The sequence below is a fragment of the Juglans microcarpa x Juglans regia genome, chromosome 3D (genome assembly GCF_004785595.1).
Source record: "Juglans microcarpa x Juglans regia isolate MS1-56 chromosome 3D, Jm3101_v1.0, whole genome shotgun sequence".
NCBI classification, from domain to species: Eukaryota; Viridiplantae; Streptophyta; class Magnoliopsida; order Fagales; family Juglandaceae; genus Juglans; species Juglans microcarpa x Juglans regia.
Genome location: NC_054598.1, coordinates 21512598 through 21628422, shown reverse-complemented (window position 1 = coordinate 21628422; position 115825 = coordinate 21512598). Strand labels below are relative to the sequence as shown.

Here is a 115825-nt window from a genome sequence, read left to right as displayed (position 1 = left end):
ACACGTGAATCAAGAAAATTATACAAATGAAATAGTAACTATAAGACAAGATACCAACTAGAATAATGTATGCAGCCCTTTTGATGATAAGGCTCAAGAAAAAATTTTGGATTTTTTTTTGGACCATTTTTTTTTCTGGACGACTTTTTGTCTTTCTTTCTTTTTTCTTTTTTTGTCTCTTCACCAACTGATTTGATTACAATCAAGAATAAGCAATTGAGAAAACGCTAACAATAACTCAAAAACCTAGGATAAGTGGCCCTTAGAACAAGAGATTTCAGCTAACACAAACCCTAGAACAATGAAGCCCTAAAATTAAATTTAAAGATACAAGAATTAAAAGATAGAATCAGACCTGATTGAAAACCTTGCTTTGAATACCAAATGATATGAACCCGTAGGAATAAAATCCCTTGAACCCACAATCAATTTGAAAACTCCCAAAGAAAGCCAAAATCAAGTCAATGGATGGAGAATCTAGACCCGATGATAACTCGTTTTAAGAACCTAAATTATATTAAAATCTAGACCCATTGAAGAACTCGTCTCAAGATCTCATATTACAAGGAGGAACGCCACATAGGTTGTGATTTATCTTTGATAAGTTCAAAAGTTCAATCAAGAACAAGAGGAGTAAACTCAACTCACAAATAAAATTCAATATTGTCTAAAACTTCAAATGAGGCTACAAAGAGTATTTAAACCAAACATAATTAAAACCTTAACCAAAATAAAGCCCCTTTTACCCAAAATGCCCTTGGATGAACAATGTTGCGGCTACAGTAACGCTACAGTAAACCCTAGTTCCTAAAAAGTAACTTTCCAAATAAGCATTTGGCCAAAATACAAGGCATTCCCAAAAACCCTAGTTCATAAGAAATAAGACATGTGGGCTAACCATCTTCAAGCCCATTTATTCTAAACTAATAAAATAAATCATTTAACCAAATTGGAAGCCTCCAATAACAATAGGCCCTATCTATAAGTCATGTCTTCCATAGCTTGAATCAAGTAGATCAAAACTGGTTCTCCTTCTTTCAAGCTCATCTTGAGTGTTGGGCTCTTGGTAGGTTCATCTCAAGTGGATTACACCAATCCTTGGCCCATCTGGAACTTGCAAAGGATCTTTAAGACTAGGCCCACCTTAGTTCCCATCAGGTGGGGAAAAACATTTTAGGTTTGAGGCTATATGGGTGGGTGATAAGAATTGTTCTAATATTTTTGAAAGGGTGTGGAGTGTTGGAGAGGGATCTGCATCTATTAACCAAGTGATGGGATTTATTTCAAAGTGTGCAGTAGATTTGAGTCGATGGAATAGAAGTTCTTTTGGTTATGTTCAAAAAGAGCTTGCTAGACCAAATTGAGACTGGCAAATATTCAAGAAACTGATCCAACTTGTTAGTCTCGGCTACTGCATAAAAGTGCAAAAAGTGGCTGGAGAGGGATGAGGTAATGTGGAAACAAAGATCCTAAGTTCTTTGGCTAAAAGAAGGGGATAGTAATTCAAGATATTTTCATACAAAGGCTACTACTTGAAGGAGAAAGAACAAAATTTTACAATTGCAAGATGGTAGGGGTATTTGGAAGAGTGGGAAATAGATGGATGAGTTGATAGTGGGGTAATTTTAGAATCTATTTACAACTGAGGTCAGGTTATTGTAGAGGAAATTCTATCAAGGATGGAGTGTCAAGTGACTGAGTAGATGAATGAGGATTTAACAAGACTTTATGTGGCTAATGAAGTGGAAGCTGCTATTAAGCAAATGCATCCTTCCAAAGCTCTGGGTCCTGATGGAATGCCTCCTATCTTTTTCCAAAAATATTGGGGGGTGATAGGAAAATCAGTAATTGATTCTGTACTGAATGCCTTAAATTCTTGTGCCTTTCCAATGGAGTTAAATCACACTTTTATTATTTTAATCCCAAAAAAGGTCGAATCTGTTAAAGTAGCTGATTTTCGTCCTATTAGTCTTTGCAATGTACTTTATAAGATCATATCTAAAGTTATTGCAAATAGACTAAAACAAGTTCTACCTTTGGTCATATAGAATTCCCAATGAGCTTTTGTTCCAGGAAGGCAAATTACTGGTAATGTTTTAGTAGCCTATAAACTTTTACATTTTCTTATAAATAAGAGATATGGAAAAAGGGTTTTATGTCTCTAAAACTTGATATGAGTAAGGCGTATGATAGAGTGGAATTGAGTTTTTTTAGAAAGAATAATGGGGGCTCTTGGATTTGCACAAAAGCTGATAGATATCATTATGAAGTGTGTCTCTACAGTTACATTTTCAATACTTGTTAATGGAAGTCCAAAATGGCCTATTATTCCGAGTAGAGGCCTTCGACAGGGAGATCCACTGTCTCCCTATCTATTTCTTCTATGTACTGAAGGTTTGGTCAGTTTATTGAAGAGAAATGATGGTCTTAGCATGGTGGAGGGTGTTAGAATTTGTAGAGGTGCACCAAGAGTTAATCATTTGTTATTTGCGAACAATAGTGTGATTTTCTTTAAAGCAGATGTTATTACAAATGAAAAGATTCAATTTCTCTTTGATAAATATGAAAAGGCCTCAGGTCAATGTATCAACAAAGAGAAGACCTCAAGGGTCTTTAGTAAAAATGTTAATGAGGACTTGAAAGCATAAATTATGCAGCTTTGGGGTGGCAGTAATACACAGCAATATGAGAAATATTTGGGGTTGGGAGATCAAAACAACGGGCTTTTTCTGGTATTAAACATCGTTTGTGGCAAAAACTACAAGTTTGAAAAGGGAACATGATTTCACAAGGAGGTAGAGAAGTTTTATTAAAAGTTGTTGCTATGTCTATATCGACATACACTATGAGTTGCTTTTTATTTCCAAAAAGTTTGTGTCATGAGTTAGAGATGATGATAATGATGGCCCAATTTTGGTCGGGAAATCAAGCTCAGAGGAAGAAAATTCATTGAGTTAGTTGGATAAACTTTGTGAATCTAAGTTTCATGGAGGTTTGGGTTTCAAGAAACTTAATGAGTTTAACTTGGCACTTCTTGCAAAACAAGGTTGGAGGCTTCTAACAAAACAAGATTCTCTCCTCTCTCGGGTCTTTAAAGCAAGGTACTTTTCAAACTATAATTTTTTTTATGCCAAAATTGATAATAATGCTTCTTATGTTTGGAAAGGAATCTATGGTGCTCTTCCTTTATTAAAATCTGATTGTATGTGGAGAGTGGGGAATGGGAGGAGTGTAAGGGTTTTTCATAACTCTTGGATACCTGGTTGCTAGGTAGAAGACATTCAGTAAACAGGGGGACAAATAAGGGATGATAATCTGATGGTTCATGAATTAATTGATGAAAGTACAAGTTGGTGGAATATAAATGTTGTTAGAGCTCTCTTCAATCCAATGTTGGGAAATCATATTATGAAAATCAATATTTGTTTATCTCAATAAGGCTCATGGTATTGGACTAAAGAAAGATGTGGTAATTATTCTGTTAAGAGTGGTTATAAATTGTCACAGTTGGCTAATCTTCAGAATCTGGGTGAGGGTTCAAGAGGTGGACAGACTACAAGTATTTGGAAGTGTTTATGGCATTTGAAAACTCCAAAGAAAATGAAAATTTTTGCTTCGAGCGTTTGCCAAGAAAATTTGCCTACTTTTTAGAATTTAAGGAGAAGAATTATGGATGATGCTAATTGTTGTTTTTGTAATCTATTTTTTGAGGATGCGGCCCATGCTCTATTTTTTTGTCCTATCATTAATGCTATTTTCCTGTAGTATATGCCTTCAATGAGGAACGTTCAATCTGGATTATCCTTTTGGGACTTGGCTTTACATGTTAGAGATAAGGGTGATGATGAAGCTCTTGCAATGTTTATTGGTATTTGTTCGGCCCTGTGGTATCGTAGAAACCAGTTATTGTATGAGCATGTTGAACATCAATGTGATATTGTGATTAATAATGCACTCTTCATGCAATCTGCCTATAAACAGGTTCAAGTATTTGATGCATTTAGTAAGGAAGTTACAAAAGTGATTTGTTGGTTACCTCTCCCTTATGATTTTCTAAAATTAAATGTGGATGGTGCAATCTTCCATGATCAACATAAGGCAAGAATTGGGCTTATTCTTAGGGATTATCAAGGTAGTGTGGTTGTTGCTTGTAGTAAATTAGAAAGAGAAATTGCTTCTTCAAAGTTTATTGAGGCTAGTGCAATGTTGAGGATATTACAATTTTGTGCTCAATGGGGTGTTCAGAACTTGATGTTAGAAACAAATTGTTTAATTCTTGTAAATGCTTTGAACTTCCAAACTGAGTATTTAACAGATTTTGCTTTTCTTCTTCAAGACATTCGTCACATGCTAAGGGGCTTCCAACATGTTCAGATTTTACATGTCAATAGGCTTGGCAATGTGCCAGCGCATCAATTAGCAAGGAATGCATGGAATGTTGAGGATATTGAAATGTGGTAGGGATCTTGTCCTTCTTTTGTATCACAAGCTATATGGCTTGATAGAAACAATGTTTTGTAAGGACTTTATTATTGGAATGAATGATTCATTGGCTATCAAAAAATTAAAAAAAAATGGACAAAAACTATGTCTTCAAGTGTTCACTAATGTGGCTTGGGGTTTGAAACAAAGAAAAAAAACAATAAGCAAGTTGTAATGAATGAAACAGAGAAAAATAACAATAATTTGCAAAAAGAATGAAACTGAAAATGAGAAGAAAACAATAGTAGACATCCCAAATTCAAAGAACCAAAGACAGAACGAAGATTCCTTACAATTACAAAAGCAAAAAGAGACAAGTGTTTGATCTGCATGTTACTTAAATCACGATAAGCTTGCAAGACCTTAAAAATCTCGAAAGTCAACCCATTCTCAACTTCTTCGACTGAATAAACTGCACGGGCTTGCAAAAAAAGCTTCAAATTCTATGACATGCTTGGAAAAAAGCAAATGAATGATCAACAGAGGATTCAGTTGCTCGCCACTTATCAGAAAGGGCATCATGAAGAGAGCGGAATCGGAATCGGAATCGGAGAAGCAACCATAATTTCTACTACATCTTTACACGCAATCAGAATTGGTGATATATATGAAATTGGATGGTGGGAACTTCTGGATGGATTCGTTCATCTTAAGGTAGCAAATCATGAGTTAGCAGTTGAAGTCCACGTAACCGTGCCACATGCATGCAACACGATAATGATGTTAGTCATTTCATGGGATCCTCCTTACCACACTTTAACGAGGAAAGAATGATCCTATTTGAAGGTCTTTACACTATTACACATCATCCACCGTGATATAATTTGATCTAGAAGATAAATTTTAAAATTTGAATCTTACAAATCAAATTATATCATGTAGATGATGTGTGGTGTGAAGGCTTTCAAATAGTAGTGAGGAAATTGAAAAACTTAAGTGGATGGAAAAAGATTAATTATATTTATTTGAGAAGTGATACAAATACAAAGAGATTACATAAAAGTAAACTTACAAACTGACGTATCACATCAAGCCATGTCATTTATGAATTTACTTTTATGTAATTTCTTTGTGGCTAAAGTATTTCTTTATTTATAATATATCTTAACACTCTCCTCACGCGTGGGACATACTCCTCAGAAAAAGTGTGTCCACCATGTGGAATATTTGATTAAATGCATTAAGTGTAAAGTCAATGTTTAAATGTAAGATCTCTGCTTTGATGCTATATAAGATTACTACTTATTCCAAATGTGATACCCCATATGATAAGGATAAGTATGTGGCGTATGGGATCCCACATGCCTTAGAAGAGAGAAGTTCTTGTTGTTTATAAGGTTCCAATGGAGCTCCGATTGTATCATTGGAGTGTAGGTCATATAACTTGGGCCTTCAATTGGGGCGTTACATTTGTACATCCTTTGAAAATCACTATATAAATAGTCCTCCTTAACTCTCTTATCTCATTTTCATTTTCTCTACTACCTTCTTGGTTCAAATAGAGGATAAAGGAAGCGGGAGCTTAAGGACTAGACTCTGGAGAGACATCCAAAGCGTAGGTTCTCTAACACTCCCATTCTCTTGTCCCTCAAAACTCATTTACATATATTGTTTTTAGCACTTATTTTGTTGCTTCTTTGGTTGCATATGAGATTTGACACTGTTTTCTAGCTAGACAAGTTGTGGGTTCTTTCTTATGCTTACTCATCCTTCTTGATTCTCAATCTTTCTATTTAATGGTGGTAATTAAATTACTTTCTAAATTCTGGATATTAATTACTCCCATTAAAGGAAAAATTGGAAATTATAAATTTGTTCCTATTGAAGAAAAATAATTATTCATTTCAAAATTCCTTTGTATTTTCATGTTTTGTTATTGTTTTTTAATGTAAAATATGGATTTTACGTAGTAGAACCATGTCAAGTGGTCAAAAGTAACGATATACTCCAAACAGTTGAGTAGCATTTTACTCGCTCATTCCCAACTGCAAACCACATGCCTTCATGTGGACCCCTCAAGTGTCGTCAATGGCATGTGTGAGGGCCACACGTCATCAATGCGCCACCCATCTGCAGCCTTCTTCTGTGCCTATTTTTGTTACTTTTTATATTCCTGTTGGATCCCTTTTTTCTAAGCTAATTTACTTATTTTTTAATACATTTTCCCATTTCTTTTCCTTATATTTTTATCTTTTGCAGGAATGAAAAATCTTAGAGTTATTACTTTTTAACTATCTACTACTGCCATGCACCTCACTAAGGGTTGGAGGCCCGTTGAGCTACTTTCCTCTATACCATCGGTGGGCTTTATCGGTTGTCGTCGAGTCGGTCCTACATGCCATCTATGTGATAGTCAGGGAATGCACACACACCTATTTAGTATTCTCTGGATTTTCTATATGGGTTCGTATAAGTTTGTTTTTATTTTATCCTTGATGCATCTATTGTATCTGAAAAATTAACTAGGTGTATTAGGCAAAGTTTTGGATTAGGTTTCAGTTGCCGTTTCGATTGAAACCTTGGAACGGAGTATTTTGAAACCGGTACGTTTGGTGTAATGTTTTGGAATAGTTATTCATTTAAAGGAGAAATTTTAGGAAATAATTACTCCCTTTAAAGGAAAAGTTGCCAATCATAAATTTATTCATGTTGAAAAAAAATAATTAATCATTTTGTTCGTGGCATTTGTCTCTAGCCAATTTTTTTCCTTGCTTGCTTACCTGTGATAGATCTCACTTCTCAAAACTTCACAAGTAATATACTCTCTATATAAAGCATACAATGAGAGAGAGAGAGAGAGAGAGAGAGAGAGAGAGATCTATTTTGAGTTTAGGATATCGGGTCATCAGCTAGTCAGAAAGGGGAAAAGACTAAATGTTGAACAAAACAAAATTTTGAAATAACTAGTTTGTTCTCGCTTTTCAAAAAATTTGAAGTGCTAAGAAAAAAAAGATGTGTATATATATCGTTTGAAGAAGATCACAATATATATGGTCCTCCCCAGCTCTATCACTCATATTTTCATTTTTTCTATTGTCTTCTTTTTTTTTTTCTTTTTTCTTTTTTCCTATTGTCTTTTTGGTTCAGATAGACATGCAAAATGTAGGTACTCTAAGACTCCTATTCTCTTCTCCCTCAAAACTCTATTACATACATTGTCTTTACGGCCTATTTTGTAGCTTCTTTGGTTGCATTTGAGATTTGACACGTATGTTTATAGCTAGACAAGTGGGGTTCTCTGTTATGCTTACTCTTCCTTCTTGATTCTCAATCTTTCTATTTGATGATATTAATGAATTTACTTTCTAAATTCTAGGCATTTATTACTCCCATTAAAGGAAAAATTGCCAATCATAAATTTATTTCGATGAAGAAAAATAATTGATCATTTTGATTGTGGGGTTTGTCTTAAGCCAATACTTTTTCATTGATTTTCTTACGACAGAACTCATTTATTGAAACTTCATAAAAGTACTTTACTCTCCATATAAAACATAAAGGGAGAGAGAGAAAGAGAGAGATCATATTTGATTTTAGGCTATCAGATCATCAGCTTATCAAGAAGAGGGAAAATAATGCACACCAGACAAAATAAAATTTTAAGATTACCAGTGTGTCCTCACTTTTCAAAAAAGTTGAAGTACTAAGAAAACAAGGAAGATGTGTCTATACATCGTATGGAGAATATCACTATATATATAGTCCTCTCTAATTCCCTCACCTCATTTTCATTTTCTTTACTGCCTTTTGGGTTCATATAGACATCCAAAGCATATGTTCTCTAACACTTATATATTATGTTCTCCCTCAAAACTCATTTACATATATTGTCTTTAGCACCTGTTTTGTTGGTCTTTGTTTGTATATGAGATTTGACACCTACGTTTTCTAGCTAAAGAAGTTTTGGGTTCTTTCTAATGCATACTCTTCCTTCTTGACTCTCAATCCTTCTATTTGATGGTGGTAATGAAATTATATTCTAAATTCTGGGCATTAATTACTCCTATTAAAAGGAAAGATTGCCAATCATAAATTTACTCCTATTGAAAAATAATAATTAATCATTTTGTTTGTAGGGTTTCTCCGCAGCCAAATCTTTTTCGTATGCTTTTCTATGATAGTTCTCACTTCTCAAAACTTCACAAAAGCAATATATTCTCCATAAAAAGCATACAATGAGAGAGAGATCAAGATTGATTTTAGAGTATTGGGTCATTAACTCATCGAGAATAGGGGAAAATAATGCATGCTGAACAAAATAAAATGGGGAAATTACCAATTCTTCCTTACTTTTCAAAAAAATTGAAGTACCAAGTCATCAAGGAAGAGGTGTTTCTACATCATTTGAAGAAGATCACTATATATATAGTCCTCCCTAACTCTCACTCCCATTTTCATTTTTTCTACTGCATTCTTGAAGAAGATTAAAATTTCATGTTATAAAATTAATATAATATGAAATGTTAATCTTGTTATTGATGCTTCCTTGATATAAACCTACTCTCGAACATGAATATTAATATTAAGTTATTAACATATTATTACTTATCCTTACATATAGTATGATATAAGTATAACATATATATATTTTTTGGTGAGTACATTTTTACGAGTTTGCATTGTTTGTATATTTCGTTTTAGATTTAGCTTATGTTGACTAATTGTTTTTAGTCTTTATTTAGTTATAACTTATACCAATGTTTTAGGCTTTTAGCCTTGATGAATGTTGTAATGTGCATTTTTTAATGAGAAATGCTACTCGGCCCTGGAGTATACCACTGCTTTTAACCGCTTGACATCGTTCTGCCACGTGGTAGCCATGTTTTACATTTAAAGAAAAGACAACAACAAAACACAAAAATGTAGAGGAATTTAAAAAAATACTATGTATCTATAAATATGACACGTAGTGACACACTAATATATTTATAGAGTTTATATATGCATACATCAATGATTATACTTAAAATGATTCAAGTAACATTTCTGGTATTAGGAATATGATTTTCTCTAATCTTTTAAAATATTAGATATATTCTTATTATAAATATAGAGATAATATCATAAAAAGTAATAAATATGAAGTTATTTGAATTTATAAAAGTTTATGAGAATCGAGCCAAGTCTTTATACGAGTTGTATTGTTTAATAATAGATCATAATTTTGTATTTATGAAAAATTTATCGAATAAACAAATTGAGTTGAACTCGAGTTTAATTGAACCGACCTAGAGCAGCTTGTCGAGTAACCTTGTTTATTAACAGTCCTCTTTTGTGCTATACCACTTACTTATATATCATATAATTATAAATTGAAAATATATAACACGAACCATCTTTATGGGTGAAAGTATCGTGAGAAAAGAATCTCCTACCAAGGCATAGTTTTCTTAGCAAGTTCCACAAAGTCATTGCATGCATGCTTGATATTAACTCGGTTCAGTAGCATTCAATTTACAAGGAAAGCATTGAAGCTCATTGTAACACCCATTTCCCGTAGGTTGGAAGTGTCACGTGTTTTTCATAAAATAAACCCGGCAAGAGATATTATATTTAATAACATGAAATTAACATTTATTTCATAAAAGATTTGTCTAATAAAATGTCTTCCAAAAATTTAAATGAATAAACTGAATAAATTTATGTCATAAGCAACTTTATTCTAGAAAGTCTAAAACTAAATCAACTGCTCCTTCTAATCCTGGTTTGTATGCTTGTATTCATCATCCTCACTTGGGTGATTAAAAGACATGAAATAAATTAAAATGAGTCGAAAACTCAGCAAAAAATCTATTACAATATAAACATAATAAACATAAGGTTTTCATAAAAGTTTTCATGCTGAGAACTTAAATTTATGACTGTTCATACTGATACTTATGCTATGCATGACTGATTTATTTGAATTAACTGACTGATCTAACTTAATTGATTGATCTGACTGGCCAATACACTTAACTCTATGTGCGAGGTTGTGCACCGGCCACACGTTCTGCGGCTGCTAGGGGAGCTGCTGATAGTATTCTGGCATACTATAGTAGACCACGCTTGAGTCTGTAGCTTGCACATCCACCTTGATCTAAACTGCATTGGTATCATGCATCTAAATGACCATCTGATTAACTGATATGATCTTATCTTGCAATTGAACTTAAGATAGCTTGCGTGTCTTATGCACATGAGATGCATGATATAAAATATACATAATTATAATTTCTGAATCTGAACATAATGAGGAATGACATGATCGTATGCTATGTTGAATGACATGTTCGCATATGACATGAGTGGTACATAAAAATGGTTGTCAAAGAACTGGGGCTAATAATAATCTATATAAGTTGAATTGTGATGATCTTAAATTGTGATCAAATTACTTAACTTGTTGCGCTTCTTCTTGAATCTCATTTCGTAGCTCGTCACCTATACAAGGTATTAAATATCACTATATTTGTCTAGAAAGCCTGTCCTAATAACCCACTTAATTAAATTCATATCGTAGAAAATAATGAATAAATATTTTGTTTAACATAAAATCAATGAGTGCTTATATCTTAAATTATTTAAATACTGATAACATATTTTAATTTAGTAGGAAATTGTATTGTATTTAAATGTATTATATATTAATGAAAAATGGTTTCATAAGACTCATTATATAATTAAACCATTTAGTATTTACTATTGAAATCTAGTTAAAAAAATTTAATATTTAATAATACAAATAATTTCTAATATTTTTTGTAAAATATAGATTAATTGGTTAACATACTTATTTAATAAAACTAAACCTAACTTAAAATATGACGTCCATACCAATTTAAAAACAACTTGTTAGTCTTTGTAACAAATAAGACTTAAGCCCGTAGATAAGAGCCCACGTATAAATAGTTAATCCAAAAACAATTTAGCCATATCTTAACACCAAGGGGGTGTGTATGGAATAATCTCAAAATAAACATTCATTATATACTATAGGATATACTATAGGAGAGCTACAAGTCAAACGGTCAAGAATTTTAAAGACAATTTGGCAAGAACAACAAATATGAAAGTACTTTACGAAAAGTGAGAAAGCCTACTAGACATTACTAACTAGAAAGTAAAAAGTAAGGAAAAGTGATAGAACTGTGCGACATAGGGGAGTTTCAGAACTCACCGAAAGAGATGGAATAGCATGATGGTGGACCTGGGGTGGCGGAAGAAATCAACAGCAAATTTCTGTGTGAGGTGATGGGTCCTGGGAGATTTTTTGTTACTAGTAGTGGAGAGAGAGAGAGGAGATCAATCGAAGAGAGAGATTGGGCATGGCTTATGCACAGAAAAATGAAGTGCAGTGGCAATGGCTAGCGGGTGAAGAGCACTAAGGGAGGCCTCTATTTTTGGTGGAAAAAAAAATGAGAGAAGTAAAAATCAATTTCTGTAGTGCTCACCGAGAAACAAAGGAACATATAGAGAGGGATCTGAACGTCTTGTGGGAGTAGATGTCGAGGCTTTTCTATGATTGAAACTATAGACGGGGAGTAAATAGATGGAACTATCGTGTCCAGTTCAAAGTGCTTCAGAAAGTTGCAGGAGAAATACTCAGTGATTACACTAAAATTAAAGGGATAATGAGGGGTGATGTGAAGTGTAGAGTGGCCGTTTATTTGAATTGAAATTTGGTGTAGGTAGAATTGACCTAGGCATGTTTTGCACATGTAGAGAGAGTCTGGTAAATCACTAGAGACAGTCCAGTGTCTACATCCAATAAGATTAATACAGATTTTAGATTAAAAAATCAATTCTTCTATATGCAACCGCTGGCGCGAAACCGACTGCCACGTCAGTTGCTAATTTAATAATAATAATAAAAAACCAAGTGAGTGAAATATGCAAGAAAAATGGAGGGAAAGTAAAAAGAAGAAAACGTTTGATAGAGTTCGGCTGAACCTCCGATTCTTTTCATCTGAACCAAGAACCGTCTGTGGTCGCCACCGTGGACCAAACCAGTTGTTGCCGTCGCCATTCTTCACACATTCCAGATCTGAGCTGCCGTCAACGTGGGTTGGATTTTTCAGATCTGAGTAGTCGCAAACAGGTTCTTCTAGTATTCCTTGAACTTCTTTTGGACTTTATTTTTTGTTATTCTTTAAGTTGTTCTTAGCAAAACGAGTTGAAAAGGCAAAATGCGACTTCTTTTTGGCAAGCAAATTTCAGAGCTGGAAAGTACTATTTTGTCTACAAAAAGTCTACTTACAACCCATTTTTATCATATGCGAAGAAAAGTTAACCCATTTTCGGTCATCTAATTAATTTTATATATATAGTGTTGAATATAGGAGAACACAACAATAGTAGCAGCAGTCGGTGTTGCTGTTGCTGCTGATGTTATGGTTCTCAAAGATCTGGGAGGCAGTAGTAGCAGCAGCCATAAATGAACCCAAGATAGAACACATAAATTCATGTAAAACCAAAAGAAAACAATAACTATGATACAAAGTTCAGAACATATGAAACCCAAAATGAAGAAGAGAGGTTAACATCATGTGGGTATCCAACGATTGGATTGCACTTGCAGATAAGAAGATCATATCTAGTGTAGAATATAGGAGAACCAGAAAATTGGTTCTACATGAATGTTTATTTAATGTTACACTAAATATTTGTACAGATAGCAATAAATACTGCGTCTTTCTTTGTTCAACTTGAAAAATATTTTTGTAAGAGAGAGAAATTGTTAGGCAAACGAGTTTGAAATGAATAGCCAAATTGTTTTACAGAAGGTGGGGGTGAAATCGCTGCACAGATTCTATATTTAATGTAACAAGTAATTAACTAATATTCTATTTTGGAGCAAAGTATATAGAAAATGGACTCACATGTAGTTTATATCTGATGCTCACCCTTTGTTGTGTTTTCCTTGATGATATCATTAATCAGTTTCCGAGCAAAGTATATAGATAATGATCTTTGGTTCACCCATGAGTTTCAATCAAACTTGGTGTGGTTGATGCATGCTTGATCAAATAAATTGTGACCTTTTTGTAAAGCTAAAACAAGCAGACATTAGGCTCACTCCATCCGTCCATCTGTTCATATTACAAGAACTGTGACTTTACTGTGCTCAATACTTGAATTTGCTTTCAAGTAAACAAGTTTAGCTTTACTTTAAACAAGCCTTATGATTTTGCTTTTCGAAGCCTGCTTCTTTGTTTCTACCTTTTTGTTCATTATAATTTTTTTTATATCACTTCTCTTTACCAAACTCCCCAAGTCATCTTGGATTCCAATCAATTCTTTGGTTTTTTAACTAGTTTGATGGCAATCCTACCAGTCCTACAAGGAATTTAAGAAGTGCAAGGAGTAATCTTATTTGAAAGTTCTTATATTTTTTTTTTAAGTCGAACAGATTATTTGATTGTTTCTAGAGATGAGTGCATGGAATTTGAAAAGTTGATCCAAGAAGACTTGCAGGAGGTGGATGACCATTTGGAAGAAGAAGAGGTGAGGGTTATAAATTATAATTGCTAGCCTTCTAATCTGCAGGAGATCTCTTCACACTACAAAATTTAAATCATTGTCCTGGTTTTTACATTGTTACTGCAGACTGATGCTGCTGAAATGATAGAGGCTGAATCTGTTGAGCAGAAGTAAGTTTGGCTGTGTAAATACTCGGTTAGATTTTCACATGCTGTTGGTCCAAGCCTTTTTATGCTTAATGATCTCATTCCATTTTCTGCAAGGCCTATCGAGAGAAAGTTGAAATGCTGAGGAAGAAGAAATTGGAAATGCAGGTTGCTAGGTTTTTTTATAGTGATGATGACAGTGATGAGAATTTTGCAGTTGGTTGGAGAGCTCAACATTTGTGAAAAACATTTTTTGCGTGTGGCCGAATATAAAACTATAAATTATTGTAAATATTTTAGCGCCTGTCATAGAGGAGTCAAACTATAAATTATTGTAAATATTTATTTGTAAAGGTGTAATTTCATGTTTGAATTTAGCTGGATGACTCATGCATAGCAGGAGGTGTTTTTTGTTTTAGCCAATACTCGAATTTTTATTTTTTATTTTTTATTTTTAAGTGGGTGGCTCCTTTAGGTTTTAGCTAAAAAGCAGAGTGTTCAATAGCCTTTGGCAGCTGCGTTAATGTTACCAAGAGAGAGACAGACAGCGTCCCTAGCAAATGAAATTAGTTTTGGGTTCAAGTGCTTGAGTTGCTTAATTTGCAAGAGAGTTTACACAATAATATTGTGCTGCTGTGTATGAAAGCTACTGGATGTTTTTTGTTTTCTTGAGCACATGAAGCTATATACAGGTGGTCTTATTGGAGGAGGATTGAATTATGGCTATGTATATGTATATGACCGGCTATTCAGTTTTACTTTAGACTTATGGCAGTCTTGGAATTTTGGGCATAATCATTCACTTCACAACACCTTTCACTAAATGCTTGCACATGATACAATTATAACTTCAGGGAAAAAATAATATTGGGGGAAAAATTAGAAAAAGTGCAAGCTAGATTTTACTTTCAAGAAAATTGAATCAATTCCAAGCATTTGAGTACCAGTGCCAGTACCAGTACCAGTACCAACACGGTTACTAGTTTGTGTTCAACCTTTGGAAGAAAATAGAATCAATTCCAACACCTAGTAGTTACAGTTCACATTTACACCACATAAACGCAGTACAACACATTTCTGAATTTCAGCAACTCAGAATCCAATGCTCATCAAATGGAAATTCATTCCACTACTTTTAATTTTCATATAATTCTCCACAGGGTTCAAAACAAAATTTCTTAACAGAGCCCAAAATAGAAAAATAAAATATACACAAATATTGTATGCACAAACCACCTTATAAGGTAGATGGTTACTTAAACCAGCCAAAATGAACCTAATGACTTTTTACATGGAATTTATCCAAACCAAGCAAACAAAATAACAAAGGTGATAACCCAATACAAATACAATAACTTTCGCTTTTCCTTTTTTAGATTCTTCGCCATCTCTCTCACTTTATCTTCCATTTTCCGAACGGCATACTCACTCTATAATACATCATCCCACGTCTTCCTAACCTTAATCTCTCTTAATAAAATGTTCTCCTCTAGCAACTGTAGTATATCCGCCTATACAAAGAATTCACACATTGCATCTCCCTGCACACAGTATAAATTCCCAATTAACATGATAAAGTATATCCTATGATGTCAATCTCACGAATTAAAGGAAGCAACATAATTTGGGGAAAAAGAAAAAAAGAAAACCTCAAAGTTTACTTCTCTTCCTTTTACCCATGGTTTCCTCAGCAATAAGTTTGAGGTCAAAAAAGCATTTTGTGTGCCCCACCTCCCAACTTCTTTTATCATTATATCAAACTCACAGTAAGCTTGATATCCTATGATCTCAACCTCATTTAATATTGATCTAGTTTGGAATATGTTTCAGTTTCAAAAATCTCAAATTATTGTATGAAACTGTAATTAAAATAAAAATTCTTTGTCAAAGAATGAGTAACATTTGATGAAACGAGACTAATAAGAAAACATAACTAAACGAGAGTCCGAAAGCTAGTTAAGACTGAGATTGCATCAAATTTTACTCTTAATGGTCTAGATTATTTCATTCAGTAAGAGGTGGATTCTTTATCACTTTCATAAAACTAAAGTCATTCTACATGACCCATCATTGCATAACTAGGTAAGAATCAAATCAAAACTCTGGAAACCACCATTAGCAATGGAAACTAAAGCCTTTCGTAGTCTTAGAAGAAAAACCCATTTTGCTTCCCCCATATCACATGCATGGGCATCTATATATGCAATGATCTAGGCGAATCATAATAATTAACCAGCAGGTTACAATATGAGAGGGTGATCGATCTTATAAAATATTGATGATTTTCTAATATTATATTCAAGTAGAAAAGAACAATGGTTTCTTAAACAAGACTAAAGTGATCAATATATGCTTATAATTAGTATGCAATACAGCCACTAGCAGCTTTTCCAATACAACAAACTCATCCAAATAAGTAAGAAGTTATATACATGATCAAGCATGTGCGCGCTTACCCCATTGTAAGGACTCTTTTCCGGTGTTCACCACCTGAAGATCAACATTAATGTAACAAATCAATTAAAATCAAAGCATTGATACAAGGACAATAAATCCTAGGGTGGGCAATAAATTTCCATTCAATCAATTGCACAAGATCAGCAATATTTGGGCTAGTTCCTCTATGGGTAGAGGATGCAAATTTTTTGAGGTTAGGGTTAGGGTTAGGGTTAGGGTTAGGGTTAGGATTAGGGTTTCAGGTTAGGGTTAGAGTTAGGGTTTCGATGCTCTGTGGGCTTCACATTTCAGATCTAGTGTTTGAAGACGACAGGGCTTCGTGGGTTCAAACAACTGTGCAAAATAGGGCTTCGGAGAAGAGGATTCGAAGAGAAGAGGAGTAGAAGTGCCTACCTGCTCTGTAGGCTTCTGATTTCCGATATGGTGGAGAAGACGAACTGGCATCGTGGCTCTGGTGGAGAAGACCAAGACGATGTGAATGGGGAGAAGAGGGCAAGGTCTGGATCGAGCGGGAGAAAGTGAAATCCGGAACCGGCTTACTCGTTTCGAAGCTGACCGAAGCAGAGCGGAGGAAGACGATGGGAATGGGGAGAAGGGTCTGGATCGAGTGGGAGAAAGTGACGGAGGTAAATGTGAAAAGGCGAAATATGCAGGAAAACAAGTTATCTAATTCAAAATGCAAATGACGTCGTTTTGTGCCACGCAGGACACAGTTACGCGCCAGTTCCCCAAACCGGTTGTAAGTAGCTTTTTTCTTAAAAATATATATATATATATAATAATCAATAAATAAAACCTTAATAATAATAATAATAATAATAAGAGGATTCTATAATAATATGAGAAATCAAAATATTAAAATAATCGCATTTAATCTCTAAAAAAAATTCTGGGTCGGGTTGTTACACTCATCAACCGGCCAAATAAAAATCAAAGTTTACCGACACTCACTGCAACAACTCCCATCCATGCCTTTGAATTTCAGTGTTCCCAAAACTTACCTTTGGCTCTCACAAAAGCCATCTGTCCTCAAACACGGTTTTCCAATTCACAAAACCAAACCGTTACTGATTGGCCAAAGTTACTTGTTCTCACTACACGCTAACTGCTCTATACATAACTAACATAGAAAAGGAAAGGGCTATTAAACTCTCAACATGAAGAGGTTACCAACTTACCTTAAAGATCACGATAGTATAAGTTCCATCTTCGTACCTCTCAATATTCATACGCAAATTACAGTTTGCTTAATCTATTCTTGCTGAGAAATACAATTATGGAAGTAGAATTAAGGCCTCGTATTCAGTTTGTGCTCCCGGTCGACTCAGAACACAAGGCCACCGAGTTCAGATTATTCTCAGTTTTAGCACCTCACATGCTAGCATTTCATCTGTCTTGGATCTCCTTCTTTGCTCATTTTGTGTCTTCTTTTGTCACTCCACCGCTACTCCCAATCATTTGAGATAACCTCAACCTCACATCTACTGATATTGGCAATGCAGGAATTGCATCTGTCTCTGGTGCAGTCTTTGCTAGGATTGCCATGCAGGGGACTGCCTGCAACTTGTTTGGACCCCGCCTCACCTTTGCATCACTTATGCTCCTCACCGCACTAGCAGTTTACTTCACTTCCCTTGCCTCCTCTCCTACATCGTTCCTCCTCGTACGCTTCTTGACAGGCTTCTCCCTTGCCACTTTTGTCTCAACTCAATTCTGGATGAGTTCTATGTTCTCTGCTCCAGTAGTTGGAACCGCCAATGGCGTTGCAGCCGGATGGAGCAACCTGGGTGGTGGGGCAACACAGCTCATCATGCCCCCTGTGTTTGGCATCATTCGTGACATTAGTGCTGTCAAATTTACGGCTTGGCGAATTGCCTTCTTCATTCCTGCTATGTTTCAAACATTAGAGGCTTCTCTATTTTGATCTTTGGGCAGGACATGCCTGATGAGAACTTCTATGGCCTGCAGAAATCTGGAGAGAAGCCAAAGGATAAATTTTCATGGGTTTTCTATTACGGAGTAACAAATTATAGAGGGTGGATTTTGGCCTTGACTTATGGCTACTGCTTTGGGGTAGAACTGACTGTGGACAACATTATAGCGGAGTACTTTTTTTACAGATTAAATCTAAAACTCCTAACTGCAGGAATGATAGCAGCGAGTTTCGGGCCAGCAAACCTGTTCTCTAGACCTGCAGGAGGGTTTCTCTCGGATTTAATGGCAAAGAGGTTTGTAATGAAAGGAAGGATCTGGGCCTTGTGGGTGGAGCAGACCTTAGGAGGTATGTTCTATGTAATTCTTGGACAGGTGGGTTCTTTAAGTGCATCCATCATTGTGATGATTGCATTCTGTGTGTTTGTCCAAGCTGCATGAGGACTGACATTTGGGGTGTGGTGCCTTTTGTTTCTCGCAAGTACTTTTTTTTTTCTTAGTACTTTTAGTATCTAAATCTTTCGCATCCCATCTTTTAGTTCTTTACCACAAAAAAAATTGACCTAGTCTTCACTCTTGTCTATGAAAATATAGGTGAATCTATAGAATCCCCCCCCCCCCCCCCCCCCCAATCTTTCCCATTCTGATTTTCCAGTATGAAATTCGATAATATCAGCTATTATAACTCAAAGAAAAACCACCAACCCTCAAAAGGGAAGCTAAACCGTCAAGAAAGCATCAAAATTAACATGAGGGGTCCCAAAAAAAAAAAAAACCTTTCAGAGAGTAAAATAAATGATGTTTAGAACCAAATTGTTGGATTCCGAAAGGCTAAACTGTCAACCTTTTTTCTTTGTGGAACATAAACAAGTAGTTGCTACTCATTAACATGTCACATTGTTCAGGTCACTTGGGGTCGTATCTGATATGACAGGGGATGGTGGCAATGTAGGGGTAGTTCTAACACAACTAATTTTCTTCAGAGGATCCAGATATTCAAAAGAAATAGGAATAACTCTAATGGGTGTCATGATTAGGGCTGTGCAAAAAACCCGTTAAACCGAGCAACCCATCTGACCCGATCAAATCCATCCGACAATATATGGTTTTGCTTCGGTGTCGGGTTGAACCCGATAAATGACGTGGCAGACCGACTCTTACCTTTCTTCAAGTGTTCAAAGTAAAAACCCTAGCGCAGCTGACTTCTCTATTTGCTCTAAAGACAATTGTGCAGAAATGAAAGTGTAGCCACGACCCACGCCAAGAATCTCGAGAAGCTCAGCCTCTCTCTCTTCCGCCGAGGCTTCAACTCCTCCAAATGGTGCTTCTGTCTTTCCCTTTTCCCTTATGCTTTTCTTTTTTGGCTTTCCTTCCCTATTGATCGCACACTCTTTTGGTTTGGCTATTATAGATAGATGACAAAAAAAAGTGAAAAGACTGGGAAGAACATAGATCCATTTCTGAAAATGAAAGAAGCTTTTATGATGGGAAGTTAGAAATCGCGAAAAGAAAATGCCAAAAATGGAAGATTCAAAAAGATCATGTGAGGACTTTGCGTGACTAAAGTAACTGAAACAACCAACCCAAATCTGCTAAGTGACTCAACTGCTTTCTCTGCACTAAACCTCTCTTTTTCTTAATAAATAAATGAGTTTGAGCTTTTCTGATCTTGCGTGTCCTTCTTGATTTCTCTCATCTTCTCACACTTTTTGGCCATGGTTTTGCAGTACTTTTCTTAATAAATAAATGGTTTTGCAATACTGGCCTCAGATTTCTCAGCAAGCAAGAAAGAATGACAACAATCACTGGACCACAAAAGTTAATGGCTTGAAAGCAAGACAACCCAGAATTGCGAAAAGGGGATTTTGGGAGCTTACAAAGAAGAGCAACAGAGTGAATGAAGAAATTTAGGAGCTTTGACTTGTAAAATAAGACATTCAGCAACAGAGTTCTTCACCACCTCCCTCCTCTGCCATTTCCCACGTTCCAAATCTCCTCTCTTCCCCCAAAAACTCAAAAGTGACTAGCAACAGAGTGATTTAGATATATTTGTAGAGCTTTTCTTTTTCGTTTGTCTGAGCTCTAAGTAGTTAAAGTGCAGTGATGTTGTGTGAATACTGGGTGGATTCTTTTTCGACCCCACCCGACTATTACGAGTCGGGTTGTTGTGGACATGGTATGCGGATGGGTCGGGTCGGGGCCAAAATAAGTACGGGTTGGGCGGTGTGCAGGCCTAGTCATGATCATATGCTGCACCCTTCCATACACTTCCCACAATGGGGTGTCATGTTTTGTGGCCCATCAACTAAAACGCATGCCACGAAGGAAGAGTATTACCTGTCTGAATGGAACTCAAATGAGAAGGAGAGAGGTTTTCACAAAGCAAGCTTGAAATTTGCAGAGAATAGCGTAAGCGAAAGAGGTAGAAAAGAAGACTGTAACCCAGCCCTCTGATGAGACCTTACAGGCACATGTTTAGTGCCTCAACCCCTCTAAAACGAATCAAGCAAGTTACATTTTTAGCTATTTCTCTTTTTTTTTTCTCAATTTTTTATGTAAGAAAGTCAATGAGCACTAGTATTGGCTTAGCTAAATGCTAGTGTTATCTAAAATTTAGCCAATTAAAATTCAAATCTTCTGCATTGGATTAAGCATGGTCATTTAAGTTTGACTATGAACTATTAACATAGAAAATATTGACACCTCATCAAAGGTCACTGCAGAAGAAACCTTAGGGAAACTGTAGGCTTTTCTGTTAGTCTTTCTCTCAAGTTGTATAACTGTTTTATTCTTCCAGATTCTTGTACAAATTATGTATAACTATCCCTTGAAATGAAATACAAAGCAGCTTTGATTTTTGTAGTAAAATGTGACTCTGATATGGTATCAAAGCTAATGACTCATAGTCTCTGATCCATGGCGTTAGTCTCCAACCCTTCCACTATGTCTTCATTTTCTCATATTGTTACCACAAAATTAAACAAAAAAAGTTATCTTCTGTGGAAAGTGTAGATTACTGCATACTTGAAAGGTCAGGATCTCTACCAATATGTCGATGGTAGCTTGGTCTGTCCTCTAGAAACTATACTTGAAGCATCCTCCTCTACGCCACAACCCAATCCAAAATTTTCTGCCTGGAAACGCACTGACCAACAAGTGCTAAGTATTCTCTTCACCTCTCTCTCAGATTCTGTTATTGGCCATGTGCTTTCATCAAACACTTCTCGTGCATTATGGCTCTCCCTTGCTTCCATGTTTGCATCACACTCTCAGGCAAAACAATTTCAGGCACGTTTTCAACTAGCCAACCTCACTCGGGGTGACCAAACTATTACAGATTTTTTCGATAAGGTGCGTTCCCTTGCTGACATTCTTGCCTCCACGAGAACCCCACTAACAGATCAAGAGTTTGTCACTTATCTCCTCATGGGGAAGTCCCTCCTTATAGGTCCAATCTGTGATTGCCTTTATGTGTTTCCCTCTCCTTCCACGACTCCATCATCCTCTACTCCCTCTCCGTTAGCTCAAATCGGCGAACGTACTACTACGGCTCAGTGGCATTTTTGGCTGGGTCACCCTCATCACTCTGTCATCTCCACCATCGTGCGCACCAACCGTTTGAAGATTTCTTCCAACACCTCTAAATACAACTATCTCGACTGCCCACTTGCTAAAAGCCATAAACTACCGTTTGTGTCTCACTGGGCCTCTTCTACTAGGCCCTTAGAGCTTGTTTGCACAGATGTTTAGGGCCCGGCCCCGTTTGTTTCTAGATTAGGCTACAAGTACTAAGTATCGTTTGTTGATCAATTGACCAGGCTCACCTGGTTTTATCCATTAAAACTTAAGTCTGATGTTCTTCATGTTTTATCTATTTTTTTTACCTTATGTCGAACATCTTTTCAATACCAAACTTATTACACTTCAAACTAATGGGGTGGGGAATTTAAATCTCTCACACCTGAATGTCAAAACTTGGGTATTCATCATCAATTTTCATACCCACACACCCATCAACAAAATGGACTTGTGGAAAGGAAACATCAGCACATTGTAGAAACTAGGCTTGCTCTTATGGCCCATGCTTCTCTTCCTCCTCCTTTTTGGGCTGAAGCTTTTGAGACTGCTGCATATCTCATTAATCTCCTACCACCTCCTACTCTTCAAAATAAATCTCCATTTTTTCAAGTTTATCATCGTCACCCTGATTATCATTTTTTAAAAGTGTTTGGTTGCAAATGTTTTCCCAATTTACGCCCTTATAACAAGCATAAAATTAAAATTAACTTTCGTTCTGCTCCATGTCTTTTTATTGGTTACAGTTCTATACATAAAGGCTATCACTGTTTGGACCTCACTACTCAATGTCTATATATATATATATATATATATATATATATATATATATCTCGAGATGTTTTATTCCATGATGATGATTTTCCCTACTCTAACTCACAGTCCATCACAACTCCTTCTGCTTCTATTCCTTCAAACCCGTCCACTAGCAACTCCACAGAGGCCTTTTTACCTCTTTTCTCCCCATCGATTCTCAGCCCAAGCCCATGCTCCGTCCCAAATCCACACCCAGGCCCATAACATCCATTTCCTTCAACATCATCGCCTATCCTCTCCACTCGTTCTCTCCCTGAAATCCCTAATTCCACTGCCCACTTCTCTCCTTCTCGAACTACGATCTCCAACAACAATCCATCAACTTCTTTGCATCAAAATCCTAATTCTCAATCTCATCCCACTCTCATTCCACCACGTTCCCCTATTATCACTCGATCTCATACTCAATCCACTCATCCCCGTGTTTGTTTGGACGGCACCATCCCATACCCTTCCCGGACTTGTCTTACTACCACTGTACACACTCCCGAAAATCCAACAAGTTATGCAACAACTTCCAAACACTCTGAATGGCAAGATGCCATGCAACAGGAGTTCCGTGCCCTTCTTCAAAACCATACCTGGAGTTTGGTTTTGCCTAGTCCCTCTGCTAATATACTTGGTTGCAGGTGAGTGTATCGCACAAAATTACGCGCTGATGGTTCCATTGAGAGGAGAAAGGCGAGACTTGTAGCCAAAGGCTACCACCAACAGCCTAGTATTGACTTCCAGGAGACTTTCAGTCCTGTGGTCAAGGCCCCTACAATTCGACTTCTTTTATCTATTGCGGTTGTCCGTGGATGGCCTCTCAAACAGATTGACATTCAAAACGCCTTCCTTCATGGAACACTCCATAATCAGATATTCATGCAACAACCCCAAGGTTTTATAGATCCTTTGCACCCCAACTATGTTTGGAAATTGCACAAGGCAATTTACGGCCTCAAGCAGGCCCCTAGGGCATGGTTTGCCCAATTGAGCACTTGGTTGTTGTCCTACAGTTTTACGACTTCTCAAGCAAATGCCTCATTATTGATTCTTAGTCATGGTAATCTGCACATGTATCTCCTAGTTTATGTTGATGATTTTATAATTACTGCTTCTCGTGCCTCTGCCATTGATAAATTCATTCATGACCTAAGTGAAGCATTCCTTGTTAAAGATTTGGGTAATCTGTCCTACTTTCTAGGTCTTGAAATTATTAAGTTGAGTGATGATTTATTGCTCTCTCAACGAAAATATATTAAAGATCTTTTATCCCGAGCTAACATGCTGCAAGACAAGCCTATCACGTCTCCAATGGCAGCATTTTTGAAACTATCTAAATTTGATTCACCTGGTTTTGATGATTCTACACTGTTTCGAAGTTTGGTTGGAGGATTGCATTATCTATCACTTACTAGGCCTGACATCTCCTTTGCGGTAAACAAGGTGTGTCAATTTATGCATGCACCCAAATTACCCCATTGGACTGCAGTAAAGAGAATATTGCATTACTTGAAAGGCATTATAAATCATGGTCTATTTTTGTCCTCACAATCCTCATTCAAACTTCAAGCATATTCGGATGCGGACTGGGCTAGCTGCCCAGATGAAAGAAGATCAACTGGTGGCCTTTGTGTCTATTTGGGTAAGCATCTAATTTCTTGGAGTTCCAAGAAATAGCATATTGTTGCAAGATCGAGCACGGAAGTAGAATACAAGGTTGTAGCTTCCTCAGTAGCAGAGTTAATCTGGCTTCAGACACTCATTTCAGAACTTGGACTCCCTTGGAATTAAGCTCCCACAATCTGGTGTGACAATATTGGAGCCACTTACTTGATTGCCAATCCAGTCTATCACTCTAGGACAAAGCATATGGATATTGACTTCCATTTTGTTAGAGATAGAGTTACAGCTAAGACATTAAATATTTCTTTCATCAGTTCAAATGATCAGATTGCAGACATCTTTACAAAGCCACTTGTAGCAGACAGATTTTTTCAACTAAGAACGAGTCTCAATGTTATTGACACTCCCTTGGACTCGAGGGGGCGTATTAACATAGAAAATATTGACACCTCATCAAAGGTCACTGCAGAAGAAATGTTAGGGAAACTGTAGGCTTTTCTGTTAGTCTTTCTCTCAAGTTGTATAACTGTTTTATTCTTCCAGATTCTTGTACAAACTATGTATAAATATCCCTTGAAATGCAATACAAAGCAGCTTTGATTTCTGTAGTAAAATGTGACTCTGATATGAACTACATTGCCTCAACAAACATAGCTATCTACAGTAACTTAGCCATACCTTATCTTATCTTATTTTCTCTCTCCAGAAAACTGCAACTCGCGCGAATCACCCCTCTTTCTCCATTCATGCGTCCATCACAACACATTCCTGTTCTCATTCATTACAATCCTAGAAATCAATATGGATAACAGAAAAAAATAAAATGCACACAAAACATCCATTTCACGAAATGGGTATTGAAGAAACCTCCCGAAAAGTACTTCCAGGTATTAATTTGGACTACAAAAACTGAGAAATCCAAGAACCTGAGTGACAGTTTTTCCATGGGCATCATGAAGGATACTGGAGGGGTGGGTCTTCTAGTAGGGGTGCTCCGCTTTTGGATTGCTCCCTTTTTTTCTTGCACATTCCCTTTCTGGGTCCTTCAAAGGCTTCCGGATTAGATGACAGGTCCTGCGAATTAGGCGAACGTTGGAGAAGGGGAGGTAATGGGTAGAAGATAGGTCCTTCAATAGAAAAAATATATGCATCATCTCAACTCCCATCATCCTCTCATCATCCTATGATATGGCATTAAATGATAAGTTGACAAGTGAAATTTAATAAATAATTTTCAATCACCTAATATCACATTATAAGATGAATGAAAGGATGATAAAAGTTAGAATGATGAGCAACATTAACTCATTTTTTTCTTGCACTTCCCCCTAAGTTCCCTTTCTACTGTACATCGCTGTCACAATGAGGGAGGAGACTAGAGAGAGAGAGAGAGAGAAAAAAAAAAAAAGCAAAGTTGAGATATTTTGATTCAATCGGCAAATAAATGAAGGTTTCTGTGACGCTCGATAATATGCTCAAGCTGGCCTATACTAATTACTCGATATATAATTGGAGCTAGTTGAAATCTTATAAATGGCAAAATATTTTCATTATTATGGGATCTCAATAAAATCCGGATATAAGTGCCACCATTGAGCCATATCTTCAATCCACTTTGCATATTAAGCTAATCAATGTGCTACATCATTACCTTGTCTTCCCACGTAAATAATTTGATAACTCTGAAAACATTGAAGAAGACGTTTAATCTTCGTTATCATAGGCCCCTGAGCAGTAAAATTGGGTTCTTGGGACTTTATGGCTTCAATAAATTTAAAAAAATCCCCTTTTAATTGTAGACCACTATATTCCAAATGTAAAATCATATGTAAACCTCTCAAGGCAGCTAAAACTTCAATATCATCCAGTGAGAAATCCCCTAATTCCTTCCTCGACATAAAGGTCTCTTTGGACTCTATATATATATAACTCTAATACCGCTTCTGACGCATTGGAGGCATCCTACTGACTTTAGATCCAGTCGCCAACCCACAAGAGAATGAATGGGCAGGTCAAGGCAATAAACAAGACTATATTTCTCATGATTGAATGATCACAAAGGATCCTGGACAAGGAGCTTCTCAGAGTATTTTGGCCATATAGGATGACCATTCAAACCCCAACTTGGCATGTGCGAGACTTTACACCTTAATCTCGACTTAAGAGATCAATCCATCTTAACACTTGCCCTTCCACAACCCTAAATGAAAACTGTTGACCCCAAGGTTTTAAGTATCATATAATTTCATAGTTATTTATGGATTTGGATGGCAACAACAAAGTTCAAGCATAAATGAGCTCCAAATTGATCACATCTAGAAGTGTTTAAGATAAAAAGCATCAATGAATCAAGCATGACCAAGAAATGGACAATGTCTACTAATGAAGCTTTAAAAATATCTCTTACTAATTTGAAAAAGTTTTAAGTCTCAAAAATATTTAAGAACTCATGAAAAATCAATTTCCATTCTCTTTCACATATGTATGATATATTTGAAAATTTAAAAAATGATTGATTATCCTTTTCAAATGTATTTGAAATTGGGAAATGATTAATTGTCTTTTTCAAATCAGCATGATATGTTTGAAATTTTTTTAAAATGAATGATGCACCTTTTGATATTTGCTAAAAATAAAGAAACATTTTAGATTTGAAAAGGAATTCTCATGTATATATAAATAGCTCATTTATGATCTAAAAAATACATATAATTACAAATTTTTCAACACTCATTTATCAAAAACTCTCATTCTCTCTTTTCTAGTAATTAGCCTTATCATTTTATTCATTTTTCGGAGATTTAGTTTGTGCTATATTGTTTCATTTCTCTCATTAATGATTTGAGGAGTATACTTTGACAACCTTCCCACTATTAGATTTTGTATAACATTAAAGAGGATTGCTATACAGTAACCTTTATACTGTATTCTATCAGTTTTTTCCCTGTCATTTCCTCATTTCCCCGTAATCCTATTTTCCCATAATCCCATTTCCCCATCACGTCTCTCTCTCTCTCCACAACCTCTCTCTCACCAAACCCCCCCTCTCTCTCTCTCTCTCTCTCTCTCTCCTTGAGCTTTCTCTCTCTCTGATAAGGCCCCCTCTCTCTCTCCTCGAGCTCTCTCTCTCTGATAAGGCCCTCTCTCTCTCCTTGATCTCTCTCTCTCTCACCAAGCCTCGATCTCTCTCTCATTGAACTCTCTCTCTCACTCATTGAGCCCTTTCTCTCTCCTAGAGATTCAGATCGGACGAGGGGTTGATTTTTCATAGAGAGAGGAGCATGAACAAAGGAAGGCTCAGACTGCGAACAGTGATGTGGTGTGGTGTGCAGTGTAGAAAAATTGGCCCAATTGTTGAATATAATTTCTCACTGAGTTTTGTTACTCATCATCCCCACACACCACATTTTTTTTAAGTTTTTAAATTTGTTTTTCGATTTTATTCTTCTTAAACTTATTGAATTTTTTAACTCATCATCTATATACCACACATTTAGTAAGAGATAAAAATAAAAAATAAAAAAAAATGTGGTGTGTGGAAATAATGAATAGAATTTTTCTTTCTCAATATTAAAAGGATTAGTAAACAACTGAATCAATACTATAAATACATTTGGGTATATGAATCTTTATTTAATATTACATTAAAAAATAAAATAAATAAACAATTCTTCTATATACAACTGCTGGTGCGGAATTGTCTGACGTGCCACTGCCATGTCAGCTAATATTATATTAAAAAAAAAGGAAACGAATAAAATATGCAGAAGGGAGGGAAATTGAAACAAAAAGAAGCCCGTTGCTCAAGCTGAACCCAGAGACCCCATCCTCGGAACGATTTTGTTTGTGGTCACCGTTCGTCACACATTTCGGATCTGAGCCGCCCAAGACATGGGTTGGACTTGATTTCCAGATCTGAGTAGTCGTTGCTCTATTTCTTCCACTGCCACGTTGAGTATTTCTTTCTCTTCTTTCTCTTCTTTTGGATTTGATTTTCTGTTGTTCTTCACACATTCTCATGTATATGTCTTTTACTGGTGAGTATGCTCCTTTTGTATTCATGTACCTGCTCTTTTGTTTGAGTTTCTCCCCAAACCGGTTGTAAGTAGATTTTTTGGCTAATATATCCCACCCCACACTTCATCCTTCCCTCCACTTCCTTTTTGTTTGGCGGGAAAGCCAGAAGCTTCGTAGACAGAGACATGGCAGAGGAACAGCAACAAGAGACGAGTCTCGATCAGGTGGAGGAGGACTACGCCGTATGGAAGAAGAACACTCTGTTCCTTTACGATCTGGTCATCACCCACCCTCTCGAATGGCCATCTCTCACCGTCCACTGGGTTCCACTTCCGGTCCCTTTGCCTTACCCCTCCGACCCATCTCTCGTCGTCCATAGACTCGTTATCGGGACCCATACATCTGAAGGTTTCCCCAATTTCCTCATGGTCACCGACACTCTCCTTGTAACAACCCGACCCAAAAACTTGGATATAAGATAAATTTTATGTAGTTTTTTTTCTTATAGTTATAAATATTATTATTATTATTATTATTATTTTATAATATTTTAGAGTTTTGTTTGAATTTTAAATATCATTTCTTCATATCCCAACCCGTTAGCAACAACCTCACACTTATCCTTATCCCTTAAATTGATAAATTCGAATCCTATTAGGAGACGAACTCGTATGAGAAAACCCTACCATAGTTTTTCCTCTATAAAAGCTCACGAAGCCTCTTATTAAATACACCACAAATCAGATCCACGCACCCAGCCACTACACAGCACCCTCACCGACAGTTCCTCCACGTCGAGACCCCACAGAAAACTGCCATGCATCACGCTGCCATGCACATGCCCCTCATGCACGAAAGCAGCCCTGTTTTGCACCCATCGAACAGAGCATCGTCAGCAACAACCATGAAAGGCCACGACTCGACGACGGAGCCACCGCAGCGACTCCACTACGCAGACCATGCATGACCGCGAGAACCACCAGGGTACGCCGCCAGCCACCACAGAAGACATCGGCAGTGGCTCTTTGGCCGTATACTTCTACTGCCGTCACCAACCACTTCAAGGGACATCGGAGCACCACCCACGGAGACAGAAACTGCCGGCCGTCCTAGTCCCGTCGCACCCACTCCCTTCCGGGTAGCCTACCGCCGTCCGCCACCCTCGCCTCACTCTTTTCCTCTCGGTAAACATCACTCTCTCTCTCTCTCTCTCTCTCTCTCTCTCGGTTGCACTGCCGCATGGTTCACTTCCTTTGGCGTCGCACCACCTCAGACGAGCCCCCAGTCGCGCCGCCGTGACCCCCGCCAGCAATCCAGAACCGCCGCACGTCAGCCTCTCTCTCGGTGAGTCCTCTGCTTCGCACGTCTCTCCCGTGCCTCTGTTTTCTCTTCTAACGATACATGTTTTGTTTTAAGTATTCAGGTGTTAATTGAGAATATTATATATATGCCCTTTTATTTCTATTTTATCTAGTATCTTGGAGGATTGTTTTAAATTACATTTATAGACTTACAATTAAGTATATGTTAAGTACGGAGACTATTACGTCATTTTTATTTGAAGTTGAGTTTAATATTTCAAATTGAGTCTAATTTTATTAAATAAAGATATTAGTCATAAGCTCTTTGTGTATAAGAAAGTGTTTAAAGAATTTAAAATGTGTTTTAAAGTATGTTATGGAGCCTATTATATGTTATACTTTAAAAAGAAATTAAGGAATTTTAAACTATATTAGTTATTATTAATTTTACAATTAAATTTCAGTAGTAAATAGTAAGTGTTTAAATCTTTTATTTTAAATACTTTAAATCTATGGTGTGAAATGAATCTTTAATGTTATTATAATAGATTTTGATATTTTTATGCTATTAGAGTTGTAAATTTAAGAATAAAGAAATATGTTAAGAATATTTAAATGATATTATTATTTATTCGATTTCTTGTTTAATTATGTTAATTATAAGAAAGGAAACCTATTTTAAGAATTTAAGTTTTTATGACTTATCTTTAATAGAATTGATTATATCTCAAGTATTATACTAAGTTATATTTTGAAAGTAAGAATATGCTATTAGTATTGTAAATAATTTAAGATATCAGTATTCATTGTTTTAGTGATAAACAGAATATTTATTTGATTATGTTCTACGATGTGAATTTTTAATTAAATAAAACTTAGTTTAAGAATTTAAGTTTTATGAATTATTTTAAAATAGCTCAAGTATTCCACTATATTATAGATTAGTATTTTAGTATTTTAAATATTATGATTTATTTGATTAAAGGGTTAAATAAAAGATTTGTTTGACTACCTATTAGATTGTGAATTTGATTTAGTAGGATATTAGTACATATTGTTTCCAAACAGATTTAGTGATAGTTATTATTGCGTATAGGTGTCGAGTTACGAAGTGATATTCAGGAAGAAGCACAGCGAGGTAAGTAAATTTGATCATAAATCAGGATCATCACAGTTAGCTTATATGTATGTATTATTCAAGCCAGTTCTTTGATAGCCATTATTTATGAACCGTTCATGTCATATGCAAGCATGTCATCCAGCATAGCATACAATCATGTCATTCTGCATCACGTTTAAATTCAGAAATTATGATTTATGTATGTAATATGTCATGCATCTCATGTGTATAAGATACGTAAGCCATCTTAATTTCAAGTGTAAGATAAGTTCAGATCAGTTAATAAGATGGCCATTCAGATGCATGGTACCAATGCAGTTCAGTTCAGTTCAGGGTGGTGTGCAAGCCATGAACTTAGTCGTGGTCCACCATAGTATGCTAGAATACTATCAGCGGTTCCCCTTGCTGCAGCGGGATGTGGGGCCGGTGCACAACCTTGCACACAGGGTTAAGTGTGTTGGCCAATCAGATAAATCAGTTAAATCAGTCAGATCAGTCAGTTAATTCAGTTAAAACAGTCATACATAGCATAAGCATCAGTATGAACAGTCATGAATTTTTAAGCTCAGCATGAAAGTTGTTATGAAAATCTTATGTTTATTACGTTTACGTTGTGATAGATTTCTTACTGAGTCATCGACTCATTTTAGTTTGTTTTCATGTTTTTAACCACCCAGGTGAAGATGATGATTACGAGCAGGCAGGCCAGGAGTAGAAGGAACATTTATTTTTTAGTTCAGACTTTCTAAAATAAACATGTTTTTATGACATGAATTTATTTCAATTTATTTTATTTAGTGTTTTTGGAAGACAGTTTTATTAGACATTTTTCCGCATAATAAAAGTTCAGTTTTTTTTTTTTTAAATTATGAAATTATGGGATCTATTGCCGGGTTTTATTTTATGAAAAACACGTGACACACCTAGCCTACGGGAAGGGGGTGTTACACTCCTCCCCAGTAACGAGTCTGAAACCAACACAAATTGCAATGCCAAGAACCCCATTATCCCTAAGGTCAATGTTCTAGTACTTCCAAAAATACATCTCGCGTGTTATTTTCTGGGTATTCAATATTTTTTACGTATTATGCCTTGGGTATGTGGTATTTGATGAGTTTTGTTGTGGGTACCAAGTGTTTGTGAAAATCGTTAGGTAAACGTGTTTAATATATATAATTAGTGCTCACATAGTAGAAAAAGCTACTCACTTTGTCATTATGAAGAATTATCCTTTGGGTACCGAATATTTTGATAAAAACTTATAGTGGAATGTTTTGGTGTGTATCTTTGGTACTTCCATAGGCAAAAAAACACGCAAGAGATGTCTATGCCCTTATTTAAGGATTATTTTATACTGGCCAGTATTGAAATTGTTAGCTGAACCTATGTTTTAATTGTTTTGTTTGGGATGTTTGTACGTGGAGATAACACAGAAGATACATGTTCAAGGAGAGGTTCTTTGGTACTTCCATAGGCAAAAAAACACGCAGGAGATGTCTACGCCCTTATTTAAGGATTATTTTATACTGGCCAGTATTGAAATTGTTAGCTGAACCTATGTTTTAATTGTTTTGTTTGGGATGTTTGTAGGTGGAGATAACACAGAAGATACGTGTTGATGGAGAGGTGAATAGGACGCGGGTATGCCACAAAACCCGGCAATTGTGGGAGCTAAGACAAGTGGGTCTGAGGTTTATGTTTTTTATTGTACGAAACAATTGGCAAAGGAACAAAAGGATGATTGTGATCCTGATTTGAGGTTAAGGGGTCATGATATGGAAGGGTATGGGTTGTCTTGGAGTCCCCTCAAGGAGGGATTCCTTTTAAGTGGCTCTCATGACCATAAGATATGTTTGTGGGATGTGTCTGCCATGGCTCAAGATAAGGTGCTTGATGCATTGCATGTTTATGAGGTAATTTTATGAATCAGTGTATCATTTTTTTTCTAAAATGCTGGTGTCTTGGGCATGGCACATTTTGTATGTTGTCTTATGTGATTTGTGAATATAATTCACAGGCTCATGAAAGTGTTGTTGAAGATGTATCCTAGCATTCAAAGAATGAAAATTTATTTGGGTCTGTAGGGGAGGATTGTTGATTGGTCATTTGAGACCTACGCACAAACCAACCCAAACATTTTCAAATATTCTGAAATATTCAATTTGTCAAAATATTTACAAAAAATCTACTTACAATCGGTTGTATATAGAAGAATTGAAATATTTATATCACTTGGAACGACAGTCTAATTTGGCTTTGGCTTGACAGGAATTATGAAAACTGATGTTATCATTCTGGGAGTTACAAGCAGTTTTGAGTACTTGTATTTCCAAAGTCTCATACATTTGGGAGTTACAAGCAGTTTTGAGGATCAAAATATGTATCAAAACTTTCAAGAATTATGGCTATGTATATAACTTGTATTCTGATGTATATAGAATTATGGCAGCCTTAGAATTGAGGTCTGTAGGTTCATATGGTGTGAAGAAACAGCTCCAGGACGTGTGTGCATGATTACATGTGCATTTTACTTTCGGCTTGTGTTTTACGTGGGAAATTACATTGAAAATTACTCCAGGACATTTTAGATATGATTACATGTGCATTTTACTTTTGGCTTCGATTTTACATGTGCATTTTTCAAGGAATTCTGTGGCCATTAGGATCATAACGTTAGTGAACATCTGGAAGTAAAATAAACCAAATGAATAGTCACAATGAAAAATAAAAGCAGTACAACACCTTTCACACGTAAAATAAATTTCATGACAGCTTGCCCATCTGATAATCTTTGAATTCAAACACCTAGCAGTATGTGTTCCAACATTTCTAGTTCATAAAAACCAATACAACACCTTTCAGTACAGAACATATAAGCAAGGTCTCATTTTTACACAAGCAAGTTTCACAAATAATTTACAAAACAAGTTCACAAGCAAATTCCCATTTTTTCACAATAGCATATAAGCAAAACAGAAACAAACTCAAATAGATGGTTACTTAAACCAGCCAAAATGAACCTTTACAATTAATGATCTAATCCAACAAACTGACTTTTTACATGAAATTTATCCGAACCAAGCAAACATTATTATAAAGGTGACATCCCAATAAAAACACAATAACTTTCACTTTTCCTTTTTTAGATTCTTCCCTATCTCTCTCATTTTATCTTCCCTTTTGTGAACGGCATACTCGCGCTTTAATACATCTTGGATTGTAAACAAGCTAAGCTCGAGCGAGCATGGGATCTGCGAGCTCGGCTCATTCACAAGATAAGCGAGCTTAGGCTCGGCTCGTTTATTAGCCGGGCCTAAGTTTTAGATAGAGCTCAGCTTGTTTACAGGTAGAGCAAGCTCGAGCTCAGCTCGAAGCTTGGTTTGTTAATGAGGCTCGAGATTCATCATATGGACTTTGTCTTAGCAAAATAAAAAATAAAAAATTTAAATAATAGAAAAGGTCAACTAACAAATCAAATATAAATTTACATCATGAAGCCTTCAAGACTCTACAGAATGGCTAAGGTACATTAAATGACATTGACATTCTAATGGAACAAAGGAATCAAAAAATACTTTACAACAAAAATTTTTGGAACTAAGTACATTAAACTGAAAAACAAAAACAAAAAATGTGGAGTAAACTCAATAATGTTCTCTGTCTTCATGAATGGAGCCAAAAAAATTGACACCAACTTGTTGTCCTACGGCTGCATACACGAATACACTAGAGAAAGTTAATCTTATTTTTAATCCCTTACATGATTACTCAAGTAATTTTAACTTAGTAATACTATCAAGGGATGTTTGACAAGAATGTAAAACTTAATTTGCCTAAACCATCAATGTCATATCTCTAACACAGAACACTAGCAATCTAAGAAATAAAATAAACCATCATGGAATCAGTATAGTTGTAGGCAAGCCGCAAGTTACAAACCAGATTCCCACCCTAAAAATTACCAAACCAAGCCAGATTCTCTTACATTGGCAAGTTACCAAATCAGATAAGATAAACATAACATAAAACAAGTTACCAATTTTGGGCAAAATCAGCAAGTTACCAAACCAGATAAGATAAACATAGCAACCTAGCATGACACAAGAAGATAAACCAGCAGGCAGTAGTATGCATACACAGACTTAGAGTACACTAATACACAAAAAAAAAATTAAGCTTATTTTTAATCTCTTGCATGATTACTCAAGTACTTTTAACTTAGTAAAATAAAATAAACCATCAGGTATAGCAGATAGCAGTAGGCAAGTTACAAACCAAATAAGATAAAATAGCAACTTAGCATACATATAAGATAATAAACATAGATAAGTTACCAAACTAGATTCTTTTACAGTAATTAACATCACACAGTCACACAAGTTATCAATTTGCCAAAAACAAAACAAAATCAACAAAGTTACCAAACCAAAACAGAATCAATATGACACAAGAAGTTATAAACTCAGCAAGTTATCAAACCAAAACAAAATCAAACAAGTTCACAACAAGTCAACAAGTTACCAAACTTCAACAAAATCAGCCAGACAACTGCAGTTACCAAATTTCAACAAAATCACAATGACAGGAAGTTACGAAACTTCTACAAAATCTGAAATCACCATGACAGAAGTCAACGAGTTCCCAAACTTGAACAAAAACACCATGACAACAACCCGCATACACTGATACACTAAAAAAATGTTAATCTCATTTATAATCCCTTGCCTCTTTATTCAAGTATTTTTAACTTAGTAATATTGTCAATGAATGTTCGGTAGCAATGCAAAATTTAATTTGCCCTTTACAAAATTTAGGAAATCAAATTGGTGATGAGTTAGAACTTAAAAATTACCTGAACTGTCATGACTCATATCATCTCAAACGAAATCAAATAGAACAACCAAATTGTCCAAATATAAGTTAGCAAGTGGAAATAATACAAACTGTGGAAATAATACAAACTGAGTCTCTATGGTTACGACAAGAGAATCTGAGTTTCTGATGGAACATCCTTCTATTGACAAGAAAAAATCTTAGTTAGTATTTCAGTAAATAATTGATGTATAAAATAGTAAAATAGCAACTTAAAATTTAAATAAATGTAACACTAACAGAATTAGTAGATGATCTTTTAAGCCCATATAATGCTCTAACCTAGTCAGACCCACATAACAACATCTGAACAGTTTCAGTTGACAATGAAACTTGATGAGGATCAATGACTACCTCCTGCACTGAATGTTGATTCTAAGATAACTGTGGTAATTGGTGTAGCCAATATATCTCGGGTCAATTTGGACAAAATTTGAAACTTAAGACTATTTGCTTTCCACCATTCCAAGGCATCGAAAATTGCATCTGAACCTCTTCACAGATATATATACTCTCTTCTAAATAATTATCTAATTTTGACTTACTAGGTTGCACTGTATCAACACTTCTAACAAAATATTTAAACAATGATTGGTCACTATACATGCTTCTCCCAGCACTTGAGGAACAACTGGATACATTTATTCTATCATTTTCCTGCTCTCTTTGTGCCTCAAGAGTCGAATTGTATTCATGAACATACTCATCATATAACTCATGCAACACTTTAGAGACGTAATCAATATTATTATAAGTGTCCGGCTCTTGATAAATTAAAGGAAAACAAAACTGGATCAGGACCATTTTGAATCTAAGGTCTAACACAGCAGCAATTGCCATCAATAAATTACACTCCCTCCAAATATTTCTCAAACTTAGCACTCATTTTCCTTACCATTGATTTTATGTATTCATTCTCATCTCTACTCTTCTTACCAAGATGTCCTTCATTCTCCATACTTCAGAAAGAAATAAGTTTGATGTTGGGTATTCACTTCCAAATACAATATTGGTTATTTCATTGAAAATAGCTAGTAGTTGACAAATATGTTCAACTTACCCAACTCTTCAACAGTTGAAACACATTCAAAACTGCTATCTCTATCACTATATCTAAGAAAAACTTCTTTGAACTGAACTGCATCATCCAACATTAAATATGTGTTGTTCCATCTTGTAGACACATCTAAAATCAATTTCTTTAAGGGCAATTGCAACTGTTTTGCAATTTTACTAAACTGTTTTAGTCTACTTTCTAATGCTACCAAATATTTTATATCATCTCTCACACAATCAACAATTTGCCTAATCTCCCCAAGTCTATAATGCACAAGTAAATTAGTTATATACGCACAACAGCGTACATGAAACAATTTGCCTCTGATAGATAATGTTTTTTTCAATCTAAAATCATCTTTCAAGATCCTAATGGCAACATCATTAGAACTTGTATTGTCAACAATAATTGAACTAATTTTATTCTCAATTCTTCAATTTTGGAAACACTTGTCTAAATCATCAGCAATAAGAAGGCCAGTATGTAGAAGTAACACGTTACAAAAGTTCAACACACACCCCTGAAGATGCCAATCAGTATATATAAAATGACATGTCACTACCATATATGAAAGTTTTTGACAAGAAGTCCAAATATCAGTTGTGATATGAACTTTGTTAACAGGTTTAAGTAAATTCTTGAACTTTGTTTTTTCAATCTCATAAGTTCTCATGCATTCCTTCTTTGCAGCAGCCCGAGACATTTTTTTCCCAATATAAAGTGTTTGCACTCATGAACTTATTAAATACCATATGCTCCATTAAAGAAAATGGATATTCATAGTAAAGTATCATATAAGAGGCAAGCTCTCAGACTCTACTACAATCATAGGTAAAGTTTGAGATAGTGAAGCCACCATCTGCCTTCTTAGGCTCAATTGCTAAGACTTTCTGTTTTTTCTTGGAACCCATGTATGGCAAACAAGTTAGCAAGTGCCTATGTAGTGTAGTTGTAGAACTTGATCGCGATGCTTTCAAAAAAGTTTTACACCACTTACATTGAGGTTGTTTAGCCTCATCTCATTCAATTTTGACAAAATCATTCCATACAACAGAAGTCCTCTTTCTTTTCTTTCTATCATGTGCTACTGTTTGAACTACTGTTGGGCCCTCAGTAGAGATAGTATAAGGCCCTCGGTATTTGCAATGTCTCCATCATCATCAACTATGGGCTCTACTAAGCTAATCTCAATAGAGTTTTCATTTTCATACTCCTCCACAGGATCAAATTCATTCATAGGATCATCCATTTGCTAGGGTCTAAGATTTTTTAAACACAAAATTAGAAACAAAAAATAAGCATATAAACATTGACCATACATGTTATATTAATCAACTAAAATAAATACAACCTTATCTTGATGGCTCAAGATGCCTCCAAAAACAAGGATACTAAAAGATGTCAAAGTCAAAAAAATTTGACTCTAACAGTTTTGTTATACAGCCTTGCTTTGATGGCTTAATATGCCTCCAGAAGGCAAGGCTGATACAGTTGATACTAATCAACTAGAAGATGTTAAACTCAAACAATTTTGACTCCAACAGTTTCAATATACAGTCTTGCCTTGGTGGCTCGATGTGCCTCTAGAAGCAAGGCACTTCAACAACATAAAATAAACATAGAACATATTGGATAAAATTTATAAACCAAAGCATGTTAAACACACCACCATTGCATACTTGAAGCACGAACATAAACATAAAACAGATTGGATAAGTTTATGAACCAAAACATATTAAACACAACATCATTTCATACTTGAAGCAAGAACATAAATATAGAACAGATTGGATAAGAGTTATCAACCAAAACAGGTTCAAGAACTAGATAGGATAATTTATCACCAATATCACATGCACCAATTTTTCTCATATTTGAAGAGAGAACATAAACACAAGACATATTGGATAAACAGAGAACAAAACATAAGCACATCAACACATAACATAACAATTTATAAACACATAAACACATAACAGAACATAAATACTTCAACATAGAACACCATTTCATAAACACACAAACACATAACTTAAAATTTTATAAACACACAAACAAAGAACAAAAAAATTTATAAATAGATAAACATGTTAAAGAAAGCATGTTTACAAATTGTTTCAACAGACATAAAGGATTATGAACAAATCAAAGAAGAATAAGTAAAACTCACTGCATTGTGGACTGCAAGTTTTGCTTCAACTTTCAAGCACAAATCTGTAACTTGTAACTTTTTTCTTCAGAAGGTTTTTCCCTTAAAATTTTCAGTATGACAGATATAAAACTCAAAACAAATAGTATAGTGCAAGTGCAATGTGCAAACATCAGCAAGATCAAGATAGATTGGAGTGATAGACAGAAATCTGAGTTAATCATAGTCCCAGAATCTCACATGATTAGATCTACAATACTATAATTTAGAAATAGTTAGGAGAGAACCAGAGGTTAAAAAATACTCTAATAAAAATATATGTGCTTCCAAACTTCCAAACTTCTAAAGGAGATCAGGAGTTTCAGGACCAAATCTCCCAACTTCCCAACGAAATGGTTAGAAACTTAGAAACAGGAAAATAAACCCAATGAATCGACTGATGGACGAACCAAACATAGAACCAGAGAAACATGAACTGCGAAATCAGGGATTCACTTGGTTGGGAGTCATAAATGCTAGCATTTAATGACCCATTTGTCGAGACCTGACTACCATCTTTGAGATTGAGATTGCAGTCACAACTCCCCTCAAATATGACAGACGCCTCCATCTGTGAGGGTTTCGAGCAATCACAGACAACTGCAAGCCTGCAAGGCTTCAAGAATCAAGATTCAAGCCTTTATTCAAGGCTTCATTCCTTGGAAATCACAAAGAAAGCGACGAACGTAGGAGTAAGAAGGCTAGGGTTTCATAAATCGTGAATCGCGATGAGTCTAAGAGGAAGTGAAACTTGTGTGTGAAACAGAAAAAGTGAAACGGGCCAAACGGTAGATGCGTGAAAGGTGAAAGGTGAAAGGAGTGAGGGGTGGCTATGGTTACTTTTTTAATCAATGACTTATATTTAAAGATACAGATCCAACGGCTACAAATTAAGGATGTAAATTTATGATTGAACGGCTCAGCTTTACTTGTAGAGATCCAACGACTAAGAATTAAGACTATAAACTATGTCATATACTATAAAAGTTATAAAACTATATATTTAATATTTATACTTTATACAATAATACATATATAAGTTTATAAAATTTTCTAACATTATATAGATATATTATTATAAGTTCATATTTTATTAAAAATAGATAAATAATAATAATAATAATAATAATACTCCTCATAACGATAACATTGTCTAACTTTATATATTTTGTCAATAATTTATTACTCATAATATAATATTATAGTTATATTAATTAGTATAATATAATAACGCTATTATTCTAATTCCATATATTAACTACAAAATGAGTATATTGATACTTAAATATTGATACCCTATGGTCTTATATCTGCATAAAATAAAAATATTATTTATGCTAAAAATATTATTTATGCTTGTAGTTATAACTTATAATACATATTTATTATGTAACAATTAATACTAAACTACTAGTCTACTACTACTAGTCACTAGAGTCACTACACAACAATAGACACTAGTATTCTAGTAGTATGAGCTTATTAATTAATAATAATAGATTAATACTAGACACTAGTCTAGTAGTCACACGGGCAGGCTCCCTAACACACATTATATGTAACACATTACACATGTTATATCCTATAAAACTAGATTAATATGTTAAGTTGTAACACATATTATATACTATAAAATTATAGAATAATATGATATTAATTGAGAAATATAATATTAAAATAACAGGCAGTAAGACCGGCCATATGCTTGATAGCAAAGAAGGCAGGCGGTATAACCGACCATATGCATGAAGGAATAAAAATTGAAGAAAATAGATATGAAATAAACTTCTTCATTAAGAATATAATACTTACAAAGAGATTAATTCTCAAAAGATTTGGAAGCTGAAGACATGAGGGAATGACAATTGAAATATTTACAAAAAGAGAAGGACAGGACTAGACTGGAGAGGTTTGGGCGAGAAAGGAAGGGATTTCAGATTAGGAATTCTGAATACCCTTCTTGCCTCGTGAACCCCTTTATATAGATACTAAAACAGTAACTCTAATAATACATGAACAGTACCGGCCATTATAAGAACAGTATCGGCCGACATTAAAGACAAGAAAAGTGTCAGCCGACGCTAAAAACAAACATAGTACAGAACACGTAATCTTGTACAGAATTATTTGTCACTTTGCTAGGCAATAATTTGAGTCACATATTCTGAAGATCTTAGTCACATATTCTGAGGATCATAATTTGCTAATTCCAGTTCAAACGGATCTTGAGAATCCATCAGTTGTACCGGATGATAAGATGAATAATCTTGAGAAGGAGATGCAGCTTGGCTGCCCTGAAATTGAGAGGCCTGCTGAGAAGGAGAGGCATGATGGGCTGGTGATAATGCAAGTTGCTGTAGTGGAGATAATCTGGGTTGTGCTTCTTCTTCATCGTCACTGTCTGATATTTGTGACATTACTTCAGCTAATTTTTTCAAATCCTTCTTGTTTGTAATGGATGCTAATTGTGCTTGAAATCTGCTTCGTTGGACTAGGACTTCCGGAGTTCTGGTAACTTTTGAAAACATCTTCAATACATGATCATAATTGTATTTTTCTCACCATTTGATGGAAACTTGACGGGCTAGGAACATAATGATTTTGAGAGAGGGATGAGGTTTGATAACGTATTCCTATTTCATAATCCAATTTAATTTTGTTTTGAGAAAGAAAAGCAAGAGGGGTGAGCACTGGTTTAATGCTGGTGGGCTGTCATTTTGTGAAATAAAATTTTGGAGACTTTCCTAAAGGAGAAGAGGAAGGAGAAGAGGGTCGGGTCCATAATATTTCCACCATAGTGAGAACCATTTCGGGAGTGTTTTAATTTCCTGTAGTTTATTAAAATGAAGGAACCATGAATGAAGCAAATTTTTGTTTTGTTTTAGAAACATTTTTGTCCATGCTTACTGATAATCGTAATAATCATAATAAGGAGGATCATAGGGATGGGAGAATTTTCTTGTTAAATGAGGATTTTTTTTCCCATTGTTCCAGAGTGAGAACTTATTTGATAGTGACTTTATGAAAAACGATAATTGGAGACGCAGGTGGAGAATGTTGAGTTTGAAGAGAACAATGAATTTCTAAGAGAATAATTGAGTCAGTATCTACTAATATAAATTCATAAAAATGCTGGGTTTTCTTAATGTTTTGAGGAACATAATGCCAGTCTGGTAGGAGAAAGGCATCAAGTAATTTCTGAGGGTAAGACAGATGTTGGATTTCGGATTCAATAGGAAAGACTAGATGCCAATGAGATTTGATAATAACAGGAGATGAAGAAGGTTGAGATAATAATGAGGGATTAATAATTTGGGAAGGAGAAGGGGAAGAAGGAGAAACAGCTTTGGAGTAGGTTGGTAATTTTGGAGAGGCTAATGGTGAAAATAGATTGTAAGAGGGTTTAAGATTTTGTGGTAATGATCCAAATACCGTATAAGGTCTTGGAGTTGCAGAAGGACAACGTGAAGGATAAGGAGGAGATGGCGGCCTTGCGTATGAGGATTTAGACTTTATTTTGGACTTTGAAGATGACATGATTTTCCCTGTAAGAATTCTCAGGATAGAAAATCTGGAAGAGAATTAGATTCTCCTTTAATATGCTCAATATCAAAATAAAAAATACTTAATATAGCTTGCCATCTGGCAAATATTTGCTTGGCAGCCAGGTTTTTCACACCTTTAATTAAAACTTCCTTGGCTGATTTACAATCTATTCTAAGTAAAAACTTTTGATTCAACAAATCATCTTAAAATTTGGAAATACATAATACAATAGCTAAAATTTCTTTTTTAATAGTACTATAATTCTTTTGAGTAGGATTCCAACATCCTGAATGGAATCGAACTATCTGTTCTGAGTTAGATGATAATTTGTGTTTCATAATTCCTCTGTATTCAATATCAGAGGTATCTGTTTCAACAATTTTAAAAGTATGAGGAGATGGAAACCCTAAGCATGGTAATTTCTTAATATGGGCTTTAATTTGTTTTATGATATTAGTATGTTTTTCTGTCCAATGAGGTGGATTATTTTTTAATCTTTTAAATAATGGTTTACATAATGATCTGAGAGATTGGTAAAAATCTGCAACATAGTTGAGATTTCCTAAAATTCTCTGTAATTGATTTTTATCTTTTATTTCATCTGAAAATTTATCAGCAAATTCTATTGTTCTACTAATTAGTGTAATAGTTCCTTGATAAATTACATGCCCAAGGAATCTAATTTTTTCTTGAAATAGTTTTATTTTTTATGATGAGACAACTAATCAATTTTGTTTGATAACTTGAATAAAAATATTTAAATGTTTCCAATGTTGTTCAATAGATGAAAAAAATATTAATACATCATCTATATAAACTATTGAAAAATAAATGAAAGGAGTAAATATTTCATTCATAATATTTTGAAATTCACTAGGGGTATTTTTTTAATCCAAATGGCATAACATTTCATTCAAAATGTCCAAAGGGGACTGTGAAGGCTGTTTTATATCGATCCTTCTCAGCAATTTGGATTTGCCAAAAACTACTTTTCATGTCGAATTTTGAGAATACTGTAGCATTATATAATTGGGATAATAAATCTTTTTTATTAGGAATTGGGTATCTAATCCATTGTAGTACCTTATTTAAAGGTTTATAATTTATTACTAAACGAGGAACTCCTCTTTCTAACTCTGCCTGCTTTTGGATATAAAAGGCAGCACAACTCTATGGTGATTTACTTTTCCTTATTAATCCTTTTGTTTTTAAATCATTAATTTCTTTTTTACAATATTCTAGTAATTCGTTATTCATTTGGATAGATCTAGCCTTGGTTAGAATGTTTTTCTCAGAAAACTCTTTTTCATAGGGTAATTCTACTATGTGTTGTTTTCTGTTCCAGAAGGCATTGGGCAGGTTAGAGCATATTTCATTTTCAATTGTAATTCTGAAATTATCAATTTTTTGAGTTAATAATAGGTCTTTTAACTGTTCTCGTATTTTTTTGTATTTTAATTCTTGTTTTAAGAAGTTTATTTGGTTTTCATTTCTTCTAATTCTATTTTTTGTTAAAAAATTAATCTCTCTGGTTAATGAAATTTTCTTTAAAGAGTTAATTTCTTTTGGTACCGGGGGAAATATGAATTTAAATTGTATCTCTTGTCCAAGTATTTTAGTAGAAATTCCTTCTTCTGTTACAGAGAAATGGTAAAGTAATGTAAGAAGAGGATTTCCTAATATTACTTTGGTGTTAATATTTTTTACTAAAATGAATGTTGTTTTAAAGCAAAGTCCATTATTACAGATATGTGCATTGGATAATTTATAATTTATATTCAATTTTGTTCCATTGGCTTGGGATAATGTTTCTTTTGTTTTTTCAAAATATTTAGAAGGTATTAATCATTTTTGTATACAATTTAGGTCCGCTCCTGTATCTAATAGAGCAATTGTAGCAAAAGAGAATTCTTGATTAATTGAAACTGTTACTTCAACATACCATTTTTGAAAATTTATCTTATTAAGAATATTAATAAAATTGTCCATTTCATCTAATGTTGAACATTCTCCCTGTTCAATTTTAGGTTCTTCATCATGAAGATTCTTTCCATTTTTCTCTATTTTTAATAATACGATTTCTTGTAATAATTGTTCGTTTGAAACTTCTAATTTAAGATTGGATATTTTTAAATTTCTAATTTCTTGTTTTATCTCATTGATTTCTTGTTGTATATCTTGAGTCGTAATTTTCTATTTGTCAGTTTTAAGTCTTCCTATTATTTCTGAAAAATTTTAAGGTGTTGAGGATGAAGTTATTGTAGTATTTTGATTATTAAATGTATCTTTTAATTTTTCTAAATAATCATTTCTTTCTTGAGAGTTGTTAATTTTGTCTATTAATTCTAATATAATATCTTCTTGTTTTGAAAGTACATTAATGGTTTTGTTACAAATGCAATTATCCTTATCTAGATAATTACAAATATGTACTTCATCTTCTTCTAATTTACTATCGGAAGATTGTTCTGAAAAACTTGATTATTTTAATTGATAAATTGTTTCTTCTTCTGAAGAACTAACCTCATCTTTACTTGAATGTATTATAAAAATGTCCATTAATTTGTCTTTTAATGTTTCAGATATATCTAATTCATTAATTTGTTGTTTGACTTTACAGTTTGATTTATAATGTCCTACTTTTCTGCATTTATAACAAACAATCTGCTTTTTCTTTTTATTAGTCTTTTTAGGACTTTTTAGTAGCTTATTATATATTAGTTTATCTTTTATCTTTTTATAAGGCTTTCTGTATTTTCGTTTTTTATTGGAATAATTCTTATAAATTTTTTTCCCTTTTTGTGTCTTCTTGAGGGGGCTAATAAATGAGTATAACCAAATTGTTCACAAAAAGTACCTAATTCCTTTCTAGCAAACTTCTTTTCTTTCTCCATCTTTTTTTAATATTAAATCGTTGCACATAGTTAATTCAGTTCTGTTAATCTTACTTATTATATCATCATATGTGAGATTATAAAAATCAATAATATCGTCTGATCTTAATAATGATTCTCGTACCTTTTGGGCGAAGTAATATGGAAGTCCAGCTATGAATTTTTCCTTCCAATATGGTTGTTGACAATCATTTCTGATCATAACTTTAGTTAGAAATACATCTTTATACCAACGGAAATCAGATAATGGAGGGCATTTAAGATTAATCAATAAATCACTACTTCTTTCTTTAAATTGAACGGGATCACCAACAAAGTGTTTAGTTAATGCATATATTAATGTGTTGACAGCATCTTCTAGGGGTAAATCATTTTCTGTTTTAATTATTTGCATATTTTCATCATATTTATAAGCTGTTAATATTCGTGACCTTTTATCATATGAAAGGTAATGATCCCACCAACCCTTTAGTTGGCCAGTAAATCCTGTAACAATAATGTGTGCTACCTGATGATCAGTTTTTCTGTCACTTTTATAGACGTTGACTATCATAATCATTTCTTGAAAATGATTTAGTATTTCATATTCAAATAATCCGTCTATATTCCATTCATATAATACATCTAGTGCGAAAGCTGATCTTACAATATGTTCTCTTTCCTCGAATTGCATATCCGGTGGAGTAGGTCTGGGATACCAATTACGAGTAATAGAGACATGCTGTTTTGAATCTCTAGCTGAAAAATTATTAACATGATCTCCTCTAATCTTGTTTATTTGTAGATCTAGATTTTTAAATTGGTTTTTAATATTACTAATTTCAGAGTCAGATATTACGGGTGAGCCTATTTTGCTTAATACATTAATATGTGGTTGTTTTGAAGTGGTAGCAGTGTTACTAATAGTTAATTTTTCTAATTTACTAGAGATCTGTTCTAATAAATCATTTTTGTTTTTGAAAAAAATCAATTTTAAATGGGATGAAATTTCATGGGGAACAAATAAGAGAATTTCTTCTATTTCTTTAATAGTGGGTTTTATAGGAGATATTTGGATTTCAATCCTTTCTAATTGCTTACCCATGATTTTTAGATATAAATTAGTATAATTGTTTTGTTGTATTATATTATCCAGGTTTTTCTCAATATTTGTAATATTATATTTTTTTTATTAGTGTAGCCAAAATTTGAATATTCCTCTGATTATACTTAATGACTTCAAAAGGAGGATATTCTTCATAAATAATTTGGTTATTTTCTCCTTTAATCCATTGATTAGCAGTCCTATTTATGGTAGATAATTGATTCGATTTATATATTTCAAACCATGTAAAGAAAGGTATATTGATCCGTATTTTTTGTAAATCTTCGTAATATTTTTCTTGAATATAATCTCTTTCTATTTTTGTAAAGGTTGAGAAAAATGTTATTCTTTTGTGACTATTTTCTTTTTTCATATAATCTTGTTTGAGATATTTTTTGTTAATTTTAAATTCTTCTTTATTCAGGGTATATATTTGGGCATCATCTCCCACTACTTGAGAATACGTCGGAGAATAGGGTTCTTTTTCAGGATTATGAGAGGTAGATGCTTTATCAGGATGTCTAATAGCATATACTAGCGTATCAATAATATTTCCAGGAATGATTCCTCGAATCTTGGTGTCAAGATTTTGGGATCTAGTATCAAAAGATCTTGTGTCAAAATTTGGGGATTTATTTCTAGAAATTAATATAAGAATAGATCTGGGTGTATGATAACTGGAGGGTATTGGAGAGGAATAATGTGAAAAAGATCTTCTAAAAGGTTGAAAAGCTATTTGAACTGTCCCATCCATTTTTTGATCTATGTATTCGAGATTATCTGTAGAATTATTTTCTATCTTAGGTGTTGGGGTAATATTCTCTAATTGCCATTCATTAGGAAGTGTGACTTCATTCCAATTGATTTGTTTAGGAATTAGTATACTAGAATTTTGTGTACTGGATTGTAATAATAATGTATATCCTTTAGGGCTAGTAATTAGAGCTTGTGGTTCTAATGTTGTTTTCATTAATTTATAATGAATCCTATAAACTACTATTAAAGCATGTGACCCTTTCATCATTTGATAGCCATTTGTTTTAATATTTAGCGTTAAGGCGTGTAAAATATTACCATCAAATAATGATAAAGAATAATTAAGATAACAATTAAAATAGACCGGTTCTTAGAACAAGCTAGATTCTACCATTCCGAGTAATGAATCATGAAAGTTATAATGTTTTCCGTCTCTTAAACAAAGCAATACTGAGGTATTTAAGCCATTTCGAGTGAATGACTTTATGGCTACTTGTACTAGTCCAATATGAATAAAAGAATAATTTTATTTTTTATGATGATCAATAGCCTTTTTTGTTAAGAGTTGTAATGATTCATAGTCATTATTTAAACTAATAGTTTTCTCTACTGTTTTAATTGTATAATTTGTAAGGAATGATAATTTAAAAGAAAAAGTAGAGATTTTGTATATTTGATTTTTTGGAACATCAGGAATTGTCCGGTCTTGTAGATTTCTTTCTATATCTATTATACTGTAGTCTTCTTGATTAATATTATCAGATTCTATAGGGATGCTAGTGGTAGATTCATTAGGTTTGAATAAAAAATTCATTGAGACAGATTTTAAACAAAAATTTCCTATTTCCAATGAGAAATAAGTAGATTAAGAACTTGAGGGAACACCACTGGGACCACCCTTATAGCCTTCTGGCTTGAATGGACTGACCATCAGTTTTTCTTGGCTCACCAACACAAGCTTTCCAATATACATTATTCTCTTTAGTTATGAGTTATCTTTGTAAAATTTGTATTAGTGATTCTTTACTTTTTTTTTTTTTTTTTAAAGGAAGTATCTTCAAATGGTTTCTTATACTATTAATTTCGTTTCTTAAGAAAGTGCAGTCAGCTTCATAGTATTCTATTGCAGCTTGTCTATTTTGATATACATGATATTTAGACATCATTAATGTATAATTTTGCCTCATTAATTGTTGTTGTCTTTTAAGATCTTTTATATTATCCATCAAGATTTGTAGTTCCATTCTTAAATTATATTCTGTATATTTTAACTCATACAAATTGCAAAAGTCAGTACAGCGCCAGTCCACCATCTTTCTAACACCACTAATATATTAACATACATATACTATTACTAATATCAATATACCATCTTTCTAACATACATTTTTTTTTTTGAACTAATCTTTCTGACATACATATACTAATATGAATAGATATATTTATCTATATAATATGGACCATATGATGTAATTTGTAAATTTATAATGTTATATATTTATTGGACTCATGTATTCATCATAACTTCTAGTGGATTATGATGAATACATGAGTTAATAGAAGTTAATACATGAGTTAAAACTAGAAGTTAATATTATAAATTTAGAAATAGTATATCTAGTGGATTATAAATCTATAAGACTAAGTCTATATACATAATTATGTATATTGTAAATTATATATATATATATATCTAACTTTTGGCTATTATATATATATATATATGTATAAATATATACGAGTCGAGCTCACGAGTCGAGTTGAGTTTCATACGAGTTTTTTCACGAACATTAATTGAGCCAGTCGAGCTTTATACGAGTTTATATCGTTTAATAATCGAGCCTAATTCTATGTTTATGAACAGCCCATTTAATATTCGATTCGAGTCGATTTCGAGTTTAATCGAGTCGAATTCGAGTAGCCTGTTCATTTTACAGCCCTAAATACATCATCCCACGTCTTCCAAGCCTTATTCTCCCTTAATAAAATGTTCTCATCTAGCAACTAAAGTATATCCGCCCATATAAAGAATTCACATCTCGCATCTCTCTGCACACAGTACGAACAACTAGTTACACATGATAAAGTACACCCCGCAACCAACAAATCGATATGCAAATCTGACAAATATAAAGTTGTTTAACCGTATTATGCAAAAAAAAATATATGGATATGCAAATCTGATAGATTTATTGACAAATATAAATCTGACAATAGTTTAGAAAAAAAAAAAAAAAAAAAACCAACAAGAAACTAAAATATTATTCCTATTCCCTTCTTATAATTGAAATATAAGTTGAAACACTCTAAATAAAGTGGTGTTACAAATAGACAATCAATTAAACCAATTGCAAAACATAATTTTTATTAAACCTGTACACTGTCAGCCAAATAAAAGGTGATGGGGAAGAGCAGGGAAAAGAAAATTTAAGCAAGTCTAACTGACAAGAAAAGTATGATATCCTTAATTTTTTGCAGATGTCTAGATCAGCAATATTGATTAGGTTTTTTCCAGCAGAATAAGGGATTACTTCTAGAGTTTTGTCGTGAAGGGAGAGAGGGAGAACAAAGGTAAAGACAAGAACTTTCAGAAACCTAATTAGGGAGTGATGCCATGCCAACACACTCGAACAGAAATGTTAGGCCACACGAGAGTATGGCCAAAGGTCTAAACAAAGTCAGCATAACGACTTTAAGAAATCAATAAATCCAAACCAACAAATCATATAGGGTCGTACCTTCACCAACTTGCTTAGTGCATCTAATTAGATGGAGTTATGACCCATTGATCAAGTAGGACATCACAGCTGCAAATAAAATATAGACATTAGTCTTTAAAATTGAATAGGAAACAAGCTCTACATTGTTTTGAACACTTCGTAGATATTGATAGAAGAGCTAATTTATAGATCACTCAGTACAACAACGCAGCACATGTGCTGCAAAAATTGGAAGACATATTGGCCATAAAAAATCAAAAGGAGAATTTAAGAGAACCACACTAAACTATAGTTCACCACTGATTGGTGATACCTAAAATTTTAACTTTATGAGATGGTAAAGCCAGTAAGCTATGAAATACAAATAGAATTAGAATTGACTTTATATATCTTTCTTCTTTACCTACCCCAGTCTCTTGCAAGGGCCGGCTACCCGTAAAATGCAGTTAAAACTAGAAGTATATGCATAACACTAGGGAAGAGGCCAACTACATGGCTGGGTGGCGGCAAATGCCCTCAATGAAGTTTCTATTAACTGTTGGGTTTGGCTCTTATTTTCTAAAATCTTGGGATATCTATTGAGTTTCCTAACAATGGAAAAGGCAACCAAAAAAAAAAAAAATCAAAGCAAATATTAAAAAAAAGTGTATTTGCTCGAAGACTAAACTGGGCAAAGGAGATTTGAAATCCATTACTTGTTCTTATAATCTACGAATCTAGTTAATACATCTATAGTTGATATTTAGATGGCTTCTATTGTTAATAACCAAATTACTAATTAAACTATAACCCACCCGCAATGTGAGAAGGGAGGGAAACCAAAACCAAAACACATTAAAAGGTCAAAAACTAACTTGATTTTGCAAGGGCATACTTTGAAACTTGGCCCGATTGATGATTATGCCAAATTTTTTGAGGTTAGGATTAGGGATAAGGTTAGGGTTAGGGTTAGGGTTTTGATGCTTTGTGGGCTTCACATTTCAGATCTAATATTTGAAGACAACAGGGCTTCATGGTTTCAAATCGGATTTGTAGTTCGGTGATGTGGTACGAGCCTGAGATAACAGGGTTTGTAGGTCTTGGGTTCGAGGAAAAGAGGAGTAGAAGTGCCTACGAGGACTGCTCTGTAGGCTTCAGATTTCAGATATGATGGAGAAGACCAAGTGGGTTCGTGGCTCTGGTGGAGAAGACCACAAAGCCTTCTTGAAAAAGATGATGGGAATGGAGAAAAAAGGACAAAGTTTGGATACAGCGAGAGAAAATGAAGATAAAATGTGAAAGTAAAATATGTAGGACACGAGTTTTGAGACTTGATTTCAAAAGGCAAACAACACCGTTATGAAACGTGCCACGTAGGATATGGTTCCGCACCGGTTTCTCAAACCGGTTGTAAGTAGTTTTTTTAAAATAAAAATGTTAGCGACAACCGCCCCTGCCTCTCTGCTACGAAACCTGTTGATGTGACAGGCTCTACGTCAGCAGATAAAATTAATAAAAAATGGGAGAAGGAAAAGGGACGAGAATGTATCTTGGTTAGAAACGCGGACGCGTTTCCCTTCTGTCTTCTTCTTTCTCTGATCTGTCATAAACCACCAAGTTGCTACACATACACTCCCTCTTTCAAATCCGTCATTTCATATCTCCCAACACAAACTCCATTTAACTAATAAATAAGTATGAACTGGATTTGAGTAAGTAAACGGTACCAAAAACATAAACAAAAAAAAGTCTTCTTCCTTTATTTTTTTCAGCTCCCCGCTCTTCATTGCCACCTATCTTGCCATCGCTACTGATTTCCAAAGCTCTCGCATCCTATTGCCTTGTAGAGCCTGGGTCTTGAGCTACTACTCCAAAAAAGGTAACATTTTTTTATCCCCCAGTCTGTTCTTGGGCCTGGCCTGAAATAGGTTCATTTCTATTTTTTGCGGCTCTCAGTCCTGTGCTGTCCGAGGTCTGCTACAGGCTGGCACAAGGCCGTGCCTGCGCGCGGACACCACTGATGTGGCAAAAATGCCACGTCAGCAATCTTATTTAAAAAAAAAAAAAAAAAAAAAAAAAAAAAGAAGAAAGAGGGCTGAGAATGAGAGAACGAGCGGGAGAACTGAGATTTTCGATGCGTGATTTTCGTCCCCTCTCGTCGATTGCGAAAATAGTGTTGATTAACAATTTCGGCACTCCTCCTCTCGTCAATATGCTTTTCGACTGAACTGGTAACCACGAACGAACGAAAATATGCTTTTCGGCACTGCCTAGTTTAGTAGAACAACATATTTTGCTGCCCAGTTCTACTATCATTGAGAAAAACAGATTTTTCAAAGTAGTGAGAAAATAGAAGGAGATCTATGCTGCCCAGTTGCTGCGAACCTGGTAATAATCTTCCTTTCAATTTCAAACTCATTACATTTTATTATAGTATTTTATACTTTTTATTTTGTGGTAAAGAAAACAACAGCACACCAATTGTTTGCAAAAAGGCCACAGAGTACAGTTCCATAATTCACGAAATTGCTTGTCTTTACATATACACGATAGGCCGTTATTGTTGTGGAATTTGTTATTTGCGTTGGTGATGCCTTAATATGTGGCAATGGCAATGCCTTATTATATTGTTAAGTTGTTTTTCCCTTTAATTATAAGATCCTAACGTAACACACCCAGATTATAAAGTGAACCCAGAAAGATTTATGGTACTGATGGGGCCATGTGTGAGTTGCTATAACCTATACATTCACATACATGCATTCTCTTGGCCATTGACTATTCAACCATTCTAATTAAAGTTCACTTCTTTAAAATTTTGTATCCTTTCAATCACGAAGTGAAATCAATGAATTCTAGAAAAGTGCACCAATATATTCTCAACCAACATCATTGCAACTCAGGAAATGGATTTCCAACTACAAAAACCTTTTTTGCCAACATATGGTCTGCTTCGGAAAAGTTGAGTGGATCACGCTACAATTTTCTTCCTTGCAACCAATCCCCCCCACCCTTACAAGGGCCTGACTCATTTACATAGTATCTATGCATGTAAGCTTGGCTGGTTTTTAAAAAATGACCAACTTGATTGTAATATTTTTTCCTCAAAAAATGCCGTGTGAAAAAATGTTAAGTGCCCAACTTGATTATGTATATATGTTGCTGCAGATTTGTATAAAGATTTATTGTAAAAAGTTGCATTCAATGTTGCTGCAGTATTTACGTAAAAAGTAAGACCCACTTGGTTTCGTTGTTGAGGTAAATGGAGAAAGAGAAAGAAGATGCATCCCGTATAACAGCTCCTATCACCAATCCATCAACGCAGGTATTTTAAACCTCTTTCAACAATTGGCGTATGTTTATTTTAAGCCGTAGTCATTGTCCACTGGTGTTGATTAACATTATGTTGCTATATGTTAGGACATATCAAGACCACTGTATCCAAATTACATGCCAAGTTACTACGGGCCAGTACCTCATGCGTGGTTACTACCTTTTGTGCATCCTCCAAGTGCCAGCCCATATCCATGGAGCAACCAGGTGATTGTTAGATGGTAAAGTAGTTCATGGGCTTTATGTTATGAAATTGAATATTGCCTCTTATTATTTATTTTTAAATTTTTTTGGGAGAACTGCAGCAAGACCCATGGAGCTCTACTGCTGCTGCCACGTCAAGTGCCGCCATACCAATGATGAGACCTCCTCCAACTGCCTACCCATATCCATGGAGCAACCAGGTGATAATTTCTTGGAATATTTATTGCAGTTAGTGTGCTTTAATTTTCTGAACTTCAATATTTCCTCTAATTATGTATGTTTAAATTTTTTATGAAAAACTGCAGCAACACCCATGGAACACTACCTCTGATGCCACGTCAAATATTGATGCCTTGAGTAGTTCCGCTAACGTGTCAAGTACTGCTGCCTTGTATAGTTCCGCCATACCAATGATGGGACCTCCTCCAACTGCCTACCCATATCCATGGAGCAACCAGGTGATCATTTTTTATAGTATTTATTGTAGTTAATGTTATACTTAAATATTGGTCTAAGTATTTATGTTTACATTTTTTTTTTTGGAAAACTGTAGCAACACCCATGGACCTCTACTTCCGCTCCCACGTCTAGTTCTGCAAGTAGTGTCAGCTCTAGTGTAGCTGCCAGTTCTAGTGTACAAACATGCGCTAGTGTCGCTGCTAGCTCATGTTCGGCGTTACCAACATTTGTTACTCCAACTTCTACCAACACATATCCATGTGGCAGTGAGGTGATATCTTGGATTCTCCACATGCACGGTCTTGTCAAAGTATCCAAAACATATTTTTTCATATAATACTTTTTTCTCTTATTTTACAGGAAAATAAAGTGCAACAAAGTAACTCTGTTGAAGAAATTAGTGAGGCCACATTAGACTCGATAGAAGTTGAAGCGCAATCTACTACCTCTTTGGGTAATACAGTTGATACGAATGAGGCTGGCACTGATGGGGGTGATATAACTGAGGAGCCAAAGCCAGGGATGCGCTTTGAGTCGGAGAATGAGTTGATGAATTACTATAAACATTATGGAAAATGATGTGGTTTTCCGGTAATGACACAAAGGAGTAAAAGAGAGAAAGATGGGACTGTGAAATATGTCACTGTGGGATGTGCTCGGGATGGGAAAGCACGAAATAGGGCGTCAAATGTCTCCAAGCCTCGGCCAACAAGCAAGACAGACTGCAAGGTAAGGATGAATGTCATGTTAAAGGATGGGAAGCTGTGTGTGACATCCGTATTTAACACACACAATCATGGGCTCAGTCCAAGAAAATCCAGATTTTTTAGATGCAACAGAGAAGTTAACGAGTCTGTTAGGAGGGTGTTGGATACTAATGATGAGGCTGGCATACGGATGAATAAGAGTTTCCATGCTCTTGTGACTGAAGCGGGTGGGTATGAGAACGTACCATTTGGAGAAAAAGATTGTCGTAACTATATTGACAAGGCACGACACCTGCGTCTTGGTAAAGGTGGTGCTCAAGCGCTGTTTGAGTATTTTAGAAGGATGCAAAACAAGAATGATGGTTTTTTCAGCCTCATGGAATTAGACGATGACGATAGACTGAAAAGTGTGTTTTGGGCGGACGCCCGTAGTAGAGGGGCAGACAACTACTTTGGAGATGTGGTAACATTCGATACCACATACTTGACAAATAGGTATGGAATGCCATTTGCACCTTTTGTGGGTGTAAACCATCATGGACAGTCAATCCTTTTGGGTGCAGGCCTTATTTCAAGTGAGGATACAGAATCGTTTATTTGGTTATTTAAAACTTGGCTTGATTGCATGGATGGAAAAGCGCCGAATGCTATTATTACAGATCAAGATCGCGCAATGAAAAATGCAATCGCCATTGTCTTCCCGAACACGCGGCATAGATATTGCTTGTGGCACATATTGCGAAAGGTCCCTGAGAAAATTGGTTCACATGGTCAATACAAATGTGGCCTGAAAAGTAAATTGCTATCTTGTGTATATGACTCCCTTACAATTGAGGAGTTTGAGAATTCTTGGAAAAGCCTCAATGATACTTTCAACTTGCATGAAAATGCATGGTTGCAAAGCTTATATGCAGAAAAAGAGTTTTGGGTGCCGGTATATTTAAAGAACTCGTTCTGGGCTGGAATGAGTACAACTCAACGCAGTGAGAGCATGAATGCTTTCTTCGATGGCTACGTGCATGCCAGAACAAACCTTAAAGAGTTTGTTGATCAGTTCGACAATGCTCTCAAGAAAAAAGTTGAGAACGAAAACCAAGCTGACTTCAATTCATTTAACTTCACCATTCCTTGCATATCACACTTGGCTCTTGAGAAGAAGTTTCAAGATGTATACACAAATGCAAAATTTGAGGAGGTTCAACAAGAGATAATGGGAATGATATATTGTCATTGTCGTTTCGAGAAAATGGAGGGAGTAATCGCAATTTACTCGGTCGATGATCAAGTAAAGGCTGAAGATTTCATCAAGGAGGTTACGTATACTCTTTACTTTAATGAGGCTGAGTGTGAGGCGAAGTGTGTTTGTGGGTTGTTTGAGACGCGAGGGATAATATGTAGACATATTCTTGCAATCTTTTCAGCTAAGAAAGTCCGTGAGTTGCCAGAGAAGTAAATATTAGACCGGTGGCGGAAAGACATAAAACGGGCTTATACTATTATTCCGACCAGTTATGACGCTGTTGATCAGAGACCTGAAACTGTTAGGTATAAACGTATTTTGAGAACTTTCAATGAGGTAATAACAAATGCAGTTTCGTGCGATGGTCATACTGAGGAAATGATTTCAAACTTGTATGCGATGAATGAGGTTTGGCGCACATCGAAGCCCTCCAACACGGTATCCAATGTTGGAGGAAGTACCGTGAATGCATTCATAGAAGGAAGTTCCAAGAAGGTGCTAAGTCCCCATGTTGTCAGAGGCAAGGGAAGACCCCAGCGTAAGAGGAGGATGTCCACGATGGAGGAAAGAGTGAAGAAAATTAAAACTAAGACTGCAAATAAGAGAAAAGATAAAGGAAAAAGTTGCACTGTGGTAGGAGCATATTTATTGTAAATTATTACCTAATGTTACTTCTACTTACTTCTGAACTCTAATTATTTTTTATGTTGTCAGAGGCGTAGATTGGACACCGAACCATTGGAAAGCACTGAAAACCAACTCGGTCTATCGGAAATGAGGATGCAAGAAAGTGTACAAACTCCCATAATAGTCAATGAAGAAAGTGGACAACATCCAGTGATGGGGACACAAGAAAGTGTACACTTTCTTCTTGAGGTCATTTTTTTGTATAGTTAGTGGTTTTTATTATGTGGGTCTTACTTTGTCTGCTATTATGTTCACAGATACAACTAGGAATGGATGGAACGCAGCCGGAGACGGAATTTGGAACGCAACCCAGCAGTTTCTTGTAGCAAGATTTTAGAGATCCATTATGTTTACTAGGCTTGAGTGTTGATGGAATTTGGGTTGTTTGTGGGTTTGTTGGCATGTGTGTGTTAGGGGTGATTTTGTAGGAATTTGCGTGTTGGTGTTGGTATATTGGAGTATGTGATGTATTAGTGGTGAAAGTGTATGTTTTGTATATGTGGCATAGTATTTGAGGCCATGCTTTGCACATTTTGTATCCAAGTACGCTATATATGTAAATTTGAGTTTCTATCCAAGTACTCAATTTATGTGGTTTTGATTGAATGTGAATGTTTGATTGGTTATGAGTTGAGATTATACTGTGTTTGATATTGCCTCTTATGTCCACATGGAAAAAAGTAACTCAATAAACCTGTAGTTTAGTCCTGTCAAATATTTTATATATATTCATTATAAAATAAAGTCTTAGGAATGAAGATTTTATACAAATCAGAATAACGTCTCAAATACATAATTTGAAAGACTCGACTTACAAACGCTAAGTTTCTATAAAATACAAATACAAACTCGTCAACGCAGTGACAGTATCAAATATAAGTAAATAACTATAGCTATTAGCCAAAGTACAAGAAATAGTTTGCGTGCATGTAGCATGTCGGCTTCTTGACTGCGAAACTGGGCGTGATCATTATGGAGTGCCAACTCCCTCTTCTCGAACTCTGCTTCTCTTTTTTTAAGTTCTTCATCTTGCCTTAATACTTCTGCTTCTCTCTTTTTAAGTTCTTTCTCTTTCTTTAATACTTCTGCTTCTCTCTTTACAAGGGCTTGCTCTTTGTATTCACTACTATCAGACCACTTGAAAAAGTTGCACTGTGGTAACCCCTGATTATAAATAAATAATCAAGGCAACTTGAGGTCAAAATTTTTGTCATTATTACAGTAATATGAAAACATAAACTTGCAACTACTATTAATTGCAACTACCTCTTTGTTGTAGAGTGGACACCCAAAGAAAGGTCGCCCCGGATTTCTTTGAGTATTTGATATTCTAAGTACAGCTTAATTCCCACAGCTGCACATTGGGACGTTACTCGATGTACGATTAAGCAACGATGTTGAAGCAACTGATGACGACATTCTAAATCTGAAAGAGATGTGAGACATAACGTCAGTTATCAGCATATTCACTCTGCACTAAATTTCTATAAACCTTGACCATTTTCTAGAGGTTACCCACTTTTGAGACTTCATATGTGTTTTACATGAAAATATACTATTATGTAGCACTATACTGATATGAATCAGTTGTTGGATTTTGAACATGTTCTCTTAACTCATATGATAACATTAACACCACATCAACTTAACTAGGCCTTGGAGACTTAGCCCCATGTTTAACTAAGAGGTGTTTCTAGTGCTATCTTTTGAAAAAAAAAAAAATCAGAGAGACAAGAATCTTTCACACCTCAACTGCCAAAATGAATTGCCAAGCCTTCATACCTCAAGATCAACAAATGACGTTTTCCAGGAAAGCAAGAAGAGAAAAGTACTGGAGCTGTCAACAAGCAGTGAGGATGAAGAGGAAAAACAAGAGGAAGGCATTCATGTTAGAGCAAAAAGAGGCCAAGCTACTGATAGTCACATTTGACAGCTCAAGAGTATATTTGTATGTTATTCATCGAATGTATTTGCAAAATCCATGAGAAGTTGAAATGCAATACCATTTATTTGGATCAGGTGAGAAGGCAAAAAATCAATTACAAGTTGAGATGCTTGCAAGACCTAGTTCCTGGATGCCTCAAGGTAGATTCTTTTTGTTATTTTTATGTGTATATGTGAGTTCATGCTTGCATTAATTGTTTGTGTGCTTAAGTGTATATGTTCTGTAATATGACCCTGAAATTCACAGACAATGGGAATGGCAGCGATGTTGGATGAAATTATCAATTATGTCCATTCACTGAAGAATCAGGTTGAGGTAAGTTGGAAATTAATAAACAAACCAAGGTGTAAACACGATGATGCTGTCATATTGAAATCTAAAGCACTAGCAATTAAAATATTCTTGTTTCTCTGATTTTTTTTTTTTTAAGATAGCATTAAGTATGTGAGAGAGTAGGATTGTTTTCTTTGCATTCAGTTTGAATTAACTCAGTAGGGGTATTCTTGTAGATATCTTAGTATAGTTCTTTGGAAGCTATCATATAGTGTTGGGCAGAGTTTTAAGTTCAAAGTTACAATGGAGACTTTGATATCCATGGTTTTAACTTGGGCAGGTAGAACTAATTCTATTTCATGTAGCATTAAAATCAATTATAATAACATGATCGATGTTGATTTGATGGATGGAAATTAATGTTAATGAATACGAGGGGATTATATATCTGCTGCTTGGATTGGTGTTGACTTGATCTTAACTCTCAAGGAATGTTGGGAAACTATATATGCAAGAAATGAGCTGTGTTATTTATAAGATCATGTCAATCGAATTTGTGCTGGCCAGGAATGCATGCATGCTAATAATTCCTTTATATATTCATCATCGATCATGGCATGATGATCATGATCAAGGAATGCGCTTCGTATAAAATAATCTCCTTACATCAAAAGCATGATCAATTCTTATCCTGAATCAATTCTTCATGTGGAAGGGTAGATTGTGGAAGAAGCGACCCATATTTTTAATAATTCATGCAAAGTGAAGATGTGCATACCGAGTATGTGTGATTCCAAGGCATTTATTAAATAAAAAAGGAAGATATATCTCATATTAGGGCTTTGGAGACACTCAATTCAATTCTTTGTATTTGGTCTTTCTATTAGTATTTCCATTATATATGAAAAAGAAGAATGAAATGGATAGTCAAGGAAAATACAGGGTGATGGTTGATGGAATGCCCATCCTGCTTTTGTTACTACATGATGTACATATACATTGACAAGTAATTTTTCTTTCTGTTTCCTATAATATGATGTTCATGCCTGTATGTAAGACGTGGAATGCAAACTAATTAAATGGAACCAACCATTTAGGAAACCCAATCTCCCTTGAATCAAACTAATCAGGAACCCACTTCAATCCAAAATAAATAGCTATTCATACCAATCTACGCCTGCCTTGTTGCTAGCAGAAGTACAGGCTCAATAATCTCCTTATATCCAAAATAAATAGCTAACAGCAAAACAACAATTAGAACTTCTACTATAAAAACACATACAATCTACTATAAAATACATACAATGATTCAGGGCTAACAGCAAAACAACAATTAGAACTTATAAGCACCACAAAATCATAAGGAGAAACGAAAGTAACCTCGGATGGCGCCGTTTGGTGGATCGCTAGAGCGCAAATCTTCCTCGGCGTCTCACAGGTGCGTTAGGGTTAGGTTTATCTTTGGGAGCGAGATCGGGTAGGGACTCGTTAGGGGAAGAAAGGGGAAACGAAGAATAAGAAAGGGGAAGAAAATTTGAGAAACGAATAGGAGATTCGATGAGTATGGGAAACGAAAGGAAGAGGGATTCGAAATCGCCCTGGGAGAGCAGAAAGTTCGTGGGAGGGAGGGAGGGAGACGGATCGTAGAAGAAATCCAAAACACCACGTTTTGGTTCACGCAGGCAGCCATAAGAGTGGAAACAAAACGCACCGTTTCGTTTCCACGTAGGATGTCGTCCGCGGGGAGGCGTAACTCGTGCCTGCGTTTAGACATTTTCTTTTGATAAATAATCCCTTGGATGCTTGTTGAAGTTTCGAGTCTTCACATCACGTCACATTGCTACGTTTGTGACCACAAATTAGGAGTGGCTTCCACGCTATCGCCGATGATAATGCTCTATGCCTCTATCCAGTCTTTCTCACTCTCTGCCTGTTGATCGATCTCAGCTTGACCGACGATGGACACTCTCCTCTCGCATTCAGCGTTATTTTTAAGGCCACCCTTCCTCCCGGTTTGTACATTTACCTCAACCTCCAGCTCCCCAACCGCTTGGTTGGCGCCCAGCTGCTCCAAGAACCTCTTTTTGGCGTCTCGAAGCCAAAGAAGATCACCGTGGTTGCGTAATTCCTCTGCTGCTCGCAAGTTTTCGATAACTTGCGGTGGTATTACGGAGATAAACGAGACCCAGTTCTCTGACATTGTCTTGAAGTCCGACCGTCCTGTTCTCGTGGAGTTTGTCGCCAATTGGTGCGGTCCCTGCCGCTTAATCTCCCCTGCTATCGAATCGGTCGCCCAGGTTTGATTACTGTCGTTTCTCCTTCCAATTCATCTCTTGCCATTAAAAACCTATGTAGGCGTTGTTTATGGTCCGTAAATATATAACTAAGAAAGCTGTTTTATTATATCTAGTTTTGGTTCTTGATTGCTGCTTACAACTTGTACGTCGTGCACAAGTTTCTGTTCTTCTCAAATCAACGCTTGTAAAAGTCGTTGTCCTTATTATATTAGACCTCCATGGTTGGTGGCCATGGCCCATGGACCACCATAGCTCTCCACGGCTCCATGGCTCTTGGTCCACTTCCACGACCATGTTGGACCTCCTTTGGCCGTCGAGGTTGAACCTCCATGGCCTTGGAGGATGTCCATAACCTTCTATGGCCATCTCCGTAGAGGTTCCCCCTCCATGGCCACCAACTTCCGTGGACCAAACTGCTCAATTTTTTATATATTTTTTGAATTTTCAATTTTAGGACTAAATAGTTTCTATTTAAAATTTGATGAAATACCCAGGAGACGTATTTGATTACCTTAGCTGGTCTCTTAATGTTACAAAAAGAGGTTTTATAAATTCAAATCTTCCAAAGCATACTGAATTATAGACCTAGTTTCCTTTATTTTATTATGGTTATATACATTTATGTTTGTGGGAACAAAGAAGTAGAAGGTTTATGGCAATCCCGTTTGAAAAAATTAAGAAAGAATGAATGAAGGAAAACAAAACTACAGTTAGAAAATGCAAAGTTAACAATAAATCAATGCTTATAAAAAAAATTGACAATAAATCAATATCATTGGCAAAGTCGATACGCCTCTCTTTAATGGTTGTTTTAGTTTGCGCTTGGACGGTAAGACTATCTCCGATCATCTGAAAAAGTTTCGTCTGAAATAACACAATTTAATTCATCCGAAATAACCTCATTTTTTTCATCTTAACTCAGCACTGTTCATTGATGGGACTTTCATTTGTAAAACATATAAATAAAATAATTATTCCATCACTGCTACAACAAACCAATCATGGGACTCACTACTTTTTCAACTTCCCATAAGAAAGTTACATAGCTCAATCTATTTCATACATTCAAACACATCTTATTGGGACTCCCAAAACTCACTCAAACATTTTAACTTGCTACTGTTCACTGATAACTCAGATCATCTGAAATACTCTTATCATCCAAACGGAGCCCTAGTGTGAAACTCAGCTAGTTGCTTAAGTTCCTACACTGAACCTGATTAACCGTGAGGTTTATAATAATAAGCCAGGAAATTCTTATTGGTTTCCTGCAATAATGGGACCTGAATTACATATAATACACACACACACACACACACACACACATATATATCAGACTATGGAGATTAAATTCAGATTTGAAGTGTCTCAAACTTACAGAATAAGGGTGTGTGAGTTTTTTAATTGGTGAAGAAACGGTGCTTATTTTGTTACTTTTGTGAAGTCTGCAGTCTGAGTTTAGTTTGCTCTTGGCTGGAATTTATCCGACCTGAAAACAGAATGGCTGGTTTCAGAGCTGTAACGTCTCAATGGAAGGCCCAAACCACATGACCTATATTCTAAAATGACTAGTCAATGATACAATTGGAGCTTCATTGGAACCTTATAAAGAGCAATAACTTCTCCTTCCCAAGCAATATGGGATCTCATACACCACCTACTCTTATTCATATCATATGGGGTATCACAACCCTTAAATTCCCGACGTACTCGTCGGGCCTGTCCATTGTAGGTGGCACGGCTCAAGTCCCACATTTCTGGTTGGTATAGTCTCTAATACCATTTGTAGCACCCCAATGGAAAGCCCAAACCACATGACCTATACTCTAAAAGGATTAGTCAATGATACAATTAAAGTCTCATTGGAACCTTATAAAGAGCAAGAACTTCCCCTTCCCAAGTAATGTGGGATCTCATACACTACTTACCCTTATTCATATCATATGAGGTATCACAAGAGCATACTATTGACAGAGTTCTTGTGTGCCATATATTTTCTGGCTGTCATTCCATTACTATTGATGATTGGGATAAAAGTTTAAAAGCTATCAACAAAGTTCTTTTCATTTGTTTAGCGAATCTCTTCTTGGATGTCACATGATCATTAATTAGACATCAACACTAGAGATCGCTTTTTTTTGGTGGGACTGACTTTTTTTTTTCCCAAAGGCTTGTATGCCCGGGGGCTTGTACATATCATTATTGTTTGTTAATTTTGGCTTGAGCCATCATTGATATTTCAGGTTCATATGCTGTTTTGGAATGTATCTTGCTTCTATCAAGCAGTCCTCGACACTTCCCTTTTTCCATGAGATTTACCTGTTGGAAATGCAAGTAAATCACAGAGGCCATAGCACTGCACAAACGCATTTCCTCCATACTTGCACATTTCAGCAATTTGATTCTAAAAAAATAAGGCTTGAAATCAAAGACGTAAGTGTAGCATTTGATCGGTGAACAAACCTTTAAATGTAAAAAAATGTGTTCTTTGGCATCCATTTGAAGTATGTTTCAAAATAAAGCTGAAAAAAATCCCATTGGAAGTGTCAATTGGCTGTGCTTTGAGCACTGTTGTGAATTTTGAACCACAGTTAGGATCCTTATTGTTTATTTCATAATGTTTTATTTTGTCAATAACGTTTGGTGAAATTTTATTATTTTGTTCAAGTGTTTTGTAGTGTGCTATGTGTTTTCTTCAGTTATTAGCTCCTCTTTGAGGAATTCAAGAACTTGGATGAAAACACGATCTTTCTCTCTTTGTATCACTTTTGTTGTGTCAAGAAGAACATTGATAAATTTGAAATCTCAGCCTCTAATTTAACACCTCTGAAGATTTCTAAGGTTTCCTAAGTAATTACCTCGATGATAAATAGTTGATGGGCCAAAATTATGAATAATTTATCAAGGAAATGGGAACTGCTTATTCATCTTCAATGTTGCATGTTTATTATTCATAGTAATTCCTGAAGCAGAGTTGGTTTGCAACTTTTAGGAATATGGAGACAGATTGACGGTTGTAAAAATTGATCATGATGCAAACCCTCGACTAATTGAAGAGTACAAAGTTTACGGATTGCCAACTTTGATCTTCTTCAAGAAGGGGCAAGAAGTTCCAGAAAGCAGGAGGGAAGGTGCAATTACGAAAGCGAAGCTTAAGGATTATGTTGATGCCTTATTGGAGTCACTATCAGTTGCCTAGTCTGCTGAGCAAACATGATCATTTTTTTTTTTTCTCATATCTAGAAATGTATAAGGAAATCGTCCAATATTGACAGATCATTTACTTGTATGTTCCTGCATGTACTTCGTTACGAAGTCGTATATCCATTCAATTGTATAATTTGAGGAGTCAAGTGCAGAGAACTTTCATGAATCTGTTAAGGATATTGTTAAGGAAGACAACTTACCAAAACCTTTTAATTGCATATTACATTAATGTGTTGTGTATACTGTTGAATTCTAAACCTTTGAATCCCTACTAAAATAGTGTATGTGTATTCATCTCAAATTTCAGTAAGGCAATTAGCGCTTTTATGTTGTGAACATCTTATTATGATTATGTAAGATAGTAATCAGTATGATGGATGATATGTGCAATTTACACCAGATTTTCAAGTTCTTGCACTTGGACATTGTAGACCGTACTTGCCTATTGAATTGTCTTGAGACACTACGCCAAATATAGCGACAACAATTCGAGCACAACCCCACGGGCAAGCCGTAGAAGTTAGTTATTCAGGGTGAGCTGAGGCGTCCTGGGTGAGTCGTCTAAATCGGACTGATGAACGTGCGGAAAACTTTCTACCGATGGATGTCAAGTAACTTATGTAACTCGCACCAAGAGACCCACATAATAAATAAAATGCTTCATTAAATCATAATAAATGCTTTCCATAAAACCAAGTCATTAAACATTCCTTTAACGACAACCCCAACATGCGTACATGTATATACTCAAATTATGTACGAATTCACAAAATAAGAGCATCATTGACTAACTTCGGTAAAGAAAAAGAATTAAGGGTAGTACTGTAAGAGATGGAGAGAGAGCTTGTATTAACAGAGGAATGAGCTGAGAGGGAAGAAATCCTTCCTAAACATGAGGGTGCAGCAGTGAAAAGTACACACTGGCCAAAACCATTATTTTGTGAAACCTATGCGTAGGCAAGACTCAAGATGGTTACCTCTGGGTAATTTTTGTGCAGGTGCTGAGAATAGTAAGATGATGACCAACAAGGTGACAGTCCTAAGCCGTGGTTGAAAAACAATCTACTGTTGTGGGTCTATGCAGAGGAGATATATAGGGGCATCTTAGCATTGGAGTTATTACTTACAGCTGGGAGTCCACAGTGGTGGTATTGAAACTTCGAGGTCGATTTCATGGTGTAATAGCTTGGTTCCGAATGTGTTGATAACTAGAAAAGGAAAACAGAGGCAGTAAAAGGGAGAGACTTGTACCTAAAATGAACCGCACTGAGAGGGACAGAATTGCAGCAACAAGGCTCAAGGCTGGAGAGTTTTTCTGACTGTTAAGAGTTATGTATTAGTAAATGTTATGCCTTACCTTTATAGATAGCATTGTAGTCAAAGCTGTCATGGAGAATTATCTACCCATGAGTTCGAAATACTCGATAGAATGATTTGTAGTGATAAGATAAATGCTATCTTGAGTTGTTGCAGTCTGTTATGGTTTGAATTGAAGATGATGACGGTGCTACCTATGTGTGCCTTCGTCAGTCCGTCCATCATGGTGAAAGATACTTTATCTACTTTTGTTTGAAGGTTTTAAATGTTTGCATGCTTATACTGTCATTAGCACCGTGTGCTACTCTCTCCCTCTCTTGCTATACAAGTCGAGCAGCATTTATTTTCAGTCTCTATCTTGACGATGCAATCAATATAATTAGCGAGTCTTTGCATGCTATTTGGCATTTTCAGCAATTTTACAAGGTGTTTGTTTACCATTTCCAAATTTTGATGTATTTGTTATTTTAATACAGAAACCATAACATTTAGACCAGAACAGAGGGTCAACTATGCCGATGAAAATTCTGGCCGAAGCCATCGTGGCAAAATGGTGTAAAAGTACGACATAAGATATATATGACAAGCAGAAAGGATTGAAGTTTACATGATATCTTTGGTTTTTAAATTTATTCCATATGTAACTACCAAGGTGTCTATTTTTAAAAGAGAACTACTACGATCATAAAGAGATTATACAAAAAAATCTCACAAACTGATAATGTTTCTGTAATCTATTAGATTTATTTTATAATAAAAGTAACTTTAAAATCTGATGAACCATATAAAATCACGTCAGTTTATGAGTTATAGTTAGAGCAAATTTAAATTTTTTTAGGAATCCTTGGTTTGTGGATTTATGACAAGTTTTTCCGCTACATATTATAATAATGTATAGAACTCATCCGCCATAGGAATGGATATTAATAAGATTATGGGCTTGTTTGAATAGTAAAATGATATAGTTTTAGATGAATCGAATAAAATATTGTTAGAATATTATTTTTTAATATTATTATTATTTTAAGATTTAAAAAAGTTAAATTGTTTATTATAATTTATATAAAAATTTGAAAAAATTGTAATAATGAGATGAGATAAATTAAGAATATTTCTATATCCAAACCGAACCATATGCGATACCCTCTTCTTTTATAATATAAAATAGAAGAGTACATAACAGTATTGAGTCATGTGAGTTCTAAACGGTACATCATCAATGATAAATAATATCAATAATCCATTTTGTGATAAAAATAACATATGATTTATTATAAATTTGAGACTGCTTATCTATTAGTCATATAAATACATATAATTGGCTTAAGTCGCTTGCAATTACATAATATAGTTTTGTTAATAATTAGGTAACTAAGTACTTCAACGAATTTAGGAAAATTATAAGATTCCAACAATGAAAATTAGTTTTTCCATAAAATAATAATTTATGAAAATAAACAAGCCTAGATATAAACGCAACTCGATGATGAGGTTGAACTCCATTTATGCTCGAAAAATATTAAATAAATTAAGTTTAGAAATTCAATACTCAACAAAATCAATTACGGTCAGTCTTGTTTGAAAACATAACTATTCTCAAATATTTTCATTACTATTCAAAAGTATTTTAAGATATCCAAATGAGCCAGTACGCTAATAAATTGTGATATGGAAAAGGAAATCAGTTGAGAAATAACAGGCAGCTTACAAAGTAATAAAACATTATTACATCGAATGCACCATAACCTAACCTAACAATTAGATAGGATACTTGAAAAATAAGATGAGATGAGAAATCAGATAATAGTAGTGAAATAATTTATAAATAATAATAAAATAGTTTGAATTAAAATATTTTATTAGATTTTGAGAAATGAGAGAGAAAGTTTAATAAAAATATTATAAAATAAAAAAATTGTTAAAATATAATTTTTATTTTGAGATTTGAAAAAGTTTAATTATTTTTTATATTTTGTTTGAAAATTGAGAAAAGTTGTAATTAGTAGATAATGATTAGATAAAAAAGTTAAGACTTGAAATTGAAAAATACTTGTATTTAATAAGTTGAAACCATCTCTAATTCCAAACGACCAGTACCTAGACAAAGAAATCGAGCATTATGTTGCTTATTATCCTCAGAACCTAACCATGTTAGAAATTTTTTTCCCTTTCAAACCAAGCATCTTCTAAAGATAAAAACAAGTTTTCATCCATCAATTATTTTCAATCAAAGCCACAGAGCAGTCATGTATACCGTTTAGCCATTTGTATAAATGAACCATGTTCAATCAGAGATAACCCTCAAAGATTCGCCATATGTAATAAGTATAGAAAACCATTTCAACTGTGCACTCTTACTTCAAGACATGGAGACAACTAGGCACACGCCTTCTTTCCAAAACAAGGGAGAACTTTATGCACATTTAAACAAGAGCTATGACCAAAGTTGTGTTAACCAATGCATGTAGTCTTCGACGCCAACTAGCTGTTGCCGGATATGGAAACCTCAGCACTGCAAACAGGGCAGACCTGCATTCACAGGGCAAGTCATGATGCAGCAGACAGACTGTCGTGGCTCCTAACTTTTAGGCCAAACATTAGTGATACAAAAATATTGCAACATTAAGATATCAAAGTTATTGCACAAATTCAAAAACTACAGAATCTATCTTGAGAGAAAGAGAGTTCAGGCTAATGCTACTCACGAAGAAGCATCAAGAATACTCCCATGGAAGTAAATCAACACAAAAGCAGTAAAGAGTGTCTACATTCTAATTTCACAACTATAAATTTTCTTTAACTTGGCAAGTTACTTGCTGACCTCACCGATCACACCTTCTTTAGGGGAAGTGCAACCTTGCCTCACCATTCAGTACCTTCTTCAGGGGAAATGCCACTTCAGGAGCATTGACAGTCTAGGGTGTAATCGGTCTGGTCACAGACCAAAAATTTCGGTCCATCATTTTTGCCGGACCAGACCGTTAGCTATCAATCCGGTCTGTCCACTCGGTCCGATTCGGTCCATGAACATTTTTTTCCTCTTTTTTCTTTTTGTTTTTTTTGACAAAAAAATAAATAAATTAGTAAAATTAAAATTAAGTGATATCTCTTTAACATTTTATATATGGTTAATGAATATTAAATAATTTCATTGTATATATGGTCCATGGTAATCCCTAAAATGAAAATTAGATAATTAATTTATACAATTGCTATATAAAATAATATTATATATATAACATTTAAATATATATATATATACACATTCGATCGATCTCGGTCCGGTCCAAAAAAACCACACCCCGAGACCAACCAATAAGACTATCGGTCCAGTCTGGTCGGTTTTTCCGGTCAAGACAGAGTCTTACAACCCTAATTGACACCATAAAATTCTTCTTATTGTATTCCATTGCTTCCTACTGAAATCCCACCATTTTCAAGGGTTTCTTCAATCAAAGGTATTGAAGAAAATGAATATCATAGACCTAGATTAGAACTCACACTTACTATAATTAAAAATTACAGGACAAATGTATAACATGTTATACGCATATCTTTTAAGCCCTTCACTGACAGATGATCTAAGGCCTCAAGCCAATAAAAATTGTCTCCAAAAACTTTTCTTCTTCTACAGGAAAGCCAGATGAAAATTTGTAGTATTAATGAAGCAAAAGACCCTTTTCGCCATAATTTCACATCCTTTTAAGCAAAAAAGGCTGTCCACTGTACAACTGGAAGAAGAAAATCCTTTGATGATGGTCTTGCTATCATCTATATGTCATGGACTTGATATAGGAAAAAAAGGATAGATTTAGAAACTAGAAGATCGATTCAACTGCATTGACCTGTCAAAGCCAAGTGATATTAAACATTAAATTACCTGAGTTCCTAGGAGATTTTCTATGTGGAGAGAAAGGGATATGTTATTTCCAAATTCATTATTGTAACTTCCCACCCCTTAACACACATGTGGACCCCCTGGGGCCCACATCTGTGAGATATTCCTACCCCTTGAGGAGGCTAGATATGGGCGTGAAGCAACGTATCAAGGTGTGGAAATACAGACTCCCTAAGTGACAATGCAGCATTAGCTTACTAAGGAAGAGATTAATAAAACCTCACAATACTCGTGCACTAAATCAGCGGGTTAACTCCACTGATTTGTAAGGTTCTTTTTCAGGTAAACAAGAAATTGGAAATGAGGCAATTTATTGTGTTGATGACATGCTACGGAATAAAGACTCCAACTATTCAACAGAAGAATGACAAGTTATTTTGCAGGAAGCAGCAGACTACTAAACCAGAAGCCTCTACTTTGAGCCAGTCCTGCCTTGAATTTGCATTGGCTCTAAGACATACAATATGCAAGAGGGAAATCTGGACTTTCATTATATGAGGAGTTTTAACAAAAAAAAACAAACATACAAAAAAAAAAAAAAACTTAATGAGTAGATATGGCACTATGTCAGATAAAAAAGTTGTCCATACATCGGATTCAAGTGTAGAGAAGTGTTGTACATAAAGAACTGAGTACAAAATGCAAAGATACCATGGTGGCTTGTTTTCTTGAAATTTATTACCAGATGCGCTTATTTCTTATTTACTTTCTACTGATTTTCCTTGGAAAAATATTTGGAGAAGCAAAGTGCCTCTCAAGGTGGCTTTTTTTGGTTGGTTGGCTTCTCATGGGAAAATTCTAACTATTGATAAGATGAGAAAGCATGGTATTGTTGTAATGGATTGTTGCGTTATGTGCAAAATGTGTGTAGAATTGGCAGATCACCTTTTTCTCCTTTGTGATGTGCTTAAGGCTTTATGGGATGAAGGTTTATGTTAGGCTTGGGATTGCTTGAGTGATGCCCAAGAGGATGGTGAATCTTTTGGCTTGTTGGAGAGGTATTCAAGGCAATCAACAAATTGCGGCTGTTTGGAAGATGGTGCCTCTATACCTTTCACATTTCAATATCTTTCACATCAATGCCACATCAGATTTCATTTCATTAGCTCGCTGCAGTAGCAGAACATTCCAAGCAATAATTATGTTTATCTATACACTACATTATGTATACATCCTGTGCATGAATAAAATTTCTTGATTACCTATCAAAAAAATCTATATTCCCCTCGACCCTGTAGGGAACATTCTTTTTCTTTAGATAAATATATAGGGAACGTAAATTCTTGTGAGGAAAAATATCCTTTGAATGGTAAGCAACTAAGAAACATGTAGAAAGCCTGCCACCTTGCAGAGCTAAAAAGGTTATGCAACTAGAAAGCATGGGCAAGGAAGAACTGTGAATCAAGTTCTTTAGAAACTTAAAAAAAAAAAAAAAAAAAATCAAATAAGCATTTATTGTTTCTGAGAGAATAAGTCATGAAAATTAAAGATGGAATAATGCTAGATATAGGCCCCAGGTGTGCAAGCCTCATGCAGGCTCTTTAAAAAAAAAGGGACCAACCATAAAAAACAAAAAAGTGAGCTTTTTTGCGTGGGTTTCACTTTTTTTCAAAAAGCTTGTATTGGGCTTATACAGATCATTTTCCTTAAAGATGACCCAGAAGTTCCATTCAGAACCATGATAATTTTATTCGTAGAGTACAAAATAAAAAATATATTTTTTTTTTACAAGTAAACTATATGGTAATACCTTGTTTATTTTCAACCAATTGTTTATGCATTCAGAATGATAGGAATGTTTGCAAGAAAGCACTGTTAAGGTTTCACCATCCTCATAGTCCAGCCGGCAAATGACACAACTGAAACACAAGCACAAAGAATTAATGATAGGGCAACCATTATATAACCTACAAAAAAATGGTTTAGTGTACATACGAATCATTGCTTCCATTTTGACTGCTTCCAGACTTGTAATTTACCGAAGGCAAGGAGGCAAGTGTATCAGCTGAAAGCCCTCTGCTCTCAGTTCCAACTACTTCACCAAGCGCAATCAACTCCTGAATTAATTAAATCATATCTTAAGGGAAGTACAACAACCAACCCAAAAAAAAAAGTTCACCAAAGGCACTCGGATCCGAACAAACCCAGTTTACCTCATAGGAAAGCTCGTCAGGATCAACCTCCTCCCATGTGTCCTGCAGCATGGGTAAGACAAATTGATGTAAAGCAGATTTAACTAAAACACAAGCAAACATAACAATAATAACAAACGAATATAACAAAATTTATGGTGACGGTCCTCTAAAAGCAAGCTAAACAAGGAATGAAACCCTAATTTTGACATTACTAAAAAAATGGGGCTCCTTCCTCGAACCTTTATGGTTCCAACTTGTCGAGCATAATATACATACTCTAAAAAGAAACATAACATAAACACTACACAAAAAATATAACATGTAAAGCATACTACAGTCGTCACAGCAAAAGAACTGACATAAGCTAACACCAAAAAGAAGGGATTTCTTTTCCAGCCTGAACATTTAAAAAAAAAAAACGGATGATGTCATGATTAAGTTGCATCTCACTTAAGATGGCTCATCCAAGGTACATCGAAGCATTCTGCAAGCTTCACTATGCGTTGGGATTTAAGTATAACTAAGTGCCCTTTTAATACATCTGGGTCAGATAATTTTTCTTGCTACCTCCTGATTGAATTATTGAAATATAAAATTAACAACATTGCCAGCCCAGAGTTAGATCCCTGTTTAGATCACATCAACAAACAGCACTAGATGATTATTTTCGATAGGTAACAAACAGCACTAAAAACTCACTCCTTTAAGTCATTTTTTTATTTTTCAAAGATAAAAGGAATTTTCTTTCATTTTTCCCACCGCCAGGGGGTGGGGTGTTCTATTGTAAACAATTGTAATCTATAAAAAGTAAGGAAATAATAGTATCTGACCATAAATGGCTTCACACTTGAGTGGCTCCCTATTGATCAATGAGAGGGAAAAAACTTATTATCTTTGGTAAACTATTGTAGCCTATAAAATAAGGGAATAATAAATTTCTAAATATAAAATTTACCAAAGATACCTAAAAAAAGGGGGGAAACTTAAGAAAATATAAAAATCAAACAGTATATACAGCAAGAATACTAGGAAAGCATGCTGACAAGCATATCAGAAATTTGATCAGCTCATCAGAAATGCATTTGACATCTTAGTCTCAAAACATTCAAAGTCAACATGTTTGCAAGTGGAGCATCAAAACCCAGCAAAGTTCCAGCAAATAACTATATGGGCATTCGTCAACATAACAAATTTTCGCAGCCATCACAGGCTAGACTTAGCCTGAATACCATTATCCATCATCCATCAAGAACCAGAAAAAATGTAAAATATTGATCCTAGAATTTCCAACTATTCAATAACCTCCATTTGACCTTTTTATGACCACGTTCTGGCATGTCAGATTATCTAGATGAAAATGAATTTACCCCATGTTCCTCAATCTACTACACAATATCAATCATCGGCAGAAACTAAGATAAACTAGATGGCGTGTCTCATTGCCATTAATCTTTTTAGATGCCCCTGTTTCCACTAGGAGTCAAAGAATTGTTAGATTCAATAAAATATGTTTGTACTAGTTATCTTTAGACATCTTTTATTCTAAACTACACCGAGAGATCTATCTCTAAGTTTGTTCTCTTGAAACTTAACAAGTAAATTCAAATTAACTTCTATGCTGTCAATATAGTGAGTTCTCATCAGAAGGTAATCCAATTTCTTGGGAAAGCAGAATTCTTTAGAAATAAGAGATAGGGAAAGTTGGAAGATGATGATCTACTGAAAACACATGCCGCTTTTACTTTCAGGCTGTATTTTAATAAGCCAAATAATGGTCAGCCTAGGCACAAGTGCACCAGGTTAAAAACTGGTTCACAGCAGAAGAGTCACTTATTATACCATGACCTTTAGAAAAAGAAAAAATAACATCACAACCTCCTGCATCACGAGAACAACGGTTTTGACCTTTTACGGTTTTACCTGATCCATGGTTGCATATATTCACTGATTGTTTTTTTTATATCAACACATAGATTCACTGATTGTTAAGGCCTGAACCATCTCACTCATGTACCTTCATTCCATAAAACATACAGAATTCTGTTTTGAGAGCAAAAACATTGGTCATTCATTGAATCACTTCAGCTCTATGAAACATCCCTCTTCTCACCATTCTGATGCTGGACTAATGCTGATATATTTCTAAATTGGGTTTATTATTTCAACCCATCACCTATCTCTTACATAATCAATAGATGGACATTAGACTAAAGTATCTGATTTTCCATCCTATCCTACATTTGTGACAGCTCCTATCCAACCCTCAAAAATATGAGAAACATATCATAATCAGAAAAGGATCGTGATTTACACATTACTAGGCTGTACTTATAGGCAGATGGGTGAGATTAATACTGCTGGCCTGAGCTGCGTGTATGCGCTTGCAGTTTATCTGTGAATAGAAAGGAAAATAAAAGAAAGTGATGCCTTTTCTACTTCCATTATTATTGAGATAGATACCTGGGAGTTACCACCATGATCCTCCAAGTCCTCAGCTTCCCCTGCAATCATGGGGAGTTATTAGAAGCCCTAACCATTGCAAAACGTTAAAACTCCAGAAAGCATTGTAAAAAGAGCGCTAGAATAGCCAAAAACACTAGGAACACTCACCATCATTTATCCCCGCAAGGGCCAACAACCTAGCAGCCATTTCTCTGTCTTCAGCATCCTGTAGGGCTCTTGCATAGGCCTCGTCACTCGAAAAGGCAGCCGGATCAAATTCAATGCTGGGGTTATTATTCTCTCCAGCCTCATCATGAGCATGCACATCAAAAGCATCCTCATCATCATCGACATTGCTTCCATCATATATCTCCTCACCATCCTCATCATCATCGTCATCACTGTCATCATGGGGATCATTGAAATTTTCCTCATCGTCAAGCACATAGCTTCCGCCTTCCCAACTTCCATAATCACTCCCTTCATTAGTCATTCGCAGCATCATATATGCCCTTTCCTAATCCATAACCCAACCAGCACCAATGAAACAACAAGCATATAAAAAATCATCAAAAAGCAATCAAGACCACTCAGTAAGAAATTGGAGAGAAAAACTTATCAGAAAAAGAAAATACCACCCCCCCCCCCCCCCCAAGATTTGTGTGTTGATAGCGAAATAGTTACATTAGGGTCAAAAAATTGGATTTCATTGGGTTTTCAAGCGTTACAACAGTCGGGAACTAAAACACAAAAATGCTAACATTGCATCCCCAAAGTTTTTTCAGCAACCAAACAGAACCTAAAATGGTCATTACATTCTACAGGAACAACTTCCGAGTTGGGATTAATTGGCAACAAAGAAAAACCGAAACCGAGCAAAATAGAAAGTAGTGGAATATAACATATTTTGTCTTAAGCTGTGTTTGATTTACGGGAAAACGGAGAAAACCACATAAAAATAGATAGACAAAGCTCCGTATTCGCCCACCCACCGCACATGTCTCAATCTAGTTTTCCAATCCGGTGTTTCCCATACATCCTAACCTACTGAGATTAATATAGGGGGGTTTCCGGAGGGAAGGGAAGGGAAGGGAAGGGAGGGGCACCTGTTCTTGAAGGGCACGAGCGAGAGCGAGGTCAGCATCGACCTGACTGAGATTAGTAAAGGGGGTTCTGGAGGGCTGAGGTGGCTGATGTTCCACGTCGGATTCACTTCCCTCTTCTTCTTCTTCTTCTTCTTCTTCTTCATGTTCCTGTTGTTGTTGCCGCTCCTCAACATTCACATGATTAGGGTTGTCTTCGTGTTCTTGACCATCGCTATTGTTGTGGTTGGTGTTCGGTTTGTTGACGCCGTGGTTGTTGTCGTTGTTCTCCATGGAAAGAAAGAAAGAAAGATCAGAGCGGAAACACCAACAGAAGATGAGCCCCCAAGGAATTATTGGAGAAGAAGCGTGCGTTTGTATATATGTGTGCGCGCGTGCGTGTACGAAACAGCGATTCGAATTGACGAAATGACAAGGATTCAAGAATCTGATTGATAGCTTTCTGACGATTGGAGAGAGAAAGATAGACAGAGATTGAAGAAACAGTGCTAAGCTTTGTTAATGCTCAGTTCAATAATCGGCGCCCACCGTTTCTAGGTACGAAGTGAAAAATAAAAATAAAAAATAAAATAGTTGCCATAAATGGCAAAATAAAGCGGAGGGAGGGGCATTCCGAGAATTGAACTCGGGACCTCTCGCACCCTAAGCGAGAATCATACCACTAGACCAAATGCCCATGTTTTATTTGCTCTTAACGTTATTATAGTCTACTAGAATAGACGACTTCTATTCATTTTGAATTTATAATGTCAATACGTGACGCATTGTAGTTAACCATTTTGTTTCTAAAAAAACAAATGCTTTTGTCGTGTTTGGTTATCGCGTGAGAATATTTTATTGAAAACGTTTTTGTTGTTTGGTGCATGCAGAGTAATGTTAGATATAGTTATAAGTTATGCAAGCGTCGCACATTCATTTTAGAAAAGAATAGGAACCATTATTAAAAAATTAATTTTTTTTATGTGAGTCTCATATTTACTCACTTTTTTTAAAAAGGAGTTACACACTTTATGATTGCTCTATAAGCCATTATATATATTTATATTTATTTATTAAGAGAAATAATATTTTTAATCTTAGAATTTGCAAGTTCAGCGCATTCCATTTAAAAAATAGTGAGTAAATCCGGAGCTCACATAAAAAATAAAAAATAAAATTATTTTTTTAATGGTAGATCTCGTCTTTTTTAAAACAGGAAATGCATATGGTTTGCACATCCTAAGACTGTATCTAACATTACTCATATATTAAATGGGGTAAATACAAAATTAGTCTATGCAAATTACTTTTTATGTATTTTAATTGATGATCATTAATGGGAGGGATATTAAGCTCACAACCCATTCTGGTTGGGCCTAAGCTCAACACTAGGTCCCGGCCCAGCCCGAGTTCTCGTATTCCAAGGCCCCAAAGTCATCCAAAGAGGTCCAGATCTTGAGATCATATCAGAGAAAAAAGGATGAGTAACATGGGAACCATACACAGGGAGTAACGTGGGAACCATACACAAGGGACAGATGGGAACCACCGACTCTAGCCTTCCCTGTTAAACCTATAATCAAGGAATTACGTCAGTAGATGAATGGAAAATGCAAACGACCCTACATTCTCTGACAGTGGGGACTATAAGTGACTACACCGTTCACCCACAACCAGGACTCACTCAGGAAGCTACGCCACATTAATGACATCATCACAAAAGCCACGCCACTTGAACCCTAACACAATGAACAAAATGTTCCCCGGGGAATTGGTATAAAAGCCCCCCACCCAAGTATAAAGAACTATCTATGAACTCTAAATAAAAAAGCTATCACAATACGCACGAGGAGACTAACTTAGGCATTGGAGGCTCTCCAAACAACTCTGAGCAAACTTTCTTCTTTGTGTTTGCAAGTGAAGATCTCGACTCGAGATCCTGAAACCCTACCCAGGCATACAAAATATGGCTTTAACAATTTCTAGAACCTTGATAATAATAAAGCATACACACATCACATTATGAGGTGTCTAAAAATTAAAATTGGTCATTTTGTTAGAAATTAAAACCTAATCTATATGCTTTTAAGATAGATCAAGCTAGTCATTTTGTCAAAAATTAAATTGTTAAATATGTTGACGTGCATGATTATCAAGCTAGTCATTTTGTCAAAAATTAAATTGTTAAATATGTTGACGTGCATGATTGTCACATGTCACAAAATTAAAAAAGAAAAATCTTAAAAATTTAAACTAAAAACTTAAAAACAAAAGAAAAGATCAAAATACACAAATGTCAAAAAAATTATAACTTTAAAAATTGAAACATATAAAATTAAAAATATTTGAAAAATTAAAAAAAAAAAGGCAAGGGAGGAAGATCGAAGGGGGAAAGAATATGTGGAGAGGAACAACAGAGTGTTATTTTTAAATTAGTTTCCAAAATTTTTGAGTTGAAACTATTTTTTAGAAAAGAAGGTTTAGTTTTTCATTGATTGAAATTATTTCGTTAACTTACTTTTACAAGCACATTCATAAACTAAATTTGAAAAACATTTCTAGAAATTTGTTTTGAAATGAAATAAACTGGCCTAAGATACATCACAGTAGTCAGTATGAGTAAGGATAACAAATTCAAGATATATGACAACATTTCTCAATCGGAATAATAAGAATATCTCCATGTAAAATCTGATATTACAAAATCAAAAAAGTTGATTATACCATATGCAATGCATTTTCCAAAACTAGGATTGGGCGACAGGCCCCTGCATCCAGCCCGCCCCCTGGTCTGACCTTCATTCGTACAAGGCTGCACGAGTGGGTGTCTAGGGACAGATCCGGGCTTAGCCCAAGCCCGTTTTGGGGTTTCCTCACCCACCAGGCCCAAATATACATTTAAAAAATAAAATTTTTTTCAATAAAATGGCGTTGTTGTATCTTAGGTTTTGTTTAAAAAACTTTATCCATCGATCTCCCTTTCTTTTCCCTCTTTGTCTCGTCATGGCAGTGAGCGGACGGCTATGGGGGCAAACCCACCCCCCGTCATCTAGATGGGGACAACCTCCCACGAGGGTGTACAAATTATGCTTATAAATAAATCTTCTTTTTTAATGTCACATATTGATTCACAAATCACAAGTTTCTTCACGTAAGAAAAATGAAACTCTTTAATTTATGACACATCCTTCCAAGACTTTCTTCTTCTTTTTTTCCCTAATTTCCAATTTTTGGTTGTTCTTGACCTTCTTGTGATTTCACTTTTTAATGTTTCGTTTTTTGGCTTTCATTTTTTTATGCCAAGGAATTGAAGGAGAATAAGTTTTATAATGTGTAACAAGTTTGTGTAATGAAAAGATGATAAAGGAAAAATCCCACTTCAAGGGTGAAAAAGCCTTCGAGAGAATGAGAGGAATGAGGAAGGAAAATAACTTTATATTAATTTCTAGATAAAAACATAGGAGCCTCCTGGCTCAGTATATAAACAAGATGACCCTTCACGAACCCATGCCCATAGGAAATAGAAAACATAAAGGAGATAAAATAAAGATCCAAGTCCAAACTTGCTACTCTAAGCTATATGGCTCGTAACATAGTGGACCGGCTCAAATAAGATTAACACATAAGTTGGCCCACAACCCACGACAACTTAATCTCAACTCAACTAACTAAGGCTTTGTATTTTGTCCATCCTTGTTCCAAAGACTTCCCTTCTCCCCCGTCCTCTAGCTATGCACAATAAAAAGTGTTACAAATCTTTCCCTTTAAAACACAATGCCCACAAGGTGAGGATATGATTCTTTGAGGTTGAGGTACCGTTCCCATGTTTCTTCTTCTGCCTTCTGCTGTCTCCACCAAACGAGAAGCCTTGGTTGTGCTCAACTGTGTGCCTTTTTCAAGTGGTAGCCCAAAACCTCTTCGAGCTCCAGCTTCAAGACCCCCATGGAGTCCATTGGTGGTAGCTTCATAATGGCCGTGAACTTAGCCCCGAGTTTCCTCTTGAGTTAAAATACGTGAAAAGTAGGGCAAATCCAAGCGGTGGAGGGTAGATCTAGATTATAGGCCACAGATCCAACCTTTTGAGTGATTTGGAAGGGCCCATAGTATGTCAACGATAGCTTAGGGCTACAATGGTGCGATATCGAGACCTATTGATAGGGTTGGAGGCACAAGTATACCCATTCACCTATTTGAAATTCTTGCTCTTTTTTCTTAAGTTTGAATATCTTTTCATGCTTTCCTAGGCCTCGTCTAAATTGTATTTGAGTATCTATAATATTTGGTCCCTATTCCATAAGCTTGTTTCCATAGTTTACTACCTAGCAATGCCTGGAACATAGTTGAGGAGCCTTGGAGTGAGTTTTGTGTAGTGGTGTTGAGTGGAGTTGTACCATCACTTGGCTGGAGGGATCCAAATCGACCAATCCTTTGGCCTATCACTTGAAAACCCCCTTAGATAGTTTTCCACAGCCTCTGTCTATTCATTAGTTTGACTATGATAGGTTGTGCTCATATCCATTTGCACTCATTCAAGAGTGACAAACTCTTGCCAAAATCTTCTAGTGAACATGTTGTCTCTATCTGAAACAATGGAAATGGATAGACCATGCAGCTTGAACACATTTTTTAAGAATAAATCAACCATTGTTTGTGTTGTGTAAGGGTGTTTGAGGGTAGTGAAATGGGCATACTTAGTAAGTCTATCCACCACAACCCATAAACTATTGTAATCCTGGGAATTTGGCAGCCCCTCAATGTAATCCATGGTAATATGAGTCCATGTTTGTTAAGGCATAAGAAGGGGTTGTAGTTATCCACTAAGTAAAGTATTATCAATTTTGACCCTCTGACATTAACCATACCCCCTTATAAACTGTTTAACATCCTTTTTCAAAACTGGCCAGTAAAACCTTCTTCTTACCTTGTGGATGGTTTTGTCATAACCCGAGTAACCCCCCAAGGGTTGCTATGCATCAACTCTAGCAGCTTAGTTTTGAATGACTCCTATGAGGCAATATAAAGTCTTTTTTTATATAAAATCAACTCTCCTCTCATAGAATACACGGGGTAGGTAATCTTCTTTGCACTAAGTTATTAGTTGTTGTAGAGTCTCACCATGATCATAAGTAGCCCTTAACTCCTCCATCCAACTAATGGTGGGGAATGAAATCAAGGATAGGAAATATTTCTCTTCAACCTCATTTCTAGGTAGAGCATTAGCCACCATATTCTCAGTCCCCTTCTTGTACTCCACCAAAAAATCATAACCAAGCAACTTGGTGACTCATTTGTGTTGGACAGGTGTACCTACCTTTTGATTTTGCAAGTATTTCAAATTTTGTTGGTCAATCCTTATTACAAAGGGTTGCCCAATAAATATGGTCTCCATTTGTGCATAGCTGCAAATATGATATACATTTCCTTCTTGTAAGTAGACATCTCCTTAATCCTACCCTTTAGTATTTGGCTGAAAAAAGTCAAACATCTTTCTTTTCACATTAATACAGCCCCCACAGTCGAACTTGAAGCATTACATTCAATAATAAAGGGAGAGGAAAAATCAGGTAAAGCCAACATTGATGGTTGCACCACAACCTCTTTCAAGTGATAGAAGGCAGCCTTAGACTCTTTTATCCACATAAGATTATTCATTTTAAGCATGTCAGTAAGTGGGGTAGTAAATCCTCCATTCCCTTCAATAAATCTTCCGTAGTACTTTGTCAATGTAAGAAAACTCCTTAAAGCCTTTAAAGAACTAGGAAGTGGCTAGTCCTTCATGACTGACAATTTCTCTAGGTTGGCCCTCACTCCCTTGGCCAAAATTAAATGGCCAAGGTAGCTAATTTCTTGGCACCCAAATCTGCATTTGCTTTGTTTGGCCTAAAGATGGTGCTGTCTAAGGGTTTCCAAGGTCATATTCAAGTTTTCCCCATGCTTCTGCTCACTTTTACTATATAATAAGATATAGTCAAAAAACACCAAGATAAATCTTTTAAGATAGGGCTTAAATATCTCGTGCATTAAACTCTTAAAACTGAAAGGTATTGGTTAGCCCAAAGGGCATCGCTAGAAATAGAAATTCATAGTGCCATTCATGAGTCCTAAAAGCTATCTTAAGAATATTTTTAGGCTTGACCCTGATTTGGACAGCAGAAGGCAAAGATAAAAAATACTCAAATGGTCTAAGGAATGGACAGTAGACATTGCAAAGTGCAACTAGTCCAGCACATGGGCAAGCAAGCACCTTGCAAATGCTCAACTAATGCGTCCTAGAGTGAAGTAGAGATAAGTGTGTCGTTTCACTAGAGACAAGCATGAAAAGGCCACTTACCGAGAAGGCGAGAATTGGGGAAAAAAAAAACAGAGACTGGGTAAGTGAGGGAGCTTTCAGAAAGTACACGAAATTGCTAAAAAAAAAGTGGCAGTACAGCACGCAGAAGCCCCACTCCATCTAAAGGGTCACCTCCAAAGTGGTTCTATAATGAAAGGTGAAGGCTTGACAGGTCATGTCATCTAATTTTTATAGGTTTCATATGTATAATGGAGATGGATTATTCCTCGTCATACTAATACTGATGTGTTTTTGTACTTTGCATAAAAAAATGGTAACATCCCCAAAGGGTGATTCCTCACCACGCAAATACGTGTCTGTCCCATCTTTTCATACAAGTGTTCATAGCATCTTTGGTAGCATTATCTCTCATTAGCAGTCCTGTCATAGCTGTTTAAACTACATATAATTTTATTCTTGGGACCATAGATTTTGATGCAGATCCAGGTCCTAGCATGATGCCCGAAGAAGAAGAGTCAAACCTACCCGAGTCTTGATTACGGAGACTAGTATTTGCCATAGTTACCTTGTGCCCTCCATTAGAATATATATATATATAAAATATTAAGTCGGGCGGCTACTTGTAATCGATTTGCCAGTTTATGGCGACTAACTTTATGTACATATGGATGATGTAATATTTTGGAATTTAATGAAGGGTGAGAGACCCTTTTTTTGTCATGAAATTTAATATTCTGGTACTTAATAGCTATCATTGTCACTATAACGTATCCTGCTCAAATTTCAGTTGCGATTTCATAGATAAATATCTTGGCACCATGGATCCTCGCCTAGACTTTCATGAGGAACGGGGTGCCACAGCTTGGTATCAGAGTGCGTGTTTATATGTGACTCCGGAAGATTCTTAGAATGATAGGAAAATACCATAAATTAAGAGTTGATCTAGTACCATAAGCGGAAATATAGTGTTAGACTTGAACTGTGCTTAGGATTGAAAGATGAGATAACATGTAATAGACTTGGATTATGTGGTAGGATTGAGGATGGTGCGACCAAGAGCCCCGTAAGCAAGGGAGTCACGGTGGCATTACCAAATGGAGAAACAATGTTTTGCACCAAGGTGGTTAAAGGTTGTCGGTTGGAGGTAGAGAGCATTCATTTGGATGTTGATCTAATAGTCTTCTGTATGCTAGGATTTGATGTTATCTTGGGAACAGATTTATTTTTTAGGGACTTTGCAAGCATAGATTGTTGTTCGAGGACTATAATCTTTCGAGTATCAGGAATGGAGGTTAGAATCTTTAAAGGAAGCAAGTTGTGCCCGATACCAGAAATAATTACCACAATTCACGCTAAAAAAGAGTTTATTAAAAGGAGTTTAGGCCTACCTAGTGCATCTAGCCTTATAGAAAGGGATGCATAAGGAAGTGGAGGATATACCGGTAGTAAAAGAATTTTTGGAAGTTTTTAAGGAATTTTCAGGGATACCCTCTACCAAGAAAATTGAGTTTGCAATTGATTTAGAACCAGTGATTGTCCAAGTCCATAGAGCACCATATAGGATGTCACGACGAAATTAAAGGAATTGAAGAACCAATTGCTGGAGTTATTGATAAAAAGGTTTACCAGACCTATTATCTCACATTGGGGAGCACCGATACTATTTGTGAAGAAGAAATATGGAACCCTTAAAGTGTGTATTGATCATTGGGAATTGAACAAGATGACTATTAAGAATAGGTACCCGTTTCCTAGGACATATAATCTATTCGATCAGTTGCAAGGAGTTGCAGTCTTTTCTAAGATCAATCTCAGATTTGGGTACCATCAATTGAGAACTAAGGAGGGTGATATATCTAAGACAGCCTTTCAGACTAGATATGTTAGCATGAGTTCACTGTAATGCCTTTCACGTTAGCAAAAGCTCCAGCAGCCTTTATGGGTCTCATGAATAGGGTATTTCGACCATTCTTAGATTTATTTATGGTAATGTTTATAGATGATATCTTAGTGTACTCTCAAAATGTTGAAGAGCACGAAGATCACTTGAGGATGGTGCTAAGGACTTTCTAGAACCACCAACTGTATGCTAAACTCAGCAAGTGCAAATTTTGATCTGAGGAAGTAAAGTTTCTTGGTCATGTAGTCTCCAATGAGGGAATCATGGTTGACCCAAGCAAGGTGGAAGTATTGATGGATTGGAAATGACCTATCTTGGTACAAGAATCAGGAGTTTCTTGGGGTTAGCCAGTTATTATTGTAGGTTTGTGGAAGAATTTTTTAAATTGTCAAGTCATCTCACAGCGCTGACAAGGAAGGACGTAGGTCGTCTGGATCGACTGGTGCGAACAGAACTTTGAAGAATCGAAGAGACGACAGACCACAACCCTTGCTTTAGCTCTACCCAAGTCGAATAAGCCATTTGTGTATGGCTTAGGTTGTGTTGTAATGCAAGAAGACAATGTGGTAGCCTATGCATCTAGACAATTGAAGGATCATGAAAAGAATTACCCCACCCATTATATGGAATTAGTTGTAATAGTTTTTCACCTGAAGATATGGCGACACTATCTGAATGGGGAAAAGTGTGAGGTTCACACAAACCACAAGAACTTGAAGCACTTATTTACGCTGAAAAATCTCAACATGAGATAGCAAAGATTGTTGGAGATCATCAGCTACTACCAGCGTAAGATTAAATACCACCTGGGCAAGGCTAACCTAGTTAGCTATCCCTAAGTCACAAGTCGAAGACAAGGGGCAAATGGAGACACTTCAGGGATAAATTTGTTGTTGGAATACATGAGACACCTACTGGTAAAAGACAGGTCACTAGGAGAGGTTCTCGGTGCCTTATGACAGTTAAGGTTAAGTGGTTTGGAGGAATTATGAGAGCAACATGAAAAGAATCAAAGTTATTGTAAATCCGACAAAGGATTTGCAAAGGCGAAGGACTTGCCCATTTTAGCTTGGGCGAGACGAGATCCTGTTGTTCAAGGAGCGGAAGGTGATCCCAACTAACCCAGAAGTTATACAAGGGATCTTGGTATAAGCTCATTCCTCACCATACGCCATGCATTCGGGAGGAACAAAAATGTACCAAGATTTCAAAAGGGGGATATTAGTGAGAAGGGATGAAGAGGGACATCCTCCACTTCAACGAAAAATGTGATACGTGTAGGAGGGTAAAGGCGAGGCATTAACAACTGATGGGAAACTTGCAACCTTTACCCATTCTAGAATGGAAATGGGAAGACATCGCTATGAATTTTGTAATTAGATTACCCCAAACTCCTACAGGTAAAGATGCGATATGGGTAGTAGTGGACCGATGGACCAAGAGTGCTAATTTCTTACCGGTCACTACCATGTATACAATGAGCAAACTCACCCAGCCTGTAACGCTCCTGTCCTGGATAGGTCGGAGAGTTAGTTCTTGTCACTTAACAATCACATCTTATAATAGAGATATAAGCTCCCAGCATAACCTATCACTATTCATCAATAATGTGATGCACTCAGAACAAAGACCACTATTATATCTCGTGGCGTGCCTAGAGGCCATTATTGTATCTCGTAGTAGGGCCGAATGCCACTATTACATTTCGAGAGACCACTATTATGTCTTGTGGCAAGGCCAAAGGCAACTATTATATTCCGTGGCAGAGCCATAATCAAAGTAGAACATAAATGTTGGTACCCACAGAATAACAGAATTAGAATCATCATATTAGAACCAGAAATAGAATTAGATGCAGAATCATACTATCATGCCAAGGGTTTTTAGATGCCACATCATATCATAACAGAGTACTAAATATATTCAAATCATTTTCACGTATTCAAAATATATTCAGAGCATCTTCACATAACATGCACAAATTTTCAGATCTCATATTCGCTCTTTTTACACAATTCAGAAATAAAATACCAAAAATAGCTCATGTCTACACCAGTCATGATAAGAAATATTTTTCTCTTCTTATACCAATTTCATGAGTAATGTAGATAAAATGACCGATATATGTTGTTTTCAATTTTTTTTATAACAAAACGTGCATATTTTTCATACAATCAACCTCAGTCCATTCGTTTTATGCAAGGTGTAGTATAGGAATCCTGCTTACCTGAACTTTTTAATTTCTATGAATTTTCTCCCAATCTCTAATAATCTTATTTATTTTTATTTTTATTTAGTGCTTCTGTTTTCACTTTTTTGTTGTTGTTGTTGGAAATGGAAGATTATTGTGGTTATAAGTGATGGTCATGGCAGCCTGGAAATGGAAAGCCAGGCTTAAAGGGCAAGCGTGTGCAAATTTGAGGAATGATTAGGGGGCTTTTGGTCATTGGGTAGTGTTAGACTTGGTAAATATGGTTGTAGTGGAGGTTAAAAATTCATGAGGATGGTGGGTTTAGTTTGAATACTTTCCTGGCTCAAGTACAAAATACAATTCTATGCCTTTGTATGTACAAAATACTTTCCTTATTGAAATCGGTGTTTTGAGGTCTATACATAGAAGTAATAGCTAGCTCATATCTGGTGAGTTGTACCTTTTATGACCATCATTATGGGGCAACTTAGGCTTTGCTCACCTGCATTTTCGGTTATTATATATTTTTTTATTTTCCATTTGTCTCATTGTGATTGGGTTGGTTGCAGCAAATTGATTTATTCAAGTTAGACTGTACCAGAGCACCAGATATGAGCAAGATTTTGCTACCTTGATTTCCAATAAGTCGTAAATATCATGTCTTTCCAATAGGTATTGTTGTCTTACTTTAAAGGCTGTAGCTATTTTTTTTTACATTTATAATTCACATTTGGTTCTATAGTCCATAGTGATTAAGGCCTCTTGCATATAGTCATTAAAAACCAAATGACTTTTCACTTGGTTCCTAGTGCTCCAATTAAAGAATAATGCCTCCCTCACTAGTATAATCACATCTAATAAACATAGATTTCTTAGATCAAAGAACTTCCACACAATTTTTACAAATTTTTTTAAATCTTACAATGCATTTGAGGAAATAGAGATGCATATATCATTTGAAAAGAAAACAGGGATCTTGACAATCAATTAGCACCAAATACAACCAATACATTGATGGCCCTCAAATTTTAGAAGCAATGATATGGACCATTGTTGCGAGGAATCATGTTGGGAAAGTGTATGACAAGCTTGCCTTATACATGTTCAGAGTCAAACCTGGTTTGTACTGAAGATGAATTTTTGTTTGTCTGCCTTAACACATTTTAGAAATAATAGTGAAGTCTCACTAAAAGCTGTTTTTGAGATGAATGCTTGAATCCATTTTAGTAAATTATACGTGGTAGAATGACAAACATGTTGCTCTGGTTATTTGTTGCTTTTATTACCATGTGTATTTAAAAGCGTGACCAAAATATTCCTTACCCAAGGAGAGAAAGGAAACAAATCTCAAATCGGAGGACTACCGACTCAGCTTTGGCGTCACTCTATAGACTCAATGAACTAGTAGTTTGAGTAATATGGCATTGTTCAAAACATTTGGAAAGAATCCCGATTAATGAGTTATATTTCTTCATGCATTAGAGCCAACCTTGTGTTTTTAGATATGTAAGTCCATCAAAATGAATTACTTTATCTTTTGGTTATACTGATAGATACATGTCAGTTATAGACATTAGAGTATTCTAGACATTGAAATATGAGATGGCCCAAGCTTCATTCCTTCCACCAATAAATCATCTCTAGTGAGAAGCAGAGGCAATTGGAGAAGAGTGGTGGGTTTTTTCGGCTTTTTCAAATTAGTAAAAAACCCAAAACTATGCAGCTTTTATCTCATAAGGAACATGGAGTTGAATGGCCACTCATAGGTAATTCTATCATCACAACTTTAGGCTGGACCATGTGATTTCCTAATTAGAATATCATGTTCCATGACTCTTCCCTTTATTCCTGTTGACTGCATTCTATTATTTCAGTGAAATCTGATTATTTTTGCATCTTAATTTCGTACATTTAGATCATCTTCTGTAGTTTCCTATTTTTTAAAATTTCCATTTATTTTAATACTATGTTTTATTTTGTTGCTCCTCTTCTCTTGCATGAAATTAAAATTTAAGTTGTGTGATTGGACTAGGAATCAGATGGAAATAAGGCTGTCAAAGAGGAAGAAAGAAGTATCGATTTTGTAAGGTAGGTAACAGTATTTTCCATGATTCAATGCATTATTTATCAAATTAAGTAAAAGCATTTACTATTTGATGAAGAAAGGAAAGCACTTTATACTGATCTGAAATCCTCTTGATATCTTGGTAAGTACATATGCAATTGGCATCATGATACGTTAGCACAAGCAAATTTTGTAACTTGTTGACCCAAAGGTCATATGACTCATACCTCATTCGAAAAAAAGAAAAGAATTTTTGAAAATCTTTTATGTGACATTCTTTTTCATCTTGGAAAAGATAAAGAAAAAAATGAGCATAATATCTCATGGTGTGAAGTTTATAGTCTTTTGGTAGTTATGTTTTGGCTTAGTGTTGAGTAGATTATGTTGGTTCTTAGAATAGATGTTCTTCACACACACACACACAACTTCAGAATTCAGGATGCTTATGATGCTTCTATTTTCTTGCCCTTCCCTACTCTTCCATTAATCTAGCTAACCAGAATTGGACTAAAATGATCCTAAAAGTTCATCTGCAACAAAGTTTAGGGACTAACACCTTTTGGTTTACTTAGTGGCTTTTCTTGAACGAGTTGCAATTGTTGTAAATTGCATTTGTGTAACTAAATAACAGAAAAGCATCCATTGGATTTGGAGCACTAGTTCGGGCAAACATGAGAAGTGGTGGATTGTAGTGATATTTACAACAAACAGTGGTTCCTTTTGCAGAATTTTGTTGGCGATGCATCCTCATAAAGCAACTCTTAGCTATCTTACATTGTATCATGTCAGCTGCGATTCTATTAGCTGAGGCAACTTTACTGACAAGTGACGTTGATCTATCTCTTTTCTCGGTCCTTATAAATTCTATTCGAAAGCAAGAAGTGCTTGTGTAGGTATAATGTAGAAGATTCAAGTTTTTTTAATTATCTAGACATATTGCATTTGGTATGCATTGGAGAATTGCTTCTTTTTTTTTTTTTTTTTTTTTTTCCCATCTTGTAAAAGTGAATATCTCTAGTCTTGCTTTAACTATAGACTCTCAATATCTAGTAATGGCAACTGGCTGATGTTATATATGTGTTGATCAGATCTGTTTAGGTCTATACATATTTAGGCTTACCATGATGGCTTATGTGTTCATTGGAAGCATGTGCTTGCAGTTTTTTGAGTTAAATGTTTATTACCATAAATAGAATGACTATACATGCAAATCACACTCAAAATGAATGCACATAAGGAATTAATTAGGAATTTTTTTACCTCCTTTTTCCCACCTCAGTCTCTTATCTATTGATCCAATTTAAAGAAAACTTTCTTCCCACCAGCATCATATACAAGTGGTAAGTGTTTCCTCCAGTTCTTTACTAAAACATGGACTATTAAATGCATGCTTAGTGTTGGTTACTGTTATTCTCATCTGTCATCACTCTTCTTTGATGAATACAATCATTTATACTCTTGTTAACATTTCCTTCGATGAATTATTTGTTATTTGGCTTAGTTTCTTACATATCATTTTTTACAACTCAGATATTTTACCTGCTTTTGAGGAGAGAGATCAAAAGACTCTAAATAATCCTATTGAAGCTTACATAATTGCAGATGTGTGATTAAATATTTTTTGTTACTTATAAAAATAAATGATTAAATAGATCTTGTTGCTTAAGACCAAGAACTTATTTCATTTTGAATTATGTTTCATGGTACAACCCCTTTATTTATTTGTTCCTCATCAGGCTCATTATATAGATCACATAGAAGTTGGTTGAGAATGGAATTGAAGGGGAGGATATTGGCATCATTTCAGAATGTCTTAGGTGGTTGAAGTTCAATACTTAGGTAGTTACTTACAGAATGTCTTGGTTTAAGGTTATGTTTATAGGTTACGTGTTTTGTTTAGCCCTTTATTTTCTCTAAAATTCTTTCATTGCTATATATTAAAAGTCAATTGGATGCAATGTTCTAGTAAGGCATGTTGAAATATAATGTGAATTTGTATTTTTTATGTAGAATGTTTTATAACCGCCATTTTTTTTTCTTTTATCAAAGACCATTTTTGGCGACTTTTGTTTTAGTAAATTTATTTTATGTGGATTTACTTCTTTTAATCTTTAAAAAAAGTAATCCACATTGATGATATTATAAAAATATATCATAAGGATAATGATACTGTGCTCGATGGTTTGGAATATTAATGAAACGTTTCACTATTAATTTTTTTTTGTAATAGATTATTTGCGGCGATTAACGTATGTCACAAATAGACTTTTAGCGACAGAATCCAAATTTGTCAGAAACATTTTATTTGCAACGACTATTTTTGACGAAAATCATGTATAATTGTAACGAATAGTATTGGTCGCAAAAAGTCCTTATGGTCACATAACCTTTTAGCAATGACAATAAATATCATTGGAAATACTTATTTGCGGCGAGTTTTAGAGTATTTGTGACGAACAGTTATCGCTACAAAAACGTTTTCTCAATGATAAATGCTATATCACTGGGAAATATAAGAGTCTTTTACTGTGATTTATTTACCTTTTGCGACGATATATATCGCCACAATTGATTTTTTTTTTTTAACAATTTAAAGGTAAATGTAAAGGCCATTTCCGTCTATTTTTGGGACAGTTACGATGGACAAAAATTGTCGGGAATATGAATTTTTTTTGAAAATTTTTGCCTATCGCTGATTTAACTAAAAAATGATGCTTGAATTGTGTCGAACATGCGGCGAACGAAAAATTGACAAAAATGGGTAATTGAGGCCATTTTTAGGGTTTTTTGCGATGATTTTGAGCATTGGAAAGTGTTGATATCTTGTAGTGTGGTGCTTCAATTCACGTGGTTGTAGATATTGGTCTGCATTGTTTGCAGAGTTTCAAATGGTAGCTGTGTCTCAAATTCCTTCTCTAACCTCTGGGGAGGCTGTTGTTCCGTGTGATAGGAGTTGAGGGAAGGAGACAACAGCTATGTGGAGGAAGAGTCTCAGAGGAAGAAAGAAAAAATATTTCAAGATTGCAATAATCCTAGAGGTTAGAGGAGGAAGATGGGGATTTTGTTGTGATCACCATACTAGATATGGGAAATCTTCTGTGGGGTCGTGCGTGAAAACGTGCATTTACTTGTATATTTATAGGTAGTTGAAAATTCATAGTGAAAAAGGAAAATCCATGTGCATGGCTTGTGCGTAGGGTGGTGTCACATTTGACTTAAGTCTTGGCCTTCCGCATGAGTTCTAGTTTTTTGGGCTTGCTAATATGTCGACCCATTAATACCATCCCAAAAATAATCCACTAAACAAGCTTAAAAAAAAAAAGTGTTGAAAGCAAATTTTCCTAATCAACCCTAAAATTATCACCAATGGGTTTAACCAAAATTATCCAATAAATCTCAATTGAAGTTTCCGAAATATTAGTCTATTAAACATAATTTATGCTAAGAAATCCAGATTCCATCAAAATAAATTTTTGGGGCTCGTGGCCTATTCAAAATTAGTTGTTCAATATCTAGTGGGCTACCCATACTTATTAACCTAAAAAAAAAAAATAATAGTACGTAAGCTTGGACTGGGCTTGATGCTGGACCTGGGTGTTACATAATCATACATAAAGGAAGTGGTGAGGTTACATGGAGTCCCTAATAATCAGATCGGGACCCTAAGTTTATATCTCACTTCTGGAGGAGTTTACAAAAGGTGATAGGCACGAAATTGAAGTACAGCAGTGCCTACCACCCTAGTCAGACGGATGGATAATGAAAAGGACCATCCAAACCTTAGAGGATATGCTTCGGTTGTGCATATTAGACTTCAAGGGACCTTAGGAGTAGCATGTCCCACTTATTGAATTCATGTACAATAATAGTTGTTAGGTGACCACTTATAAGACACTATATGAACGGAAGTATAGGTCGCCTATATGTTAGGATGAAGTCAGGGAGGCCCAATTACTCAGACCAGAGATAATTCAAGAGATAACGGAACAAGTCACGGGCAGTGATGACTATGGCTCAATGTAGACAGAAGAGTTATTCCGACAATAGGAGGAGAGAGTTAACATTTGAAGAGGGTGATTAGGTGTACCTTAAGCCACAATAAATATTTTTTTGTAGTGATTCAATGAATCATTCCTTTATTCCCATTTCTTTAAGAATAAGAACACATAGGTTTCGTTCGACAACACAATTGTTTAGAAGTATTCTCAAACATTTTTCGATATTTCCTTCCCAAATAATACTCAAACACAAAACACTTTTCAATTTCAAAGTTTCTACTTTTTCATCTAATCATTATTTAATAATTAAAATTTTCCCAAACTCCCAAACAGAACATAAAAAATAATATTACTACTTTTCAAATTTAAAAAAAATTATATTCAAAGAATATTTTAATTTTATAATATTTTAATTCAACTTTTTCTCTCTCATTTTTCAAAACTGAATAAAATGTCTTAACTCAAATTCATTTTACTACTATTTATGTTAAGTGAACCCTAGCAAAGCACGGAAAGGGTGAAAACCCTAGTAGACCAAGGGTCGAGAGAAAGGGAAAGAACCTTTTGGAAGTGAAATGAAAAATTATTCTTCTATAAAGTGTTAATTACATCCTGTACAGTAGCATTATTTATAGGAATACATGAGGAAGTAAAAAATGACATGTGACTAGCATGTGATACAAAAATGAATAAAGTGAATAAAAGAATAGAATAATAAAAAGATGAAAAATAATAAATCTAATTCTTGATACCCCCTTCAAGATGGAGTGTATATAGAATGAACTCCCATCTTGGAAACTAAATGATGAAATTTTTGAAAACCAATAAGTTTAGTTAACACATCAGCAAGTTAATGACTAGAAACTAGGTGAAAAGTCTTGATAATGCCAGCTTGAATTTTTTTCCGAATAAAGTGACAATCCAGCTCAATGTGTTTTGTTCGTTCATGGAAGACTGGATTGGCAACAATGTGTAAAACAGTCTGATATGAACCCGCAGGAATGAAATTCCTTGAACCCACAATCAATTTGAAAACTCCCCAAGAAAGCTAAATTCAAGTCAATGGATGGAAAAACCTAGACCCGATGAGAACTCGTCTCAAGAACCTAGATTATATCAAAATCTAGACCCATTGAAGAACTCGTCTCAAGAACCTAGATTACAATGGAGGAACGCCACAAAAATTGTGATTTATCTTTGATAAGTTCAAGAGTTTAATCAAGAACAAGAGGAGAAACCTCAACTCACAAATAACATTCAATATTGTCTAACCTTCAAATGAGGTTACAATGAGTATTTAAACTAAACCTAATTAAAATCCTAGCCAAAATAAAGCCATTTTTTACCCAAAATGCCCTGATGAACAGCGTCTCGCTACAGTACCCGTGGCTACAGTATGGCTACAGTAACGCTACAGTACCTCTTGAAACCTTAATTCCTAAAAAGTAACTTTCCAAGTAAGCCTTTGGCCAAAATACAAGGCCTTCTCGAAAACCCTAGTTCATTAAAAATAAGACGTGTGGGCCAGGCATCTTCAAGCCCACTTATTCTAAACTAATAAAATAAATCATTTAACCAAATTGGAAGTTTCCAATAACAATAGGCCCCCTATCTCTAAGTCATGTCTTCCACAGCTTGAATCAAGTAGATCAAAGCTGGTTCTCCTTCTTTCAAGCTCATCTTGAGTGTTGGGCTCTTGCCAGCTTCATCCTAAGTGGATTGCACCAATTCGTGCATTGCTTCCTTGATCTTCTTGTCCCTTGATCTTGTAATTGGCCCATCTGGAATTTGCAAATGATCTTTAAGACTAGGCCCACCTTGGTTCCCATCATTCTCCATCTCCTCAAAAGGATTCGACCTCGAATCTCCACCTGGATCAAAAGGAAAAATGTTAGTAACATTGAAAATAGCAAAAACATGATACTTACTTGAAAGATCTACTTCCTATGTATTTTCATTAATTTTCTCAAGAAATTGAAAATGTTCATCCAAGCTACTCCTATCATCAACAAGCAAAGCCATCAAAGGTAAATGAGTAAGTGGATTAAAACCATAAACAACCTCAAATGGAGAATAAGAAATAGTAGTATGCAAGGTTTTATATGCACACTCTAATAAGGGCAAATGATACTCCCGCAAATGTCCATGTAGCAATTCAATGAATGGCAAATGATACTCTCACAAACGTTCATAAAACACACCTAAAGTTTTTCTTACACCACTCCAATTATATGCAAACTCAATGAATGACAAGTAATACTTCCACAAATGTTCATGCAACACGTTAATGAATGACAAATGATACTTCCACAAACGTTCATGCAATACGTCAGTGAATGGCAAATGATACTCCCACAAACGTTCATGCAACATATTGAAAGTTTTCCTTACACTAAAGTTACCCAACAAACCACCATGTCTATCACACACAAGCAACTTAAGCATAAAACTAGTTGGCACACAAAATCTATTCTCTCTAAACAAGTACCAATCTAATTTATAGAACTTACCAAACGATGCTTTTTCACATGTTTCATAAACACTAGCAAAGTCATCATCATTAGCATGCAATTCCTTATTATATTCAAGTCTCAAAAATTTTGCATCTAAAATGAAGATAAAGACGTACCTTCTTGCTAAAGCATCAACCACAAAATTTTTCATACCTTGTGTGTATTTGAATACATGAGGAAAAGTCTCAACACAGTCCTCCCACTTAGCATGCATTATAGTCAACGACTTACGTTGTCCCTTCAAGTGTGAAAAAGACTCATGTTCTTCAAAGAAAGGTTGGTTAGGAATTGTCGCACCTGGCACAAAATCAATGTAGTACTCTATCTCCTTAATAGGTGGCAATCCACTAAACACACCTCTAGGAAACATGACCTCATATCCCTGCAACAAAAAGATAATAACACTAGGCAAAGATACGTCAAGTTCGTTAGTATTAAGACTCGCCTTAGCATAAAAACTCACTTTTCTTTTTGTTTTTCTCTCACTTTCTTCACTCTCTCTTTTCTTTCCACAATCTTTTTCTTTTTCACTCTCTTTTTGCTTTTCACTCTCTTTTTTTCTGTCACTCTCTTTTCCTTTATCTTGTTTTGAACTCTCGACCTGAAAACTGTTTTTCAACTCATTCTCTCTTTCTTTTGAGGTTTCAGCCTCACCCTCATCTTTTCTCTCTCTCATTTTATTCTCTCTCTCATTTTCGACCTCACTATTTCTTTTTTTCTCAATCTCATTTTCACTCTTGCTTTTTAGCTCAATCTCATTTTCACCTTTTCTTTTTTGATCACACTCATTTTCACTCTTTCTTTTTTGAGTAACCTCACTTTTCAGTTTCAAACGATCCCTATGGACTTGTGTTGGAGTTAAAGGAGCAAGTTTGATTGTTTTTCCAGCCTTTTCAAAACTGTACATGTTCTTTAACCCATCATGGATCACCTTCCTATCATACTCTCATGGCTTCCCCAACAAAATATGACCAGCATGCATAGGCACTACATCACAAAGGACCATATCCTAGTATTTTCCAATTGAAAAAGTAACTAGCACTTGCTTATTGACCCTAATCTCCCCACAATCACTCGACCACTGCAACATGTATGGTCTAGAGTGTTTTAAGGTAGGTAAATTCAATTTCTCAACTAAAGTAGTGCTAACCAAATTAATACAACTCCGCAAATCAATGATCATACTACATACCTTGTTGTTGATGTGGCATCTAGTATGAAAAATGTTCTCGCTCTGCTTCTCTGTATCATCCATCTTAATTTGTATATTGAGAGCATGCCTGGCAACAAGAGACTCACCATACTCTTCATTCTTACAGTTATGTTCAATACAAGGTTCACTCCTCCTCCTATATCTCATGCCTTGTAAATTTCTAATTACCACTTCTTGATGATCCATCCTATCCCTCACTTCACCTAACACCAAGTTCAACCGCTCAAACTGTTGTTGCATGGATTGCAACACAAAGGATGAGTTATCTACCATCCCCTTTGGTGAAGATCCACTCCGATGAGACATTGTAAAGTGCTGCACAAATGAATGTTAGTGAAAAAACCTCACACACTCCCTTACGTGTTTACACTCGAATAATGGCATTCCACTCGTGTTTCACTCCTAATTGGCTTTTTCCCTATAGTAGTCTCACACTCTCTTGCCTTTTATCTCAATAGTTTTTCCGCTCAAGTTCTTTAAGAACTAGTTGAACTAAATCAAGACAATACAACCTTGTATTATTCCAACCAGTAATATAGATCCAAGAAACAAGAAACAAGGAAGGAATAAAACGACACGGGACTCAAGGAATTTATATGAGGGAAAGAGTAATTATAGAACAAGATACCTACAAATATGTATTCAGCCCATTTGACGATAAAACTCAATCAACAAATGTTTTTCTTTGTCTTTGTTGTAACTATGTAGCAACCTTTAAATATGCTACCTCTCCTTATCTTCTTCTCATTTTTCTACTTCTTCTTCTTCTTTTTTTTTTTTTTTTTTTCGAATTTTCTTTTCTTTTCCTTTCCTTTCTTTTCTTTTCTTTTCTTTTCTTTTCATTTCCTTTCTTTTATGTTCCTTTCTTTTTTCTAATTCAATCACAAACAGAAATACTCAATTGTAAAAATCAAGCAATTGAATTGAAGCACACAATAATTGAAAACGAAATAGAAGAGAATCAATAGAACGACATTCCAAGCAATTGACAAACTCAGATATGCATTAAACCCTAAAATTTTGAAACCTTAGGTGATGCAAATTTCAGCCAAACCCAAAACCCTCAGAATTTTGGCAGCCTACTTTTCGTTTCTGCAATTTTTTTTCTTTTTTTTTTTTTGGCAACTCTAGAACAATGTAGCCCTAAAATTAAATTTAAGGATGCAAGAAATTAAAAGATAGAATCAGACCTGATTGGAAACCTTGCTCTGAATACCAAATGATATGAACTCGCGGGAATGAAATCCCTTGAACCCACAATCAATTTGAAAACTCCCCAAAAAAGCCAAATTCAAGTCAATGGATGGAAAAACCTAGACTCGATGAGAACTCGTTTCAAGAACCTAGATTATATCAAAATCTAGACCCATTGACGAACTCGTCTCAAGAACCTAGATTACAATGGAGGAACGCCACAAAAGTTGTGATTTACCTTTGATAAGTTCAAGAGTTTAATCAAGAACAAGAGGAGAAACCACAACTCACAAGTAACATTCAATATTGTCTAACCTTCAAATGAGGCTACAAGGAGTATTTAAACTAAACCTAATTAAAACCCTAGCCAAAATAAAGCTCATTTTTACCCAAAATGCCCTGATGAACAGTGTCTGGCTACGGTACCCGCGGCTACAGTAACGCTACAGTACCTCTTGAAACCTTAATTCCTAAAAAGTAACTTTCCAAATAAGCCATTGGCCAAAATACAAGGCCTTCTCGAAAACCCTAGTTCATTAAAAATAAGACGTGTGGGCCAGGCATCTTCAAGCCCACTTATTATAAACTAATAAAATAAATCATTTAACCGAATTGGAAGTTTCTAATAACAATAGGTCCTATCTCTATGTCATGTCTTCCACAGCTTGAATCAAGTGGATCAAAACTGGTTCTCCTTTTTTCAAGCTCATCTTGAGTGTTGGGCTCTTGCCAGCTTCATCCCAAGTGGATTGCACCAATTCGTGCATTGCTTCCTTGATCTTCTTGACCCTTGATCTTGTAATTAGCACATCTGGAATTTGCAAATGATCTTTAAGACTAGGCCCACCTTGCCCATCATTCTGACTATCACAAAAAAGTTGAGCACTATGAGAATGAGAAATACCAAAGTCAGATAAGAGAGTGAAAAACCAAATGATTTCACAAGTGGTAGAAGTCATGGATCTATACTCAGCCTCTGCAGAAGATCTAGAAATAGTAGCCTGTTTCTTTGTCTTCCATGAAATCAAAGAATCCCCAAGGAAAACACAACAACCACTTGTAGATCTTCTACTGCCAGGACAAAAAGTCCAATCAGAATCAGCAAAGGCTTTAAGGGACAGTGTATTTGCAGCAGGAAAGAAAAGGCCATGGGTTGGAGTGCCTTTGATGTGTTGTAAAATTTTGTAGGCTACTTGTAAATGAGGTTGCCTAGGCTAAGCTATGTATTGGCTAAGCCTATTGACATAATAACATAAGTCTGGCCGAGTTAATGTGAGGTAAAGAAGTCGACCTACCAGTCTTCGATAAACTATAGGGTTAAGCAGCAAGTCTCCCACATCCTTACTCAACTTTATGTTTAGTTCCATGGGAAAAGCAAATGGTTTAGAAGCAAGTAAACTAGCATCTTGAAGAATCTTCAAAGAATATTTTCTTTCACACAGAGAAATACCAGCAGGAGACCGAGCCACTTCCAAACCAAGAAAATATTTGAGCTTACCCAAGTCCTTAAGCTTAAACTTCTCATCAAGCAAGGACATTAAAAACTCAACAGATTTCATATATTACTAGTAATGAAAATATCATCAACATAGACAAGAAGGGCAATAAAAGAGGAACTCCCAGTCTTAGTAAAAAGGGAATAATCATATTTGGATTGCTGAAAACCCATACTGAGTATATAAGTTGAAAACTTGGAGAACTACTGTCATGAGGCTTGTTCAAGTCATAGAGTGATTTATTCAATTTGCAAACTTGAGACCCTCCTTTAACATGGAAATTAGGAGGTAAAACCATGTATACTTCTTTAGATAAATCCCTATGCAGAAAAGCATTATTCACATCAAGTTGTGTAAGATGTCAACCTTTCATAACAGCAATGGCCAAAAGAGTTCTAACATTAGCCATTTTAGCAACAAGTGAACAAGTTTCAGAATAATCCAACCCTTCAATTTGAGTATAACCCTTGGCAACCATCATTGCCTTATATCTTTCAATTGAACCATCAGCACGATACTTGATCTTGTAAATCCATTTGCAACCAATAGGCTTCTTACCAGGAGGTAAAGAAGTAACAGTCCATGTATTATTAATTTCCAAAGCTGTAATATCAGCTGACATGGCGTCTCTCCAATAAGAGTGCTTGACAGCTTGATGATAAAACTCAGGTTCAGTATCGGCAGAAATGGACATGACAAAGGATTTGTATGGAGGAGAAAGATTAGCATAAGATGAAAAATTGAGAATATCATACTTGGGAGATGAAGACAAAAATGAAGAAGAACCTGATAAATCAGAAATTATTGAAGGATCTGATGTAGAGTGTGTAGGAGAGGAATTGCAATGAAAATTCTGCAAGTAACCAGGTACATTTTTTATTCTAGAGGATCTTCTAGGAAGATTAGAAGGCAATGGAATAGTGACAGAAGGCATGGGGAAGAATTATCAATAGAATTTGAAGAATCATTGGAATGAGAAGGAGAAGAACCAACAGATGGTGAAGAATCATTTGGGTGAGAAGGTGAAGAAAAACTAAGAGATAAATCAACAGAGGATGTTGTTGAAGGCACAATTAAAGAATCTAAAGTTGAACATTCAACTGGTTCATGAAAAAAAAATCAGTATTGTTTTGAGAAGTAAAAGGAAAAATATGTTCATGAAAAAAACATTTCTTGAAATAAAAGATTGATTAGCTTTTAAATCAGGAAGTTTGTAACCTTTTATGCCAAAATGATATCCAAGAAAAATGCAAATTCGAGCTCTAGGATCAAATTTGGTTCGAGATCTTTGTAGAGTTAAAGCAAAATAAATACAACCAAAAGTTCTTAAATGAGCATAAGAAGGAGGAGATTTGAACAAAAACTCAAAAGGAGATTTATGATTTAAAAAAGGAGTAAGAAGCCTATTAACGAGGTAAGTTGCTGTTAAAACAGCATCACTCCAAAAATTAATAGGCAGATGAGATTGAATCGTCATTGTTCTAGCTACATTAAGAATGTGTTGATGTTTTCTCTCTACAACAGAGTTTTGTTGAGGAGTCTCAACACAACTATGTTGATGTATGATACCTTTAGAATGCAAAAAAGAAGCAAAAGAAAATTAAGTGCGAAGTGATTTTATTTTAAAAATTAAATTGTGTTTTAACCATTTTATAAAAAACTCTAAAAGTATGTGAAATTTCATATTTATGTTTAAAAAGATAAAGCCATGTAGCATGAGTTGAATCAACAACAATAGTCAGAAAATATCTGTAACCTTCAACAGTAGGTGCAACATATGGTCCCCAAACATCACAATGAACAAGATCAAAAGGGGCAGTAGACATATGAACATTATTAGGGAAATATAAATTCCTTTGTTTAGCTAAAGGACAAATCATGTAAGGAGTGCAAGAAAAAAAAAATGTAAGGAGTGCAAGGAACAATCAATTTAGGAGCAAAATTCACAAACAACATCCTAGAATTAGAAGGATGATCAAGTCTATTATGCCAAATCTCATAATTAGAGCATTTGGAAGAAATGGAGCAAATATGTTAAGATATTGTTTTAGGTAAACAAACAGCATATGTACTAGAAAAAGAATTAGGTTTAGAAACAGAAAGGCCTGATTGTTGTAGTATATAGATGCCTCCTTGCAATCTACCCACTCCAATCAGCCTCCAACGAATCAGGTCTTGTATTAGACAAGTGCCAGAGGAAAATAAAAGCAGCAAGTTACTGATTGTGTTAACTTGCTAATGGATATTAATTTAAATTTAAAAGTTGGAACACATAGAACATCATGTAAAACAAGATGTTCAGAAATAGACATAGAACCAATATGTGTAACAGACACAGATTGGCCATTAGGAAGCTTTACAAAAGCATTAATAGAATTGGTAATAGAAGTAAAGTAATCAATAAAAGGAACCATATGATCAGTGGCTCCAGTATAAAGAATCCAAGAATTGGAATTAAAAGGAACAGATTGAGCAATAGAAAAAACAGAATGAGTATTATTTCGAGAAAAAATAATACCAGAAAAATTATTTGACACAACTGCATTGACAGCAGAAAGAACTTCATTAGCAGATTTAGAAGGATGAAGCAAATTTAGAAGCTGCTGATACCGAGCCTCAGTCAATGAAAAAGGAGAAACAGCTGAGGAATTGCTATCACTGAGGACAGCATTATTAGCCATAGACTATTGCCTCTGTTTCAGTTTGTAGCTTGGGGGAAAGTCATGCAACTTGTAACACTTTTCAACCACATGACCAGTAATTCCACAATACTTACAAATTGGTCTATCCTACTTAGAAAAGAATTTAAAAGATCTGGTTGCATCATTTTGTGAAACAAAACATGTGAGTCAACAGGGAGCAGAGAAACATAAGATATTTCTCGTTGCTGTTCCTCTTGTAAAATAAGAGAAAAAAAAAACTTTATTAAGAGGTGGCAATGGCTCCATAAGTAGAATCTATACATGAGCAGGTGCAAAAGATTCATTCAATCCCATTAAAAATTTTAAAACACTTTCCTGTTGAACATAATAGTTCAACATTTGTACAACTTCACAAGAACAAGTATGAAAAGGCTTGTAATTAGTAAGTTCATCCCAAAGTCCTTTAAGACGAGTAAAATAGTTACTCACAGAAAGAGAACCTTGAGAGAGGGAGGAAATCGATTTCTGTAACTGGCGAGGTCCATTTTTCTGAGAAAATCGTTCATTAAGATCTGACCAGATCTCACAAGCAGTTATAATATACAAGATACTAGAAGAAATTTCAGGAGAAACAAAGTTTATGATCCAAAATATCACTATATTGTTACATCGGAGCCATGGAGAGAAAATAGATCAATCTGTTGAATCTGAAGGTTTAGTAATCGATCCATCAACAAATCCAAACTTGTTCTTCACCGAGAGAGCCATAGTTATCAAGCGAGACCAAGCATGGTAGTTCTCACCAAGAAGAGGTTACGTAACCAAGAGAACACTAGGACTGTCACTAGGATGAACAAAATAAAGAGAAGTGGCATCATCGGAGACGGATTTGTGAGACGGTGCCATAATAGTAAGAAAAAAAGGACGTCTGATACCATATAAAGTGAACCCTAGTAGAGCACGGAAGGGGTGAAAACCCTAGCAGACCAAGGGTCGAGAGAAAGGGAAAGAACCTTCTGGAAGTGAAATGAAAAAGTATTCTTCCGCAAAGTGTTAATTACATCCGTGTACAGTAGCATTATTTATAGGAATACATGTGGAAGTAAAAAATGACATGTGACTAGAATGTTATACAAAAATGAATAAAGTGAATAAAAGAATAGAATAATAAAAAGATGAAAAGTAATAAACTTAATTCCTGATAATTTACAAGTATCCAAACAGAGAGATATTCTTTTTAGGAATAGAACACTCATTTCGAAAACCAAATGCACCCTATAGCTAAAAGGATTTTCAATAATTAAGTTCAAGGTAAGAGCTGAAAATATAATTTTGAGAATTATGTCATCAGGTCATTCCGTTCTCGTTTTACACAAGAAAGGCATAAGCTAAATGTTAAGAAAACCAAAACGTAGTAAAACAATAAACATAATCTTTCCAAAATTAAAAAGAAAAAAAGTGTTTACGTCGTAATATTTGGATCGACGTACTCTTATTGCACTACTTCCAAAATTAAAAAGAAAAAAGGCATGCAACTATGTCTATATATAAGTACTCTAGCGTACACTTGAAGAGATTAGAGATCGAAGCTGAATTATTATATATATATGTTCTTGCACTAAAGAGGAAGCTAGAGAAGAAAAGAAAGACAAGCAATATGAAGCGTTATTTATGATTTGGTCCTCGACCCGGATATACAAATGTATGCACAGAAATCCTATGTCACAACTTTACGACTAGATTGGCACCAACGATCGTAAGAAGATTGGAGATTGGGCCAATCCGAAGCAGCAATGGTAAAATCTTGCAGCCAATTAGTGAGAATGACTTCTTGATCCGCTGCAGGTAAGGTGGAGAGTGCTTCATCTATGGCTCTTTCTACTTCCATCTTTTCGAACCTTGACAGGACAGGATATGCCAGTCCGTTGCTTGCATGGCAAAATAATGGAAGCCAAAACAATAGTATCCTGAACTTTACTTGGCTCGAAATCACCAGGTCTTCTCCAACAAGCTCTCGAAATAATATAGCTATACATATCAGATATCAGAAACATATTAGATATCAGAAATAGAAATGCGGAGATGAGAATTTTGTATTTTGTTGAATTAGAATTTGAAAAAATTGAATTGTTTATTATATTAATTTGTATGTGAATTTGAAAAATATGTAATGATGAGATGAGATGAGATGAGAATTTTGTGTCTCATCCCACCCCTGCCTCATTGGCTGATGATTTTTACCTGAGATCTTCACGATGAAGCCTTGAACCCTAACATTAGCAGTAAGAGAGAAGGAGGCTAAACCAGAGGCAAAGCTCCATTGCACCAAAGCTTCATCCACAGCTCCATAATCCCTAAGCTTTGTGGTCATCCAAAAAAGCTCCTGAGCCAGCTTCTCTGCCGTCACCTCCTCCACGTGATGATCTATCCCAACTTGCCTCCTCCTCTTCTGATGCGTGCCTGCGGCGGCATTGATATTTGCCACAGTCGACATTATGGCGCTCACACAAAAGCCCAGCCCTTTCATGTAAGATGTCAAGTAGGAGCCCATGGGCAGCGCCCGGATGACGCGCGTGGTCCACGCATAAGAGCTGCTGTCATCGTCTTGATCTCCTTGGGAGCGTTCCAGTGCCCGGTATAGAAGGTTTGACGTGCGGGCGAATGCCGAAGCGAGAGCCGTACGATTGATGTGGAGAAGCACCACGTGGCCGTATCTTGCATTCTCGTCCATTATCCTGTCAGCCATAGCCATCGCAAACTGGTATTTCCCCGATGTGGCTGGGATTTCGGTGAGGAGCACAAGAATCTACGTCCGACGTACGAACCATGAATTAGAAAGATCAGGTCAAGAATTGACCAATCATAACGGAACACGTGCTAAATAAAGGAGTCCGCTTAATTATACTCACAAAGGATCTTGTATGTTGTCATTTTTAAATAGGTGGCATAGATAAGTAGTATAATGTGGTGCATGCAGTCCACTTGTTCCCTGTTAATGCCACCTAGCTTGCAAACAAACGTATTTAGCTAGCTCTTCATTCTAACTAATCATTCTACATTCTTTTTTTTATGATCATGTCGAACTTCGTGACTTAGGATTCGAGTACTTGAATTTGAAGCTCAGATCAAGATGTACCGATCGAAAAAGAAAGATAAAAACTCTTCTATTTTCTTCAAAAAAAAGAAGAATAAGGTGTCGTTTGGATTCGAAGATGAGTTGTAAATAGTAATGAGATGGATTGTGAATAGTAGTGAAATTTGTGAGTTAAAGTTAATGAATAGTAATAAATAGTAGTGAAATGAGTTGAGATGAATTGAGATGACTTGAAATGACTTCCGAATACAAACCATCCCAAAGGCCTTTCTAGTTGTCTCATGATTAATCTTATTCAGTTCGTTTCCTTTCTCGGCTGTCTCATGAACTTGAATCGATGCACAAGAAGAAGATTTTTAGGATCAAATTACGGTTCGGAGCCACTGATCAGATCGAAAGTAAATAAATAAACGAACAACAAATTATATATGCTATATCACTGTTTGTTTAGTCAGAAAATTGTTATTCAAGCTGGCTTACTTGTGAGAGTGCCCTACCAAGGGCTTGGACAGAGGATCCATCAACACCTTCATGAACAACTAAATCCAAGGAAGGAAAGGAAGACAACATGGAAGAGGAAGATGATGACAAGGATGTTGACGGAAAGTCCAACGATTCGGCAGAGGAGAAGCCAAGGAGATATTGAGGAGAAGGGCCAATATTGGAGCAAGGCAAGTAATCCATCAAAAACCTAAGAACCCACACCGCCATCCAAGTCAGCAGCATCACCACGAACCGCAGGTGGTCCGCCGCCTTCCACTTCTCCGCCTGCTCGGTTCTCGCCACGGAAACGAGCGTCTTCGCTGCAGCGTTCAAGGTGGACATGAAAATGGAGCTCAAGAGAGATGAAGGCCTGGTCTTGTACCCATATGCTATGTCTAGCTCTGCTGCCATGGCTTCTCATGTACAAGAACAATTCCTCTAGCTCTCTTCAGAACGTACGGTGCGTCGACGGAGGGAAATATCAGGAAAGAGGGGGAGAGAGTATTTATGGATGGGAGTCATTGCCAGGTGTTTCAATTCTCCCTTGGACAAGTAGAAAAGTTGAGGAGCATACTATGGTTATGTGGGAGGCCCTGGTTTTTTCTTTCTTTTTGTACAGAAAAACGAAATTAATTCCATAATGTTTTTTGTTTTTTAGTAGCTTTCTAAATTGTCAACATGACAGTTATTCACTTCATCTGTCTTGTCGGGATCGGGATTTTTTTATTATTTTTTATCGTACTTTATTTACACACCTGAGTGGGTGGCATTACTCGTTCAAAAAAAAAATTCATCATTTTAATTTTTATTATCTTTTATCATCCCATAATATAATATTAGATGATAGATTTACAAGTAAAATATAATAAATAATTTTTCAATCATCATAAGATAATGAAAGGATGATGAAAATTTTGATTATGAATAACATTGCTCTTACCCATTTTGGATCTCGATTAATATAATTCATTTTTTTATGTAGTTTTTAAATAAATTTAAATATATATTTTTTTAAAATAATATTTTTTAAAAAAATATCAATATTATTTTAAAAAACTTCTTTAATTATTAAATAAAAAAATAAAAAAAATAAAAAAATAAAAAAGAAAGTGTCAAAGACTTTCTCGAAAAGGAGTCTCAGGACATAAATCATTTATCGAGCTAAAATCCAATGTCATCTAATCTCATCATTATAACTTTATCAAATTTTTACACAAAATATAATAAAAATTTTAACTTTTTCAAATCCAAAAAAAATAATAATATTAAAAAATAATATTCTAACTAGCCCTTAACATGTCAACTCATTTAAAACCATGTCATCTCATCTCACTATCCAAACCAGTCCTTAACATTCTTGCAATTACCTTGCTGCCATCGAGTTTGCATCTTTTGGCACACATCTGTATGCACATTTTCTAGAGTCTCTCGAGAGTGCTGAGAACGAAAATATGGATAAAATTTAGAAGAGTCTCTATAGAAAATGTGCATACTTGCAAGGGACTTCCTTGCGGGGCTTCTAGCGTCTCTTCTGGAAAATCAACGAATTTAGCCATGAAATCTGCTAAGATTTATCTCTTTGTGGCATTTTTAGGAACGTAGTCGATGTCGGATTTGCTAAGTTTGATCGACTAGTTTACTCAAAGGCCAGAAGTATCAGTTCTGTATAAGACTTTTTAGGGGGCATCGATCAATACCTTTATTGAGGGTCTCAACCTGCAAGCCACAACCATCAGTGCCAATGCCAACAACTCTACATGTGAGTAGTGCGTCCCAACTCCTTTCAAGGCACGACTTGTGTAGTACATCAATCTTTACTTCTCACCTTCCTCCCGAATTAGTGCAGTAGAGGTGGTGTCTTGCGTGACCGATAGGTATAGGTATAGAGTTTCCCACAGCTTTGTTCACCTTAAGAGGGGGGTTGGTTAGGTATTCTTTCAATTGTTCGAACGCCTCATCACTTTTGCCATTCCCAACTGTACACCTTTTGCAACACCTTGAAGAATGGAAAGCATTTGTTCATCGATCTCAGCACGAATCGATTTAGGGCCTCTATCCTGCCAGCCAATTTTTGTACCCCACTTAGGTTTTCCAGGGGCTTCATTTCTATTATCTCCTTGATCTTTCTCTAGATTAGCTTCAATTCCCTATTCTGACACTGTGAAATCCAAAAGCTTATCGAACTCCACACCAAAAGCATACTTGGTTAGGTTAAGCTTCATCTTATATTAGCATAGCACTGTGAAGGCTTCCCTTAGGTCTGTTATGCTACATGGCGGCTGGGCTCCTTACTCTTGACCAATAGATCATCCACGTAGACCACCAAGTTTCATCCAATATGCTCTTTGAACATGCGATTTACCAACCTCTGATATGTTGCTCCTACATTTTTCAATCCGAATGGCATTACTTTATAACAATATAAACCTCGGTTAGTTATGAAGGAGCTTTTATCCTGATCTTCCTAACTCATCTTAATTTGTTTATACCCGAACTATGCATCCAAGATGCTAAGCATCCAAGAAGCTAAGCATCTAGTGACTAGGTGTGGAGTCTAGTATCAAATTAATTCATGGTAGGGGCAACTGTCTTTTAAGATTGTCTTGTTTAAGTCAGTATAATCTACACACATCAGTCATTTGCCGTTCGCTTTCTTTACAAGTATAACATTTAAGACCCAGTCTGGGTGGTAGTCTTCTTCAATGAATCCTGCCTCTAAGAGGCATTCCACTTCTTCTGCTATAGCTGCGTATTTCTCTGCACTAAGACTTATTTGCCTCTGCCACAACTTCTTAACTTCCAAGTGCACACAAAGGCGATATTCTATATCTTCTGAATAGATTCTAGGCATATCTTCGTGACTCAATGCGAACACGTCCCTATGCTCAAATAGGAGCAGCCTTAGCTCCTCTCTGAGGCCTCGTGAAGGCCGGTGTTGAACTTGAACATTGCATTGGGTCGGTCCGGGTACAATGTTAGCAGCTCCAGGGGCTTGCGCGGGTTCTCCATACTACAGATCGCCTTCTTCCTGTGTCTCCACTCCTGCTTTATTAACTCTAGGGGCAATGGAAAGGTTTTACTAGACATAGCATTCACACTCCAAAACTTGTTTGCCCCGCACTCTGCTTATGCCCCCATATGTCAGAAACTTCATCTTTAGATAGTAGGTGGAGGTAATGGCCCTCATCCTGTTCAATTTCGGTCTGCTTGCGGTGAAATCTTCCATGACCATCGTCGTGTAGGCTTTAAATATTAAGAAAATTTTCATGACCGTCATCATGTAAGTGGCCGAACTCACAATGACCGACAGTGCGATGGTCCCTTTAGGTTGCACGGGCTGCCCCAAGAGTCCCTTCAATAGCAGCGAGGCAGGGCGCAACCTGTCCCACCCCAAACCCATTTCTTGGAATGCGTCCTAGAACAAAAATTTGGCTAAGCTTCCATTATTGATCATAACCCGGTGGGTGGTGTAGTTGGTGACGAGTAAGGTTTGGGGTGTAAATTTAAACCGGGAAACCGAAAAACGGGACCGGACCAGACCGGTTGGTTCGGTTTTGAACCGGTCCGGTCCGGAACTGGTTCCTATATTATGAAAACCGGCCGGAATCGGTCCGGCTTCGGTTCCGGTTGGTTTGGTTCCGAATCGGACCGGTTGAAGAAAAATATATATATAAAAATTAATTTTATATATTGTACAAAATATTTATATATAATATATAATTATATATCATAATAATTTCATATTATAATTTATAAATTATAACATAAAATGTTAATCTTAAATATGAACATTTATAATTTGTTTGATCATATGTTATTAATATAATTATATATAAAATAATATTATTATAATTTATAAAATAAAAGTTTAATCTTAAAGATGAAAATTTAATTGATCATATGATTTAAACATAATATATATATTAAATTACTAATAATATTTTATCATAATAAGTAACACTTTATTATATGTTTTTTACATTTTAAAAAAATCAAAAAACCGGACCGGACTGGAAACCGGTAAAACTGGATGTACCGGTTTAGGAGGGTAACCGGGGCGTAATCGGTTTTGAAAAATGAAAAACCGGTACATACCGGTTCGGTCCTAGATTTTGTCCAAAACCGGACCGGACCGGTTACACCCCTAAGTAAGGTTACTACCAGAGCGGTGTAGTGCAACTATGATACCCCTATAAGGTCTTCCTCGATGAATATTAGTGGAGCTACGGTCTAGGTCTTCACTTGCTTCACCGGTCGATCAACAACGAACACCTCTTCGTGTTGTGCCCATCTGGTGTGAGCCCTTTTAGCCGACATTGTTGTGCCACCTCCAGCGAATCCCCTGCTATGGTCATGATTTCACTGAGAGGTGGGTTTGGCCTAGGGCTGTAAGACTAGTGGCTCGGATTGGAAAAATCGACTGGATTGAATGGTTCAGTCTGGACTAACCAAACCGATAGTCTTAATGGTCGATCTCGAGGTTGGTTTTTTTTTACTGGACCGGACTGAGACTGACTGAATGTATATTTTTATATATATAATATATTATTTTATATAGTAGTTGCATAGATTAATAATGTAATTTTCATGTAAGGAATCACCATTGACCATATATACAATGAAATTATTTAATATTTATTAAACATATATAAAATGTTAACGATATCACTTAATTTTAATTTTACTAATTTAATTAATTTTTTGTATTAATTTTTCTGAAAAAAGAAGAAGAAGAAGAATAAGAAGAAGAAATGGTTCATGGACCGATCAGACTGATATCTAACGGTTTGGTCCAGTAAAAATGATGAACCGAAATTTTCAGTCTGTGACCCCCTCGGACCGGACTGGTTACACCCCTAGTTTGGTCTGTCAGGACTATGGTGGGGAAAGTGTCCTTTTCTCTGGGCCTTTCTCTTGCCCAGACTTTTGTTCCTACCTCCCGGCACCTTTGGGAAGCTCCTTAGTCAGTCGTTCAGGCGAGTGATCACCTTTGGCCGCAAAGTGCCCTAACCTCCTATTCTTCCATGTCGTTCGGTTCGACGCTGGACATGGAGGCAATATCTTGTCTGTCATCCCATGATAGGTGCAATGTGGTCCGGCTCCTTGCTACTTGGTTTGCTGTCGTCGCCCCATTACAACTGGACCTTTGTTTCCCCTTCTATTTGCATGCTCGAATGAGCCACTTTGAAGCCCCAATTTTGGAGTCCTTTGTCTTTCTTCCTGTTGCTGTGACCACTCCCTGGCTTGTTGGTCTCATCTCATCCCTTTGATGCTCTTACTGGCTTCCTTTGCCTTCCAGTTCGACTCTTCCACTTCGGATCTTCTTAGGTCAGTCAATGCTTTCAAAGCGTCCTCCACATTAACGAAGTCGTTCGCCCTATCCATGAATTCCTGCAACTTTGCCAGCATTTTCCTAACTCACTCGACCATGAAAGGGCTCCTCAGCCATATTCTCCTAAGAGCACAGCCAACATTATTTTCTCATTCTGATTGTTTGCAATCAAGTGTTCCTTGTTGAACCGCATGAAGTATGCCTTCAGACTCTTGTCTCCTTACTGCGTTATCGTGGGTAGAAATACAGCTGGTCACCTCTGGCGTTGACTAGCCATGAGTTGTGTCAGGAATTGTCTACTCAAAATCCTTGAAGCTAGTAACGAAGTTAGTAGGAAGGAACGATATGTGATTTCTCTAAGAAACCCTTCGAGAGTCATGTGGGTTTTGAAAGTTTCCAAATTCTCAACAGGGTCCTTGCGTCCGTCATAGGTTCGACATGCAAGACTTTGAACTTCGGTGGGAGAGGCATCGCCATGATTGCCGCACTATATGGCAAGCTGGTACTATTGGGTACGTTATCAACGGACAATGACGTCCCTACGAGTTTTTCCATTTCCTTGTATTTATCCTTGAGATTGCACAAGCTATTGTGCATTCTCTTCCTTTCCTGCTCGTGGTTCGGTGTAGCCTCGGTCACCCCTTACGACACCTCATCAGCCTACTTGGCGTGGTCTTGGTCTGTTTCTCTTTTGAGTCTTGCTTTCCTTTGCATCAGGGCTTCATGTTCTCTTTGCAAGGATTTCATTTTAGATGTCATCCTCCCTAACTTTTCATCCATCTCTCTGAATCTCCTTTCCATCTTATTGTCTGCCAGCTCTCACGAAGCAGTTGTTTCTTGATTGCGGATTGTCTAGGAGCGTGTGGCAGCAAGCATAATGCGACAATCGGATCCCACAGACGGTCCCAATCGTTGATGCAATTTCAACACACCTGCTACCTCCGTCTTACCTGTAGACAGAATAAACTTTGGTGGCCCAAAACGGGAGGCACCTCCGATGCCTAAGTCAATCGATATCCTTTTGGTAGATGTGTGTGTTTTTGGATGAAAATGATACCCCTTTTGGCTTTCCTCCCATTTCCTATATATGCTCGGGGTGTTGGCGTAGACTTCCCTTCTTTTGGTAGCCTCACACTAGCACGCCCTCTGAGGAGGCACATCATTGTATTTAATGTTGTAACCTTCCCTAAGCCTCTGACTTTCATGGCCTGACATAGGCGTGTCCTTTAAGAGGGCAATTTGGTGCATTTAATGCAGTAACCCTTCCTGAGTATAGGGCATGGGTTGGCTATTCCGATCTGAATTAATCATTAACCAAGTCAACAGGGATGCATTCGCCCATCCTGATGGTGCTAGTTCCCATAGACTATACCCTACTAGGACATGGCTGACTAGTCACATCGGCCAATAGGGGTCCTCTTTGATAGGTCACTCTTAACCGCGAGAGGAAAGGGCCTCAGAGCCTACTAGCTTATGCCTCTTTGTGCATATTTTCCCTAACATTTATAATATCTTTTTCTATATGAGGTTTTTAAAAAATTGAAAAGAATATATAGAAAGTCTTGACAAGTTCTATATAATTTGTATTGATATTAATGTGATATTATTAGACTTCCCCACAGCAAGTTACTTAAAGTGAAATGTTAATGGGGCAATGTTCTATGATCAGAAGAAGGCTGAGAGTTATTTTGAGAGATTCAAAGGGTGATGTGGTGATGGCTGCTAGCAAGTTGGAGGAGGAAGTCCCAGAACCAGCATTCATCGAAATCTTGGCTATGTTTAGAGGACTACAACTGTGTGTCAATATGAGAATCGAAAACCTAATCTTAGAGAGTGATTGTTTGGTGATGATTGAATAAATTTAGAATGGTAGTGATTCTTACACCCCTCAAAGATCACTTGTACAGGAAACAAAAAGATTGATGCAGTGTTTTAAGGAATAAAAAGCACAACATGTGAACAGATTGGCTAATGAGGCCGTCCACAGACTTGCAAAAAATGCTTGGAACATTACTGATATTGAAGTATGGTGGCAGAATGTGCCCCTTCATGTAAGCCATGTCATTTGGCTGGATAAACTTCATTTGTAATTGTTTGTTGGTTTCAATATGAAATGCAAATGTTTTCTAACAAATAAAAAAGAAATATCGATTTTAATTAATATAATTAAACTTTTTTCTACATCTAGACTTTAAGGTTGGGATTAATTAATAATTTTTACATGTTCTCTTTGTTTTATATTATATTTTCTGAGTCATATATACTTTTATTTAGGAAAAATACTGGAACAAAATTCTCTGTTAAAAAATATATTTTTCTAGAATATTATTTTTAAATTATATCCTGCTGCTAGATAAAATTACTGACATCATTCCTGCTCACAAGCCTTTTTTTCTCTCATGTCTTTTTATGTTTTTCTTTTTTTTTTTTTTTTTCAATTTCTGTCGTTTCGTCTTACATGCAACCTTGCATGGCTTTGTATGACGTCTACCTTGCCTTTAAAATCGGTCCATTCTCGTCTTGTGTAAATCACACTTTTGAAGGAAGGGCTCCATTCAATCGGTGACTATGATTCTTTGTCCGATAGTTAATTCGATTAAATTTCAAGCGAGATCGATTTGCGAAAAAAAACAAAAAATAATTATGAGAATATAAATCTACTCCATTAATAAATGATATATATTTTATTAAATTAGATTTAATTTAATAAAAATCCATTAAGGTCTGCTCATTTATATTTATATTTGACTCGATTTATTTGCTCGACTCGATTAAAACTCGATTATATATTATTAAAAATATATAGTTTATTTCTATATAAAAATATTATTCTATATGTCTATAAATATTTTTGTATATATTGAATCAATAATATATGCATTACAACCTTTTTAATTAAGTATATATGTAACATGTAATGCAGGTTCTTAGGCCTAGTCATTTATAACGACATAATGAATATAGCTTATAAGGTTTGATCTTTAGTTATTTAAATAATTAAGTGATTAAATTATACTAGCTATATTATAATATGTACGCAGGAATCATAAAAGAAAGGACGGTGCTACGTCCACCGCTCCCAGCTCTCATTGGGAGTTACCGTTAAGCATAATTGGTCTTTTTTTTTTTTTTTTACACTTTTAAATATTCTTTTTAAGTAAAAAGAAAAATTAAAAATTAAAATAAAAAAATTCAGCAGTAACACCGAGCTATAGGAATCAGTAGTGAGAGTATCATTTTCCTTAATTTTTAGGACGGCACTACAGCCACCGCTGGTTCCCGCTAGTTATTTAGGTGTTTTTTTTTTTTTTTTTGCTTTTGTTTTACATGTATTTTTTTAACACTTTTAAATATTTCTTTTTTTAGAAAAATCACAACATTATTAAAAAAACTTTCTTAATTACGAAGTAAAAAAAAAATGCCAGCGGTAGCTCCTAGCAGGAGCTTAGAGCTGGAGGACTAGCATTATCCTAAAAGAAATGTTGACACACATTGTTGTACATGTATACTACCATACACAAATTATGTCACCATTGCTAAACTTATATATATATATATATATATATATATATATATATATATATATATATAAAACGTATCCCAAGTATAATATATATAATGTATAAGTAATTAATTTATAATATCACAATAGGCGGTAAAACTAGCCATATGCATGGTACAATATAGTCAGGCGGTATAACCAACAATATGCATGAATTACTAATTTTATATATATATATATATATATATATATAAAAGATAGAAATCATAATTGATAAACTTGACTTTATTAAAAACATAATACTTACAAGGAGATTAATTCTCAGAATGATTGAAAGCAGAAGACATGAAGGAAGTTTTACAAAGAGAGTATTTTGGAAGTGAGGACTGAGAGAAGGGAAGGGCTTCAGATCATATTTTTTTCTGAATGCATTTCTTTGTTTACAAACTCCCTTTTATAGACACTAGAACATTAACTTTTTACACAGTAATCAATAATGGATGCCCTAAAACTTTGTCTTCATGTGTCGGCTGATAGTGAAACCAATAAAGCTACTGGATGAGTGGAATCGAACAATAATCTGATAATGTCCAAAGTTGCTTGTTTTTATGCGGTGGTGGATCTGGAGAGATAATGCTTCTGACACTAATCAATAATACTTCTGGTTTTTGTCTTCTGAATCACATGATAATCTGAGGGTCATAATTTGCAAGTTTCAAATCAAATGGATCTTGAGAACCCATTAGATGTATTGGATGATAAGCTGAGTTGTCACGAGAAGATGAGGCATGTTGAACTTGAAAAGGAAATGCTTGTTGAGCTGGTGATCTCTTGTAATTTATCGAAATGGAGGAATCAGGAATTATACAAATTTTTGTTTTGTTTTAAAAATATTTTTGTTCATGCCTGCTGATAATTGTAATAATCATAATATGGCGGATCATAAGGGTGAGAAAATTTCCTTGTTAAATAGAAATTTTTTCTTCATTGTTCCAAGGTGAAGACTTGTTTAATGATGACTTTATGAAACATAATAATTGGAGATGCAGGTGGAGAAAATTGTGTTTGAAGAGAACAAGAGATTTCAGTGAGAATAATTGAATATGTGTCCACTAATATGAATTCATAAAAATGCTGGATTTTCTAAATATTTTGTGGAACTTAGTGCCAGTCTGGCAAGACAAAACGCATCAAATAATTTCTGAGAATCAGACAGTAGCTAGATTTCAAACTCAATGGGGAATTGGATGCCAGTAAGGTTTAATGATAATAATGGATGTAGAAGGTTGAGATATGAATGGAGGACTAATAGTTTGAGAAGGAGTAGTAGAAGAAGAAGAAACAGTTTTTGAATATGTTGGTAATTTTGGAGAGGCTAATGGTGAGAATGAGTTGTAAGATGAGCTAATATTTTGTGATAATGTTTCCAATACTGTGTATAATTTTGGGGTTGTAGAAAGACAAGGTGAAGGATAGGGAGGAGATGGTGGCCTAGTGTAAGAAGGTGAAGGATAGGGAGGCCTAGCGTAAGAAGAATTACTCTTGACTTTGTGGATGACATGATCTTCCTTATAAGAATTCTCGAGATAGAAAGTCGGTAAGAAAATTAGAATCTCATTTAATATGTTCAATATCAAAATAAAATAATATTAAATATAACTTGCCATCTAGCAAATATTTCTTTAGCAGCTAGGTTTTTTACATTTTTAATCAAAACTTCATTGGCTGATTTGCAATCTATTCGGAGTAAAAGCTTTTGATTCAACAAATCATCTTGGAATTTAGAAATACATAACACAATAGCTAAAATTTCTTTTTTTAATGGTATTGTAATTCTTTTGAACAGGATTCCAACATCCTGAATAGAATCGAATAATTTGTTTCGATTCAATTGATAATTTTTGTTTCATAATTCCTCTATAACCAAGATCAGAGGCATCTGCTTCAACGATTTTAAAAGTATGTGAAGATGAAAGTCTTAAGCATAATAATTTCTTAACATGAGATTTTACTTGTTTTATAATATTTGTATGCTTTTCTTTCCATGGAGGTGGATTTCTTTTTAATCTTTTGAATAATGGTTTACACAATGGCCTAAGAGATTGATAAAAATCTATAAAGTAATTAAAGCTTCCCAAGAGTCTTTGTAATTGTTACTTATCTTTTATTTCATCAAGAAATTTATTAGCAAATTCTATTACTCTTCTTATTGGTGTAATAGTTCCTTGATAGATATCATGTCCAAGGAATCTAATTTTATTTTGGAATAGTTTTATTTTTGGTAATGAAACAACTAATCCATTTTATTTAATAATTTGAACAAAAATATTTAAATGTTTCTAGTATTGTTCAATAGATGAAGAAAAGATTAATACATCATCTATATAAACTATTGAAAAGTGAGTGAAATGAGTAAATATTTCATTCATAATATTTTGGAATTCACTAGGAGTATTTTTTAATCCAAACGGCATACCATTCCATACATAATGTCCAAATGGGACTGTGAATGTTGTTTTATACCAGTCTTTTTCAGCAATTTGGATTTGCCAAAATCCATTCTTCATATCAAATTTTAAAAATATAGTGGCATTATAAATGCGATATAATAAATCTTTTTTATTGAGAATTGGATACATAATCCATTATAATACTTTATTTAATGGTT

General features: G+C 35.4%; 7 protein-coding genes, 1 long non-coding RNA gene, 1 other non-coding gene and 1 pseudogene across 12 annotated transcripts; 6 read left to right on the top strand and 4 right to left on the bottom strand.

The window, feature by feature from the left end:
• Window positions 1-17715: 17715 nt before the first annotated feature.
• On the top strand, window positions 17716-20390 carry LOC121255131 (annotated as a pseudogene).
• A 325-nt stretch (window positions 20391-20715) lies between these two features.
• Window positions 20716-26840, bottom strand: LOC121255985. Of its 3 annotated transcripts, none has more exons than XR_005938898.1 (3): window positions 26421-26778; window positions 25161-25556; window positions 20716-20820 (listed from the first exon to the last, which is right to left on the bottom strand). It is a non-coding gene; the product is annotated as an uncharacterized LOC121255985 (long non-coding RNA). The 3 variants fall into 3 exon arrangements; XR_005938899.1 differs by having other exon boundaries at window positions 20716-20816; XR_005938897.1 differs by lacking the exon at window positions 20716-20820 and having other exon boundaries at window positions 25167-25556; window positions 26421-26840.
• A 5708-nt stretch (window positions 26841-32548) lies between these two features.
• Window positions 32549-33023, top strand: LOC121255984 (WD-40 repeat-containing protein MSI2-like). Its single transcript, XM_041156560.1, has 2 exons — window positions 32549-32833; window positions 32938-33023. The coding sequence occupies exons 1-2, from the start codon at window positions 32564-32566 to the stop codon at window positions 32968-32970; spliced, it is 303 nt and encodes a 100-aa protein (XP_041012494.1). The 5' UTR covers window positions 32549-32563; the 3' UTR covers window positions 32971-33023.
• Window positions 33024-52091: 19068 nt separating this feature from the next.
• On the top strand, window positions 52092-54596 carry LOC121254076 (putative protein TPRXL). Of its 2 annotated transcripts, none has more exons than XM_041154038.1 (7): window positions 52092-52404; window positions 53233-53341; window positions 53437-53556; window positions 53655-53753; window positions 53859-54011; window positions 54107-54283; window positions 54373-54596. In XM_041154038.1, exons 2-7 carry the CDS (start codon window positions 53279-53281, stop codon window positions 54589-54591), a joined length of 831 nt encoding a protein of 276 aa, XP_041009972.1. In that variant the 5' UTR covers window positions 52092-52404; window positions 53233-53278; the 3' UTR covers window positions 54592-54596. The 2 variants fall into 2 exon arrangements, with proteins under 2 accessions (XP_041009972.1, XP_041009971.1); XM_041154037.1 differs by having other exon boundaries at window positions 53185-53341.
• A 10-nt stretch (window positions 54597-54606) lies between these two features.
• LOC121255130 (protein FAR1-RELATED SEQUENCE 5-like) lies at window positions 54607-56172 on the top strand. Its single transcript, XM_041155411.1, has one exon. The coding sequence runs from the start codon at window positions 54607-54609 to the stop codon at window positions 56170-56172; it is 1566 nt and encodes a 521-aa protein (XP_041011345.1).
• A 2424-nt stretch (window positions 56173-58596) lies between these two features.
• LOC121255129 (transcription factor BEE 3-like) lies at window positions 58597-59005 on the top strand. The gene is made up of 2 exons (XM_041155410.1): window positions 58597-58731; window positions 58838-59005. The coding sequence occupies exons 1-2, from the start codon at window positions 58597-58599 to the stop codon at window positions 59003-59005; spliced, it is 303 nt and encodes a 100-aa protein (XP_041011344.1).
• A 1679-nt stretch (window positions 59006-60684) lies between these two features.
• On the top strand, window positions 60685-64608 carry LOC121254205 (thioredoxin X, chloroplastic). The gene is made up of 2 exons (XM_041154164.1): window positions 60685-61161; window positions 64154-64608. The coding sequence occupies exons 1-2, from the start codon at window positions 60823-60825 to the stop codon at window positions 64358-64360; spliced, it is 546 nt and encodes a 181-aa protein (XP_041010098.1). The 5' UTR covers window positions 60685-60822; the 3' UTR covers window positions 64361-64608.
• A 3326-nt stretch (window positions 64609-67934) lies between these two features.
• LOC121254204 (E3 ubiquitin ligase BIG BROTHER-related) lies at window positions 67935-75804 on the bottom strand. Its single transcript, XM_041154163.1, has 7 exons — window positions 75267-75804; window positions 74329-74677; window positions 74179-74219; window positions 71737-71778; window positions 71519-71640; window positions 71334-71442; window positions 67935-68214 (listed from the first exon to the last, which is right to left on the bottom strand). Exons 1-7 carry the CDS (start codon window positions 75534-75536, stop codon window positions 68167-68169), a joined length of 981 nt encoding a protein of 326 aa, XP_041010097.1. The 5' UTR covers window positions 75537-75804; the 3' UTR covers window positions 67935-68166.
• Window positions 75805-75867: 63 nt separating this feature from the next.
• On the bottom strand, window positions 75868-75939 carry TRNAP-AGG. Its single transcript has one exon. It is a non-coding gene; the product is annotated as a tRNA-Pro (tRNA).
• Window positions 75940-102322: 26383 nt separating this feature from the next.
• On the bottom strand, window positions 102323-104808 carry LOC121253886. The gene is made up of 3 exons (XM_041153814.1): window positions 104321-104808; window positions 102988-103552; window positions 102323-102774 (listed from the first exon to the last, which is right to left on the bottom strand). Exons 1-3 carry the CDS (start codon window positions 104732-104734, stop codon window positions 102464-102466), a joined length of 1290 nt encoding a protein of 429 aa, XP_041009748.1. The 5' UTR covers window positions 104735-104808; the 3' UTR covers window positions 102323-102463.
• Window positions 104809-115825: the final 11017 nt, after the last annotated feature.

Excerpts from the sequence above, each read along its gene's own strand:
- LOC121255130 (XM_041155411.1), top strand. The coding sequence starts at position 54,607 with ATGACACAAAGGAGTAAAAGAGAGAAAGATGGGACTGTGAAATATGTC.
- LOC121253886 (XM_041153814.1), bottom strand. The coding sequence starts at position 104,734 with ATGGCAGCAGAGCTAGACATAGCATATGGGTACAAGACCAGGCCTTCA. Across the intron at positions 103,553-104,320 it reads TTGGTAGGGCACTCTCACAA|ATTCTTGTGCTCCTCACCGA; the intron begins GTAAGCCAGCTT and ends CGTCGGACGTAG. Across the intron at positions 102,775-102,987 it reads CTTCATCGTGAAGATCTCAG|CTATATTATTTCGAGAGCTT; the intron begins GTAAAAATCATC and ends TGATATGTATAG.
- LOC121254204 (XM_041154163.1), bottom strand. The coding sequence starts at position 75,536 with ATGGAGAACAACGACAACAACCACGGCGTCAACAAACCGAACACCAAC. Across the intron at positions 74,220-74,328 it reads CCTTGCGGGGATAAATGATG|GGGAAGCTGAGGACTTGGAG; the intron begins GTGAGTGTTCCT and ends CCATGATTGCAG. Across the intron at positions 71,641-71,736 it reads CTGACGAGCTTTCCTATGAG|GAGTTGATTGCGCTTGGTGA; the intron begins GTAAACTGGGTT and ends TAATTAATTCAG.
- LOC121254076 (XM_041154038.1), top strand. The coding sequence starts at position 53,279 with ATGGAGAAAGAGAAAGAAGATGCATCCCGTATAACAGCTCCTATCACC. Across the intron at positions 53,754-53,858 it reads CATATCCATGGAGCAACCAG|CAACACCCATGGAACACTAC; the intron begins GTGATAATTTCT and ends GAAAAACTGCAG. Across the intron at positions 54,284-54,372 it reads CATATCCATGTGGCAGTGAG|GAAAATAAAGTGCAACAAAG; the intron begins GTGATATCTTGG and ends CTTATTTTACAG.
- LOC121254205 (XM_041154164.1), top strand. The coding sequence starts at position 60,823 with ATGGACACTCTCCTCTCGCATTCAGCGTTATTTTTAAGGCCACCCTTC. Across the intron at positions 61,162-64,153 it reads CTATCGAATCGGTCGCCCAG|GAATATGGAGACAGATTGAC; the intron begins GTTTGATTACTG and ends TGCAACTTTTAG.
- LOC121255984 (XM_041156560.1), top strand. The coding sequence starts at position 32,564 with ATGCCACAAAACCCGGCAATTGTGGGAGCTAAGACAAGTGGGTCTGAG. Across the intron at positions 32,834-32,937 it reads ATGCATTGCATGTTTATGAG|GCTCATGAAAGTGTTGTTGA; the intron begins GTAATTTTATGA and ends TATAATTCACAG.
- LOC121255129 (XM_041155410.1), top strand. The coding sequence starts at position 58,597 with ATGTTATTCATCGAATGTATTTGCAAAATCCATGAGAAGTTGAAATGC. Across the intron at positions 58,732-58,837 it reads TAGTTCCTGGATGCCTCAAG|ACAATGGGAATGGCAGCGAT; the intron begins GTAGATTCTTTT and ends TGAAATTCACAG.